Here is a 133,008-nt window from a genome sequence, read left to right as displayed (position 1 = left end):
CACTGAATAGAGGGTTATTCTCCCCCATCGCCAGCAGCCCAGGGGAGGCCACCCAGGAGGGGTTCTTCAGCCCACAGTGTCATCACTGTCCCCTGCTCCATCATCTGCAAATTGTGGCTTTTATTCCTGCTTGCCACCTCATGGCCATCAGATGGTGGCTCTACCTCACACCTCCCATCAGCATTCTTGGTCAGAAGCAGCAGAGAGGAAGCAGAAAGGGGTTGACAATCATGTCAGAAAAACCCATACTTTCTCAGAAATCCAACTTCTATTGGCTAGAAGCTGCCAGGCATGAGACTGAAGAGCACCGACTCTAAAAACTAACTGGGTGCAAATCCTGGCTTTACCATTTAATAGTCTTGTTCTTGAGCTATTTACTCAACTTCTCTGTATCTCTGTGTACTTGTAAGTAAAATAGGAATGACAGTACCTACCTCCCAGAAATGTTATGAGAACTAAATTGCAAAGTGCTTAGAATCATGCCTGACCCAAAGGAAGTACAACATAAGTGTTTGTTAGATAAACACCTGACCACTCCCCCTGCAGCAAGTCTGGGAAGGTGAGTACTTTAGCTGGGTATACACTGTTGTGAACAAAGGCAGGACCCTATTAACAAGTAGGAAAGGAAGATTGGGTACCAGGTAGGTGCTCAGCAATGTCTGCTACAGCCAACAAGGTAGGGAGGGGCCAGAATTCGAGACTGAAACATGAGGTGACCAAGAGAAGAAAGAGTCAGAGGCCAATATGACCAAAATCCTTAGTCAAGTTGGTGGTGGTGGGTGTCTGGGAAACAAAAACCAATCCACCAACTCAGAGGCTCAGTCAGAATGGGGCCTGGGAAACAGAGGCCTAGAAGCTACAGAAAGAGGAATATAATCTAATCAGTAAGAAGAGCTCCCAATTACTGAACACGTCTACTTGCCAAATACTTCACATATTATCTCATTTAATGCTCATCACAATGGTGACAGCGCAATTCCCTCCATTTTACAGATGGAGAAACTGAGGTTCTAAGTTGTTTAGTGAATTGTGCAAGGTCACCCAGCCTGTAAGTGTTAGCACCAGTCCTAAAGCATGTGTCTGCCAGCCACCCAAGGCCCCTCAGGGTCCAGTAGCATGCCTTCAGTGAAGGGCTGCTCCTCATCACTGAGTGAAGGTGTGCAGACACCTGAGACAAGCCTGTAGATGGCTGCATTTGTCCTTACTCAAGGCACTTGGTTGCTGCAGTATGCTGCAATTTTAGGTGCAGCCTGGATGGGGAGGTCACCCAGGAAATCAAAGTCCAGTGGTCTTGAGGCCTGATAAGGAAGGTGCTCTGAGGCAATGCCCACCAGGCCCAAGTCACACTTCAGGTATGTGACAACACAGAACAAGCGCATATACCTAGTAGGTGTATCTGGCAGTGACACTTGGAGAAGGGTAGTCCATTAAATTCAAAGCGCAATCCTAATCCCTAGAGAGGGGTACAGTTGGGAGGTGGGGAATGGGAGCAGAGCACAGGCCCCAGAAAGAAGAGGCAGGGAAGGGCTGGACATGGGTCAGGTCCTGGCCTCAGCACAGCTCCCACCTACTGGGAATTAGAGGGTGAAATCAAAGCTCTCAGGAGGGACACCTGGACACTCGCACGCGGGGAGAAATAGCATTGCACAGTTCAGAAGGTGGTTACCTGAGCAGATAACTTTGTGCTCTAGGAGTCTGAAGTCCCGTGCCGTGCCAGGAACGCTTACCCTTTAGTTGCTGGTAAAGCATTTCGGTATGTTAACAACTAGCATATCTGTACCAGTGCCTTCTGGTTGAATGTCAGTGCTGCATTTAGCAGCTGAATTCCAGGCACTGTCCCCAGCACTGTGGGTGCACACTGCCCAAGGGCCCCCATCCTACTCCGAATGGCTCAGGCAAGAACAGGGCCTAACAGCAGGGACAGGGTTCTGGCGCCCACAGACTGAGAGGGAGGGTGACCCACTTCCCCTTTGGTTTTTCTTTAAATGCTCCAGTCTGTACGGGGGAGGATGGGAGTTGTCTGCCTTTTGTTTTCTGTTCTGAGATATTTGGGGGTAGTTGTCTGAGATGTCCCCTGGGAGGACAGGGACGGAGGGGCAGGCCCAGGTGAGCTCCTCGAGCGTGTAACAGGGAAGCCACACGCCGCTCCTCCTCGGCTACTTGCTCCACTTCTTTTGGCAGCTGGAATTGTCATAAAAACCTACTTCTGCTTTTGTCTGGTCACCCTCATCTCCACCCCAACAAGCTGCTTTCTGCCAACAACAACTTCAAAATTGATCTTTCAATTGACTCCCCACTTCAATCAGCTCCTGAGTTTTAAAGGGTAAGAAAATGTCTCTTACTCGTTTAGCCTAAAACGATGTCCCCATTAACTGTGTTAGAGATACACAAAGCCTACCACCTAGAAATTACCCATTAGCCTCATTGAGGGCTCCCCCACCTGCCAGCCCTCCTCCGGTGCTGCCTCGTAGTTCTAGATCTCAGGCTTCCTGTGGGCGTCCCCTGCCTCCAGAGACTCAACAGCTCTCCCTTGCCTTACGGGTAAAATCTAAAATCCTCAGCCTGTGTTCTAATTTAAATCTTTCTGTATCTTTCACCATGTCACCCCCTCACTTTCAGCTGGGGAACTCCAGGCTGCAGCTGTACCAGACATCACAGCTTTATCCCACTTGTTCTGTGCCTTCCACCTGGTGAGGCTTCATTCCACCTCCCAGGACAAATCCTAGCTGCCCTTCAAGGGAGGGACTTAACTCCAGCCTTCTCTATGCTGTCTTTCCAAATCCTCCTGGCTTGGAGGGTTAACCGTCCTGTACTCTCTCCCATTGTACCTTGTTCCCATCTAATCCTTTCCTCTCCACCTGTGCCCACTCTTCTTTATTCCTGGAAGGCAACGTGTGTGCGTGCGTGCGTGCGTGTGTGTGTGTGTGTGTGTGTGTGTGTGTGTGTGTGTGTGTGTGTGTCTTTGTGCCTCTGTATGTTTATTCCTGTACTATCTCCTCTCTTCTCCCCTTTAATACATCCAGCGAACTCAACCTCATCCTCCTAAAGCAGCGGTTCCCAACCTTGGCTGCAAGCTGCCCACAAATGGATATCATTCCAAAAGCTTGCTGCCCAGGCTTCTCCCCACAGGTTTCCCCAAATGGGAACCTCTGGGAGTGGGATCCAGGCATTAGTGCTTTTAAAGTTCCCCAGGTGACTCCAACATATGGCCAAGTTTGAGAACACCTGCTCTGGAATTACCTTAAGCTTTCACCTGCTTCATTCAGGTTAGTTACTATTTGTATCCTCGGAGTTTAACATTATGCTTGTAACCAAGTAAGTGTTTGTTGAATGGGTGGATGAAAGGAAGAAAGAAAAAATGCAAGACTGGCCGGATGCTGTGTTACTCAGTAGTACTCACAGGCTGCCTTTTGCTTCTGACTTACCCTGGAACCTCTAAATGCGACTCCTTGGTTTGTAATCTGGCCACACATGGAGGACAACGAGAGACCCAAGAAAGAGGCAGGCCACCCCAGACTGATAGGTGGCAGTTGAATAAACAGAGGAACTTACCCACAAGGCTTGTCTTGGGAAGGTGAGTACGTCTCCTCGCTCACCCGCATCATCAAAGTCTACACAGAGGCCTTAACTAGGGTCAGTCACATACAGTACCCGGTCTCAATGCCACCTTACTCTCTCAAGGCTACATCCTTGAAAACCACCCCCACTGTGGGAACGGCAGGCAGAGCCTATATCCACAGACGGGAAAGTGGGTGAGGAGCTCAGATTGCCCAGGTCCAGCTCGAGGGTGACCCAGAGGTCACGTCCTCTCAATGACCCCCAAGGCTTCCTTAGGGACCACAGGTGCTGAGTAATGATTTATAGACTTAAACTGAGCAGTGGCTTCTCTCAGTTGTCAGGAAATGCATGGAGAGCAATTCTCCAGCTCAGCCCACAAACCCCCTGGTTTTGACCTAGACCAAAACGGACCCCTACTAAAAATGAGGTCATAACAGTAGATCACCTCCTAATTTGCAGACAGACTCGGACTTCCCTATACTTTAAATTTTTCCTTTCAAAAACTTGTCTTAAAACTTTGCCTCCCTAGTACTGACTTTTTTGCTAGCAACTTTCGATAAATCAATATAATGACTAAACATAAGAGCAAATGAATAAAGGAACATCTCTAAAATGTGAGCAGAAAATAATGTTTGGAGAATGTTTCTTCTGGTTAAATTGATTACCTTCCCTCAGAAATCCATCTCCCTCTTTCCTGCTCTTTCTTCTGTCCTTTCTTCTTCTTTCTGCAAATATTTATTTTGGATGTGCTAAGTGATAGGCAATGTACTAGGAGTCACGGCACAATATGGATGGTCTTTTCCCACAAGAAATTTACACTGAATATCTGAATACTTTCTGATTCTCACAAGGTATGCCATGACCTCCAAAAACTCCACCTCCTTGACAAGGTTCTTAACCACTGATGCATTAATATTTCACAACTAGGGTACAACTGGTGACAATAGTGGTACTCAGCTATACGTTTAGGGAGAGAGCAGAGCCCAAGAAGGCAGGACAGCTTGTCTGGACTGGGCCATTCCCTCTCAGGACCCCACTTTATCTTTGGGAACAGCAATGGTGCCCTCTCAGGACCTACCAGCCTCCAGTCAGGCCCACCCTCACCTTTTGCTATCAGGCTATCAGATTCACGGATCTTCCTGGGTTTGATGCTGTTGGGCTTCCCATCACCACACCCCAGGACCCCTGAGAGTTTTCACTTCCCCATCTATACCCATCATGCTGTGGGAAGACACACTAACTTTAAAGATTACGAAGATACAGGGACAAAAAGAACACAGAAAATAAGGTCACAGAAACTTTGCATCAGTCAAGTGACCTGAATAGAACTGTGAGCAAAGAAAATCTTTCCTAAGCCCGCGTTTCTCGATCATCCCAACATCAGGTGGGAGGCGAGGGGGGCTCCCTGGAATGTGGTGTGAGCGGGTCTCTCCCAAACTCGCATTCCATCCTTATTTGGGCCCCAGGCTTGTGCTTCTCGGTCTCAGAAGTCAGAGCGTTTCTGTGCAGCTTCTTCCTGTCCACAGTGTCTTTGTCCCCATAGCCCACCGATATTTGCCTCCGAAGAGCCCGGCCCTGGGCTTCCAGTCCCCCTGGCATGCCTTTGCCAGGCCTCCATCACTCCTGCTGAGATTTGTGTGGCATGGTTTCCAGTCCTCAGAACAGTCTTTTCCTCTCTGTGGAACATTCAGTATATGTATTTGGTTTGTCTGAACTATTTGCTGATCTGCTGCCAAAGTCTAGCCTTGAACAGAGCTAGACTTTTTAACCTATTGGTTTTCCTGAGCATGGATCCCCTCCCTCCACTGAGAGTACATCCACGTGAGAGCCGTTTCACCCTGGGGCTCCTCCCGGTGCCTCAGGCCTCTTGGAGAGTCACTCCTGATTTCCAAGCCTTGACTTCATCGAGGCCACCTAGCAAATGTCTGTGTTGCCTGCAAGAGACACTTCTGACTCCCAACTGCGGTACAAAGCAGGAAAAAAAAAAAGGCCTATCCTCTGTTCACACTATGATCCAGTCATTCTTGGAAGATTCATCATTCAAGAGGAGGAAGGAATGGAATTTTCCAGAGGCCTCTTAATTGCACTTTTATAGACTATGGTATTTTAAACATTAATACTCTGTAATTAAAGAAACAAGGAGAAATTCGGATTAATCAAAAGCGGCAGCTGGAAGAGAGGACACATTATGGAGATTGATGACTTGGATTAGATAATCACAGAGAGCTATGCATTTGTTCAAGGAAGTGATGCTAAAACTCTGGTCTTAAAATACTAGAGTCCTATGGGGATGCTGCAGGTCTGCAAGGATTCCATAAAAGTTTGATTCAGAAATCCTATATATTTGTTTCTCAAGAGGTCTAATAAAAACTTGCATATTATTCAAAGGTTATTATTTCCAAAATTTTACGATTGCTGTAGACTACTGGTGCTTTAATGTGCATGCTAACTTGCCAGTTTCAGAGTAAGCATCACAAATGCGCACATACAAAAAAAGGTGTGTGTGGAACACACCCATACACTGTAGGATATCAAGAATGTGTGGAAAAGGTTTTCTCATTTCCCTGACAGCTGGGCCCCAGGTTCCTCCTAGGTAGGAAACTGTCCTCAGTTGCTTGTTTGTTTGATGTTTCATTGCAAGCCCCTCATGTTTATGTCCATTTGTTTGCTTTACTAACTAACTCCCTTTCTCCTCAGAGCCCAGGAGTCATGAAGTTGCCATCTGTGCCCCCAGGTCCACTGCCGCATCACACTTGATCGTTCTCCTTTCTGGCCAAGAGGCAGACCTGAGCAGATGACATCAGTGGCTCCCTGCTCCTTGTCTCTCTGAGTAGGCCAATGGAGGGCCCTAGCTGGAGAACACGGGAGGCAGGAGGGAGGTCAGGGTAATGCATGCCTGGCTATCTCCCTTTGGATTGCTGAGGGCCATCACTGCTTTCCCGGTGACCCTCTCTTCACAAAAATGGTTCAAGTCCCAATAACCAGACCCTCATCTAGTCCCTTCAGGCTGGTTTGAAGTTAGGAGCTCAATATCTACTAACTCTGGCTTCTGTACTACCTCTTATGGTTTCCCTATAGCCTCCCACACCTTTGTAAACAAACCTATCTTGAATGATACTAATTTGGGTGCACCATCTGTTTCCTGCTGGAACCTTGACTATGCAACCCACTCCTGGTCTACTGCCCACCATGGAAGCCATCCATATGCACTTAATTTGCTTCTGTTTGTGTATGTTCTTGCAAAACAGTGTTGTTTGATATGCATGTATTTGATCTTTCTCATAAATGTTATTGAGCTATTGATTTCATTCTGCTTCTTACCTTTCTCACTAATTACAATTTCTTTAAAGTTCATCCATGTTGCTATGGCTACAGCTGATCTGTGTTGCTACAGTGCCGCTCCCTCCCCTGCTGTATGCACCCTCCACATTCACTTATCCAATCTACAGTTGATGGGTGGGCATCCAGGTGGTCTCCAGCTTCAGGCTACACTAACCAAAGTGGCAATGAAGAGCCTTGCATGGGCCCTTGGGGAGCTGTGCAAGATTTCCTTGGACTCCATACAGAATTGCTAGAATTGCTCAGTCATTCAGTGTGCATCTACTTAATGGGACTCAATTAAAGAAATATACCAGCTGTGCTCTGTGGCACATTCAAACTATCTGTCCTACTGGCAGCCATGCCCAAGAATTTCCATCCCCAAGTCCCTACCAACACTTGGCATTATTCAGCTTTCTACTTTCTGCAGTCTACTATATATGAAATATTTTATAATTTGCCTTTATTAATAATTTTAAGCATCTCCTCAGATGCATTTGGTTTCCTCTTCCACAAGTTCTATGTTACTATTGGCATTGTTATTTTTCTTATTTCTATGCAAGGAGTTCCTTGTATATTATTTTTTTAATACTCTGTTGGTTTCGGTTAGCTAATATTTTGTGTAAGATTTTTTTACATCTGCATGAATTAATGAAATGGGGCTATTTATTTCTTTTTTCCTGTTGTCCTTACCTGGACTGAGGTTAATAATACAAGAACGAATTGTTCCTTACAAGATTCTGATGGCTTCTCACCAATTATACCCTGGTACAAGTTACCACAGTCCTTCACCTGGTCTGCCAATGAGACCTAACTAAACAGGGGGAGCAGAGGACACTGGGTTTTGGAATGAAGCAGGCCCCTCGCATGAGCCCCCTCAGTGGCGTGATTATAAATTGCTGGTGCCCCATCCCATATGTGCATAAAACAAATGTTTAATTCTTCGGTGCACTGGACCCCTGCTCTTCTGCCTATGAACCCTATGATTTGGGAAGGGTAAGATAACCTCGGTTTTCTCATCTCTAATATCAGGATGATAATGATAAAACCACATCCCATATTTGTGATAAGGGCTGAATAGAACAATGCATGTGGAGTGCCTTGTTACTACCTGACACATGGCAGTACGCGTGTGTGGATGGAGCTCGGCTCCGGAAGAACATGCAGCCTATTTAAAAACAGGGCTCAACTGGCCAGAAGCAGGGCTGATGTTTCAAGCTGGAGGAAATCCATATGGACTAGTGCGTCTGCCTATACACGAGCACAGACCCGCTGGGAGTGCCCTCCCTGACTTCCAGGGGTCCCGGTGCTGATCAGCATGTGAACAAGGGGAAGGGGCGAAGGAGTCTCTCCTCTGGTCCCCACGCATGCTCCCCACACCTCTCACACCCATTTGTCTCCGCTGATTAGTGCATGAATGGGGCATTGATTACCAGGCTAAGCTATTGTGCAGCCCTTCAATGGAGTGGCTCCATGTGGGGATCTGTTAGTAATTAAGCTTTGAATAAATATTTTGCAAACGGAGAATCTCCCAATGAATAGGAAGGGCTTTAGGAGCTGAGAAACCTTCAATGCTGGTCCCAGCCTGCAATAGGTGCTTTCACCTCCACATCCCTGTTTCTGTCACTTCAAGGCTTCCACGGCTCCAGTTGGCAGATAACAGCCAGCTACAAATGCAGGTCTGCCCTCTGGGCTGTGTCCTTTCCCGGAAGCAGTGGGTATGTTTTCTGGATTGTTTATCTTGGCTGTAACCAAGGCAGTGGTGCCCTCACGCTGGCATACCTCCAGAGAAATACCACAGACAAGGCCTGCAGGGAGTTCAGCCTGGTGGCAGAGCTCCATTTCTCCAGGTACCATGTAGTTACATTCAAGCTTTGCACAGGGTTTGCTCTAGCCAGCAGGTCCCAGAGTGATTGCTCTGAGCTTCCAGCTGAGTTCTTGACCTTGACGCTATTGACTTTTGGGGCCACATAATTCATTTTGGGGGGGTAGGGGCTGCCCTTGGTTTGTAGGATGTTTACCTGCACCCATCATCTACCCCTGCTAAATGCCAATAGTCTGTGAAACAAGAAAGATGGCAGAAGACATTGCCAAAATTGCCTGCAGTTGAGCTCTGCTGCCCCTGCTGACAAGGGCTTCCAAATGATTTCCACAAAAACACTGGACTTGCTTGGGGGGGAGGGGGAGAAATGTCTGTGGATCAACAAATTCTAAGGAGGTGAAGGGAAAGTTTGTTGACAAAAATCCATTTATTCAGGCCTTTGTCCATTTAGCCAGCCCCCCAGCATTCCTCCACCGTACCTGGTACTATTCTGGGTGCAGAGGCAGCAGGCCACAAGACACACAAGGTCCCTGTCCTCGTGCAGGTTGCCTTCCCTATGGGAGGGGCAGACTGACATTAACCAAGGTAACAAATACATGGAACCTTCACGTGTGGTTGGTAGGATCGAGAGTAGCCTCAGTGGGGGTGGAATGGGTCACTAATTTAGACAGGAGGATGAGATGCAACCAGCCACAGGACTATTTGGGGGAGCAGCTTTCTAGGCAAAAAGAAAAGGGGAGGCACTGAGCAGCTTCAAGGAAGAGAAGAAGCTGGTGTGGCTTTGCTAAGGACGAAGGTGCAGTGGGAGGGGAGGAGGTGGAGTTTGGCGAGGAAGCCGAGAGGCACATCTCAGTCTGGACTGTATACTACGTGCACTTACCAACCACCCCACCATTACTCTTCCTAGCGCTCGAATTCCAACTATTCTTTAGTCCCACAAGGTCTACCCAGAAGGTACAATAAAGGTGCTGCTCCCCTGGGTCACGGCTGTCTCCGCCTCAGAGGACTGTCAGCCCCACAGGTTCAATATTGTCTGGTCCATGGGGTTTATTGGCTGCAAGCCCTGGCACAGAGATAAGCGCTGCGAGCTGAGCCTGCTCCTCGGACGTGCGGGTGTATGCGGGGCTGATCTCCACTCCCGTCCCCGTCGTGGCTGCAGGGCCCAGAGCTGGCCGAGGAGACAGGTGATACCAGTGTGTGTCTACAAAGTCGAGGCCTAATATAAGACTTGCGCTGACAGCACACGTTCTCTCATTTGTATCGAGACCCTGTTAACAAAACGACATTTCTAGTGTTGAGTTTCCAAAATGAAGAGGGAAGCGATCAAATCCTGAATGCCTGCCTCACCAGGGGAGGATGCAAGCCACGTGAGTTATGAATGACTACTTAATGGGCTTCTGACTGATGGCTGAACACAGCTCCACGGGACAGGACCTGAAGAAGTCAAGGAAATCCCTGGAGAGGCATTATTTTTTGACTCTAGAGGCCTTAGCTGCACGTTGGCAGGGGGAGTAATGGTCTCTCACATCCATCCAACTCCTGCCTGTCTTATTGAGCTGGGACACCAGTCTTTTCCTTGGGCCCAAACTGAAAAATTACCTCTTCTTGGTTCTTGAGCCTGCTGGCTTTTGAGCCAGAATTTACACCACCTTTCTTGGTTCTCAGGCCTTCAGACTCAGACTGAAATTATACACTGGCTCCCAGCTTGGAAGTGCAGATCTTGGGGCTTCCCAGCCTCCATAACTGTGTGAATCAATTTCTTATAATAAATACATGCATATTTAGGTGGATATGTGTAAATATATGTATCTGTTTCTCTGAAGAACCCTAACACATTTATCAAAAGGTATCAAGGGCTTCCCAAGACAGATTTATATTGGCTCTTGCAGCATTCATGTAGGTAATTACCATGGCCCATCCATGGGCAAGTAAATAATATTAAGACCTATTTATTGAGTAATGAGTATATGCCAGGCCATGGGCTAACCTATTTGCATACAGTATTTCATTGAATCAGCAAAATAACCTCAAAGTCATTTTATGACTCCTATTTTACAAATGAGAAGAGTGCCTAAAAACATTAATTAACCAGGCCCGGGTCACAAAGCTGGAGAGCTGTAGGTCTAAGGTTTGCACCCAGGTATCTCCAACACGAAAGTCTATGTTCTTAGCCTGTATAGGAAAACTCAGTTATGGAGACTTAAAAGAACATTTTGAAAGGACTTAGGGTGGACAGTTTAGAAAGGCCCGGTCTGGTCATTACATCACCTTCTCTTCTCACTCCGGCTCTCTCTGCATCCGTCTTACAAGGACCATGGTGATTACATCAGGCCTATCCAGGTAATCCGGCACACTCTCGCCATCTCAAGATCTTTAACTTGATCACAACTACAAAGTCCCTTTTGCTATGCAAGGTAGCAGCCACAGGCTCCAGGGATTAGGAGTCGGACATGTGTGAGAGACCATTACTCCCCCTGTCAACGGCATCTGTGCAGAAGGCCTCTAGAGTCAAAAAATAATGCCTCTCCAGGGATTTCCTTGACTCCTTCAGGTCCTGTCCCACGGAGCCCTGTCGCAGCCATCGGTCAGAAGCCCATTAAGTAGTCATTCATAACTCACGTGGCTTGCATCCTCCCCTGGTGAGGCAGGCATTCAGGATTTGATAGCTTCCCTCTTCATTTTGGAAACTCAACACTAGAAATGTCATTTTGTTAACAGAGTCTCAATACAAACAAGAGAACATGTGTCGTCAGCGCAAGTCTTATATTAGGCCTCGGCTTTGTAGACACACACTGGTATCACCTGTCTCCTCAGCCAGCTCTGGGCCCTGCAGCCACGACGGGGACGGGAGTGAAGATCAGCCCCGCATACACCCGCACGTCCGAGGAGCAGGCTCAGCTCGCAGCGCTTATCTCTGTCCCAGGGCTTGCAGCCAATAAACCCCATGGACCAGACAATATTGAACCCGTGGGGCTGACAGTTCTCTGAGGCTGAGACAGCCGTGACCCAGGGGAGCCGTAGCTATTACTGTATCTGCCAGCTAGGCTACTGTATAGGGAAGAAATGAACGCTAGGGAAAGTGTCAGTGAGGTCACACCTACTAGATCCAGGGACAGTCAATTTCATCATTCAATCAATCACTTAATCACTCATTCTTTATTAATTACAAGTCTGGTGGTTCCCACCATTGTGTTGGTGCTGAAGAGAAGAGGCAATATTGTAGAGATGGATTTAGGGTGTCATGCAACTTACTACCCTTCATTTAAAACTTGCTATGGGTCAGTCACATAGAGGAATTACTTGGAATGCAGAACTTGTATTTATAGTCCCCCGACCCAGTATCCCAGAGAATTTACACCCATCTTCTGATTCAGGAGGACCTGTGGCTGGAGTGAGTAGGAAGGGGATTCAAGTCAAGAACAAGTCAAGTGACACATGGGCCTGTGCACCTTGGATTCTGTTGGCCCCTGGAACACATTTGGGAGCTTTGAGATATGTGGATTATATCCCACCTGTCAGGGTTAGGCATGTGCTGATTCAAATCACTTACTGAAAGGATTAAAATAACAAGATTGAGTCCATCTGTAGAGCAGCATCATATTCAATGTGTTTTGTACAATTGTTTCCACACAGCCCTGGACCCAGCTGTCCAGGGAGAGGGCCGTCGTCTGAGGATAGCCACTGTCACAGGTCAAACTTCATGTCTCAGAAAATGTGGTGCTATCTCTCGGAGGCAGGAGGGAATGCATATTTTGTTCTCATCACAGGGACAGGAAAATCCCCTGTCGGAGAAGGCACTGCCAGGAGCTGGTGTGCAAGGAGCTGACCCTTGTCGATTGTGGAGACAGGAGGGAAGACAGGGCCAGCTATTTTGAGCAGCAAAGTATAGTTATTTCCTTGGATAATTGTAAATTAGACAAAAATAAAAACTCTTCATGATGTCTGACTGAATCACACTTCTGATGTGATCAGATTCTCACGTCAGCATGTAAGAAGTCCAGAAGACTGGCTGCAGTGCATGCCTCACACCCATACACTCAGCAATTTCGGGGACACCTGCTCTTTAGCCACTGTCACTGGCTCCCACTTTGAACTATGTGCCCAGCCTGACTGACACCACCCTTTCTGAAGGAGGGAACCAGGCCAGGCCTACCCGCAGCCCTGACCTTAGAATGGGATCTCAGGGGCCTGATTTGGGACAACTAAAAAATTTACCTGAAATAGCTAAAAGCAAAAAAGGAGGTATATGATGTGCAACATACCTACAATAAGAACTCTGAGAGATGGGACAAGAGGAAGCCTTTCTCATTCATTCATCTGCCCTCATTTCATAAGCACATATTGAGCCCTTACTTTGGGCCAGGCTCTGCAACTGGTGATTTCAGTTCAGTGGTGAATGGAACACAAATCCTGCCTGCAGGCTCCCCTTGCAGGGCAAATGGGCAACGTGGTTTATCAGGAGAAGCATGGACACAGCAGCCAGCAGGGCCTGGGCCGCTCTAGGGATAGTGGGTGGCGCCCCTTCGGCGTCTGTTACACCTCATCCCATCCAAGCCATAGGCCACCTAATTCGGGGGCGGGGTTTGGGTGGGTGAGCTGCTACCTTTCTCAGCTGGGCACCACATATGGGACTGCAACCAGGCAACAGGGCCCCTATCTTGCGACCTGCCCCTCAGTGTACCCACTTCCACCCTGCTCCAAGCATGCATTTACTATGAGATGAGAGTCTGAGGGACTGAGGGGGCAGCCCAGCACGAAGCCTGCATCTCCCCGTGTAGACCACGCCCTTGGTATCAGGCTCTACTTCCTGGGCCTGCACTGACCTCTTCCCTAGTTCCCTCATCCTAAAGGCAACTGTGCTGCCAGTGGGCACATACACAGACCAATGTGGAGCCTGGACATGAGAGCAGGGTGTCCACATGCATACGTACAGTGCATACATGTCTGGGGACCATACTTCGAGAACCACTTTTGGATGAAGTTAGGACGTCATCCTCCAAGCAACATGGACCCCTTTACAGCTTTTGAGCTGGGAAGAAAAACAATGAATTAACTGATCTGTGAAGGCTTATCTGCCAGAAGTCTGTAGGATGGGCTGGAGAGGGTGGAGGCAGAGATAGAGACAGAGGTTGTGGCAGTAATAGGGAAGAATGAAGCCGGCATTTGGGGTGTGTTTGGCAAAGCTTAACTATATTATTTACAGCAAAGACATGAAGATGCTAACCTCCAAACCCCAACTTTATCAACTGGGACCAAACTAATCAAGCTAGCTGCCTTACACCAAGGAGAACTCCGGTATTGAAGGTGTGTGGATTGATGACTGATTTTTTTAAAAAGCAAAAAGCAAAGATGATATGTGCTTCTGTCTTTCTACTCTAATTGCAGCCCAAAGAAGTTTATATTGAAAAATGAGAAGCAGTTATGGAACCCACAAATAAATTATCAGGTCATGATTAGAAGAAATAGGATGGCAGAGAGAAACCAGGTCAATGGATCCCCATTCCTTCCAGCACTGACTGTCCCCCACTTATTCTTATTTTTCCCTAACCAAAGTTTGGACCTCTTTTGGGCTTGTAGGTAAGACTGAAATAGACAGGGAGGCAGGGCAGGGTAGCCAGTTGAGGATTTGGACCAACCTAAGTTTAACCCTGGTTTCCATTGTGAAGCCGAGTGGTGGCCAGTGTCTGGGAGACCTTTGTAAATTAGAAAAGGTACCTCTGGGCTCAGCATAACAACCAAAATGTGGCTGGATTTCAGTCCCCACTTGTCCCCTTGGCCATGAGCCCTTGTATAGGACACAGCCTGTAGGACTCAAAGAGGTGGTCCTGCTGTGAGAAGTGACTGACCCTCAAGGTCCCTGAGATTTTCTTCTGTTAGGTGGGATGGTAGGCAGAAGCCTAAGAGTTTTGGAGTACATTAAGTGAAGTGAACCATATAAAGTGCCCGGCACATCACCAATGCCCAATGAGCATCAGTTTCCTTCCAGATTTGCCTTTGAATTAGTGAGGACAGACGGATGGGTTAAGCCTCTTGGGCTGCCAAGGAATCATCTGTTCCTCTAAATCTTGGCACAGTTGCCCCTGCCTGGCATTTGCAGCGGTGTGCCTGCTGCCTCTCTGCCAGCATCTCATTGTCTGGCACGAGGAAAAAATGCCAGCTCCCCCTGCAATGCAGAGCACAACAGACAAGACCAGCTGAGCCCTCCCGGCCAGCACATTAGCTCTCCTAATACTGCCAAGCTCGGGGGGGAGGGGGGGGTCGCAGAGCGCCTGACTGGAGCCTAAAATCCCAGGGACGCCCCTCCCTTTTCATTAACTTCCTAAGCTCCGTCGCCGCCGAGCTAATGCCCTGCCAGGTGCAGCTCCTTCTCTAAACCACTTTGCCAGCCAATCCAGCCCAGAGCAGGGCCCCTGGGTGGCTTGCTCAGGTGCTGGCGAGGCCGGAAGGGGCAGGCGGGTCATTTCAGCAGCCCTGTAGGTGTGACCCAATGTGAAGAGCTTTCACTGCTGATGACTCTCTTTCTCAAGGGGACAGCCAAGAGTGGCTGAAGGGCCAAATCCCAATTAAATCACAAAAGTGGGAGCAGCCAGAGGACGGCAAGTGGGGAGGAAGGGGTGAAACTGCTGTGCCGATTCCCCAAGGGCCACTTACCCCACTGGCCTGGGGCCAAGCGAGGCTCACTGGATGGGGACTTCTCTCTACGATATGCATCATCGCGTAACACATGCTGAGCACCGCTCACGAGCTGGGCCTAGGCAACCCACAGCTGAGTGAGACCTTGTGGGCAAGCTCGGTCAGGCAGTGAGACAGACCTGCAAACAGAATTCAGCCTCACAATATGACAGATGCTCTACCAGAAATCAGCGACGGGTATTGGGAGTGCACGTAGGAGGGAACGTCCAACTCTGCCTGGCAGCAGCCAGAAACCTCCAAAAGGGAGATGGACTGGAACTGGTACCCTAAGGCTTGGTGGGAATTTGCAAGGCAGAGAAGGTGGGTATGGCACCCAAGGAACAGGAACAATATGTGGCAGCACCGAGTCCTGAAACTCTGTGGGGGGCGCACGTAGAGGGACATATGGGACAGTGAGACCAGGAGGGGACTTGTATGCCCACAGCCTTGGTGGGTGGGGAAAAGCAGAGGAGGGAGAAGCCTTGCAGACCAATAAGCAAAAAGGAATATTGTTAAACTGCCCTGCCACTCACACTCACGCGCGCATGCACAAACACACACACACACACATACTTTCCCAATCCCCATTCTGTGGGGCTAGGGAAGGGGAGGCTGGCAGAATGAAGCTCTAGGCATTGGTTTTACTTGGTAAGATATCCAAGAGGCAAAGGGTAAATCCTAAGAACAGCGCACAGGCAAGATGCTGGGAACGGAAATGAAAAGATCTGGAGGAAGGCAATGGAATAAGAAGAAAGAAATAGAGCAAAAAGTGACAGCATCTGGGACTTTTGCCTCACCTAAGGTTCTTTAACTGCACTATTGCCTTAAGCTGACCCCCCTAATTACCTGTAATTGGATTCATCTGTTATCTCAGCCCACCTGACCCGTGCCCTACGTAGGAGTTAGTATCAGGAAAGGTAGCAAGCAGGGAGCTACCGGGGGCCAAAGGTCGGACTCCTACAGAGCAAAGTTGTTTGAGTTCCTGCTTATTGGGTTCTGTACGGTCTGGCCCCGCTCAAGAGCTTGGAAGGGTGAGCATGAGGACTAGATTTAGGGCTCAGAACAGAAGCAGGTCCCTTCTCCAGCCACTCAGAGAAAGCCAGCATCATGCCCATTGGACTTCTCCCCAGACCATGAGGTGGAGAGAGAGAATGCACAGGTGAGGCCTGCTGTGATGGTGCATAAAGAAACATGCGCCCAGGGCTTGTGCAGAGAGGGGCTGATTTTTCATTGTGTGCTCCTGATGTGAAATATAAATAATTTTTATATAAATTTTCTAATATAATAAATAATCCAAATGGTCCTGAGATCCTGAAGGGCAATGGGCCAGGGGGAAGGACCACAGCCATTCAACCTGACAGATAGTGCCCAGTGCCCACTCTGGGTGGGCACTGTGCCCAACACTGAGGAAGAGGAGGATAGTAGCAACTCAGGCCTAGCCCCTGAAGCTGACAGTCTAGTTGGGAGATGGAAAATTCAACCTCAGTTACAGCTGACCTGGGCCCTATCTATGATTGAGGAAGCCCAGGCAGCCATGGAGACCTGCCCCAGGGACCCACTGTGAGGCTGGGCCGGCATAAAGGATGCTCTGGGCAGAGGGAAGACATAGTGACTCTGAGATCACAGAGGCAGGTACAGATGAGCAGCCAGAGAAGAGCACCATGGCTGGAAGGAGGGTGTGCACTGGGCTGGGAGGTAGGCACAGACCAGAGAGAAGTCCCAGAGCTGGTGGCAGGAGAATGGGCTTTACGTGGAAATCAGGGGGAGGCTTTGGAGGATGCAAAGCAGGAGAAGAGCATGACAGTTTGGGGTAAATTGCTGGAAGGTAGCAGGAGAGCAGACAGGACATCAGCGAAGGGATTACTGTGCAGTTCAGACAAGAGATGATAGAACCTGGATTTGAGCATAGCAATGGAGAAAGAAATACAAAGTCTACTTAGGGAGTAGAATGGGCAGGATTTGGATCTTACCTGGGAGACCACTGACACCTAAAGCAATCATTTTCAAAGTGTGGTTCCTGGACCAGTGGGAGGGGAGGGGATGATGGAGACACAGCAGGCTGAGTCATGGTCCCCAACGGTATCGGTCCCTAATCTCTGGAACTGGAATGTGTAAACATTACATTATATGGCAAGGCCTTTGCTGACATGACTGGGTTAAGGATTTTAAGATGGGGAGATTAGCCAGTGAGTCATAAATGCCGTCACCAATGTCCTTACAAGCAAGAGGCAGAGGGAGATTTGACAGAGAAGGCCGTGTGACCGTGGAGGCAGAGAGTCATGTGGCCACAAGCCAAGGAATGCCGGGCCAAAACCTGGAAGAGTCAAGGAACAGATTCTCCCCCAGAACGTCCAGAGGGCAAGTGACCTGAACACATCTTGGTTTCAGCCCCGTGAAACCAGATTTTGGACTTCAGAACTCCAAACTGTGAGGGGAAATTTTTCTATTGTTTTAAGCCGTTAAGTTGTGGAAGTCGGTTACAGTAGCCCCAGGAAACTAACAGGGAGCTGAAGAGCACATTTAACCATTGGTTTTCTAGCTCGGGCAACTGGGAGGAGGCTGGTGCCCTCCATGGAAATGGAGGAGCTGGTAGGAAATGGTGGGCTCCAAAGTGGCCGTGCTGACTGGGAGTCACATCTACCTCATTGTTGTCAAATAGCTGCGGTGATGGAACCAAACATACATGTTACGAAGTCAGTGTCTACACTGTCCGCATCTGAGCCCGCAATTTTGGAGACAGCAGAGGTGGGAGGAGACAAATGCATCATTGCCTACTAAAGGAAGCGATTTCTCTGTTCTTTCTCAACTCCCGTATTTATTACCTTTCAAGGGATTTCCTCTCTCCCTTCTCCTTCCCAGGTTGGTGCCGAGGGCAGAGGGGAGCTGGCATTGCCTCCCAGTAGTGAGGAGCAGGCCTTCTGGTCACCAGCTGTCTTCCCGGTCCCTGTGCCCTCTGCCTGGCAGTCCCCCTCACTTCCCCACTGGGTTTCCTGGGCACTTTCACTGAGCACCCAGCTCCCTGTTTCTTGGGTATTTTGCTGGGGTCCAAGGTGAAGTCTGGAGTCCCTGACATGAGCCTTCACTTAGGGTCCTCACATGCTGGGACTACTTCCCAGCAACATTCTGGATGCTGGGATCCCTGAGCACTTCGTGTCCCCGCCTGGGATATGCGGGAAATTCTGGGGCCCCAGCTGCCATGGGTGGACACAGGGGATCCAGGCGCTGTCTTGGGGACAACCATCCCCAGCCACAGGCGGTGCCCCTTCTATGCTGCTGCCACGCTGGGAGCATTCCTTCCCTGAAAGGCCAGTCGTTTTCCTGGGCTACCCTCTAAGAAGCAAGTGCAAGCCCCCTCTCTCTGCGACTCACCCAAATTATCTGGCGGATTCTACAAACCCTCCTCAGTCTAACCGAGCAGGTAGATGTTGAAGAAAGGCAGGGCATTTGCCTGGCCCCTTGCCCTGCTTAGTCTCTCCCTTTCTCTGCCTCCCCAGCAAGGGAAGGGCTTTCTACTTCCTGCCCGAGACAAGGTTTTCCTCTGACAAACCTTCCTACCTTAGTATATTTATTCTGCCTTCCCTCAGGCAATGAGGAAAGAAATGTCAAAGGAAAGAAAAAACTCGATTACTGAGAAAAGAGAGACCTTTGAGGGGTATTTCAGAAATATTATTCCAATTACAGTCATAAGCAATATGAGCGTAAAGTGACATGCATATACTGTTTCATAAAACTGCATAAAAAGCCTGTGAGATGGTTCTTTTATCACCATTTCATAAATGGAGAAACTGAAGCTCAGCAAGCATAACATGGCCAATACCACACAGGAACAGGTGACGGAGGGAAGCCTCGACCCACGTCCCTCTGACCCAGAGGCTCAGATCACAACAACTACTCTACACTAGCCCACCCAGCTTTTGTCTGTCTCCAGATCCCAGAAGCCATGGATCTAGTTTTCATTTGCTGTTTCTGGCACCCCCCAGGTAGCATCTTCAGCATTTTCCCCTAACAGCAACTGAAGGATGTGAAGGAATAATTTACCATCTCTCCAGGGTCTTAACCACAGGGGTGGAAGACTGGGTTAATGTTCACCAGGTTGCTCCAGACCAGTCATGTCAGTTGTTAAAATACTGAAAGTTGAACAGTTAAAATATATTCATTCCAGCTGGTAAATAGCTGCTGTACCCACATCTGCCAGAGGCCATCCTCCAGTGCCTCATTCTATTTAGTTGGTACCCAACCCATATGCATTGATACGTATATTGAATATCACCCCTGGAAGAAGAAAATAAGTTTGGACGCATCTGTATAAATGCTACCTCAAGCTATTGATCGTTCCGTAAATAATAGTCATCTTCTACAACGTTAGTGAGACAGTGTGTGTGAAAACACAGAGAGCAATGCCTAACACATAGCAGGTGTTCACTAAACGTCAGCTGAATTATAATCTAGGTTGTGTTGCTCAAAGTCTCCCTTGAGGGAGAAACTGGAGCTCTGTCAGCCCCAGAGTTGATAAAACCAACAGGTATTCTTTCAGGAGGCAACAGTGGAGCAATTTTCATGTAAGTCCCTGAAGTGGAGACACGAATCAGATAAGGCTGGAGCCGGAGCATCAGGATAAGTTAGCGAAGGCGGTTGCCTGGCCATCAAAGTCACCTGACCTGAATGGGCACTGGCCCACAGGCAAAAGCAAAGTGAAAGAGGAAGGGGGTTTGTGCCAACAGCAGAAGCTGGTTGTATGCACTACCAAGTCCACTCCATGGGCAGATGTTGGGCACTGACATTCGCTAAGTGCTTTATCCTCTCTGAACCCTCAAAACCACTGCAGAAAGAGTGACAGCATTCCCATTTTTTGATATTTGGAAATGAGTTTGGAGAGGGTTGGTAACTTGTCTGAGGCCACAAAGGTATGAGGACTTGGAGTCAGGAATCCCATCTATTCTGTCTGGCTGTAAGGCAGGTATTCTGTCCCCTCCATGACGTGCCCCCTTACATGCTTCTGTGGCTTGTTTTTACAGACCCTTACATAGAAATCACAAAAGTCATGGTTTAATATTCATATATCCCAAATTAGACATGTTCTCAGTAGAACCCATCCACAACCCAGAGAGGCCAGCAAGGTCTGCGAGGACAGAAAGAGCAGTGAGACGCAGAGAACAAAACAAGAGAAAAAGGCTTCGGTTGCCAAGACCAGGGACAGTCAAAGGCCTCTTGCTGCCTCTGGTGCTTTAACTGTGGGTGGAGGACTCGGTGGTGCCACGGAGATGCTTTGTCAATCAATGGCATCTCTGGGGCTCGGTCTTGGTGTGGGAACAAGCCATGAGCTACGAGACAGATGAAAGTCCATGGTGAGCATGGTGGCCGGATCAGTGCAGCAGAGTCTATGTCCTTGGACTACGCTTGTTTACAACTGGCACCCACACAGGGTGGGGGAGTGTAACTGATGTACAGACACGGGGCAACCGCAGCCTGGAGTCCATACTCTCGCCCAGCACCTCTGATGTCCAGCCTTCATTAATCTGTGTATTTGTGTATATGTGCAGCTCTCCATGGTCTTCAACATGCTCTCTCAGACAAGGTGGCTTTTTAATTGGATGAGGATTTTGAAGACATTTTGGTAGTCTGCGTCACCAGAGACCATCTTTTCACTGGCAGATGGGTGTGTGAGGGTGCTTTTCCTTTCCTTTTCCCCTCACTAGAATTAGCTGATTTCTAACTGGTCTCCTTGTCTCCAGGCTTGATACCACTGTGTCCATCCTTGATCCATTGACCAAGATGCCTTCATGATCACAGAGCTAAGTGTGCAACATGCTGCTCAGAAGCCATCTGAGGGTCTCCATTGCCTGCTGCCATCTGTCTGTGGATGATATTCTGAGCATGGAAATGTGGCCAAATAAGTATGGGGAAATGCTGCAAACCAGATCCTCTCCGTGTTTCACAATGCACGGTAGCATATTAAAGGGAGGACATAAGCCTGTTTTTCTGTGTTTTGGGGGGTCTTCTCAATGAATTGGACTACAAAAATGTACTTCCTTTGCCCTCTGAATATCTGCTAACATCTAAAGACTGTATCTTGTAGCACAGGCCTTGGCAAAGACCTGCCTCAAAGATAATATCCAGACTTCTTAACCTGATGTTCAAACCTTTCCAGAATCTTGACCTGATAGTCTTCTTCAATAGCAGTAGGACATCAAGCTCAAGAAGCAGACAGGTCTTAGTTTAAACCCCAATGCTGACATTAAATCACATGCAACCCTGGCCTCAGTTACCCTCCCGTTCTGTACCACAGGCTCCATATCTATAAACTGCAATGACTGCAGCCACCTTGAAGGTTTGCTATAAAAGATTGCATGAGATGATAAATATGATGCTCGCAGTAGACTATATAGCCTACAGAAAATAACTCAATGAACGGAATTTCTATTATTATCATTATCTGTTAAGTCCCTTTGCCAAATGGCTGTGACTCATTCCAACCAACTTGTATGCCTTTTCCCAAATATAGCCCTATGTCCAAGTTTCTAAGCACATGGAAGGCCTCTCTCCCCATCTCCATGAATTCAAATGCCTTCCCATTACTTAAAGGTCAGGAAAATGGCGACACATACTCAGCTTTCCTGCCAAGAATCAGTGTGTGCCTCTGCATTCCTCCCACACCTAGTTTCTGTATCTACAGGGTGCCTGAGCCCAGCCAGTGTCTGTGTCCCCTGCTGGAGAGGCTTAAGGAAGCCTTGTGATGTGGTGAGATGGGCTCAGGTTTTGCAGCCAGACAGGTTTGAACCCCGTCTCTCCGTGAAAGGCTGGCTCTGATTGGATAAGTGTGTTTCCCCATCTACAAATCAGGATGCGGATTCTGGTAGAAATGCTACAAGGACTAAAGGAGGCAGCATGCAGAGTGTCCATTGTTAAGAGTTAACTTGTGTTTCCTTTTTTCAACTTCCCTCTGTGAAATTACACACAGACCCCACCCCATGTTAGGGACCCAAGGAATATTGAACTGACTAGTCAAGCAGCCTTGGTCAATCAAGGGTATCCTTCAAGTCAACTTTGATTTGAGCATACCTGTTTGCCTGGTCTCTACCTTGCTTTGCTCCAAAAAAGAATGAAAGCGTTTCTGGGCACATGGTCCCCGATTCTCTTTCTGAAACTTCTATGGAATCAAAGAATCAAAGACCCTCTGATGGTGACAAAAGCAGTGAAATAACTGACCAGGATGCCAAATATTAGCAATTTTCAGCACCAAAACAACAACAACAACCACAGCAACTTGGCTACATGATATAACTTACTATGTATGTCACTGGTTGTAAAAACTAGAAAACAGAAGGCATTTCCTGGCCCCGGCTCTGCCTATTACCTTGCTATGGGACTCTGGGTGAGAGTCTTGCCCTCTGCGGGACTCCATTTCCCCCTTAACATATGAGGACAGTGGCCAGAAAGATGACGAAGCTCCGTACCTACTCTAAGTCTGTGGGCAAAGCGTGGTGCCCTCCCTCTATTGCCTCAGGGCTGATGTGTTCATTAGCTCCCAGTGGGACATTTGCTGTGGCCTCTAAGAGCATCACACTGAACACATAAGTCCAGTTGTGTTGCCCGACTTCACAAAGGACTACACTGGACCATCCGCTCAGCCCAGACCTGCCTGTGTAATCGGGTCCCACAGCAGGAAGCTTTCTCTGCACATGAGGGCCAGTCAAAAGGAAAGAAAAAAGAAGGCTTTTCCTTCCCACTGATTTGGTATCTTTGTCTTGTCTTTATACATTAATCCACTGGGGTGGCAGGAATAATTAGGATTTTGGTTTTACGGTCCAAACCGTGGGGTAATCTCTGTAGAGAGATGATAGAGCACTAGTTTCAACTGGGTGAGAAATGACAGATTATCTGGTTTGTGGGTCTGTCCGGCTATGTTGAGCTCTGGCCAATTAAGAATTTCACACCCACAAGGAAGGAGCTCGTTTCTTTGAAATCTGAGCTAGCAAGTTTTTGTGTTTCTGTATTTACTTTGGACCTCTGCTGAAGCTGTAGAACTGAAGCGACAAAGTCTACACAATTGTCTGTGACTTCTCATTGTAACAATTAATACTGTTGCTTGGGGGCTATTAATAAATCAGATGATATTCCTTAAAGGACCACTCTTCTGGTTTGTTTATAACCATAGCTAAACACATACAGGAAAATAAAATATTGAATTTCTGATACTGTAATATTCTAGACATGAAGAAATCTACTTGTACAAATTGCTAGCTCAGAAATATTTTAAGGATCTAAATTCACATGAGTATGGTAAATTTTGGCAAATCACATTGCTTCAAGAGAAACTAGCTATATTTAGTTGATAAAACTCTGATTTATCAGTGTTAAGTATAATACAGTAGTGTATTTTCTTTTCGGGTTTGTTTCCTCAAGAAAAAAATCTGAGTCTCCTACATTTATACAGGTTTGCTAACCAAATAAGCTTACATTACTCCACTGATGTTTAAGACGATGAAAAAATGTAAATCTGTGTTCAATTAAATTAAGTCTTTACCTGACAAAGTTTTCATATCAATAGTATGTTATAGCAAACCAGCTCAGACATAATTTCTTCCTCTTTAGGTGAATTAAAACCTTGGACAACTCTCTAGTGAGCTAATTAATGGATAATTATTACATACGTAGATGTTTTCTACATTAAGATAGAATACTGAAACATTGATTCATTTAATTTTAAAGTTTACATACTTTTACTTATTTTTATATGCTATACAGCTATATCTTTGGGTCATGTTAATAGAAATGTTCATTCTAAAGTATAAAAGTGATGTCTGTGGCTAAATAAAATTGTAGTATATTTATCCCAAGCTTAGTTAGTCAACAAAATTCTCATATGAATTAACCCCCAATTTTCTCTGTGAAAATAGAAGTTAGTTTACGTTAGTTGGAATTCATAATTAATATGGACTGGTGAGACTATGTTAGGAGCCATCATAACAGAAATACAAGTGGCCTGTGCTTTCATTTTTCAAGCAAGTTTGGTGGGATTCATGTTCTTTGAATGGATTCACTATGGTAAGAGATGCTTTGGTAAGAGATGTCCCAGAATATGGACAAGGGTGGGAAGTGAGGGACAGAACTTGGAAACTGAACTCTATTGCCTTGGTTTATAATACCTGAGTCTTAAAAGAAGCCATGAAAATGTTAACATTTTGGCAAAGTTGTCTCGGTTTTGAAGGGCTAACTTCCTTGGGTTTGAACCCCGTCTCCCTGAAAGGCTGGCTCTGATTGGATAAGTGTGTTTCCCCATCTACGAATCAGGATGCGGCTGTGCCTTTATCCACAATATCAAAGAATATTCTTCACCTTCTGTATAATCTGCCAAGGTAGCAAAGATTATCTTTGCAGAATAATTTTTTAGGCTTCCCTCTGTGCTGTGTTTACCTTACAATGTCCTTGATTATTAAAAAACAAAGTTTTCATCATTTGTAAAAGAGCTAAGATGCTCTAAGTCTGTTATTTTAAAATATTTAATTGTCACTTTGATGAATAGGTAGTCAATTATTTTTCACAGAACCAATGGCCTTATCTTAACCAAGTGTCTAAGTCTCCCCTGGGAACTCTTCAGACTTCACCTTTCCTAGAAGTCTAGATCCTGGTTTAGAAAAAATACTATGTTCAGGATATTTTTTACACCTGTCTTTGAAAATTCCCAGTAGAACCCTGGAAAATTACAAAGATTTGTCATACCTTATAAAAAGAGAATGCTTGAACATAATTAGTTTTGCTTGGTGGGATTCATGTTCTTTGAACGGATTCCCTATGGTAAGAGATGCTTCAGAAGATCTGGCCCATCGGGAGCACTGCTCGGCCTTCCTGCCTGAGGTGAGTTCCTGCCCCGACAGCCAGGAGGCCCCAGCAGGGCCCTGCTCCCTGGTTGGGGCAGCAGTGAAAATGGCCTGGTTTCCCTCCTTCATATTAGAGCTTCTCTAGGGTGAGAGGACTTAGGACTCCAAAGGATGTAGGCTAGGTAAGAGTTCACTGATCGGAGGGAGCATAGAGAAGCCCCTTGAATGCCTTCTCTCCTCACCATGCTGACAGGCCCGTCACCTTCCAGCTGTTTCATTTTTTGTGTAACCAGGGTGACCTTTAGAAATCACCAAAAAGTAGAACCACATGGGGAGATGGGTGGATGAGTGGGTGAGTGGATGAGCGGGTGGATAGGAGGATGAGTGGGTGGATGGATGGGTAGTGGATGGATAGATGAATGGATAGGTGGATGGATGGGTGAGTGGGAGGATGGGTGGGTGGATTTCATGTCTTCTGCCAGCATCCAAGGAACAGTAACATATGAGCTTGTAAGTAGGGTAAAATACCAGATCATTGACGGTTTTTTCAGTGGTGCCTTCTCCATGTTTTCTCCCAAAGGGCACAAAGATCACATTCACCACCCTCAGTGTGACCCCCACTAAGACCCTGCTGAATGACATGACAAAAAGGAGACACTGGCGGTGATAATAAAAAACAAAGCCTTGGTAGGAATCCACTGTCTGCCTGCTACTGGATGGTCTTGCCTGGCACCCGTGCTGAGAAACCTAAAAGCATGAAATAGGAGAGGCCAGTTTGATGGTGTCCTGGCCCAGTATGGGTGCCTGGCTGATGTGGGCTGCATTCTTGCTGGTTTTAGGAAGAAGAAATCTACCCACACAAACCGGCTCCTTAGCCTGCTGCTAGCAAATGCTCGCCATTCCCAGACTCCTTGCAGCCTTTCCAGACTGGTTTTCAAACCTAATTAAGCTTAGCATTATCATTGTTTTTATCACATTAAGTTCCCACTTGGCCCCCAGCAGCAGAGACCACAAAGTCAGCACTGCATCTTTAAACAGAAACAACAGATTTTGGTTCAATTAAAAATTCATTAAAATGCAAATTAGTTGGTAATTTTTTTTCCTCCTTGTGATGATTCCTCAGCATGGCTTTTTAATCATAGCTGGCGCTTGAAGGAGAGGTGAACCTGTGGCTAGAAAGGAAGAGAGGGGCAGAGACAGAATCTGCAACTCCTCTCACCTCTGCAGGACCAACAATTCTCTGAGAGCCGTGCCCCATTCCTCACCCTCCGTGGCTCCATTTCTCCCCAGAGGGAACTGGTTTCGTTCTCACTGTCCCCAGTGCTTGACTGATAAACTCAATCATTTTTCTGATCTCAGTCTCACTGAGCAATGCTATATTAAGGGAAACACCAGGATAACATGAATAATTAACCTAACCCTCCCTACATTATCTTGGCTATCCTGTAATATTCCGATAACGTTTTCAAGGAGCTTTCTCCACTAACAGGACATTGAAATGTGACTAGGGCCTCCTGCAATGACTTAAAATAACAATCCCCCAAGTGCTCAGCCAGTCACCCCTCTGCACAAAGCTCTCAAAATCACAGATCCTACTGAGCAACGCATATATGCTAATAACAATGTCTGCTGTACACAGGACCCGTATGGCTTTTTCCCTCACTCCCTCATCTCTCTACCCAGTGTGGATAAAATGAGAGTTCCTGTGGCCAGGATTCTCACCTGCCTGTGGTTGACTAGCTCACTGCACACCTGTGGGCAATACATGGCTGTTGACTCTATAAAAAGAGCTCCGCCCAGTGCTCTGGGCACAACACGGTGGCAGGGCTGCAAGGCTGCAGGAGAGCAGAGCAGAGGCTGGAGTGGTGGCAGCACCAAGGACAGAGGCCCAGAGGACAGCTGTGCAGGATGACTGTGCAGAGAGGCCCAGAGGACGGCTGTGTGGACAGAGGGGTCCAGAGGCAGACTGGCTTGCTGCCTGGAGACTCGCTCTGAGTGAATGGGATTCTAGTGACTGACCTGCCACCTGGAAATAAAGTTAGGTATAACCCTTTCACCCCAAGAACATTTTGCTGTCGTTTTCTTTGGTCACACTGAATCCATAGCGAACTTGCCAGGGGCTGAAACCCATTGGCAAGACACCAGCAACCTTACCGAGCTCTCTTTGTTATGCCTAGGGTAGGAATGGGGAAACTGAGGCTCAGAGATTTAACGGATACTTGCCCAAAGTCACATTATTAGGAAGCATGCAGCAAGAGCTGAACCTATGTCCTTTGGATCCCAAAGCTGGTGCTCTTTGCATTACACTAATTCCAGGATACTGTGTTTCCATGTCCACAGAACTAGTCCCGCTTATTGTGTTGTTGGTTGACCAGCTGTTCCATTCAAATGATCCTAAGGCGGGTTGGACGCATACACTGACACTAGTTCTCAAGAAGACAATGCCACGCTGCCTCAGACACGGGGGCAATGTTCTCACCGTCCCGCTTGTGCTGGGACGCAAGCAGCGACTGAAAGTTCATTAAGTGCCCCTAATTGCCGAGAACACATTCAGGAAGGATGGCAAATGCAACTTAATTGAGAACTCATTAACTCGTTATAGTTACCTCGTTACATGCCAATTAAATGTCTAAATATTCTCTTCTTCTCAGATGAAGGAATAAAAAAAGGAAAATCAGTAGGGAAACTGGATCATCCTGTGAGAATTCAGGTAGTCGGGCCCAGGCAGGCATCAAACCTAGAGAATCAGCAATGGGCCCTCGTCGTCCGGAGGACAGACGTGGTCACGCTCATTAACACCATTTCAAGGGATGATGTTCCGATCAGAGACCGGCCCTGGCGATGGCTGTGGCTACCACCCAGCTTCTCTCCAGCTAGTTCAGGTGTGGGCTTTTTATCCCTTTGTTCACTTCTAATCTGCCCTTTACCGTGAAAATCCACAGAGACCTTCCTGTAACTGCCGTTATCAGGAGCATAGCGCCAGGGCCAGGCCCGGTTTTAGCTCAGCTCCCCAGGAATCACTGGCTCTTAATCTGCTGTCAGTGGCAGTGCCGCTGGGCCCTCCGCTCTGCAGAGCTGCCAGAAGCTCTTCCGCGGGGAGTGACCAGCGGTGGACATGCTGAGGGGTGGGACCCGCCTGCAGGACCCGCGGAGGAGCCGAAGCTGAGAGGGAAACTCCACTCAGAGCGCTTCGCCCGCAGCCCTGGTGATTCTCCCTCAATTATGTCCATTTACATCACCGAGCAAAGCAAAGTCTGTCTAGTCCTGTCTGAAACTCAATGACCAGTCCTGGCAGATGAGGGCGTCGGATCCCATTCTCACGGGCTCACGGCCGTCGGAACCGAGGGACTGGTGAGCTTGGGCTGCCGCAGTGAGATCGCTTGGCCCTACGTGAGGAAAGGACATACCCAACTTTTTCATCCTAATAAAAAGCAGGCGTGGCTGCTTTGCAACAGTCCACTCGACCCCCTCAACCTCTCCAGTTTGACTAGTGCCCTTTCCAGATCTTTCTGGGTCCATGTCTTCACTGAAGACTTCCCAACCACGTTGTTTCCAGGGCTTTCCCGATCTGCCCTTTTCACAAGCAGTGTTTATTCTCTATTCAGGGGCTGATGGTGCTCACATAACTGCAGCATTCTTAGACAGAAATTAGAATGCAAAGGGTCTGCCCCAGGCTGGACATTCCAACCTCTCAGACCAGGTGTGTTTCTGTAAAGGACCCTGATGGGATTCCGTAGTTCTGGCTTTCATGGGGATAACAAAAGAATTAATTAAAACTGATGAGTCCACCCTGCGGAATGAAAAATGATAGACCTCTTATTACGCAGTCAGTTTACGCTGGAGTGCATACAGCAAACTATAAATAACACACAGTGAGATTCTGATATGAATTTCCAATCTCTTTTCACTATAAAACTAGCGTAGCCCCTCCTTAGCATCCTGAGAAGCTCGCCTGCCTTCTGATTTATCTGGGGTTTTGGAAGTTATATGACCGCCTAGGTTCAGCTATGTTACTAGCACTGAGTCTCCAACCCGATTCTTGGTCCACTTCAGTCTGTACTGGGACATGGCTTCTTTGTGTGAAGCCCTTGCTTGCTGCTATTTGCAGAAAACATTCGATCTCTGCTTATGCATTTGTTCAAAGTTCACTTTAAGTAGAGTATTTATCAACTGTATTGCTCTGCAAAGTGCCTGCCGCCGGTTACTCATTACAAGGAACGGCTTCTCTCCCTGTTTTGCATGGCCCCGCAGCTCTGTCTGTGTCTCTCTCATCTGAGCACCCTGTTTCCTCTGGCCAGCTGCCTCTGTTCTCAGTGTAACCTCATGATCAGTGGCGTATGTCAAACTCTACTCCTTTGCAGTGGGGGAGGTAACTATCAGTTTGGGACTGGCGTTAAAGGAGCTCTACTATTGCATGGAAACATGGTTGCCCTGTGAAAATCCTCCTGGTGAAAGCAGCATCTTGGTGACAGAGGTTTAACCAAAGCTTTGGGGATGGAGGTAAAGGCGGGGGCCACAGGGATGTGTGGTTTCTACCAGGGCAGAGTTCCCTCAGCCCTGGTGGCCCGTTGGAATCCCCTGGGGGCATTTGAGAATTCTGATGTCTCTGTTCCACCCCAGAGTTTCTGATTGAATTACTAAGGAGAAGGGAACCTGAGTCAAGGTCATTTCAAATTCCCCAGGTGAGACTGGGATCCACAGGGCTAGAGGTTCGAACCACACCAGAGTCAGCTAGAAAGAGCTGAGCTTCACCTTTACAGGAGAGCAAGTCTCAGTCTCAAATCCAGTGGACCAGCAACTGGATTTGAGTACAAGACTGTAAAGCCAAGAGTTCAAAGTGGGGCAGAAATGGAGCACAATGTAAAATAAAGGCCCATGGCAAGGCCCAGAGCATGGTGGTGTCCACAGCTCAGCCTTGAAGCTTAAGGTGTCTTGAGCCACAGTCAACTTGGTTTAATTTCTGGGCCCATAGGGGTCTGTGACTCCCTGTTTAAGGCTCTCAGGTACCATTCTGCTTTCCAAATGGGTTGAGCTATTTCATACCACTGCTACATAGATTATAATGGTGTAAAATTATACAGAGTTAGAGCTGGAAGAAATAAGGTGCACACCTCCTCCAATACATCAAAATCAGATCAGGGCCTATTCGTCCTCCCACAGACATCCACTCTGAAGCTTTAAAAGATGAAGATCAGATGTTCATAGAGGCAAGCAGGAAAGGTTTGAAATCTTAGTAAGTTTCAGTTACCATCATTCTATTACTGCAGGATGGTGGGAAATAGGAGAGAACCCCTAAATCAGCCTTTCGCAAACTTCAGTGTGCTTGGAAAGGGCAGGAGGGGAACGTGTTAAAAAGGCAAACTCCTGGGTGCACTGCAGTCTGATTCAGTAGGTCTGGGTAGGGCCCAGGAATCTGCATTCTTAACATGCACATTGCTCTAGAACCCCAGGAATTCTGGTGTAGGTCCTTCCAAAGCCAGGTTTTAAGAGATACCAGGTCAAGTGGTGATATCACCGTCTGACTCCTGGGTGGAAAAGCAATATTCCAAATGGGTGGTTATCAACCCTGGCTGCACCTTAAAATCACCTGGGCAACATTTTGAAAAATACGAATGCCTGGGCCTCAGTTTGAACCTGTTGAATCAAAATCGCTTAGGGCTAAGGCTTTGTATTAGTTAGACATTACTATAAGGATGCTGAGTGACAAGCATCTCAAAATTCATTGGCTTAAAACAAACATTTATTTCTGACTCCCAGGTCTGGGGGTTAACTGGAGCTTGGCTGATCTGAGCTGGGCTCAGCTGGGCAGATGCCCCAGACAGCCAGTTGTAGGCAGGTCAGCTTCACGTATGTTTCATTCTTCTCAGACCAGCACCTACTAGGATATGTTCTTCTCATGACAGATCACTGGAGTGTCCGAGGTAAGCCCAACTAAGCACATTCAAGGCTGCTGCTCATGTCATACCCAATAGCATCCCATTGGCGAGAGCAAGTCCCAAACCAAGCCTGGAATCACTAGGATGGGAAAAAATACTCTGCTCTATGGTTCCAACTGCCACAGGGCTCCAGCTCACAGAGACGCCACTAACACATGTGCAGTGCTACATATTTGAAATATAAAATGAGGAATGCACCAGGATGATAGGATTATTAATTAATGATACAAAAGATAATAAAAATCAAGCTAAGCACACTACTTGTTCATGTCAGCCTTTTGTATATGTCTTGCCAATGGGTTCCAGCCCTGCACAAGCCCGGACAAGTTCACTATGGATTCATTGAGACTGAAAAAAATGACAGCGGAACGTTCTTGGAGTGAAAGGGTTTATACCCAATTTCATTCCCACAGTAGCAGCTCGATCACTAGAATCCTGTCCACTCAGAGCGAGTCTGCATGCAGCAAGCTGGTCTCTGCCTCTGGGCCTCTCTGTGCCCACAGCCGTCTCAGTCTCTATCTTCAGTGCTGCCACCACTCCAGCCTCTGCTCTCCTGCAGCCGTGCAGCCCTGCAGGCATGCAGCAGCCCAGAGCACTGGATGGAGTTCTTTATATAGAGTCAATAACAATGTATTGCCCACACCTGTGTGGTGAGCAAGCCGACCAGGGCGAGGTGAGAATCCTGGCCACAGGAACCTCCACTTTCTCCCCAGTACATTTGGACTCAGTGTTCTGCCCCACTACCCCCAGCTCCTCCTCTGAGGTTCACACTGTCCGTTCCACCAGCCACTGTCCACATGCATTGCCCTTTGCCGCCAGGTCTCACTCCAAATGCACTCTATACATTTCATGTGCACCCCTTTCAATCTGGGGTCACCCAGAATATCCATCAATACTCCTGCAGTGGTTCTGACTTAAGAGCAATAAACTCAGACAGCCTCTTTCTTCCCTTGCCTTGGACCAAATTCCTGTGAACTTAGCCCAAAGAAGACCACCATGGAGGGGCAGCGCCTGCCCACCCAGCACAGCAACCCCAGCTCAATGGCAAGACCGGCTTCTCAGCCAGTTGCCCCCACTTTGGGTCTATTCCCAGCTCTGCCTCTGACTCCCTGAGTTTCCTTGGACAAGTCATATCCTCCTCTCTCTGGGTCCCAGTTTCCTCATTTGTAGAAAGGGGAATCTGGAGATGGCCACACCCTTCCCACTCTGACCTGGATGCCTATGGGATTATGCAGGCAAAGGGCGGCCTTCAGAGAAGACGAGGTCATTCATCCAGCGGCCTTTACCCTAACCTACAAGGCCCCGTGAGGCCCGGCTCTGCCCCCCTTCACTCTGTGCTTGTCTCCTTCTCTCTCCCCTGCGTTACCAAGTGCCCATCACATTGGCCTCCCGACATCCCAAGCACACCAAGTTCTTTCCCTCTTACCAGCACGTGCTCCTGCTGTTTCCTCTGCCTGGGACACTCTTACTAAGGTGCCCAGCCTTTCTGGTTTGCTGAAGTCTGTCCTGGGTTTAGCACTGAAGCCCCACCTCTCAGGAACACCCTCAGTCTTGGGCAAACAGAGGGGTCGGCCACCCTGCTGTCCTAAACCTTCACAGGGCTGGGTCCTTCATCCCCTTCAGAACCCACTCCAATGCCACATCTGCAGGGAGGCCTCCCTAGACCACCTTTATAAAGTGCCCCCCCCAACACTTCCCCTTTCATCACCCACCACATACTGAACTTGATTGAAATGTCTTTATTTTTATTGTCTGTTTTCCCTCTATGTAATGATCAGGAGCCTCATCTTATTCCACATTTAGGGGAAAGTCTGGCCCATAGAAGGCATTCTGTAAGCAGTTTCTGTTGGACTGGCTTTAGGTAAGCTGAGCTCCTGTCTAAGGTTCTCCAATCACAGATGGGAGTGAAGGGGCATTGGTTTCTACACTACGCTCTCCCGGAACATTTTAGGAAGCCAACTGCCTTTGAGTCCCAAGAGCCTGGACCTTTGTTCACATCATTCCTTTAACAATGACACAAGCTACCCAGAGATGCGATGGCCGGGGCAGCAAACAGAATCCCATCAGCTCGTTGAGCCTGCAGCAAAGTTTTGTGCAGAAACATGGGACCTGCTAAACGCAAATGGAAGGGGGAAAGGTGTGGTGTGTGTGCCCAAGAACCAGAGAACAGCTCAGGACCATGCATCCACTCAGTCATGATGTGAATGCCAGCCAAGTATAGAATGCCAGCCTTGGAAGCCCTTCTCCTCCTTTGCTTCTCATACCTCTATAAAAGGTAGACGGTATTACTTCACTTGAGAAATGAGAACAGCAAGGCACAGAGAGAGCAAGGGAATCCTGTACCTGGTAAGTGCGGCAGGCATTTGAAGATAAGTCTGCCTGACTCTAAAGGCTACAGTCTTCTCTCGATACCAAATTGCTTCCTTATTCACTATCTGTGCAATAATTTTAAAATATAATAGAACATTTCTAAAAAAACTGCAAAAGGACTATGATGGAATGTGTCATACAAAATTGGGATATAAATATGATGCGTATTTTCTTTTTTTAAAATTTATTTACATGGAATAAAGTATTAAACCAAGCAATACAGTGGTTGCACTGATTTTTTTTTTAAGATAATTATTTTTTATTGAAGGGTAGTTGACGCACAGTATTACATTACATTAGTTTCAAGTGTACAACACAGTGGTAGAACATTTATATACATAATTCTAGGTTCCAGCTATCACCCTACCAAGCTGTTACAATATCTTGACTATATTCCTTATGCTATACATTACCTCCCGGTTACTTATTTATTTTACCATTGGAAGTCTGTCCTTTTTTTTTTTTTCTTTTTTTTGAGGGCATCTCTCATATTTATTGATCAAATGGTTGTTAACAACAATAAAATTCTGTATAGGGGAGTCAATGCTCAATGCACAATCATTAATCCACCCCAAGCCTAATTTTCGTCAGTCTCCAATCTTCTGAGGCATAACAAACAAGTTCTTACATGGAGAACAAATTCTTACATAATGAATAAGTTACATAGTGAACAGTACAAGGGCAGTCACCACAGAAACTTTCGGTTTTGCTCATGCATTATGAACTATAAACAGTCAGTTCAAATATGAATATTCATTTGATTTTTATACTTGATTTATATGTGGATACCACATTTCTCTCTTTATTATTATTATTTTTAATAAAATGCTGAAGTGGTAGGTAGATACAAGATAAAGGTAGAAAACAGTTTAGTGTTGTAAGAGAGCAAATGTAGATGATCAGGTGTGTGCCTGTAGACTATGTGTTAATCCAAGCTAGACCAGGGCAATAAAACATCCACGTATGCAGAAGATTTCTCTCAGAACAGGGGGGATGAGGTTCTAAGCCTCACCTCTGTTGATCCCCAATTTCTCACCTGATGGCTCCCCTGTGACTGTGCCTGTCTTAGGTTGTTCCTCCCTTGAGGAATCTTACCCGTCTCTGGCTAACCAGTCATCTTCCGGGGCCATACAGGGAAATGTAAAGTTGGTAAGTGAGAGAGAAGCCTTATTGTTTGAAATGGTTAGCTTTTTATTTCTTTGCATATTTATGCCCTGTAGCTTCTATGCCCAGCATTTGTCTTGAGGTATCTTTACCACTTGGAAGAATTATGATACTCGGTAAATTTGATATGAGGCACGAATTCTATTTAAGGGTTGTAATTAGGAAGGAAGAAGAAAAGCTATAGAAGTAGCAGGCGGAAGAAAACATGGGAAGATTGATTATTTCTTTGGCATATCTTCTTGTAGAGTAACTTCAGCATATATAGGTTTTAAGCTACTACTTAAATTGCGCACACACATTAACATAATAGGAGTATAGTTACATAACCAAAGCATATCTGTAATTACCAGCCATCTCCAGTGAAACCAAGAAAACCAGTTAGGCACCTTAGGCATTTGTGAAAACTTATCTATGATATGGTGGATATTGTCCAACTGAACTTGAACAGTGAGAGAAATCAGACAAATTAAAACAACCCATTCCTGGGGAATGTTCACATCCCTTATGTTCTTTTAACAGTAAATAGTCTGTAGTTGTAAGATTTTGGAGCGCTACAATTTGCACTTCTCCTAATTCTTGGTTGAGTTCCAACAGTATAGACCCAGTCAAATTTGTTGTTTTACTGTATGCACAGGCCAGCTTAGATATCTCCTTCATTCCCATGGAGAGTCCAGGAGCTGGTGGGATGAGTGCATCTACAGCTGTAGCAGTGCGTGGATCTTTGTTGGGGTTTTTTGATGATCATCTTCTGGCATGAGTCTTCCAGAGAGTGCAGATGTTGGAAGTTCTCTTTCATATCGTACCTTAGTTCATTTTTGGGGTAGCCCAATTAGGCTTTGATCCTCTGTATAAACACAAACAGACCCTTTGCCTACACTTTTATATGCCCTTTATACCTTTGTGTAGGACTCATTGGAGGTCACCACACAGGAACTGCCCTTTTTTTTTTTTGTTTTGTCTTGTTTTGTTTTGTTTTTGGTATCACTAATCTACACTTACATGACGAATATTATGTTTAATAGGCTCTCCCCTATACCAGGTCTCCCCTATAAACCCCTTTACAGTCACTGTCCATCAGCATAGCAAAATGTTGTAGAATCACTACTTGCCTTCTCTGTGTTGTACAGCCCTCCCTTTTCTCCTACCCCTCCATGCATGTTAATCTTAACACCCCCCACTTCTCCCCCCCTTATCCCTCCCTACCCACCCATCCTCCCCAGTCCCTTTCCCTTTGGTACCTGTTAGTCCATTCTTGAGTTCTGTGATTCTGCTGCTGTTTTGTTCCTTCAGTTTTTCCTTTGTTCTTATACTCCACAGATAAGTGAAATCATTTGGTATTTCTCTTTCTCCGCTTGGCTTGTTTCACTGAGCATAATACCCTCCAGCTCCATCCATGTTGCTGCAAATGATTGGATTTGCCCTTTTCTTATGGCTGAGTAGTATTCCATTGTGTATATGTACCACATCTTCTTTATCCATTCATCTATTGATGGACATTTAGGTTGCTTCCAATTCTTGGCTATTGTAAATAGTGCTGCGATAAACATAGGGGTGCACTGATCTTTCTCATACTTGATTGCTGCATTCTTAGGGTAAATTCCTAGGAGTGCAATTCCTGGGTCAAATGGTAGGTCTATTTTGAGCATTCTGATGTACCTCCATACTGCTTTCCACAATGGTTGAACTAACTTACATTCCCACCAGCAGTGTAGGAGGGTTCCCCTTTCTCCACAGCCTCGCCAACATTTGTTGTTGTTTGTCTTTTGGATGGCAGCCATCCTTACTGGTGTGAGGTGATACCTCATTGTAGTTTTAATTTGCATTTCTCTGATAATTAGCGATGTGGAGCATCTTTTCATGTGTCTGTTGGCCATCTGTATTTCTTTTTTGGAGAACTGTCTGTTCAGTTCCTCTGCCCATTTTTTAATTGGGTTATTTGTTTTTTGTTTGTTGAGGCGTGTGAGCTCTTTATATATTCTGGACGTCAAGCCTTTATCGGATGTGTCATTTTCAAATATATTCTCCCATACCGTAGGGATCCTTTTTGTTCTATTGATGGTGTCTTTTGCTGTACAGAAGCTTTTCAGCTTAATATAGTCCCACTTACTCATTTTTGCTGTTGTTTTCCTTGCCCGGGGAGATATGTTCAAGAAGAGGTCACTCATGTTTATGTCTAAGAGGTTTTTGCCTATGTTTTCTTCCAAGAGTTTAATGGTTTCATGACTTACATTCAGGTCTTTGATCCATTTTGAGTTTACTTTTGTATATGGGGTTAGACAATGGTCCAGTTTCATTCTCCTACATGTAGCTGTCCAGTTTTGCCAGCACCATCTGTTGAAGAGACTATCATTTCCCCATTGTATGTCCATGGCTCCTTTATCAAATATTAATTGACCATATATGTCTGGGTTAATGTCTGGATTCTCTAGTCTGTTCCATTGGTCTGTGGCTCTGCTCTTGTGCCAGTACCAAATTGTCTTGATTACTATGGCTTTATAGTAGAGCTTGAAGTTGGGGAGTGAGATCCCCCCTACTTTATTCTTCTTTCTCAGGATTGCTTTGGCTATTCGGGGTCTTTGGTGTTTCCATATGAATTTTTGCATTATTTGTTCCAGTTCATTGAAGAATGTTGCTGGTAGTTTCATAGGGATTGCATCAAATCTGTATATTGCTTTGGGCAGGATGGCCATTTTGACGATATTAATTCTTCCTAGCCACAAGCATGGGATGAGTTTCCATCTGTTAGTGTCCCCTTTAATTTCTCTTAAGAGTGACTTGTAGTTTTCAGAGTATAAGTCTTTCACTTCTTTGGTTAGGTTTATTCCTAGGTATTTTATTTTTTTTGATGCAATTGTGAATGGAGTTGTTTTCCTGATTTCTCTTTCTGTTGGTTCGTTGTTAGTATATAGGAAAGCCACAGATTTCTGTGTGTTGATTTTGTATCCTGCAACTTTGCTGTATTCCGATATCAGTTCTAGTAGTTTTGGGCTGGAGTCTTTAGGGTTTTTTATGTACAGTATCATGTCATCTGCAAATAGTGACAGTTTAACTTCTTCTTTACCAATCTGGATTCCTTGTATTTCTTTGTTTTGTCTGATTGCCGTGGCTAGGACCTCCAGTACTATGTTAAATAACAGTGGAGAGAGTGGGCATCCCTGTCTAGTTCCCGATCTCAGAGGAAATGCCTTCAGCTTCTCGCTGTTCAATATAATGTTGGCTGTGGGTTTATCATAGATGGCCTTTATTATGTTGAGGTACTTGCCCTCTATTCCCATTTTGCTGAGAGTTTTTATCATGAATGGATGTTGAACTTTGTCAAATGCTCTTTCAGCATCTATGGAGATGATCATGTGGTTTTTGTCTTTCTTTTTGTTGATGTGGTGGATGATGTTGATGGACTTTCGAATGTTGTACCATCCTTGCATCCCTGGGATGAATCCCACTTGGTCATGGTGTATGATCCTTTTGATGTATTTTTGAATTCGGTTTGCTAATATTTTGTTGAGTATTTTTGCATCTATGTTCATCAGGGATATTGGTCTGTAGTTTTCTTTTTTGGTGGGGTCTTTGCCTGGTTTTGGTATTAGGGTGATGTTAGCTTCATAGAATGAGTTTGGGAGTATCCCCTCCTCCTCTATTTTTTGGAAAACTTTAAGGAGAATGGGTATTATGTCTTCCCTGTATGTCTGATAAAATTCCGAGGTAAATCCATCTGGCCCGGGGGTTTTGTTCTTTGGTAGTTTTTTGATTACCACGTCAATTTCGTTGCTGGTAATTGGTCTGTTTAGATTTTCTGTTTCTTTCTGGGTCAATCTTGGAAGGTTGTATTTTTCGAGGAAGTTGTCCATTTCTCCTAGGTTTCCCAGCTTGTTAGCATATAAGTTTTCATAGTATTCTCTAATAATTCTTTGTATTTCTGTGGGGTCCGTCGTGATTTTTCCTTTCTCGTTTCTGATACTGTTGATTTGTGTTGACTCTCTTTTCCTCTTAATAAGTCTGGCTAGAGGTTTATCTATTTTGTTTATTTTCTCGAAGAACCAGCTCTTGGTTTCATTGATTTTTGCTATTGTTTTATTCTTCTCAATTTTATTTATTTCTTCTCTGATCTTTATTATGTCCCTCCTTCTGCTGACCTTAGGCCTCATCTGTTCTTCTTTTTCCAATTTTGATAATTGTGACATTAGACCATTCATTTGGGATTGCTCTTCCTTTTTTAAATATGCTTGGATTGCTATATACTTTCCTCTTAAGACTGCTTTTGCTGTGTCCCACGGAAGTTGGGGCTTAGTGTTGTTGTTGTCATTTGTTTCCATATATTGCTGGATCTCCATTTTGATTTGGTCATTGATCGATTGATTATTTAGGAGCGTGTTGTTAAGCCTCCATGTGTTTGTGAGCCTCTTTGCTTTCTTTGTACAGTTTATTTCTAGTTTTATGCCTTTGTGGTCTGAAAAGTTGGTTGGTAGGATTTCAATCTTTTGGAATTTTCTGAGGCTCTTTTTGTGGCCTAGTATGTGGTCTATTCTGGAGAATGTTCCATGTGCACTTGAGAAGAATGTATATCCTGTTGCTTTTGGATGTAGAGTCCTATAGATGTCTATTAGGTCCATCTGCTCTACTGTGTTGTTCAGTGCTTCCGTGTCCTTACTTATTTTCTGCCCGGTGGATCTATCCTTTGGGGTGAGTGGTGTGTTGAAGTCTCCTAGAATGAATGCATTGCAGTCTATATCCTCCTTTAGTTCTGTTAGTATTTGTTTCACATATGCTGGGGCTCCTGTGTTGGGTGCATATATATTTAGAATGGTTATATCCTCTTGTTTGACTGAGCCCTTTATCATTATGTAGTGTCCTTCTTTATCTCTTGTTACTTTCTTTGTTTTGAAGTCTATTTTGTCTGATATTAGTACTGCAACCCCTGCTTTCTTCTCACTGTTGTTTGCTTGAAATATGTTTTTCCATCCCTTGACTTTTAGTCTGTACATGTCTTTAGGTTTGAGGTGAGTTTCTTGTAAGCAGCGTATAGATGGGTATTGCTTTTTTATCCATGCTGTTACTCTGTGTCTTTTGATTGGTGCATTCAACCCATTAACATTTAGGGTGACTATTGAAAGATATGTACTTATTGCCATTGCAGGCTTTAAATTCGTGGTTACCAAAGGTTCAAGGTTAGCCTCTTTAGTATCTTACTGCCTAACTTAGCTTGCTTATTGAGCTCTTATATACACTGTATGGAGATTCTTTTCTTCTCTCCCTTCTTGTTCCTCCTCCTCGATTCTTCATATGTTGGGTGTTTTGTGCTGTGCTCTTTCTAGGAGTGCTCCCATCTAGAGCAGTCCCTGTAAGATGTTCTGTAGAGGTGGTTTGTGGGAAGCAAATTCCCTCAGCTTTTGTTTGTCTGGGAATTGTTTAATCCCACCGTCATATTTGAATGATAGTCATGCTGGATACAGTATCCTTGGTTCAAGGCCCTTCTGTTTCATTGTATTAAATATATCATGCCATTCTCTTCTGGCCTGTAGGGTTTCTGTTGAGAAATCTGACGTTAGCCTGGTGGGTTTCCCTTTATAGGTGACCTTTTTCTCTCTAGCTGCCTTTAACACTCTTTCCTTGTCCTTGATCTTTGCCATTTTAATTATTATGTGCCTTGGTGTTGTCCTTCTTGGATCCTTTCTGTTGGGGGTTCTGTGTATTTCCGTGGTCTGTTTGATTACTTCCTCCCCCAGTGTGGGGAAGTTTTCAGCAATTATTTCTTCTAAGATACTTTCCATCTCTTTGCCTCTCTCTTCTTCTTCTGGGACCCCTATAATACGGATATTGTTCCTTTTGGATTGGTCACACAGTTCTCTTAATATTGTTTCATTCCTGGAGATCCTTTTGTCTCTCTCTATGTCAGCTTCTATGCGTTCCTGTTCTCTGATTTCAATTCCATCAATGGCCTCTTGCATCCTATCCATTCTGCTTATAAACCCTTCCAGAGTTTGTTTCATTTCTGCGATCTCCTTTCTGGCATCTGTGATCTCCCTCCGGACTTCATCCCATTTTTCTTGCGTGTTTCTCTGCATCTCTGTCAGCATGTTTATGATTCTTATTTTGAATTCTTTTTCAGGGAGACTGGTTAGGTCTGTCTCCTTCTCTGGTGTTGTCTCTGTGATCTTTGTCTGCCTGTAGCTTTGCCTTTTCATGGTGATAGGAATAGTCTGCAGAACTGGGACGAGTGACGGCTGGAAGGACTTCCTTTCTTGTTGGTTTGTGGCCCTCCTCTCCTGGGAGAACAGCGGCCTCTAGTGGCTTGTGCTGCGCAGCTGCGCGCAGACAGGGTTCCTGCTTCCTGCCCGGCTGCTATGGAGTTAATCTCCGCTGTTGCTGTGGGCGTGGCCTGGCTCGGGCAGCTGCTCCAAAATGGTGGAGTCGCGTTGGAGCAGGAGCTGCTGGGAGGCTATTTATCTCCGTAAGGGGCCTCCCTGCTCCCTGCAGCCCAGGGGTTAGGGTGCCCAGAGATCCCCGGATTCCCCACCTCTGGATTAAGTGTCCCGCCCTGCCCCTTTAAGACTTCCAAAAAGCACCCGCCAAAACAAAACAACGACCACAAAAAAAAACAAGAAAAAAAATTTTTTTAATTTAAAAAAAAAAAAAAATTAAAAAAAAAAAAAAAAGGTGGTCGTTCGTTTTTCTTTATTCTCCGGTGCCAGCCTCAGGCCTCTGCTCACCGGTCTTTCTGCCCTGTTTCCCTAGTATTGGGGTCCCTGTCCCTTTAAGACTTCCAAAAAGCGCTCGCCAAAACAAAACAGCAAAAAAGCAAAAAAAAAAGAAAATGGTCGCGCGCTTTTCTTATGTCCTCTGTCGCCCAGCCTCCAGTGCCCGCTCACTGTTCTTGCTGCCCTGTTTTCCTAGTATCCAGGGCCCTGCACTCTGGCCCGGATGGCGGGGGCTGGGTGTTCGGCAGTCCTGGGCTCCGTCTCCCTCCCGCTCTGCCTGCTCTTCTCGCGCCGGGAGCTGGGGGGAGGGGCGCTCGGCTCCCGCGGGGCCGGGGCTTGTATCTTACCCCCTTCGCGAGGCGCTGGGTTCTCTCAGGTGCGGATGTGGTCTGGATATTGTCCTGTGTCCTCTGGTCTTTATTCTAGGAAGGGTTGTCTTTGTTATATTTTCATAGATATATGTTGTTTTGGGAGGAGATTTCCGCTGCTCTACTCACGCCGCCATCTTCCGCCCCTCGCACTGATAGATTTTTAAGTAATTTTTTAAATAATTTGCAAATATGTGGTATTTCTGTACTTTAAAAAAAATGTGTTCCTTCAAAGGGGAGGTTACCAATATGTCATCTCCCTGTGAGGAGGAGAGAGAAGCGCCCCAGAGATGTCCTAGCTATAACTTCACTTGGTTCTTCAATGGCTGCAGGCCCAGAGTGGGGATGGAGAATGGAAGAGTCTTCCAAGAAAGTAGTTGGAGATGGAGCAGAAAAGGTTGCTGGGATTGGACAATGTCTTGACTGGCATCAAAGGTAAGACAGGGGCTGAAGACCCCTGTGGTCAGATTACCCTTGGCACCCACAGTAACAGCCACCTGTAGGCAAGGGCCCCAAACCAAGATCGTTCCAGATGGAAGGTGGACAATGAACTTGCTGCTCAGCCCCCTTTCACTTACAGGGGTAAAAACCAGGAGCAATTTTCTTCTTCCCTAGGTGTTTTGGATCTGCTGCATCTCAGTATGGATCTGATAAATCTCTCAATATGACTCAGCCTTTAGATGTTCTGAAAAAGGTATTATCAACCCTGAACAAGCCTCATATATACTTGTAGCCAAATCCATTTTTTCAAAGGCAAAAATTGGGGCATAGTGAAAGAAGGGCTTTTCTGTTGCTTAGGATTTTTTTATATCCTGATGATTAAAAATTTCTTAATCTAGTTCTATGCAATAGGATTTTCCAGAACCCTGGACCATGGGTGATAAGGCGGACTTCTGTGGATGATAGAACTATTGATTACAGACTCCTTTCTTTCAAAGGAAGGGAATTAACTGTCTCCCTTTGAACAGCAAGCATCCTTACGCCATGTTTAAACACCATAACCTATCCCCCAAACGTTACAGCTTTCTCAGGGCAATTTGCGTGTCTTTGCCGTGAGTTATTCTGCCATTATCATATTGATATTTGAACCAAACAGCCTCCTGGAACCCTAGATCATCCGGAAGAGGTGGCAGGAGACTGGAATGAAGGTGGGTATTGCTGTCACAGATGTGGTTAAAACCCAGTGTCTTAGCTCGGGCTACCACAAAAAAATACCAGGGTCTGGGTGGCTTAAACAACAGAAATGCATTTTCTCACCTTTCTGAAGGTTGGAAGTCCGAGGTCAGGGAGCCAAGCAGGGTCAGTTCCTGGTGGAGCCCTTTTCCCGGCTTGCAGACAGCTGCCTTCTTGCTGTGTCCTCCTGTGGAGGTGGAGCTGGGTGGATGGAGAGACAGAGGGCGGGCTCTCTTCTAACTAAGCCCATCACGTCCCCACCCTCACGACTTCATCTAAACCTAATCACCTCCAAAGGCCTCATCTTCAAATTACACTGGGGTTCGGGGCTGCAACATATGAACTGGGGAGGGGACACAAACATTCCGTCCACGACACCCAGTGTCACCATTCACTGACTGGGGGGCCTTGGGCAGGCCACACAACCTTTCTCTGTCTCAATTTTGTCACCGGCGAAATGGAGAGACTTGGGCAGCTACCAAATTTAAATCTGCTGAAGTGCACGCAAACCTCAGCGTAGTTCATGGCACATGTGAGAGTCTTCAGGAGTATCTCAAATATGTTATCAGCAGCGGAACCCTTGTCTGCACGGACAGAAGCACAATCTAAGTGGGTAACAAGGGCAGAACTGCTTCTGCTAAGGCCGCCCTTCCTTTTGAGTTCCACTTCCCTCCCGAATCACACACAAGGACCCAGGACTTCACAGAACACTGTGGAAAAGCCATTCGTGTGGCACATTCCAAGGCACCTGCTGGGTGGTAAGCCCACCCTCACCTCCAGGGGTCCTAAATACAAACCGCACATTCATGTGAAGACACCGTCATGGCTCAGACAAGCCGGGACTCCTGGGCCACACAAACGTCAGGACAGGTCTCTACCTCGGCACCATCATCTCATCCCAGTGCCTGGTTCCCTCTCGAAAGCAATGTAATTCCCTCTGTCCAAGCGTGAACTCAGAGCAATTCTATTCCCAGTTCAACAGAACCTGTGCTCAGCCCTCCCTCTGCCAAACAACAAAGGGAAAGGTAATCTGAAAGATTGATGTCTTTCATACTCCAGGTTTAAAATTTGGAACAGCAAGTGTGTGTATGCAGCACGAGTCTCAGTTTAGACAAACTTACTAGATTTAGGAGTCCTATTTTCTCTTAAGGAGTTGTGCAGCAGGTTAAAAAGGGTATGATTCATATGTTTTGCATACATTGGTATCATTTCTGTGCTGCCAAATGCATAATTCTGACTCACAGTTCCCACTGAACCTATAAGCAAGAGAATTTATTCTATCATTTTATTTATTCATGCCTTGTCCTTCCCCTTCAGTGTTGCCCTAGGCCTGTCATGGGCAGTTTTACCAGTGATTAGATGTGGGTTTACAGTAGTAGGAGTTGGGAATCTGGGTACCAGTCTCTGGCCGGTTGGTACCTACACCTGGGTGGGACGGGGATATTTTTCAGGAGGGTTGTGACCCCCACCAGAATGTTTCTAGCCAGGACAGAGAAAGCCTAGCCTTACTTTCAAGAAAAAGTCACACCTCTGATGCCAGTGTTTAAACCTTAGCCCCAGTGTCTTAGGACCTCCTCCTTAATATTTTGTATTTTTGCACAGTACAAAAATACAAACAATGTATTTCCCCTTGAATCTGACTATCCTAAAATTCATAAGTAGTTCCCATTATAAATAGGCAGTTCACAAAAGAAGCATAAGAAAAGATGTTGCCTCTCACATATAATGAAATCATTTGCATTTAAAATAACAAAATGCCTAATTATTTCCACCCAGCAGATGGCAAAGATCAGCAAGTTAGATACCACGCTATATTAGCAGGTGCGCAGGCACGTCTTGATGGGAGAGTACACTTGCATAGCTCTTTGACAATGGCCATCAAAATGTGAAGTGTATAAAATCCCTCCTTAAGCAATTCCACTCCTGGGACTCCATCCCAGAGCTACAGCGGGACAGGTGGACTTTGCTGGAGAAAATCTCACGCCCGTACAGAATGGACTCCCTCAGCTCTCAAACAGGCATCGCAGTCCTGCTCAGCAACTCTACCACTCTGCCCTAGTCAAATGGCTTCCTGCTTTTCTAGATGGCCGTGTAATGTGGACCCCTCATTTCTTAAACCGCCATCTGCTCTCAGCTGAAGCCCCTGCCTCAGCCTGCATGGAGAAAGAGATGCAGACATGAACTTGTTTTCCCAATCATGGGGAGGGAAGATGGCCTAAGATTTAGCACCTGTCCACCTCCAAGGCAAATGGGTTTAAGTGCCATAATATGAGACATTGGTAGAGTCATATAAACTCTCCAAAAGTCAGTTTCTTCATCTAAATCACCAAGATCCCAGCCAAGGACATGAAGAAAAGAGAAGAATCAAGAATGACTCCTAGGTTTTGGCCTAAGCAACTGTATAGACGGTGGTACCGTTAACTGAGATGGTGAAGGTTTAGATCAATTGTTCTCAAGGTGTGGCCTCTGGCTCAACAGCAGGAGCATCCCTCATCCCCTCCCCAGACCTACTGAGTCAGAAACCCTGTGGTAGACCCACCAACTACTTGAGCAAGCCTTCCAGGTATTTCTGATGCATGTTAACGTGTGAGGACCAGTGATTTAAATTTCAGAAGTGACCCTACCTGAGGTATTTTAAGCAGGAAATGGTTTAAGATGGTAAAACTTACAAAACCCTTGAAAGGGAGAAGGAACACAGGTCAGGGAAGGGTACCACTGCCAGCATGGTTTATCTCCAGCTCGCAGAGAGCAAAGAACTTGCAGGAGTTCAGGGAACTTCTTGTAATAAATTCAGCTTCAGAGGTAGATGATTCATGGGAAAATGCTAGAAGCCACTGCAAAATCTTCCATTTGTTGAAGTCTGGGAGGAGACATTATTTGGTTTCTGCTTCTCTTCTTCTCTCCAAATCTCATACAAATGTTTCTTGGTGGAATCTGAACTGGGAAACCACAGTCAGGGATGCAGGAAAATGTAATTGCCAGATTCCCAGCCCCTGTGACAGGGGCAGAGTAAAAGGGAGAGAAAGAAGTTGGCATACTGGGGAAAAACAAGAGTCCATTTGAGGCATCATTGAGCCATCCAGGTGGAGATGGGAAGTAAGCAGTTGTATATCTAGACTGAAATTCAAGGGTGATCAAGGACTGGAGATGTAAGTGTGAGAGTCCTTAGCATGTAGATGGGATTCAGAGTCTTGGATTCCCAAGATGGCTTCAGAGCAAGTGTGTTGCTACAGAAAATATCACGACTCAGAACCGGGTCCTGCTTGACCAGGGGAGGAGGTAACAATGAAAGACAAGAGAAGAAAGGGCCACTCAAGAGAGCGCTCAGATGGAAGCCTAGAGGGAGAAGTCTTTGAAGACGAAGGAGGGGCTGACTTTCACACTTAGATCTCCAGTCAAATGCTACTGGGACCCCTTGGTTGGCAAGACAGAAGCCAGCAGTGAGGTGGTGAAGAGCCACTTCAGAGGAATGTGGGGTGAAATGCTGGCTGGAATTAGTACAGGAGAGAAAGAGCAGAAAGGACATAGAGACAGAATTGACAGCCCATTCCAGGACATTTTGCCATGAAAGAGAGAGAAATGGGCCACTGCCAAGATCTTGTTTATTTATAGAAAGAAACTGAATTTCAGAGAGTTTATAGGACTCGACCAAAGCCTCATGCGAATAGGTGGCATTTAAACCTCTTTGTCCCTGAGGTTGACTGTCCCCAAATCCTATCACCTACTTCCCTCCCCGAGACAGACCAGCCACGATTTTTCAGGCTGTTTTTTCCTCTGGGTTTGTTTTTCCACAGTTATTGGAAATAAACTAAATTCCCTGTTACTCCTCAAAGCCTCTTGTCAGGAAGTAACTTTTCTTATTGGAAAAGATATCTTATCAGATGCAAGTGCAGGTGAAACCCCAGGCAGGTCTTTGTATCGTCAAAAGCAGAACCTTCTACTATTTCTCTCCCATTAGCGCTTCCACAGAGGGAGAACATTCAAAGGGAAAAAAGGGAAAAGAAAGATTGGTATTCCTCCATCCCCCTTTGAAATAAACCTGTATTTCTGAAAATGGATTGACTCTTGTGGCCACAAGAATCTGAGCCAGCCAAATAAAGACAACTCCAAACATCAGCACAACATGGACAAGTCAGGATCCGCTTGTCACCCACTAAGGACATCAGATGGCATTACCTCCCAGACTGGCTGTTAAATATGACTTTGTCCTGGGTAAAAGCAAAATGCACTTGATTTAGTCAACCCAAGACAGGCCCAAAAGCCCACAGTGCGTCCCACAAAGGTTTTAAAATTATCTACTGATCAGCTGGTTTGACTGAATTTAACCCTTTCTACCTAGATGTTTGGCATCTTTTTCATCCATGTTACCTTACCCCCTAGAAATTATAACCAGATTAGTTGGAACAAGTAATCAAACTAGGAAAAGGTGATCTGATTTGAATTCCATCCTGAAATAAAAAATAAACATTGTCATATCTTCTTGCTTTATTAATTTACTTAGAAAAGTGATACATGAACTTGGCAGGGAAAAAAAAAATGAGGAATTGCATTTCAGCAGTGTGGTGGCCTGGGGAGGCTCCACCTAGATTCCCATTCAGGTAAAGACTTGTTGCCCCAGCTGCTAGGGGTGCAGAATCGGTCAGTTCCTTCTGTGTTTGCCCCAGCTTCTGAGGGCTGCTTTGCCCCCAAACATACCCTTCCCAGGGGAGTCCATGTCTACTGCCTCTTTATGATGTCCAGCCATTTCAGGTGACAGGACAAAGAGAACAGGGGGCCAGACCCGGGACTTCATGTAAGAGAGACTAAGCTCCAAAGAAGTTAAACCCCAACCAAGGGAGTCCTGTTACGTCAAGGTCAAGGCCCTGGAGGGGAAAACTAAGACCCTGACTTTAGGGATATTTAGACAAATGCCTCTGGAATTTTGAACTCACAGATTCCCCTGAACCCTCTGAGTCTTCAGAAAGGTCCTAACTCCCCCTCTTAACATCCAGCCCTCCCTGATGAGGAAGCCACTTCCCCACAAGGCAACATCTACCCCTCCAGGATCTGTCCCCCTCTCTCCTTCTGGCCATGAGACCCATAAGCTGGATTAAGTTACAACATAATCCAGCTTGGACCTGCTGAGTCTGATTAAAGAGGAAAGGAACTATACCCCCAAAGAAGCAGTGAGCCCCTCCAGCATGTACCAGCAGGAGCCTGGGGGAGATTAATGGGAGCTTGACTCAGCCAGAACACAACACTGGGTCAGGCAGAATTTGTTGATCTGGGAACTCTCTCCCAAGTTGCAAGCTGGCAAGGACCCCAGGAAATGGTGCAAACTTGCCACTAGGATGCCACCTAGAAGTGTGGAACAAGTGGTGGCTCATGCTAAGCTAAGTTGAAATGCCAGGACTGCCCTGTGCAGGTGAAAAAAGGATTAAATGGCTCAGAGAAGTGGCCATGCTGGAGGGGACATACATAGCAGATGATCTAGGGAGTCACAAAGATTGCATTTTTCTAAGGCTAGAGGTTAGAGGGAATTAGTTTCACTAAAAAGCTCATGGAATAACTCTTCTGAAAGTCAGGGCTGGTGGTAAGAAAGGCCGTCGCAGAGCTAAGCACTCTGAGAGCAGGGGGGTGAGGGGACGCTAGAACAATAAAAGCCAGGTGGACACTATCATCACAGGGAGTACTGGGAAAGGAGTAATACTAAGGAGGCTGCTACCCACAGAAAATTCAGAATGATATGGAGCCAGGTAATAGAGCATAGTGTCAGTAGAGGTAAACCAGATGGGCATTTGACCACGGGTACTACTAAGCTCAAATAATCAGAAGAGATCAAGAATGGATGAGCAGGAGGCCAAGGACAATCATTCCCCGGAGGAATCATACCCCTTAACCCATACTCTTGGTTTAAGCTATTTCAGACTCACAGCTATTGGCTGAAGAGGTGGCTGAGTCCCAGGAGAAAGGACCTCCTAACACCACGGCAAGTGTACATAGCAATGACTCCCAGTCCTTCCCCAAAGGGACAGATTCATTTCCTCGGGTAGCTGTGCCCTGGGGGAAGGGAATACCCAGATGCTGGGAGGACCAGTGGACACATGTCTGGGTGAACACTGATACTCATAAGCCTAAAGGATCCCTGTCCTCCCCTGCTCTCAGGGTGGGAGCAAATGGGGGCCAGGGAACAGCTGGAGTTCTGGCCAAGTTCTGGGTTACAATGGATCCACTCGGTCCAGGGACCCACCTACTGGTCACTTCTGGGGACCCCAAATGCAGATTTGGTAGTTGGTACAGCCCTTGTGTTGGGTTCTTGTCTGTGGGGTGAGAACCATCATGGACGGGGAGACCAAGCAAATATATCCTTGTTTGGGGGTAATTCTCCTGATTTTGGCTTTTCTGCTCATCTTCTGAGCCAAGGTCCCAGCCCAGAATGTTTCTATAACAAACATCCTTTAGAAGCTAGACATAGTGCCTAAAGATAGAAACCCTCAGAAATACTCAGAATAATAAAATTCCTGTCCTCTCAGGAGAAGATTTTTTTACCTTGCTAGGTCGTAAGCCTACTGTTTCTCTGGAGAGGAGCATGGGTATGTTTCTAACAGCCCCTTATAAGATTTAGCGTTTCCTAAGCTCAGTGGTTCTTGGCTTTGACACAGACGTGTGTGAGCATTATCCACTAGGCCCGTGGAACTCGGGGGGCAATGAGAACCTGTGCAAACATATTGTGCCGTGACTCAGAGATCATTTAAATTCACTTTACGTCATTGTTCATGGAAATTTACAGACAAGTAGAAAGCAAACCTCCGGAAATGCCTGGCTCCTTGACCTGACACACCACCCCTACTCTCCAAAACAAGATAGTACATCAAAAACAGCATCGCTTCCTGGGGAGGATGGCAGGAATTAGTGACCCTCTTAAAGACCTGAAGCAGGGGTCAGCATCTTACAGCCCATGGGCCAAACCTGTCCCACCCTCTGTTTCTCTAAATAAAGTTTTATTGGACCACAAGTATAGTTATTTGTTTATATATTGTCCATGGCTGTTTTTGCATGACAGCAGTAGTGATAAGCAGTCATAACAGAGACTGTGGGAACACAAGCCCTAAAATATTTATTATCTAGCATTTTAAAGGTTGGCTAACTTCTGATCTAAAGATTGCAAGCTCCATCATGCCTCAGATGAATTCATTGGTCTGGCTCCTGACAGAAACCAGATGGATCCTGAAAGATAACAATAAATGACCACAGCTCAACCAAGTAGGGCCCCCTGTTGCAGCTGTCGTGCCAGACTATTGACTTTGTTACCTCAAATTAACACGACCTTAGGTACATGGCACGTGGCCGTTGGTAAAGGAAGTCTTTTATATTCCATCAGTCGAGGATCTGAAACAGTTCGCTTTCACATGGAATGGGCAACAATATACATAGTTTTGCCCTAGGGATATATGAACTCTCCTGATAAAAGGCAAATGGATGATTTGGACATCCCATAGAATATCACCTCTATCCTCTACATTGATTACATTGTGATAGTTGGGCCAGATAAGAAATAATTGGCTAGTACAATGGATGCTTTGATATGGCACATGCTTCTGAAGGTGGAAGATAAACTATGTACATGCATGGCCTGTCACATGGATATAATTTAAAGGCATACAGTGGTCAGGGGCATGCCAGGACATCTCCTACCAAGTAAAGATAAACTGTTGAATCTTCTATCTCCCACCATGAAGAAGGAAAGAAACACAGTGTCTGATAGGCTTCGTCAAGTTCTGGAGGTGTGGTATTCCACACCTTGCAGTACTGTTCCAGCCCACAGACTGGATGAATTGAAACACTGCATGCTTTGGGCAGAGCCCAGAGACAGAAAGGACTTTCCAGCTGGCCAAGGTGTAGTGCAAGCCGCCTTCCTACATGAGCTCTAATGACCAGGAAGAACCTGGGATATTCAGTTACTGGTTGTGGGGAAAGATGCTGTTTGAAGCAAATGGGAAGTTCAAGTGAAAGAACCACAGTGCAGCCCCTAGGGTTCTGGGGGGGCCATAGCATCTGCAGTGGAGATTACAGACCTTTAGAAAATGGCTCTTGGTAGAGACAGAGCTCCTGACCATAGAATACCAGGTGACTATGGGTCCAGAACTCTCCAGTTTGATCTAAGTTTGTCAGACACACCATGTCCTGAGGTTGGGCTGGCCCAGCAGCAGCTGTTTATAAAATGGAACAGGATGAGAAACTGTGCAATAGGCCCCAACAGCACAAACAAGCCACATGAGCAGAGAACCCAGATCCCTGTGACTTCTCCCTCAGCTCAGGCCGATAGCTATTACCTCCTAGGAGTCTGTGACGGTTCAAAGGGGAAAAGCTCAAGCCTGGTTTATAGGCGGGTCAGTGTTAAGGGCTGAATATTCATGTCTCCACCCCCAAATCCATATGTTGAGGCCTTAACCCCTAGGAGGGGGGCCTTTCGGAGGAAATGAGGGTTAGATGAGCTCATGAGAGTGGGGCCTTCATGACTGGCTTAGTGCCCTATGGGAAGAAGAAGAAACACCAAAGCTTCCTTGTCTGCCCTGTGAGGACACAGAGAGATGGCAGCCACCTGCAAGCCCAGAACAGAGTCCTCACCCAGAAATGAATCTGCTGGTGCCTTGATCTTAGATCTCCCTAGGTCCAGAAATAATGTCGGTTGTTTAAGCCACACAGTCTCTGGTATTTTGTTATAGTAACCTGAGCTGACTCATACAGTCAACTGGGTAGGTGGGTGCAGGCCAAACACAGAGGACACTGCACGAGAGCCTCACCCAGGGGTGGCCTTGAAAGACAGTGGCCTTGAACGTCCTTCCAATGGGCAGCAACTCAGGCAATGCACCTCGTCACTCACTTGGTACGGAAGAAGTGGCCCGTGGCACGAATACATACAGCTCATGGGTAGTGTGCATAGTGAGGCAGGGTGGTCAGGAGTCTGGACAGAGAGAGATTTGGAGATTGAGACAAAGAGATCTTGGGTAGTGACATATGGGTAGAATACGGCAGTGGGCACAAGGTGTGAAGATCTTTATATCAAAGATCTGGTAGTTAACATCTACCATAAATCATCCACCATGGAAGAGGCAGTAAACAAGTAACAGGACAAAATGACTCAACCACCATACATGGCTACTGCTGCTACTGAATGTCCATCTGCCAGACAACCCTGAGTTCTTGACATGGCAACATACCTCAAGGAATAGGTCTGACCATTTCAATCTTTGCGTTCTGGAAGGACTGGAGATTCCTTGTAAGAGGAATAGACATATATTCCTCTTATATAGGAAAAGCATGGGTTTGCCTTTCCTGCCCACATGGCCTTGGCCAGCACCGTCATCTAAGGGCTTACAATGGCTGATCCACCAACGTGACATCTGACATAACACTGCATCCTAGGGGACCCACGTTGCAGCAAAGGAGGTAAGGAAGTTGGTCCATATGGAATCCACTGGTCATATCACGTCCTGAACCTCCCAGAAGTAGCCAGCCTTGGAGAGCAATGGAATGGCTCGCTGAAGTGTCCGTTGAAGCACGAAATCAGGTGCAATACCTCCTGAGGACGAGGTGCCGTTCTCCAGGATGCCGTATGCACATTGGATTAAAGACCTTTATTTGGCCTTGTGTGCCCAGGGGGAAGAACGGACGGGTCTAGAAATCAAGAGCTGGGGGCAGGAATGGCCTTACTTAACGTTCCTCCCAATGATCCACTGGCGAACTTTGTGCTTCCCACCCAGTCAAACTCAGTTTCTCAGGCTTAGAGGTCCTATTTCCCAGTGGAGGCACACACTTTTCAGAGGCAGAGCAACAGTTTCATTGAATTATAAGCTATCATAGCTACATGAGCACTTCAGATTCCTTAGGTCCAGGGATGAACGGGCACAGCAAGGAGTCACCACCTTGACAGGGATAACCGTGCATGAGCAGGAGGAGAAGACGCCGCTCTGGATGGTCTGGGGGGTGCCTTTTGGTCCTGCCTTGCCAACTGTGAGGGTAACTGACTAAGTGTGGCAAACCAGGCCTGATAAAGGCATGGTGATGAGCAACTCAGACCTCTGGGTAATTTTAGCAGGTAAGCTGCTGAGACCCCCAGAGGTGCGAGCTGACAGCCAGGAGAACCTGGACTGCGTAGTGGAGGAGAGAACAGCGAGTCCCAGGTGGGGCCTCAAGACCAGATGCTGGAGTTCCTTCCAATCTTCCTCTTCTGCGTTTCCCATGGGAAGGGAGGAGCTCACTGGGTTCTTGTGAAGATGCTCAAGAACATATATGAAGAAGTAGGCCTGAGTGGTGCAAGTAGTGGCCTGTGGACACAGAGCTGCCCACCAAGATCCCTCTAGAAGAAAGGACTTTTGCCCCAGCTGCAAGGAGTGCCGTCAGTAGACAACTTCCAGCTGTCAACGCTCCAAGGATTCCCTTAGCTACAGAGAGTGGCCACACCCAAGGACATACTGTCTTATGGTGACACATCTAATGACCCATTGTGGGGGTATAAAAATCTGGCCTTTTCCCCCCAGTGGGGAAAAAACTCTGATAGGCCAAATATGGTCAAGAGCTCCCTGTGTGGTTGACCGAGCTTTGGTGAGGTCCACACAGCAGTTCAACTCCCCTCTTAGCCTAGTCTTGCTTCCTTTCTTGACAAAGAAATGAGTTGCCCAGAATCCCATTCAAGGGAAGACAAGCTGTCCAGTCTGACCGGTGCATCAGCTTTCAGTGTCAGCCCCTTCTGGGTCTGTCTCAGGGGCTGAGAGCTACCTAGTCAGTCACAGGTCACTCCCCTCCTGGAGACAGCCTGCATCCAGTCGCTGACAAGCAGTGCTATAGTGGCCCAGCTATTTTGGACCCATCCAAGCCACAGCTGATGGACAATAGTTACTCCAGAGCTGCCCCCTGGGTTAGATGAGGCTTTATCAGGCTGTGCTGCACTTCACCTCTTACACTGAATCCCGCTCCCTCCTTCTCCTTTCACAGGTGTCCATCCTGATAAGCATCTTGCAACCCAAGCTCTGTTTCAGTGCTTGCTTCCAGAGAACCCAACCTGCAACAAAGAGAAGGAAAAAAAAAAAGTGAATTAAAGTCACCCCAAATCACAGGCCCCACCACAAATAGAGACTGTGTCTCAGAGACATGATAGCTCTGTCATTAAGTATATGAAATAAGCAAAATAAATTATGAACTGTTAAGTCACCCTTCTGTTTATTCAAGAACAGCATCAAACCTCAAATTATTCATCACAATAAAATATAGATGCCTGCCAGGACCACATCTAAGTGATCTGTAGCCCCAAAACATTTTAAGAATGCTACATTTATGCCCTCTAAGCATAGCGATGCCCAATACTTTGCAGACTTCTTACCCCAGATATCAGTTATCTCTTGCTACACTGCAAATTAACATGAATTTAGCAGCTTAAAACAACACATATTTATTATTTCATAGTTTCTGTAGGTCAGGAATCTGGGCACAGCTCTGTTGGGTTGGCTGTTGTCCCCTACAGACTGCAATCAAGATGTTGGCCAGGGCTGCAGTCTTATCTGAGTGCTTAACTGGGGAAGCTCACTTAATGGTTTTTGCCAAGATTCAGTTCCCTATGGACTATTGGACAGAGGGCCTCAGCTCCCCACTGGCTGTTGGCTGGAGGCAGCCCTCAGGGCCTTGCCATCTGGTCCTTTCTGACATGGTAGTTGCCTTCATCAAAGCAAGCAAGCCAAGGAGGCAACAGAGAGAGTCTGAAAGCAAGACAAAAGTCACAGTCTTTTGTAACCTAATCACAAAATGGACATCCCTTCTGTGTTGCTGTCTTCTGTTAGTTAGAAACAAGTTACTCACAGAAAGTAGATGACACAAGGTCACAAATACTGGCAGGAAGACCTCCCTGGAAGATGCCCACTGTACCATGCAAATATGTACATGTCCAGGTTTGCAAAAGTGGGATCGCATTGTTCTAGAAGCTTCAACTTCCTAAGATGCAAACCAGCTTCTATCTATTCAATGTCACCTTTTCATGATTGCTAATGACTGCATGGTATTCCATTGGATAACTTTCACAGAATTTATTCATTCATAAAGCCCTATTACCAGAGATGAGGTTGTTCTCAATTTTTCATTTCTATAAAAGGGATGTTGTTACGAATAGCCTTGTATCTAAACATTTCCACATCATTTATATTTCCTTAGGAGAAAATTTATAGAGATGGATGGATTTGCTGTATTGAGGGCATGATCTTTTTAAAGACTTGTTATGTTACAAGATGTTTTCACTGATCTCTATTTAATGGACTTCTGGTTAACAAGAGGCCTCCATTCCTCTCTCTAAATCATACTACTGCTCCCTGGACGTGCTGGCTGTGCAGGAGGAGGAGGCCTCTTCTGGTGGGTATGCACACTTCTGTTCTCCCTGACCATCAATTCACCTTACAAAGCAGGTGCCCCAGATAACAAGGCTTCTATCATATCGCTGCATTGCCCTCCAAAGAAGCTGTTTCAATTTACTCTTCTGTGAACAGTTGACAGGATTATCCCACATTTCTTTAAAATCTGTTGCTGACACACTCTCAATGAGGTACACATATTCTGGATTCTTTTTCCTAATATCAGTATGGGTTTCATGTTGATCCAGGTCTTAGATGCCCCTGGAGTCAGGCAGAGATCACAACTGTGTGAATCAGACCAGATGTAAAACAACAGGCAATGGTAAACAGGGTTGAGAGCTGGAAAGTTGGTGACCCACTAAAGGCCTTCAGACACAGAAGCATTGCTGACCCAAGAAAATATTTTGGGGGTTTGGATCAAATGTGGGCTATGTGTTTATGACCCACTATTTATACTTGAGAGATAGTTGGTGAAAAACAGTTTTGCCTAAGCAAAAAAAGCATTCCCTCAGCAAAGACAACTAACTGCCCCACAGAGGTGACCCAAAAGCCATAATCCGTACTACGAAAATAGTCAAGTGAAATGGGCCAGCAGCAACTCCAAGATGGGCAATGTGCACAAAAATTAATACATTTTTTCTCTTCCTGGGAAACAAAACTAGGTGTCATAAAAAGTATAAATGAACGAATAAGGGCTGACAGCTTCTGGGTACAGTGTTCACTTCCTACTTGCCTACTACAGGAGCAGAGCGCTCCTGCTTTTAGAACCTTGGAGTAATGGGAGATGCATTTATAAATACACTCACGCTTGCCGTGAAGTGCAGGAGCTTCAACTCCACCTCCCTGGAGGACTGACTATAGGAATCTATTAAGTTAATGAAGGGTTGGGTGCAGCTCTATCTGTGCAACATGTGACAAGCATTGCCCCATAATTGAATCAGGGCTCTTTTGCAGACTCCGGGGGAAAGCTGTGGCTTCTACTCTGGGGAAGAGCGCTGGCCATGCTGCTGGGCACATAAAAGGAAGATGTTTAATAGTATCTCATGGCCAATGCATGCACAGTAAGGACTGAAGTGCTGTAATACCTCTTCCTCTTTCCCCGAGAAAGTGGATTTGTTGTTTTACGTACCTTCCATGGGGAAGAAGGGGTGTGGAGAGAAGGACTCTGCCTCTTGGTCTTGTATATGTTAGGATAACATATGGGGACATGTCATATTTTTTAACATTTCAACTGAAACAGCTACAAATGCACATCTAGCCTGGCTGTACCTAAATCAGGGACATTGCAAGGTGTCAATCTGTTATTGATCTCCATTACTGATTATCTGAAGATCTGCTCGAATTTAATTTCTTCACCAAGGCTAGGAGAACGCGTTAAGAAAAGGACCTCTCTGCAGAGATAGCTTGGGTTTTCCAACCTGCCTTTAGTGATCCGTGTCCATGTCCCCTTGATCTGTTTGCTTTGAATATTGATTTCTGGAAATACTATGTCTACTTTTCATTACGGTTTGTTCCATGGTGATTGAAACTGGCTTCCGTGAGTCTGATACAGTCAGTAAGCAAAATATAAGCGTCTTGCCCTCCGGGGTGTGTCCTCTCCCTATTCCCACTCTCCCAATTTCTCTCTGTCCTCCTTGACCCAGGAAATACCTGGCCCTGGCTCAGTCAGGCAATTCAACCTCATCTCAGGGACCCTCATCGAGCACAGTGCCACCTGGTGGCTCCCATCAGCTATTACAGCAAGATAACAAAAGCCTGGAAAAGCCTGCCAAATGAGTGAAAATGAAAACATCCAAGGTTGACCTCGTAAAAGAAATCAAATGACTGATGCAAGAGAAGAAAAACATCCTCCTTCTGCGGAACAGCTTATAAATTCACAAGTTGTTAAAAGCAAAGTAAGGATTGATTGTGAGAGACTATTTCACAAACATCAAAACTATTATTCCTCTCTATGTCTTCTCTCAAAATACCTTTTATATTGTATTTTGTCAGCAGACAAGAATGACTCTTGAGTGGTTAACCACTCCCTATGGAAGCTCTCTCTCTACTTCCGAAAGCAAAACTGTAAAACAGTTTTCTGTTTTCTAGCAAATTATGATGAATCGTCAATATTATTGATACTTAAGAGCTTATCTTTCCAAATGGCTGCAAGCCACCTCAGAAAGATAATTCCTGCTTCATACAAAGCAACTCACACTCACAATGGCTGGCTGCTCACTGTAGCCCGGGTCCTGGCTCGTATTTTGTGCTGTGAAAGAAAAAAGAACTAAGCAGCTGTTCTCTTTTTTAGCTACGCTTTGGAAATAACAACAAAAATGTTTGTTGGATGTGAGTTTTACATTTCTCTGTCTTAAGATGAGTGTTTTCCACCCTCTGCTTGGTGATTTCCACCCCATCGTCTTTGGTGGTCCATTCCATTCTAAGGAAAGGAGAAGAAGAAGTTCTTTTCCTTGCCAGCTTTATCCCCTTTGATTTTCTGGCCCAGCGCATGCCCGTGATGGAGCCTGAAATGAAAGCCACTTGGCTTTTTTTTCTTCCTTGTTGTCCACCTCTGCCAGAGGCCAGCCTTAGTCTAGGCCAGCGTGAGCCCCTCCCAGAGGCTGCAGGCAGGAGGGTGAGGAAGGCAAGGGGAAGACCTGCTTCCCACACCTGTGCAAAGCCTCAAGAGAACATTATCCTTTGAAATGAGCGGTACTACAAAAAATGAAAGCTTTGCAAAATACAGGAGGGCCACGAACTTAGAGACCCAGGTGGAGAGAGGAAGGACAATGCTGGAAATGGAGGTGGGGAGAGGGGTCCTCATAAAAGGCCAGATGAAGGCCCTTATTAACTTAAAAACTAGAAAACAAGTATTACAAGGCTCATCCCAAATGCACACAGAGAAGAGGCAAATGGAAGGATGTTGTCAGAAAATCTGAGTCTGGCTGCCACTCCTTCCTGGCTGATCTGCCCCATGCCAAGAACCACAATCCCTGCAAACAGCTGAGTCAGTGGACATGAGCCAGTGGGACCCTCTGGTAAAACTTATAAAGTTTGGCTGAGGAGCTTGCAGGCACTTAGAGAGGTGAAACAACCCACTAGGGAGCCCCTGGCTTTTGCCCCTTGGAAGAAGGCTGAAAGCTCAGCCTGACTTTCCTGGTCTCCCTGGAACCCAGGTGCTGCTGTATCAGGAAAATCACTCTGTGTGAGTGACTTTAGTGCTCGCAGAAGGTGCTGAAAAGGGCCCAGCCAACCTCCCAGTGACGTCAGGTGGCTGGAGGCTACGGTGGCTCCCAAGGCCATCAGGAAAATTTACTAAACTGCTTTCAGACCAAAAGAGTGACCCAGCCCCTCTTCCTAATCTCAGTGACTTTCCAGAAGCCTGCACAATGGACTGTATTTTCTCTGTAGCATCAAAACTCTAACCATGCTTCTGTTACTGACCGTGGTCTTGGAAGTAAACAAATCATAGCTATTACCAATAATATGTTGATTTAAAGGCAGGGACACAGCTGCAAATCTCAATGATCATTCGGGATTGTCAAAATTATCTCCCTATTGGTAAATATTTAATCTAAGCTTCAGTTATATGTGGTATTTTGAAGGCACTATAGAGAATATTTGTGATACAAAAACAAGCACTACTAGTAGGTCATAAAGATAGTCTTTCCAAAAATTGTTAACTATAATACACGTTTAATAATGATAATGTCCTCTTAGAACTGGGAAGACTTTGAGACCGTTTGGGTTTTTCACAAATCTCAAAAAGAAAAACGCTGTCCAGGCAGCTTAAATTGCTGTCTTCTTTTTCATCTCAATTCATTTGTGCAGAGCAAAAAGGATATTCCAGAATATGCGGTGGAGGCATAGTTTCACTCAAGGCGAGCTTATTCTCCTCAAAGATCGCTGTGCACAGTGGGATGACCTGAAGGGCTGGCCAAGGATATTATTTGTCAAGATTTGAAGAGGAAAGATGTCTTGATTATGATCCTCATGTTTGTCTTGGCCTCTCTGACCCTCATTTTAATATATCCTCAGTATTGTTGTGGGCGCAGAGCCATCAGCAGAAGAATCTGAGCAACGGTGAGGCAGACAGGTGAGCAGACCTAAGTCTCCTGGAAGCCAGCGGGATTTGGGGCACCCAAAATGCCCTCTCCCTGCACACGATTCTCTAAATCTCCCCTTTGCACCAGAAGCTAGAAGCCAGGATGTGGCTGTGGCACAGAGCAATCAACAAAGAAGTCCAGGTTAGGTAATGATCAGGACATCAGGTAAGAAGGAATGAGAGGGACGCATCTCCAGCCCTTGCAGCACCAAATGGGCAAAGTTTTGCAGTGTGGGTTTTCCTTCATCAGAAATTGGAATACGAATCAGGTGGATGCTCACAAAACATCAAAGGTTGGAAATTGCAAAACCAATTTGCTTTCCTAAACATGTGTGTTTATATTGGGTTATTAAGAAAGAATATTAAACTCTGGCAGAAAACAAATCAGTGCAGAGAAAATAGGTACAACAAATTTTAATGACTTTTTTTTCCTGATTACAGAGTAATTTATGATCACTGTAGAAAATTTATAAAATGGAGAAAAATGCAGAGAAAAATAAAGATCAACCCAGGTTTCACAATGCTAAGATTCACATTCCGGTGAATGCTCCCACGGCCGTGGAAAGCATCCCATCTGGAGTTTTCTCTAGAAATGGCATTTCACCAAGTTGATCATGACAGTGGTGACTTCCTGTTGCCGGGGATTTCTGGTCTTACGCTGGAGATGGCTCATGCTGATCGCCAAACTGAGCCATTATTAAAAATTACAGCATGTCAACTTACAATGAAGTAAGTTGTATTTTTAAGAAGGCAATACATACTCAGAACTCAGCACTTCTTAATTTATTTTCTACCTTTTGCTGCTTTCTAGGCTCTTGAAATTATTACACCCATTGTCTGTGTCTGGCGGAAGTGTGCCAGTGCACACCCCTTCCCAACACCACCTTTAGGGATATGGGGGTGGTGGCTTGAAATTGGTTGTATTGATTGGATTTGGCACCAGAAGAGGAATAAAGTTCCCTACCCCTTGGAAGTTTACAATCCCACTGAACTGACATGAAAAACAAAATGAAATAGCGTATGTGGAGGAGACCTAGGGGTGAACTCTACTAGGAGACAGGAGAGCTAGAATTCAGCTCTCAGCTTTGAAAGGAGCAGTGCACTTGGGCAAGTCTCCTAGGCTTGCGTCCCAGGGTTTCAGTCTGAAATCACACGGGACTCCAAGCTCCTCAAAGGCAGAAACTGTGCCTATAGTTTGTTCACTGCATCTCAGCCCAGTAGCATAATTGCACATGCATGGCAGGTGACGCAGCCATACCTGTTAAGTGAGTGAAGGGACATGTGGGTACTGTTTCTACCCACTCGTCCAGCTGTGAGTAGGTGGAAGTTCATGTCCCAAACAGCCACTAAGAGAAGGGGCACAAGTCTGAGAGGCAGGGATGGCCAGCAGGGGCCAGCTGCCCCAGGTGCTTCACGGGGAGGGGCTCGTGCTGGACTCTGAGCAAAGTTGGGTGAGCTGAGTCAGAGATCACAGTGACGATTTCACTGACGCCCTGGTGACAATCGCGAGGGGACATTCCTTTTTGTTCACCTCTGCCATCTGGCACCTGACTTCACACTTTGGTTCAAAACCCTCTCCCATCACCACTGAGGTGGAAAAATCCCAGCAAAAAATTAAACCGTTCCCCAGCACACACACTCCCCACGACCACCTCTAACTCCTTGTGGAGCTCATTGTAATGTCCCTCCCAAGATGTCTTGCTGATAATACCAGAAACACTTAACCTCAATTGCCTGGGTATATTTCTTCTCTTTCTTTGGCTAATATACAATTTTGCTATTTACAAAAGCTACAAATGGAATGCAAATATACCCATTTACTTCTCCATATTGTTCTCTCTCAGATTCTGATTTTAAAGAGGGAAGTGTTGCATTTGTGAGAACATTCAAATTTAGTGTAAATTTCAAAAGAGAAGGTAGGATCTTTCAGTTACTGGAGGTGCAGAAACACAATAACCTATTTGTCTGTTCCAATTATGATATTCCATGTCTTTACACCCCCCTACCGTCCCCCTCCCCAAATAAAACTGTTGTCAGCTCTTCCTTTCAGAGATGATAGAAAATGCAAAGCCATTACTACTCTGTAGTTTTTGGTTTTGTTTAACATTCTAAACTGCTTTCTGAGCAAGTTCAAGGGTGTTAGGTTTTAGATCAGAATTTTGGATAAGAACATTATAATTTATTTTTTTATGTTTATTTTTATTCAGTTTTTTTTTTAAGGTTGGATTCAAAGGACTAGTCTGTTCCATGTGGAAAGATGAGATTTATGATTACGGACTCACCAGCAATGAAGGGTGTGCTATGAGTGAACATAAATTTGTTCCCCGAATCTGACATGCCGGAACTAAGTGGATAAATGAAGAATCAAAGATGGTGCCTATTTACAAATCCATTTAGAACTGCGTAAAGCTGGAGGGGACCTTGGCAATCCCAGGATCCCAGAAGTTGCTGATGCCCAGCAGAGGCTGATGGAATGAAAATTTCCTCTCTGCCAACTGAGCCACCTTGGGCAATTTGCCTCTTTTAAGACTTAGTTTCCTTAAATGTAAAGTGGAGATTATGGTGTATGTGAAAAGATGACCAGAAGTGTTCTTTATTAATCCCAGGAGGTAACTGAGGTGAAAAGTCTACATATCTGGGGGTGAGAAGTGGAGGAGTTGAGTTAGATGTGTAAATTGTAGATACAGGTTTGGGGTTTCCATGAATTGGTGGGGTCCCAAGTTCCACGGTTGGCAGCTGGAAGAAACATGCCTTAGCCAGGGTCAGAGATCAGAAAGGGCTACCCAGATGCTGGGTGTGACTCCACTGGGCCCCTTCAGGGCTCTGCTGAGCCTCCTGTTCCTCTACGCCTCATTCATACATACTTCTAGGGTCTTACTAGTTCACTGAATAGACAATATATTCTATTCGTTTGAGTTAAAATGCTAACAGGTGGTAATGACTTTCGATTTGCAGCCACTGGCATAAACTCCTCTATTTCAACCCAAACAGTGAATGACTTAACTCTAAAGAAGTGATCACTGGGAGACCTTCCAGTTTCTTGTATAAACCAAGGCAAGAAAAGGGACTTGCTTAAACAGAGGGGTCAGAAGGATGGCTGTGCCAAACGTGCGCCCATGTGCCAGACTACCCAGAATCGGCAGACATGACACTTGCTGCTAATCTGATCATTTGTCCTCTTTTCAGATCCTGGAAACAAACCCAGTTTTCAGGGACGGCTGCAAGGGGCAGTGAACGTACAGAGATCACTGTGAATGTAGCTGGCCCATGTGGATTCAGACCTAAGGGCTAACAGACAACAGTCCGTGGTCAACTACCACAAGGGTTCCCTACTGCTCTCTGAGTAAAATCCCATCTCAGTGACTCTCAAGGCAGGGACAGCCTTGACATTACAAAGCTGCCTCTCTTTCCCAGCAAGTGTGCTCGAGGGGCATTGCTCTGTGGGGCTGGCTACAGGGATTTGTCTATCAGTTAGAACTGTTCTGCAAGTTTCCACTTTTTCTGTCTACTCACAATGACCCTTTCGAATGAGTCCGAAGAAGGCAGGCTCTGAGCCTGGGATGATAACATGAATCACCTAACAGGAAACGGAAATAGCTCTGTTATAGTGTTGGCAGCAATGAACTTTACCTGACCTGGGATGAATTTAGGATCATGGCAATCTCTCCATGACGTTCGGCATAATAAGGGGGTGGGTGGCAGAGAAGCAGAGAACAGAGCAAAGAGAAACCAGCCAGTTTCTTCCTGCTCTCTTGGATGACTTTATGAATCAATTACAAGCTACACAGCAGAACACAGTTGTATTGTTGCTCACATCCCATAGCATAAGTGCCTCTGTCTTCCTCCTAAACGGTGAGCTGAATGAGGGCAGGAAATGTGAGTCTCCTTCCTTGTGGCATCTCTAGCCCCAGGCTTGGAAGCTGGCACACAGCAGGTGCTCAATAATATTGCTGACGATGGATGAATGAATGAGAGACTGAAATACAGTACAGCATGCCAGAAACACCTGTTCTTACCTCTCCCTGTTCAGAATATCCCAATCATTCATCTCAGAAAAATGAGAACAAAGTGATAAATACAACTCCACACTCCTTCACCACCCATCAAGCAAAACAGAGGGAACGATCAGAAAACTCGGCATCAGGATGGTGAGACCACAGGACCAGCCACCCTGATAGGAAACCCTCTTTGATGTCTGTTGCCATCGCTACCACACAGGAAGGGGGCCAAGAAGCATTGTGCTCACCATCAGAAGGGCACACCCCGGAAAAGTAGGCAGTATTCTGTAAAAGGAGTGGAGGTGCATGGGTTTTGCAAAGGGCTGGGAAAGAAATAAAGTGTTGTCATGGGAATTAGTACACCCCTCCTCTGGAGAAAAGACATCTGCCCCCCCCACGCTCAGAGCTTTCCTGTCTCTCTGTTCTGCTTCCTTCTCCAGCTCTCCAGTGAAGGGCACTCCTCCTGCAGGGGACAGCTTACCCTGGCTCCCGGGGTCAACAGCAGCTGTCCAGCAGGCCCCCAGCTGGAAGCTTCCCTCAGTCCTTCCTCCCTGTAAGGGGCCTGGCTCTACATGGGTAGCCCTGGGGGTTCAGCCCATCTGCCCTGCCCAGTGCTTCCCAGCAGTTAGGATATTCCATGTAGCTGCTACAAAAGGACTCTTCCGAAATTGGGGATCAACAGAGGTGAGGCTTAGAACCTCACCCCCCCTGTTTTGAGAGAAATCTTCTGCATCCGTGGATGTTTTGTTGCCCTTGTCTAGCTCGGATTAACACATAGTCTACAGGCACACACCTGATCATCTACATTTGCTTTCTTACAGCACTAAACTATGTTTTCTGCCTTTATCTTGCATCTACCTACCACTTCGGCATTTTATTTAAAAATAATAATAATAATAATAAGGGAGAAATGTGGGATTCACATATAAATCAAGTATAAAAATCAAACGAATAATCATAATTGACCTGATTGTTTATAGTTCATGAGGCGTGATCAAAAACGAAAGTTTCTGTGATGACTGCCCTTGCACTGTTCACCATGTAAGAACTTATTCACTATGTAAGAATTTGTTCACCATGTGAGAACTTGTTTGTTATGCTTCAGAAGATCGGAGTCTGATGAAAATTAGGCTTGGGGTGGATTAATGATTGTGCATTGAGTCCCCTATACAGAATTTCATTGTTGTTAACAACCATTTGATCAATAAATATGAGAGATGCTCTCTAAAAAAAAAAAAAAAAAGGACTCTTTTCCCCAAACTCAAACCCCAAACACCCTTTCATAAATCAACTGATCATTTCTGAGAGGTCAAATTTTCTGATTTGAGGATTGTTAGAATTAGCACAAGGAAAAAAAATTATGTAATTATCTAATTCCAGTAAAACTTAATGGGGCTCATCCCACCCCAGGATAATGGTTGATGCAAAATTTAATTTGAGTTAAATCGTCAAAGGCTGGGGAAGCATAAAATATTCAGCATGGGGGGCATTACCCCTTGTGGGAGCCGTATTTTCTAGCAGGCCTGTAGATCCAGACAGGACGCTATTGATTTTGCAAGGAGAGGTCAAGAGCTGGGGAAAGGAAGCCCAGCCTAGGAGTTAGCACCGCGAGGGCCCGGCACGGGGGGTGGACAGTTCTGGCCATGACTGTAGGACTTCAGGCAACTCCGGGAGACCCCCTCTCGCGTCTATCAGTGGGGACCAAGATGACTGCCTGGAGGGGATGGTTTGCCACGGGCGGGCACCTTGCCCACAAATTGCAGTACTGCATCTCTGGCCAAGTTGGCCAGTCTTGGATATTTCTTCTCTCCCCTTATCCCTCCATCCCTCCTAATTCGTCAACGGCTGGGAACATCTGCCTGGCTGAAACCGCCTCCTCGCCGCGCCGCCGGGGGGCTGTCCCCAGGTGCTGGTCTTTGTGTCGGCAAAACTTTGCAAGGAAGCGAAGGCGCTGGACAAAGAGCGAGCGAGGGAAGGCGTTTGCCAGCCGGCGGGGCACGCGGGGCGGTGCGCGCTGTTCCTGGGCTCAGCCAGGTACCCGGACGCCGCGGTGCCCCGAGCCCAGCCTCCTTAGGCAGGAGTGACGGGCTCCGGCCACATCCCAGCGCCCTCGCGAACTGAAAGAAGCCAGGCAGGAGAAGCAAAGGCGGGCGGCTGGCCGTTGGAGTTGACTAGGGTTGGAGAAGGCGAGCAGGGCGCGGAGCAAAGCTGTCAAACTGCGCGCGGAGCCCCGCGCTGGGCGGAGGGAGGAAGGGGAGGGGCGGGGCGGGGCGGGGAGGAGCGGGCGGGAGCCGGGAGGGAGCAAGCGGGCTGGCCGCGCCTGAGCAACCCCCGGCTGCCGCTGTCGCCACCGCCGCCGCCGGCCCGCGCCCGCCCGGAGCGCAGGGTGTCCGCCCCGCCGCGCGCCGCGCGCGGAGGCTCCAGCGTCTGCCCCGCTCCTCGCCCCGGCCGCGCGGGTCCCGGAGGGCGCGAGCCCACCATGCAGCTGCAGTTCCGGAGCTGGATGCTGGCCGCGCTCACGCTGCTCGTGGTCTTCCTCATCTTCGCAGACATCTCGGAGATCGAAGAAGAGATCGGGTAAATAGCTGCGCCCGGGCCCGCGCCGAGCCCCGGCGGGATCCCTCCCCTCCCGGGGCTCCTCACGCCCCACCGCACACACCCGCTTTGTGTGCGCCGCGCCTCCCTACCGCTCAGCTGGAGAGGCGGGGAAGGCTTGGCCCGGGGTGGCAGTGTCAGGGCACTGGGACCGTTTGGGGAGCGGAGGGTGGGGGCGCGGCTGCCGTGAGGTGTCCCCGGGCGGGGAGCCCCGGCAGCCTCCAGCGGGCCGGTGTCTGGGAGCAGACTCGCCCACCCTTCCCTCCTTTCCCCGCGTGTCCGCGCGCGATGTCGCCAGGGTCGAAGGAGGGCGCCGGGGAGTGTCTGGGGCGGGCGGAGGGGCCGAGAGTGGAGGAGGCAGGAGTTTCTTTGTCTCCGGCTCGGCCGCTTTTTCGCCTTGGCAAAGTGGGCAGGGGGCGCACGGGGAATCTCCGCGCTGGGGGAGGGGAACCCCGAGCTAGAGAGGAAGGTGGGGGCTTTGCACGCGCTCCCGGAAAGGGGAGTGTCCCCGGTACATACTGACAAGCACACGCGCCTCCCGCGGGCCCGGGAGCCCCGGCGTGGGGACGCGGACCGGCCCCGCGAGAGGCGGGGCGCGCAGGGCTGGGCCGAGATCCCCGCCCTCGCCTGGCTTTGGACGCTCAGCCAACCCCGCGGCGCCCCCTGCGCCCCCGGGTTCCGGTGAGCTCTTAGCGCGGAGACCTTTCGGGGAAGTCTACCCCGCCCGATGGTGTTCTGCGCCCCCAGGCGCACGGTCTTGCCCTAGGCTGTCTCCGGATCTCTCCAGAGGCCGGGCAGGACCGCAAGACCCTGCCCTGCAGCGGGACTTGCAGGAGTGCGCACTTGGGGCGCGGGACGCACCCGCCGCGGGTCCGGGAGGCTGAGACTTGCGCCCAGGCGGGCCGACCCGGGCCCTTCCCCGCTCCGGCGCCACCAAGAGCCTCCGAACGGCGGTGGACAGGTGGGGAGGCAGCCGGGGTTCCGAGGGTCCCCGAGGAGAGCTTCCTGGCCCCAGGCAGGGAGAAGGCGAGGTCGCTGAGAGGGCGGGGACCCCTTCCTGTGCGGGGCCAGCTCTGAGCCAGACGCCTCGCGCGAGTCCCGCGCCGCGTGCGCCCCTCCTTTGTCCCGTTTGTTATTTCGTTTGTCGTAAGCGCGAGCTGAGGGCCCGCCACGCTGACTGACAGGTCTCCCAAAAGGGAAATGCCAGTCCCGGGCCCAGGTGCCAAGGCCCTAAGGACGCAAAGGTGGGGCAGGTGCCTCTTCCCGCTCTCTTCTCCCTGCCCATCTCGACAGCCCCCAGATTCCTTCTGTTCGCGCCACCGCACTTCAGGAACCCCTCTTTCTGCCTCCTCTTCCTCTTCGGTTACCCCATGAGCTCTGAAAACTTTCATAAATGCTGCTCAGTTAATACACGATTTGTTCCCACGCGGAGATGGAGAAACACGTAACTTTCTGTGGTTCTTCGCCTCAGAAATGTGGGTCTGAAAGAAAATCGGGGTGATGGAAGACGCGGTGGGGAGGGCCTTCCTTTCGGGTGCCCACTTCTTCTCCCAGATGTGGGCTCTGCCTGGCCCTGACCGCTTGCTGACCTTGACAGGTGAGAGGGAAGGACTGACAGCTGCCCACTGCTCGCAGTGAAAACGTTCGAGGTGTTGCACTTATCCCTGTCCAGTCACTGAACTTTTACAGAACACCTAACTTTTAATTTTTAAAATGTGATCAGGAAGTCATTTTATACATAATACTGCACTTTCCTGCCAAATGCATTTAAAGCACTCGTCTTCCCACTCCCACATCAGGTTGTTTCTACACGGTATCCAGGAATAAGCTCCATGACTGGGGCAAAGAACAGCATTTCCATATATATTTACAACCCAGGGCTCTTATGCTATGGGTGTGTCCTCTAGGACCTGCTTCACTGGGGATGCCTGCTTGGGCTGACCCTGGCAAAAACTGTCAAACAGTTCAAAAGTGTTATCTTCCTGTGACATTATCGTTCCCTCCCTGTGGCCCTGACCTCAGGCTGAACCCTGGCTTGACCTGTCCTGTTCCAGGCCTGACATACCATCCCCCTCTTAGCCCCTCACCAGTCTGCCCCACACCCTTAACTCAGAGGAGTGGAGGCATATCTGGGGTTTTCCATGGCTAGGGGAAGGATATGGGATGGAGGACAGGAATCCCAGCAGCTCTTATATCGGCTTACAAACCAGGTTTCGACTCAGTCACTTATTGAATCCTCCGAACCACCCTCACTTTGAGTAGCCAGTCAGTGCCCAGTACAGTGAGGGCAGTGTCCTGCCCAGTGGCCAGTGAGGGGCACGGGAATAGTGCTCTGTCTTCCTCACCATATGCCTTCCCAGGAAACCTGGAATCACGTTCCAGATCATGGTGCCATTGTACCAGTCCTGCCCGCCCTTCCCCAACCTCATCTTGACCTTTGCTAAGGAAGATTGCAAATACCTGCCTGTGTCCATCCCTGGGACAAAACAACGGTCCTGTAAAATGAAGGCTCTTTCTGCAAGGCGATGAACAGTGGGACCCTGTGATCGGTTATGAGGGAATGAAGGAGTCTCTTTTTGGAGTGAATTTTCCAAGGATTAAGGAATGAGATGTGAGAGTGTAAAGAGAATTACATGTGTATTCTCTGGAGGAACAAAACTGAGACACACTTTTCTTAAGCCCTTGATTCCGTTTCTTATAAAAAGAGGTTGTGGATGTGGTCTCAGAGGTCGTGCCCTGCCCAAGGAGCCAGTGTAACAGATTGTGAGGGGCAGGACTTTATTCCAGAGACGTTTTCTGAGAGACACGTCTCTTTTCCTAAGTGATGATTTTCAAAGTTCCATTTCTTGCTTGCTGGTGGAAATGCCTCCCCGGAGCTGATGAGAAAAGGAAATGTAGCAAGATGAGCTCTCTGCAGTGCACTCAGTGAATTCAGATTCTCCATCGGACGTGGCTGGAACCCCCATCAACTCCTGTAGTCCCTCAGATTTTAGAGTCGATTAGACCAAGCTGCAAGCTAAAATCTTTTTCTCATTGTCCCCTGAGCTTTAGTCTGGAATGTAACCTCCAAGAGATGGGTGAGACATGGCTGTCTTGCCCACCACAGTGCCCCCAGACCTGGGCACACAGAAGGCATTCAATAAATGTCTATTGGGTGAATGTCCTTCCTGGGTCTGGGACACATGGCATCCCTGGGCAAGGCTGACACCCACAGAGCCTTGGGATGGGAAGGGGGATGGAGCTCCCCCTAAGAAACCTCCTCTCTTTTTACAATTAGGGTATTTGACCCTGAGAAGCAGCATCCCTGACCCAAGATGACACCCTGGCTGGTTAAGAATGGCAGGGCTGCTCCACACCCAGTGCCCTTGTCCACTAGGGAGCTCATCTACTCACAAAAGAGTTAAAGGCCTCTGGCTGAAGAGTAGGTAACTAGTAATAATAAGAGTAATCATTATAATGATGAAGATGAAAATGATGATGGTCTTTAGCACTTATTGATTAATTGAGTGCTTGCCAGGAGCCAAAAGCTGTTCCAAGTGCTTTATAGACATTAACACCTGCCATCCTCATGGCAGCCCAGTGGTCACCTACCACTGGCATCAAGAGCTATTATTTGTTGAGCTCTGTGTGTCAGACACTGTGCCGGCTGCTTTAAAGCACTAGGTCACTCAATCCTTCCTGCACCTCTCTACGCTAACTACTGTGGCGACCTCCAGCTATCACTGAGGAAGCTAAGGCTCAGAGAGGTTATATTCCAAGTCCTAAAGCAAGTGACCCTAGTTCTATGAGAAGGCAAAGCCCGCGCTCTTGAAGCCATCTCCCCGACCCCCACCACCGGGCTAGACTGCCCTGTCCTCTGGGTTCTTTCCCCCTGAGGTGATATGATGGAACACATCTCACAATCGGCCTTCCCAACTCATTGCCCAGGACTCTTCCAAAGGCCCAGAGTTTTCCTAAGAACCTGGTCTGGCCTTAGTAGTTTTCCCCTCAACAGTTTAGAAAGAGGGAAGGTGAATGGTGAGTCCTGAAGAAAGACTCAGGGCTTGTCTCCTGAAATGTCCGTCTGGTCCGGTCACATTCAGTGTGATGCCCTGGAATGAACCGTGACGGAATGGCACTATCCCCTGGCTCGCCAGACAAGCTCAACTGCGAGGGGCATGAACCTTCCAGATGCACAGGTAGGGCCTTGGGCTTCTAAAGGAGGGAAAACCCCCCGTCCATTGCAAAGCTGATTCTGATGTCCGTTGGGCGGGCCTGCCCACTTCTACATGCCATAGGATTGGGTATCCAGGGTCTGGAGAAGGGTGAGTGGAAATATATTCAACAGCTGGTCCCTCTTGGGCACTGACCTGTGAGCACGGACACATGAGTGATCAGAACCAATGCCATGCAGTGCACCGCGACCAGGGGTCCTAGTGGACCCCAGCCAAAGATCAGGCCCTGTCCGGGAAAGTAACTGACCTGGGGAACTAGCTCTGGTCATCAGCTGTGACTAGATCTGTCAGCAGACAGCAGCAACTGCCCTCAGCTCGGTGGGGTGAGGCACACCTTCTAGTGGATGAGTCGGGGTGGATGTGAACGAGCAGTTTCCGGCCAGACCTTCTGGAAGGGGCATATGTACTTGCTCAAGGTGATGCACTTTTTTATTTTTAAAGCCCATTCTTCTCCCCAATCCTGGTGTGCTTCACTTAAGTAGAAGCATGATTGGAGGATAAAATGGGCAAGAAAGCAGCTCTGTTTTTTAACTCACTTGCTCCAAGTCCTTGTTGCCAACTGTCCCTAGCATCAAATTTAAATTGTAAATAGATATCCATCTTAGAAACCGGTGCACCACTCAGGGCCTCTTTCCCCTTGTAAAGTAGGGTTGCTAGGTTTTAAAATTGTTTAGGTTTTACAAATTGAGGATGTCGTAAATTGCAGATTATAAATACTGATTGGAGAGAGCGGAAGTCTATAAAGCCCCCCAGTGCCTTTAGCACAGTGTACAAGGTAATGCGTGATCTGGCCTCTGCCCTCTGCTCCAGTCTCCCTGGGCTCCAGCCATTCTGCATTGCTCACAGTCCCCTGGAATGAACCGCGACTTCATGCCCTCTGTCCTTGCGTGCATTCTTTCCCCTTTCTGGGAAAACCTCCTTGCACACACTATCCTTCCTGACTTCCACCCCACACTTGTCCCTCCCCTGACTCCTCCCTCAAGGCTAAGGTCGGGTATTCGCATCTTTGCAAAGCATGTTTGCACCTCAGACCCTCACCAGAGTTAGCTGCTCCTCTTGTGTGTACACTCAGCATGTTCTTGCGCCAATATTCTATGGAGAGGGACGCATCAATTACGTTTCCCATAACCCCGACCCCTGGTAATAAGTGTGTGGTTTAGTATGTAAAGCCCTTAAAATATTTTTTTGGATGAATGAACTCAGGCCTATAGGACATGGCAAAAATAAGCAATCAGCCTTTCTGCCCCCAAAGGTGCACACTGTTCTGATAACAGTTAAACACCCTCTGCTTGCTCAGAGAGCTCACTGCTTTTCCCAGCATATGCATCCACATGGAGAGCAGAGCCAGGTTAAAGGCATCGTTCATCATCCTGGAATGTTGGGGGTGCACCCTGAAAGTGAAAGGCCCTCTCTAGTTTGTAGAAGAGGAGGACGCAGTGGGATGTTTCCTACTGCCAGTTCAGACAAAAGCCAGAGATGTAGACCCCCTCCTCCAAGTGGCTTTTCAGCTCTTTATTCTCCAGAGAGCCCTTTCTAGCCCTGCCGCTGCCAGTACTGCCCCCGGCCACCATCCTTCTGCCTGGAGAGGACATGCCAGCCCTGCCCATCTTTATCACCTGAACGGCTTCCATACTGGCCTTAAGAGCAGCCGCACTTGGAGCCAGCTGTATCCCTCCAAAGGGCTGATCCCCAGAAAGGGTGCTGGAAGTTGTATGTTTGAAACATTAAGGGAATAAGAAATGTGTGGTCAGATCGATGTGGGTTATTGCCAGGACTTTTTGATGAAGCGGCGTAAGTGGTGTTTTGATTCTCAAACACTGGCCAAACCAGGAAGTCGTGATGGGTCAGTCGAGACTTATGGCAGATGTGTGGACCCCCGGTAAGCTCCGGAGCTTCCTGTCTCTCGGCTCTCTCAAGCCAAACCGGGTCGGAGAGACAGATGGAAAGGTACAGTGAAAAGCCCGAGGTTGGGGAGAGGACCGAGAACCCCACCAGAGGGGTGCCAGGTGGCTGTCTCCTGCCAGGGAGTGGGGTCCATCTCCCCAAGAGAAGCCCAGGGTGGGACACTTAGTCTGTGTGCAGGGAAACTGTCCCCTGTCTCTGAATGACTGCCGGTCTGGGGCTTGTCCTTAAGTGTTGAGATTAGTCACTCTCCAGGGTGGCAGCTGGGCTGGTTTTAAATTCTCTCCAGTCGCCTGCAATTCGTCACTCAGCTAGGAAGCCGCCAGTGTCCTGATGGGACCTGTTTGTCCCGGCGCTTTCTCAGTTTCAGCTGTCACGGACTTCGCAGTGGCAAAGGAATGGCCCCAACTGCAGGGAGAGCAGCGGCCCTGACACGCGGTGTGTCTGTGTTACACGTCGGCGGGGAGCGGCTCCTCCCGACGCTTGTACACTTGGAACCCTGATTCGCTGCTCTTGGAAATCCAGCGCCCGCCTTGCATGGGGAGGAGGGGTGTCAGAGTCCCACGGTCCCTCTGCGAGAAGGAAGCTGCAGCTGACAGAGAGTTTCCCAAGCACTTTTTTCTTGTTATCATTGGAGGAACACAGGGGCCCTTGGCTCTGCTTTCCGGTCCCCTTTTTAAGGCTCAGGGCTTCAATTTCTACCCACCCCCCACCCAACCCCCGTAGCCTCTTAGTCCACAGCTGGGAGTCGAAATGACCCTCGGGTTGGTGGTTCCCACATGCTGATCCACAGGTGGGTGGTGACCCAAAAGGAGAAAGAAAAGAAAAATTAACAATGAAAAGCACAGTGTAGCGATTATGTTAATTTCAAGTTGTCAGCCGTCATTCCAGAGACCTCTTCTGTGTTCTGAGACGATCTTTTTCTCTTCTGGGAATTCTGATGTCCTCTCTCCCCTGAAAGGGTGAGGGGCGAGAGTAGTTGTGATGGTCCTCCTCCGCTGAAGGGGTTGGCAGACCTCTGACTCACCAGCCCTGACTGTGGGGCAATGTTCCTGATCCCTGAAATCCAATAGTCTGGAGTCTGAGTTTACCTTGAGGAGTAAATGGAGGGGATTGCTTCTGGAAACAGCCTCTTTCCTCACACATCTTTTCCCTGTGGAGGCTGATGCCTGCAGAAAATTACAACCGCCGTTTTTTGCAGGTCTGCTGTGTACCTAAGAGCTTCAGCTATATTTGCACTGGTAATCTTCCCGACAACCCTGTGACGTCTGTGTCATTGTGTCCATTTAACAGATGAGGACACTGAGGCATAGTGCAGTTAAATAACTTGGCCAGAGTCACACAGCTAATAAGTTACAGAGCTGGAATTTGAACCCAGGCTCCAGGCAAGAAGGCGAACTCTCTGGAAATGATGTAGCAAATGATATCCAGTTGGGAAAATATGCATGCTCCTATTTCCAAAGGATAAAGCTCAGAAACACAAAGTTCTATGGGGAGAGAAGCCTGGCAAGCAGCAACTCTGGAAGGGACCTTGGAGACGGCGTGCTAGAGCTGGGACTGTGGCGGGCTGTGGTGGCCCGAGGGGCAATACAGTTTAGGTTGCCGGCTCTAAGTCAGCCTGCTGTGGGGTGGTGCCCCCACTCCCTCTCTGCCCTTGCTCTGCCCTCTCCCACAGCCACCTCCTTTACCCACTGAGCCTCACCAGAATGGCTCAGGAGCATGGCATTTGTTTGACCACCTCATTACCAAGGAGAGAGATACACACACTAAAGGAAGAGGAAAGCAACACCAATGGTTACGGCCTGGAGGAGTTCTTGTCTGGGGAAAGACAGAAGAGCTCGTGCCATCCACTTCCTCAGGCCGGGTGGAGCTGGTGAGGAAGGAAGGATGCTGGCAGGGAGGTGACAGGTGATGGGGAGATCATATGTGCCCAAAGAGCCCCATTTCCTGGGGGCTGATACTGCACCCACCATTCTGCTGAGAGGTCTGTAGACCACTCACTTAATCCTCACAACCTCCCTGGTTGCCCATTTGCAGATGAGGAAACAGAGGCCCAGAGAGGTTCCAGGACTTACCAAGGTCACACAGCTAGGAAACAGGGGCTGGGATGCCAACCAGGTTTGCCTGGTTCCACAGCCCACACTTCACTTAGCTACTTTTATATACTGGGATTACTGGCTGCCTGTGACTCCTCCCGCCACCCTGGGCCTCTGACACTCTCAGTCCCATCTTCTGTACCACACAGTTTGTAAAGGGAAGCTGCCACCACGTGAGACCATCAAAAAGACTCACGGAAGGTGAGATGGACCTCCAAAGCACAATGGCAGCCATTCACTTGAGCACAGCATTGCAGTGGTTGTTAGCAGGGGATGCCCCCACTTGGGCTCTGCTCGGTGGGGGGTGGGCCTTGTTGTCAGTTTCCCCATCTCCAGTTTCTAGAACAAGAACAGCAGCTGCACTCTGAGGAGTGATACCCAGGATTATCTCACCCCATTTTTCTTGGTAAATGCCAGCATGGCTTAAATAATGAAGGGGGGAGGCATGCGATATCCAGAGAAAATGAGTTGGTAAACTGATAAGCAAGTGACTTTTGTCAGCTATTCTTCTATAAGCAGCCAAGCCCCTCCTACTGCAACTCTGAAGCTCCCGAAACTTGGAATTAACGCTAAGTGGACTCTGTGGGATGTCTGGACTGTACCCTAATCAATAGGTTTGGTTCCCAGGAGAAGCAAAGAGAAGGGCAACAGGGAGAGCCCCAGTGGAGCGTCCATCCGGGCCTGGGCAGGGAGCCCCTTCGGCTACTGTCACGCGGACGGCAGCACACTGACAAGCAGCCTCCCAGGGGCTCATGATGTTCCAGCCTTGGGGTGGAGCCTGGAGCCAGCTGAGGCTCTTCAGCCCCTTCCCCAGCCTGCCTGGTGCCGCCCACCAGAACCCTGACCTGGCAGTGTCAGAATGACTGCCTTAGTTCATCATAAATCTCTCCCAGCTGCCAACCTGAGCCACAGTGGGAAGACTGAGGCGCTGATCTCTGGTGAAATACTTACTACCTGCGTGACCTCAGACAGGTGGCCTCACCTCTCTGAGCCTCAGTTTCCTAATCTAAAGAAATGGGCTTAATAATATCCACCTCACAATGTTCAGAGGATTAAATAAAACACAAATTAGGAGAATGCACAATGATGCAGCTGTCATGAAAAACGGAATAGCAGTTCCTCGAAAAATTAAACATAGAATTACCATATGATCTGGCAGTTACACTTCTACATATGTACCCAAAAGAATTGAAACCAGGGACTCGCACAGATATTTGTACCTTCATGTTCATACTAGTATTATTTGCAATAGCTACAAGATATGCATTAATGGAAGAGCAAATAAGCAAAATGTGCTGTATACATACAGCAGGGTGTATATATAACTCAGTCTTCAAAAGAAAGAAATTCTGACACATGCTTCAGGAGACGAACTTGAGGACATTACGCCAAGTGAAATAAAGCACTCACAGAAGGACTGTATGATTCCAGGTACATGAGGAACCTAGAATAGTCAAATTTGTGGAGAAAGGAAGGTGGGGGAATGAATGGGGAATTACTATTAGTGGGTACAGTTTCAGTTTTGCAAGATGCAAAGAATTCTGGAGATGGGTTGCACAAGAATAAGAATGTACTTAATGCTACTGAACTGTATGGTTAAAAATGGTTAAGATGGCAGATTTTATGTTATGTGTACTTTGCCACTATTAAAAACACATGCACACAAATGCGAACAGCCAAATGAATGCCTGGCAGGTGTTCAAGACGTGGTTTAAGAGAGTAGTGCTATTAACAAAGCAACATCAATGTATTATTTAATTCAAAAAGCAATAGAGTAGCAAAAACTGTGGTGGTGAGGGAGTAGAGGAAGAAGGGGAAGGGACACAGATCTAGAATTAGAGAAATACAAACCACTTTTTGTTAGGAGTGTTATCTGGGCACGCTTCCTGGGAGGGGCCCAAATACCCAACACCTGGAATTTACGATTGGGGAATGTGAAAACACATTTTTGTGTGCGTATTCTGTGAATACAGTTGGCCTGCCTGCCTGTCCAAATTCAGGCAGGAGGGGCCCGTAAGGTCTCTGGTAAAAGCCTAAACTGCACGGAAGGCACAGAATGGGAGAGTGGGCGGCCAGCAAGTGTGCACACAGCCCAAACCACCCTCCCTCCCAGATCCAAGTTTCGTTATCTCTCCTTTTTTTCACAGCCCCTTTCCTTACCACCTGCATGGGGTAGCCTCATTTAGTGTTTTAGGCTCAAGAGTGAATATGAAAGGAAAATAGAGTCCCCAAATGCTGATCCCCAGAGATCTGGCTCCTGCTGGGCTGGGACGAGCTGCAGTGCAGCTGTCTCTTCCCTTTTAGGCTCATGTCACACAATTCCCGTAAGACAAGAGAACAAGCCTGTGGATTCCAGGGGCAGGAAGTGCCAAAGGCATGGTTCTGCATCACCTGAGCATCAAGGGAAATGGGGCCGACCGGACTCCAGAGATTCTAATTCAGCAGGTCTGGGGCGAGGCTAAAGAATTCGCATCTCAAACAAGTCACAGGGGATGCTGATAACTTAGGTCGTAGGCCACAGCCCTGTCATGTCACTTGAAGAATGGTCCTCAGAGCAGCCCCATGGGCATCTTACAGAGTTTGGGTAGCAATGCAAAGACCCAGTGAAATCAGATTTGCATTGTACGTAACCGGAACCCAGGTAATTTGTATGTGCATTCCTTTCACTGCTGGAAATAACTGGTTTCCCAGCCTTCACCAGAGCCCCAGCCCAGGGTAGTACCCTGGGCCCATCAACTAGGGGAAACTTGTCCAAGGATCCATGTTGCCCATCACGGAGTTGGCCTAGAGTGACCCCCAAATAGATCTCAGGAAAAATTAATAATTATTATCATTATTATTATTATTATTACAGCCACTTGTGGATGCCTGTGTATATATCAGAAGTGTTTCATGCATTATTTCACGTATTTATCAAAAATCCCTGCACAACCCATTTTATGGAGAAGTAAACTGATACTCAGGTACCGTAAGTATTAAATAAACAAAGAAAAAAAGCACTGAATTATATCGCAGTCTAGCTGGCCACCTCCAGGGTGCGAGGGACTTAGCCCCAGTGGTTAGCCTGCTTCTCTCCCTCTGTCCCTCCCCCAGATGAGGTCCAAGACATGAGGTAAGGCAAGGAGAAATCCTAACCAAGGGTTGAATTGATTTATTAAATGAGCATAAAGAGGCTGCACTGTATCTGTGCCAGAAACAGCCTTGACTCTGGACTGGAGCACATGGTTGAAATTACCAGAGAAGCTAGATAACAAAGCAGTACTCAGCAAGGTCATTAAGCCCCCTCAAGAGTTTGGCTAGGATGTGATCATTCACACAGCAAACAACCGCACTTTACAGTTGGCATGTGCAAATAATAGTCCCCTAGGGTTCTTGGGGCTCCTGAGTGGTTTTGGTGGCCTGCCCAGCCAGCAATCAAACTCCCAACTGTGCTCTCAGATATAAAAAGCAAAGGAATTAAACAGGGGGAGTCCTCTAGGGGCAATCGAAGGCAAGTATAGGGGACCCTTTTAGAACTAATCTGCTCCTTCAGATAAAGACAGCCGCCAGGCAGGCTGGAAGTCAAGAATTTAATTGTATTTATTTATGCCATTACTTTCTATTTAGGGCAAGAGATATTGGTATTCTATTTATGGAAGTGATGTAAAGATTCCTTTTATGATAAATTCCTTTAAGTTTTTAAGTGCATGGATTTAAAGAAAAGCATCAAGTCAATAAAGTGGAGTTAGCAAACCACGTTAAGGCAGACGTGGGAAATGATTGACACATACACTGGCCTTCCCCACCCCGTGGCCATCACCTGCCCGCTTGGGAGCAAAGCCATGACTGCTTCTTGCAGAAGTTCTATATAGAGTGAGTGAGTTAATATTCTCAAAAAGTACCTAGTTACAGATAAAAACAATTTCTCCCCATCTCTGGGAAATTGCCCGGTGCACACAATAAGAGTCCTCCAGTGAAACCATCATGTGGGTGACTCAGAAGGCAAGGATAATTTAGGCCCAAGAGGCCCCCGGCTCCCCAGCAACACCACAAGGTCAGACCCCCATCTGACAGTCTTCTGGCACACGCCCCTTCTCGTTTCTTCACCCCTCACACTTGTATTTCTCGCGATGTGCCTGTCTTGCCTGCTAGACTGTAGCCCCGGGAGGGCCAGGACCTTTCAGATCTGGGCCGCGTGGTGCTTCCAGCTCCTTGCACGGTGCCTGGCAGAGAGCAAGTGCCAGTTTGGAAAACAAAGGAAGAAAAGGCAGGGGGTGCAGGAAGGAGGGAATTCATTTCTTGAGGCTCAGAAAGATCTGCATTCTGAGATCATTTATATATTTCCTTCCATGGCCAAAGGAGAGAAAAATGTAGATGGTTATCTGAGCTCCCCACGTAATTGTCTGATTTGAAATTCATGGAGTTCCATTTCATTCATAGATGAATCCCACTTTCCTTTGTCCCAGTTCCATGAAGAAAGACCAGCCCACTGTTAAAGTCAGTATTCCTAGCAGGGTGGTTCACAGTTCTATGCAAGCTGCAGGGCCTGGTACAGAGGCCAGAGGACTGGAGGGATGTGGCCAGAATTAGGAATCAGGCAAGCTGGCTCCTGGCAGGCCGAGATCAAGCTGATAACAAGGAGATTAATAAGAGTCTGCAACCTCCTCCACCCCGTAGCATCAGGGAGGGTTTTTAAATCAATGCTGGTCTGGCTAACTTAATGGCACCTAATCTTACCTTTTGAAGCTGGACCGTTTGGGAGTGGAGATCAATTGAGATGAGATAAAGTAAAATGTGTTGACTTTTGGATTTTAGTCTTCATCAGAGCCCCATTGTGTAGTGTTGTTTTTATTTTCTGTCTTGGAAGTAGGTGGAGATTAACCACTGGAGAGGGTTGTTCTACCTGAACTAGGTGGTGGTGTATTCACTTTAGTTATTTTGTGATTATTTCTCATCTTTCACAAGATGATTCTCCACAAGGGCAGATCCATTTCTGCCCCGTTCATCTTTGTATGCCCAGGACATGGCACCAGGTAAATGATCAGTTACTATTTCTAAAATGCAGCATTTTAGCATCACCAGCACACACTGCCATGGGCCAGTCTGCTGGGAAAGCCCATCTGTCCCCGATTAGGTGCAGAAACAGCAGCCTTACAAGACCCTCGCAACACCCCTGGAGAAAAGCTTCAGGATGGCTTCCTGGTACCTGGTTTCTGGGATAGTTACTGTGAGCGTTGTGCAATCATCAGCAAGCTGTGTGAGAAAAATGCATCTGATTCACTAATCACAGGCACTCCCAAGCCCCTTGCGAGGTGCCCGTGACCTGCAGAGATGAACCCAGCACACAGAAAGTACTCAAGGAGTTTGGGGGCTGCTGTGGGAAAGCATCTTAATGGGAGATGTATCTGGAATGAATGAACATTCAAGTCTGGGCTTTGATTGTGGCCCTGCCACCAGTAGGCCAGGACCTTACGGGCAGCCCCAAACTCTCCAGACCCCAATTTCCCCATCTGTCAAATAAGAGTTAGACTAACCCACAGGTTTTCCCTAACTCTAAATGTCACAACTGGGTGCCTCCCTTAATGAGTTTCCTTGTTAAACAGAGCCCAGACTCACTAGAAATAGATCCTTTTGCTATGCTTCAAATTGTTGCCCTGAAATTTTAGAGCAAGGCAATAAATAGGTGCTGATCTATTTTCACCCACCACCTGCTCTACATTAAAAAGAAAAAAAGTCCACGGTAAGAGGAGAGGAAGGCAAACTAACATACTGAGCTTCTGCTATGTGCCAGGCATCGCAAAGGACAATTTCGCATCTCAGCAGGACGTCTGGATATAAACTTGTACAATAGGTTTGATAGCATCATTATTCCCCCACCTCTCAGTACCACTTGGAGATTCATTATATTACAGCAGGATTGGTGTTCACAATAAATCATGCTTAATATACTGTGCTTCAGAAAAGTACGTGCACGTGTGTAATAAAATAGAGAGGAGCTTTTATCAAACAGAGCTAAGTTGGGGAACTTTGGAAACCTTCTTCCTTTGATTATCAGGAAGATCCATTACCTCCAATAAGCATCTTGTCTGTGCCCTACGTCAGCCTAGCGGCGGTTCCTGTCCTCAGGGTGAGCCCTGCCATGGAATAAATGCAAAAATGACGATATTGCTAATGGTACTGATGGTTCCTACAGTAGGAGCTCCAACGAGGGGGGTCCCCACAAAGGGCTGGGGACAAGAGAGACATGTTCTGGAGGAGGAGGGTTTGGGATAGGACTCGTAGGAAGCATCCGAGGACAAAGAATGAAGTTGGTGATCCACACGGGAGCACAACCCACACAGTAACTCTCCCAGAAACCAGGTACCAGGAAGCCATCCTGAAGCTTTTCTCCAGGGCTGTTACGAGGGTCTTGTAAGGCTGCTGTTTCTGCACCTAATCAGGGACAGATGGGCTTTCCCAGCAGACTGGCCCATGGCAGACAGTGTGTGCTGGTGATGCTAAAATGCTGCATTTTAGAAATAGTAACTGATCATTTACCTGGTGCCGTGCCCTGGGCATACAAAGATGAATGGGGCAGAAATGGATCTGCCCTTGTGGAGAATCATCTTGTGAAAGATGAGAAACAATCACAAGGAAGGTACGAGTGCTCAAGGAACTATTCCTACCTTTGTCGCTTGGCCAGAGTGGGGGCTTCGGGAGTCCCTGGAGGTGGAGGAAAATCAGGTAGGACAGAGAGCAGAGCTGTTCAGGGGCTGAGGAGACCACACTTGATTCCTTAGGGGTTGCTTTGGTTTAACCTGGGGTCCAGAGACCTCTGAAGAGTCTGTGATGGGTTTTCAGGAAATCCACGAACCTCTTGAAATTTTAGACATTTTTCTGGGCAAAGCATCCATACTTTTTAAGGGATTCTGAAAAGGATCCACAAGGCTCAGAAGGAGCTGGTATGGACCTTTGGGACCCTTGAAGGGGTTTGGACAGGAATTGGGCAGACAATGTATAAGTTGCTCAGAGAGGGGAGACAGCCCAGGTCATTTACAGCTGCGGCAGTGGGGGTACAGGCTGGGGGTGTACAGATGGAAAGGAAGCGAGAGTTAGGGAGTCGTGGCTACAGAAGAGAGATGGCAGCACTCTGGGGGCAGCCAGTGGCAATGGCTGAGCCCAGGGTGGGTGTTGGACGCCAAAGGGGAACCTATCTTATGGTCCAATGGTGAGTCTGGCTTTAAACATGATTTTAAGAGGATGGAGTTCATCTATGTGGGAATGAAGACATTTAAGAGTCATTGCCTCACCACTATTCCAGCGGGGGACCTGCAAGGCCAGCCTGCCCACTCCCCTTTATTTTCCAGGTGCGGCGACCAAGGCCCTGAAAGAGGGAGAGACTGATTCACTGTCACCTAGATGGTGGGCAACCAGGGAGCAAACCATAGGAGAATAATACTTAGGAGGCCTGGGGATGCAAATCGGAAGCCATCTGTGGGGAGATGGTAGTTGAAGCCATGAGTGTAGATGAAATCCCTGGAGGAAGCCCTGGTCTTTGCCTCATTTAGAGAGTCAGGAGGGGAAACTAAGGTAGCAAAGACCTCGGAGGATGGAGAGGTGAGAGGGGAACCAGGAGACCAAAGCAGTGGGCAGGAGAGGCGGGTACTCCCGGCGGGAGGACAGTAAGGGTGAGGGTGCTCACGGCCACTGGGCTCGGTCATCAGCGCGTCCCTGATGACGCTGGAGAGACCTCTGTCCTTAGAACAGTGAGGGGTCCCTGATTAAAGGGCGCCATGATTACAGTCTAGCCCAGGGAGAGGTTTGAGAAGGAGGAGAAACAGGTCAGGGAGGGGACATCTCAGGCAGGAGAATATTCGAGAAAGGAAAGGGTGTATTTGTAAAAATAAAGAAACAAAGAGGGGAGAGAAGGAAAGAAGAGGAGGATCTCTAAACAAAGCCACACTCTTGCCGTGAAAATGGGACCAATAAACAGAAATGGGGAGGGAAGAGCAGGCATGAAGTTCAGAGGCCATCCTCGGGGCAGAGCAGGGCCCGGCGACATCTTGAATTTTAAAGGAGGGAAGATTTGGGAGGCCCCAGCCCGTCAGCTCTTGTCTTCAGCTCCTGGCCCAAGCGGACCCCTCTGCCTGATGCTCTTCCCGCAGCCCTTTGCAAGGCTGGCTCCCCTTCCCCCATATGTTTAGGGATCCGACCAAATGCCATCTTCTAAAACAGCTCTTCCCTGACCACTCCGGAGTGTTCCCTGCTTACAGAGGCTTAACCCTCCGTCCCTGCTTCTCCTGTGTTCTTAGTCCACCTAATGCACACAGATGTTTGTGACTCTGTTCCTTTACCAAGGCATTTCCTGTAGGCGTCTTTTCCTGTGTGGGGTCTTTCTTGGCTGTGTATGTGTGTCTCCTGTCTCCAGATGGAGGTTTTAAGCACCTTCAACCTGGGGACTATCTGACCACATCCCCACTACGACCCCAGGGCCTAGCTCAGGACCTGTCACATAGTAGACGCTCAACAAATGCACATTAGTTGGAACAGAATGATGGGAAGAAAGCAGAAGAATTCAGTCACGACCTACTCTCTCTTCTCAAAAAAGTTTTAATGAGAACAACACTACAAATAAAATAAAAATAGCATCTGCCGAGCTGTTTCTGTGTGTCCATTATCTGTTACTCTCTACTGTTTACTCATTTCAAGGAGTGAAGAACCTCAGTTTTCAATAATCTACTAGTGAAGGCAGAGAGCTGGGCACCACCCCAAACCCTGTGTTCTTTTTTGCTGCCCTTTGCTTTGGCAATATTGGATCAAAGAGGCATTTTTGTAAAGAAAGCAGGGAGGCTGGACCCCTTTCTGCCATCCCTCTGCCAGGTGGTGGGTGGGTTCCATGCACCCTCTTCCCATGCCTGCCCCACAGCATCTCCCATGCTGAACGTGCCTGCAAAGCCCTTCGTCTGCCAGGATATTTTGCAAGAGCAGATGATCTGTCTAGGAAGAAAGGGGTTAAATCTCCCAACCACTTGTCAGTCCACTGTGGTCACATGGAGAAGTTGGCAGGGAAAGAATTCTCTTTGCCTCTGGATTATTCTAAACCTCAGGGAGGGGCAGGCTATCCCCTTTCTCCCTAGTCTTCTCTCCTGGCATTTTTTATGGGGATCTGATGACAGGAGAAGTGGGGAGCAGGTGAGTCTCTGAGGCAGCTGCTGATATGATACCACACCCTCAATGACACCTTGAGCATTGTCCCCAGAACACCATCAGAGCCACCAGCCCAGACCCTGAAGGCAGACTGGCCTACGACTGATGTCCCAGCAGGCCCTGGCCCACCTGGGAGTCGGGACTGGTGCTCAGGGTAAGAGGAAGAGCAGGGGGGTGGGGGCAGCGGCCCCACAGTTAACACCTGAAGACGTGGGGGCTGAGTTCAGAGCCAGAGCTGGCTTCCTCTACCTGGCCTATCAGTTAGTGATTCAATCAACAAGCCCCAGAAAGCAGCCTTGCACCATATCAAAGAACAGAGCTCGCAAATTTCCTTTTCCAGCACTTTTGTCTCCTAAACATTGCAGGGGGAATAATGCCCCTGGGTGTTCCTCTTCCACTTATGGTTGACTTTATTAATAAGCATCTTGACAGTTGTCACTGACAAAGAGCTAGAAACTAGTACCCCGTCACTGCCTGCACACCCCCAGGTCCTGCAGCCTTGCTGTACCTGGCAGGGGGTGGGGGTGAGGGTGGGGGTGCTTCTGAGTCAAGGAAGTTCATGCAGAAGGTGACATGAGCTGGGTTTTACTAGCTCAGTAAGAGTAGATCATGGGATCTCAAACTCAGATGCCTTCAGGTGCCAGGCAGGTCCCATAACTGAGTGAAATAGCTCAGTGCAAAACAATAGGGAGTGGTGTGGACTATGGAAATATGTAGCAATTATCACCCCCTACCCCAACCCGAACCACAGCTGCTTCTCAGCTACACCAATTACTGTGGTACAGTACTGCTGGATCTGATTGTTCAAAAGAAGCCAGTAGTTAAGACATTTTATAATGATTAGTCCCTTGAGTTTGAAGTATCGGCCTCTGATTTTTAAAAAGTTTAACATATGCAAGTTCCCCGCCCCCCCAGTACGTATGTAGGCTAGATGGACGCGGGGCTCTCCGTTCATAAACTCTGGCTTAAGTAAATGAAAACTAGAATAAGGGGTATTCCTAATGCTCACAGGCACAATCCTGGATCCGATGCACACATTCCAGAAACTACCCTCTGCTTGGTGGAGCTAGCAGGTGGATGTGTGGAAAAGTGGACATGAGGACAGAGAATGCCAGCTCAGAAAACATCCTCTGGGCTAATAAATCTGCACTTTATTTTGAAAGCCATGAGGACCTGAAGGAACCCTGCAGGGTGCCAAGGAGGGAGTGCCACGTCGCACTTCGCGTTTCAGAAAGCTGGGTCCTACGCGGGAGGGGTTGGCAGGGCAGGGCATGGCTCTGGGCCAGATGAGAGGATGGGCAGATAAGGCAAAGCACATAGCAGTGATCCGGGGTGAAGGCCTGGGGCCACGGCCCCCTGCTCTCCGTGGGTGGTAAAAATCTTAAAGGCTGGGTGGGCTTGGAAGGGGAAACCTGGTGAAGGGGACTGGAAACAAGAGATGCCTCCCTGATTCTGAATGAACTAAGTGGGGTGCCTCCCTGAGAGGAGACTGGGGAAGAGCAGGGCTCGGGGCATGTTCCCATTAGGTTTGAGGTCTGCATGGAGGCAGCCAGGGTGTCCTGTGACTCTGGAACCAGGAGTGAGGGGCGCCTGAAGTTACATCAGGGAGTAATGGCATATAGATAAGCAATGAAGTTAGGGTTTGGGCAAATGACCTGTGCTTGGAAGCTCTGAGCAACCCCAGTATCTTGGGGTTGGGCAGATGAGGAGGGATTGGGAAGGGTTGGGAGAGATTCAGAGTTGGCCACCTGATGGAGGAGGAAGGTGTCTGTGGCTAAGGGATATCTTGGGGTCTCGCTCAGTTCATCAGCAGAGCACAGAGAACCCATGGGTGGTCAGTTTCATTCAGAGACCAGACCACCACACAAGGGTCCCACTGGGGCTCAGTCCAGCACAGCCCCAAAGCTGATGGACAGACCACATCCAGCTCTCAGCAACATGACGTTCTGCTGTTTAGCTGAGTGTCTTTGCTGAAGAAAGAAAATGTACTAATTTAATCTGTGGCAGACCTCCTCTCCGGACAGGCCCCCCACTCCCCATACTGACACTGCCGGTGAGATCAGGGGCAGTGGGAACCATGGTTCTGCCGCCGTCGGCAGGCTCCATGCTCTTCCATCCACTGCCCCTTATTTCCCCCTCGGTGGGCTGCACCTTTGAAAGGCAGCTTTCTGGGGACAGCTGCTCTCAGGGGCTTGGCCGAGCCCGTGCTTAGCAGTGGCTTGCTCTGATCCGTAGGGCAGCAGCCACACCCGACATCCACGTCTGTCAGGAGCTTCTCACTGTAACCCTGCTACAGGCCCCTGCTTTACAGAGGATGTCAAGACTTAGAGAGCTGTAGAGCTGCCAAGCCAGAACCCATCGGAGCCAGAACGCCCATCCCCTTACCTGATGGTCCCAGCCGTCCTCCCTCCAGACGACAGTGACGCTCCCTGAGTGGTAACCGCCGGGCAAGGGGGGTGTGAGCATTTATCCAGGACCAGGCAGGGTGGGGAATGGACACACCAAACACCTAGCAGCAAAGCAACTGCAAAGTCCTCCCCACCCAGTGCCCCCCAGGGGCTTTCTCAGGCAGAGGCTGCAGGTGACATTAGTGGGGCTGCTGTGTCTGAATATGGTCTGTCAAGAAGGGACAAAAGAGAGGGAATAAAGGCCGACTTAAGGTAGAGGCCTTTCAAGTCCCAGCGAGGTGGGTTCAAGGGCAAAGCGCAGCATGTTGGGTGGGCGTTCCGTTTCTCTTGAAAGAGCACGGGTTTACCCACACCATGCCCCATGAATGAAATGGGAAGTTTTCAGCTGCCAGCCTCGGCTAAGGCTTGCAGCACTATATTTCCAATACCACAGAAAAGGAGAAAAGACAGCCAAGGTTAACGCTGTGTCTGCAGCGGGAGGCCAGTGACGGACAATAATGGACACTAAGTAACTGGCCAATGGAGGGGCTGTGGTTTGAATGCTTATGTCCCCCCAGATTCATATGTTGGAATCCCAACTCTAAAGTGGGATCTTTGGGAGGTGATGAAGTCATGAGGGTGGGGCCCTCACATAAGGGGGTTAGTGCCCTTATGAAAGAGACCCCACAGAGCTCTCTCACCCCTTCCACCGTGGGAGGACACAGAGAGAAGTCGGCCATCTGTCACCTAGAAGAGGGCCTTTGCCAGACCCCAAGAGGCTGGAAACTCGACCTTGGACTTCTGGCCTCCAGAACTGGGGGCAATTTCTATTACCTAATCTATGGTATTAATGTTTCAGCAGCCCAAACACACTAAAGCAGAAGGATGGAATGAATTTTCATGTAAAATAATTCCTAAGCATAGCTTTTAACAGTTGGATTGCATTTTATCCTTACTGGTGTGGTGCAAGTGGAGAATCTAACTTGAATATTTTCCCAATTAGCTCACTATCTCATAACTGTTTGTGGGGTAACCTTTACTTCCTCTTAATCCTCTGGTGCCTCCTAGACAGTATATTAAACCCTTACATGTAGGTTGGGGGTAGGAGGTGCAGGGGTCAGCTTTCTGCAGGCCCAGGAGATTTGGCTACATGCACATGGCAGTTCCCAGTCCCTGCTCTGCCACTTTACTGGGTGACTCTGAGCAAATCACTTAACCTTTCTGGGCCAGTGTGTTCTACTTCTGAAACAGAAAGATAAAAAATTAATATGCCACTGATACAACGCCTGGCACATATGCAGCTCAAGCAAATAAAGTTATTAATATTTTTCACTGGCCTCTTGGAATATGCATCCTCTTCTTAGGGACGTGTTTTGTTAACATGTCCAGGGACAGGGATTGTCACCTGGGATGGTGATGGCATCACTCTTAGAGAGTAAATTTTGGTGGGGGGGGAGAGAGGTTGTTTTGTTTGAAAAAAACACATTCAACATGATCTTGTATTTGAATAGTTTACAAAACAAGTATTTTGTAAGAAAAAAATAAGAAAGTAATTTCGGACAAATTCCTGGTGGATGTGAAGATAGAGAAAAACTGAGATTTTAAATTGGGGGCACCCTCTATCAGGGGCACAGTCAGACTCAAGAAGAGATTTTATGCCATTGTAATTGAAGCCTTAAAGTGTTGAGAGATGATTTACAATAATGGATTTTCTAGCCAGAAGGAATCTTAAAGATGCCCTGAGGACCCCAGCTCATCTCTTCACTTGGAATCGTTCATCAGGTCTGTTCGCAGTAGCAGGTTTCCTCCAGAAGGAGCAGGTCTGTCCAGGGCCACCCCAAGGACAGCCTGGGAAGCCCTGACTTGGGCTTATCCAGGAGGGAGGAAGCCCCCGTCCTCAATGGATGGGGTTGGGATAAGATGGGAACCAAGCAATGTCCACTGCAAGGTGGTCATACAAGAGCTCTTTGAAAAGAGGGGTGGGGACGTGAACTAGATTGGAGTGGTACCAGGAGAGGGCGGCAGGGGGGAGCAGAGACAGAAGAACAAAGATGATACTCTAAAGAAGTATACAAAGGCCGGGAAGAGATAGAGAAGTAGCTGCACAGAACACGGCATGAAAGCTGGGTTGTTCATTCAAGATGAGAAAAGCCAATGTATGTATAAGCGCTGGAGGGTTTGAGCCAGTGGCGATGGCAGAGTGACTCGAAGCTGGCTCCCCAGCCAGTGTGCGCGTTTCAAATCCTGGTGTCCCTACTTCCCTCTGGGGGCCCGGACAAGGTCCTCACCTGCTCTGCCCTTCCATTCCTCTTCATGTAGACATGGACAATCATTTCTGCCTCACAGGGCTATTGCGGGGCGTAAGTGAACTGATACAGAATTTGTAGAATGGAGCCCAACATATACTAAGTCCAAGGAAAATATCAGAGTTATTACGCAGCTGAAAGGAAGCTACCGAGTTTATGGAAGAGAGAAGAAAGAGCTGACAGGACAAAGTCTCAAAAGGCAGGAAGGGATGCAGTTGAGAGCAAAGGTGGAGGTACTGGGTCTGGATAAGAGGCCCGCCGGCTCCTCTGGGCTAACAGAGGATGGGAGGAGGCAGAGTCCTGCTATTCACAACATTCACTGGCCCCTCGTGCCGTCCAGGCACCGTGCTCAACACCGCCGGCAGCAGTCAAGTCAAGTCAACAAGACCGACGCGCTTCCATCGTGCGGCTGAGCTTCCAGCGGCAGAGCCAGTGCCCTTGCTGTGTGCATACAGTGCTGATGAGAGGAGATGGGGGTGCGGCGGGCCACCGTCGGGGAGCAGGAGCGCCTGTGCTGCCTGAAATGGCCTGCTCAGGGAAGGCCTCTCAGAGAAAAGACACCCGAGCCCAGATTTGAAGGAGTGGAGGGTGAGCCATAGATGTATCTGTAGGGAGATACCTTCCAGGGAGAGGGAACAGCCAATGCAAAGGCCCTGGGCCTGGAGCACTCCTGGTGGGTAAGGACAGGTGGGCAGCGGTGGTGGGCGTGTGGCTGGCTTTCCCTTCTTCCTCCCCAAGCCTTGCTTCCAGGAGACTGAATCCTCTTCTCTACAGTGGAGGGATGTCTTCAGCCTTTTTGGCTCAGCTATTCATTCAGCAATACTCTCTAGAGCACATTGGATGTGCAGAACATCTACCCCCGGGGCAGCACAGTGCTGAGCAGGACCCGGTCTGTGCTTGGCCCCAGTCTGGGGGCTGGGGTGCAGCCGCAAGCTGGGTGAAGCTGCAGTGGTGGCTGGGCTTAGGGAGCGAGCACCTTGCTGCAGGTACAACCAGCACACCAAGGCAGGACAAGGGGCGCTGGCTCACCATAAAGCAGGGCCTTCAGAATCGGGGTGGCAGGGACTCAGAATAAGTCTTGTGGTGTGAACAACTTACAGAAGAAGCCTTTTCTGTGACAGCTGCACCAATCCGTCTCCAGCTCACCCGACAGCAGAGATATGTATCGCCTCTGAGGGTTAATTACTTCGGTTTCTGGCTTTTTGAGTGGATTTGGGAACACAGCTTTCTCTTAGAAGTAAGTCTTTGTATATAAAGACTTTTCATTGAAGTCTCCTTTATAAGATGAGTGCAGATTGAAGGATGGTGTGTCCCACGTTATTTGGTAATCCCAGTTTATATATCATCTCCAGTCAGTGCATCTGCTTACTGTGAAAGTGTTCCGGTTTGGGTGATAAATTCAGTGTTCCCCACCCCGGTTACAGGTGACAGCTTCATGAAGAGGAAGGATCAGGAATAAGCATCCTGCAAAGTGCCTGGCATCCAAGTGACTTGTGTACTTGCATTTTGATGTGCAGGGGCCTATGGGTACTTTTATAGAAAGACTAGAGAAATTGGCTGGCACATAATCAAAGCCCTAAGCTTTCATAGATGTTATCTGAAGTTGAACAAAGGGAAAAACCAAAAGTGAGCTGGTTCCTTTTTGTACATGGATGGAAGCTGATGAAGAAGCAAAAGTTTGCTGAAATTGAAGCAAAGTAATATTTAAAGAAAAGGGAGAGAGGACAGTAGAGAAAGAGCCGAGCAGCCGATGAGGAGAGCTCAGTGGCACAAGAAGAGAGAGATCCGTGAGCTTGTGGACTTGACCCTCCCCGTTGGCACCTACAGGGCTGGAGATCTCAGTTGTCATGGAAACACCCCATCAAGGATGAAACCTACACTGGCCTCTCCAGAGCTCTGTACCCAGCTGTGTTTCAGTATCTGTAAGGCTCAAGAGCTTCTGTCCAATGACAAGACTTGCTCTAAAGGAGAAGTGTTTCAGAGACTTTGAGCACATCGGGAAGTCTGTGAGGTGGTTGGGTAGAACTGGGGGAGAGTGACAAACTTTCCTGATGACTGGCAGGGGTGACACTGGGAATAAATCTAAATTTGGTGCAGATACCATACTAGAAGTATTGCTGCCTATAAAGCCGAAGCTGTTACAACCTTTGTGGTCACACTGAGTCCTGGGCTGGCAATCCAGAAGCGACTGACGAGTCCCAGCTTTCGGTGAAATCCCCTGTCATTCTCACTCTGGTCATGAGCTGGCAGTGCAGGAGTTCGTTGTCCTCCCTGTTGGAGCTGTGACTTCAAGAAAGCCCTGCTCACGGGAGCAGAAGCCCACCTCAACCAGAGGATGTCACCAAGGAGAAATATGCAAAGATGCCTCCTATGGATGACAAGGGGCGATTCGCTCTTAACACCCTAAAGCACACATCAGCCAAATCTAACTCACAGGTCAGATCCAGCCCACTGCCTGTTACCATGTGGCCTTCAAGCCAAGAATATTTCTGCATTTTTAATTGGAGAAAAATCAGAAGAAGTATAACATCAGCATGGAGTGTGTTACAGTATGTCATGCACTGTTCTGAAGCTTTGTGTTCATTAGCTCATGAAATTGTTGTAACAACCCTGTGACATATATACTGTTACTCACCTCATAGGTGAGGGAACGAACGCAAGTTCCTAGGTAAGTTAAGTAAATGTCAAAGATCACAGAAGTAATGATTAGTTCAACTGGAATTCAGACCCAGGGGGTCTCAGCACAGAGCTGTGCTCTTAGCCTGCTTCCCCATAGGAAATGCCCTCCAACACCATACCAAGGGGAAAGAGAGATTCAGGCCACACACTCCCGAGTTCACCAGGGAGCAGGTAACCGTACTGCAGAGACCTTGCAAGGGAAGACTTTGTGGAAGAATGAGGCCACCTTTCTACCCCCATGGTAAGGACACTAACTTAGCACCTCAGTTGAGCAAAATCTCATCCCCCTCCAAAAAAGAATTACATTATTCTCGTTAATAGCCCAATTACCAAAATAGAGATACTCATTTATTATTATTTTATATTTTTAATTTCATCAAGAAGAAATTTGTGGAAATTTGTTGTCCCTCTTGTTGCTTAAGTACCTGCATCTGTGTGAGATCACCAGTTTTTCCTTTTGGCCCACAAAGCCTTAAATATTTGTTGTCTGGCCCCTCAAAGGGAAAGTTTGCTGATTCATATCCTAGAGAATGTACAGAACCTTGGAGTTGCTGTGGAACGTAATCGGGAAGGCTGGCTACATTGATAAGGTTGTGGACAGCAAGGATGCAGTAACCCCTAGATCTTAGACTTTAGAAAATATGACCTTGAACTTCAGGTCTCCTGATGACCCCAGCTCTTAACGTTACTCCTGACCAGCTGGTGAATGGGTTCAAGTCCTTCATCAAGGACTACCTGGTGGGGTCTACTGCAGATGTCTTAGACCAGGATGACTGGGAAGCTTGGAGAAGTTTTCCACTAGTGCAGGTAGTATCCAGGTGGCACAGGATGGTCTCGTGGTGACCAGCCCAAACGATTTACCAGGCTTATGGGCAAGAACTCATGCGATTGCCTCATGGTCAGAATGAATCTGACTCTGTGACAGTCTTTTCAGGAGTGCAAACAAGCCCAGTCTGAGGAACGGGCTGCTATGTTTCCCTCTGTGCTAGGGCAACGGAAGATATTTGCATTGCTAGCCTCGTGGTGAGGATCTGCCCTGGATCAACCAAGCCTGGGTCTCTTGCCATCTGAGCCCTTGGCCAAGTACACCCAGCTCCATGGAGGAGAAGATGGATAGCAAAGCTCAACTTGCCAGGAACAAATTCAGGAAGCTCTTGGCCAAGTAAGCCCTGGGCAGGCTGAGACCCTGAGCCACTCAAGCACTGGTCAGTTGGTGGGACCTGTGTGCCCTTTCTAATCACAGGTGCTCAAGGATCCGGATACAGACACTTTGGAGGCCCTTCCTTCTCTTGTCTCTGTGATGTCTCTGCCTCCATAGAACTGCCACATCAAAAGCCAAGCTTCCGACATACGCTGCTACATGGATGAACCTGGAAAATATCTGCAAGGGTGTAGTCTTTTCCTACATATATATAACAATAACAATGTCATGCACAGCAGTAATAGTAGTATAACTCTGTTCAGGTTCCCAGACCCAATTCCACATGTGTAAGTATGTGGGAGGGGGGTCTTCCCACACATACTAACGCCAGGCAATTCTCGAATACCGGCAGGGTGTCCAAGAACTCAGCTCGATTCTGATGCTATCTGCCCGGAAACAGCACCAGATTCCCCAGGTTAGGGGCTCCGTCCTACAAGACGGCCCTCCACCCCACTCCAGACGGCTGTCGCAAACCCCAGGCTGCTACCTGTGCTTCTGACCTACCGGCTACGGATTGGAGGTTCCCACGACCTCCCCCTTTAGGTTCGATTAATTTGCTAGAGCGGCTCACAGAACTCAGGAAAGCACTTAGGTTTGCCAGTTTCCTAAAGGATACAAGTTAACAGCCAGATGAAGAGAGACACAGGGCAAGGTCCCAAATAAGAGAGCTTGTCCTTACGGAGTTTGGGGCCTGGCTTGGGGGCATGTGGGGGCGTTCTGGTTCCCCACGCTTAGAAGCCCTCTCCCCCCGACAGAGAAACAGGATCCAACTGAGCCAAGCGAGAGCAACAAGCTCTTCTCAGGGATTTTGGGGAGGGCTTCATCGCATGTTCATGATCGACTCAATTATTTGCCATTGGCTGATTCAACCTCCAGCCCCTGCCCTTGGGTAGGCGTCCAAAAGTCTCTTATTAACATGGAAAAACACCCATTTCACTTTAAAGACTCTGCAGTGTTTTCAGGAACTGTGGATGAAGACCAAATATACCTGGGAAATATATATTTGATCATGTGAATGACCAAATATGTATTTCTTATGACTCATTATATCTCAGTGTTATACTAGAAAGAAGCCAGACATAAAGGACAAGTATTGTATGATTCCACTTTATATAAAATACCTTGAATAGGCAAATTCACAGAGACAGAAAATAGAATAGAGGTTACCAAGGACAGGGGTAAGAGGATTTGGGGAGTTATTATTTAATGAGTTAGTAAGAGTTTCTGTATGAGGTGATAAAAATCTGGAGATAAAGAATGTTGATGGCTACACAACACTGTGAACAGACCTATGCCACTTCAAAAGGGTTCACATGGAAATTTTGTCGTGTGTATTTTACTACAATTAAAAAGAAATCTACCCTTGAACTCTATCGGGAGCCCCAGCACTGTTCATGTGACTGACCCCAAATAAACCATCCCTTTCCTTGCCTTTTGCTCCCAGCAAGTGTATATGAAGCCACATGCTTATAGTGTGTCCCTTGAGTGTCCACAGGCAGGAAACCCAGTAGATTTGTACAGAAATTTTTTAAAAAAGCATTTGGTACCCTCCCAAAATTATAGAAGAACTATCTGCAAATTCATGAATTGTGCTTTAATCTTCTATTCTTAAGACTAGTCAAATATTTAAGTTGGGTCCAACTCTTAAATAAAGCTTTCAGCTCCTGAAAATTAATTTACTAAGCCTGACTCCCCATTGGAAAACCAAGAACATGGGAGATTCTAACACAGCTATGAGACCCCAACATGCTAGACATTACCTTACCTGTAAACAACTGGGCTTGGATGAAGAGGCCAATCAGAAATACAATTTTCAGGTTTGCTAACTGCTTAACATTAAAAAGAGATCCAACTTGGCATGGTGTTTTTTTTTTTAACATACCGCTTTTATTTATTGTCTTAGTTTACTGTGTTTTACTCTACTTAGAGGGAGTATCGTGTCAGTAGTGAAAAGGAAATTGACACCCTAAAATGTACAGCTTCAAAGCAGTCCACCTCTATCGCCACAATGGCTGAGCATACTTAGCAGGGTCAAATGGAGAGTGGTTATTACTAGTATTATGCCTTGTTTTATAGAGTTCTTTATCCTGTGCAAAATGCTTTCCCATATATGTTCTCATTTGGATGCTCTAAGCACCTTTGTTTCTATGATTTCAGCACATTGTAAACTATCTTTAGCAAACTTTTCTCACCTGATTATCTTCTGTCGCTCAACCAAGCAGGTATCAGCATGCCCCCATCACAAGGAATGTAAGCTGGAGGCAAAACCTAATTAGGAAAAAAAAAATCTGTCAATTCATGGGGTTCATTTGGAGCCAAACATCATCCACAGTCCAAGTTTCCATGAGGGATGGTCTGTCCCATGCCATGAGTATCTGACAGGTAAAACTGTCTCGTGCAGGTATAAATAATATGCAGGAACATAGGCATGCAAACTGCAAGGAGGACTTTGGAAGAACAGTCCCACGTACCATTGAAATTAAAGCCGCTTCACTGAGCCCCTGTTGGGCAAGGCACGGTGGAGGGCTGAGAAGGTGAATAAGGCGGGGTCCTCCCCTCCCCATTTTAATTAATACAGGTCTATTTAGGTATGGTCAGACTAACAGGTAAGGGAACGACTGCCATTGAGAAGACAGTTTGTTATGCTCCTGGATCCCAAGAGGAGGGGAAACTCCACACCATGCAGGGCCACGTAGAGAAGCACCAGACCACTCAGGAGGCACAGAGAGAGGCAGAAACTGTGGACAAGAGCCTTTATTGTGGTTTCCTTGGGAAGGAAGGGTCAGGCAGGCCAGTTAGACTGAAGATAGCTGGTTTGAGTAATTCCAGCCCACTCTGGGACATAGGACTGTCCCTGGTTGTCTAGTACCGCTGGCTCTGGGCTGCTGAGGGCAGAGGATAGCGGCCAAGAATATGAGAGCCAGTAAAGGTGGTGAGGGTAATGAGGCTTTCGATTGGTTGGTTTGCATTTGAAGGGGGCACTCCGGAGTGAGGTGCTTACTACCTCTAGGAATTGGCTAACTCTGGGAGGGGCAGGCCCCCCAGAGCCAGCAGGGCCTCTCATGTCAAAACATCAGGATACAAAAATAAAGGACATGGTTAAGACATACCTTCCATGGGGCTTATGGGCTACTTCTGGGGCTTATGGGCTACTGTGGTGAGCGGCCACGGCAGCTGAAACCAGTACCAACTCTCTGGGCCACGGGTCCCTCAACTATAAGAGGAGTTTAGACTATGTACATAAGATTCCTTTAAAGCTCCCATCCATGATTCCATGAAATAATTAAATACAAAAAGAACGTGAACGTGCTGTGATGATACTGAACACTTTGGGAAGAGGAGGAAAAGGTAGCCAAGAACTGAAAGCGGAGATGGTCTTGAAGAGAGGCACAGATGTTGGACTTGGGGCTTAGCTCGGAAAGGTGAGGCGGATGGGCTGGCTGGTGGGGGATTCATCTTCCCAGACCAGAGTTGGAACACAGGTTCTGAAATGGAGACAATTTTGCTACACTTCCCCAAGGGACATGTGGTGATGACTCAAGACATTTTTGGTTGTCACAACTTGTCGGGGGAGGGAAGGGCTGTTGCTGGTATAAAGTGGGGTAAAGGCTAGGGATGCTGCGGAACCTCCCACAGTGCACAGACAGTCCCACATCTCCACCCCACCAACAAAGAAATATCTCCAAATGTGAATAGTGGGGGAGTTGCAAAACCCTGAGTTCAAGGAAGGATTGGTATGAAAAAGTGCATGGATTTGTGGTACCCAAGTCAGCAAGATCTGATGCTCCCCTGCACCTGGCTAGGGGGCAAGAAAAGAGAAAGACAATGGGAGGGAGTTGCTGCCAGGCTATTGGTCCTCTCCGTCCCCTGGTTCCATTAAACCAGATAGACGCACAGATGCAGAACTCTCCACACCTGGAGCCCTCTTAGATTTCATGAAAGACACTCAGCAGAATTTGTTGAGATTTGCCTTTTGTATAAGCAGAGTTTTAAAATGTTTATGAAGTCAAATCTGTCTATATTTTCTCTTACAATTTCTTCTTATACTTCTGAATTTAAAAAGTCCTTCACATACACTCCTTACAATTCATCAAAGATTTGATAAATATTCTCTTTCATTTTCCTCTTAATTTCTTATGGATTATTTTCTTTAAACATTTAATTGTTGAAGTTAGTCTTTCCCAAAGGATGCTATATGTATTCTTGGTGATAATGTAAGATGATTTTAGGAATTCCATTCATATTTTTGTGTTCTTTTCAAATGAATATATAATTGCTATACAAACCTGTATTTCATAGATGGTGTTGCTTAGGATAAGAAGTTTTTAAAGATGAGTCGATTTTAAAATTTAAGTTGATAATAGTGTGTGTGATAATCAACACAGGGCAAACTGGTGCTAGTGACATGAGAATTAGTGAAGTTTGGGGAACACTAATTAAATGCACTTGAAGTTTATTTTGCCAACTAGAGTAGGGTAACACGGGACTCATTTCCCTCCAGCTCACCTCCAAATTGTTAACCAAGTACTCCAGATCATTTATTGAATTTCTCCTTGATAATGATTTTTAAAAATCATTCATCAGTTCTTTCATGCAGCATTTCTGGCCAATCTTTTCATTCCATTAACCTGTCTTTAGACTTGAGCTATTACCATACTTTCCATTACTGTACTTGACTTACTCTCTGGCCCAGCAGGTCTTTCCTTGCCCGAGGAAGTACTGAGTCTAAGGGCTGGGGTCAGGGTGGAGGGATGTGAAAGGTCAGGGACATGGGGACAGCAGCCTGCCCAGGCGAGCCCTTGGGGCCTGACTCCGGGGAGTATGGTTACAGGGCCAGAGCCTGCTGGAAATTCCCAGACCCCCTGAGTTAGAAGTGCAGGAGCTCAACCACTCCAGGAGGGGCAAAAAGAAGAAATACCCAACATTGATTTAACATGTGAAGGACCAGTAATACTCTCTGTATTGGCAGTGATGAAATCTGAGGCCTAAAGTGGGCCTGGGAGGGGGCACCGGGCCAGCCCTGGCACTCTTGCTGTGGTCTGCCTGCCTGGCTGTGACATGGGAGAACGTTACTAAATCACACTGAGGGAACATTTCAACCCATCCAGTAAAGACGTGTATTTGTGTTCACACACACACTGTTGTAGTCCCCTAAGGAAAGCGCAGAAAAGTCCAGAGTTAAAACCAGCGTGGAGAAAGGTATTAACCTCCCCCACAGAGTCCTCTTTAAGTTACAGGACTCCAGTGATTTTCCTTGTTTCTTTGGAGCACACCAACACTTTGACTAAAAGGCTAGATGTAACTTAAAAAAAATGAGAAAATACAAAGAAATATCTCCTCAAACCACACATCCTATAAATCAGTGGGGAAAAGAAGTATTTAGTCAAAATAATTAGCCTGACATATCACTTTTTAAAACCACACACAAAGCACAAAGTAGACTAGACATCAGAGGAGATGGATTGATTATCCCCCAGCCTCGAGTGGTAGTAAAGCAGGGTGGAATGTCACAGCCTGGTGGTCCCCGTCCAGAATGGAATTTTGTAGAACTGAGAGGATGGTGGGGCTGGAAAGGACTTAGAATGCTTTTACTCCAAAAACCTGTCTCCCAGAGGAAAAGCAAAGGACCCACTACTCACCCATCTCCTGCTCCCCACCAAAGTGTCACCATTTAATAGTATCCTTCCTGCCACCAAAAAGCAAATCATTAACACATTTGGTTGGAAGCACTATTGAGTCTATCTTGCTGCCTCTTTTGAGCTTCCAGTGCCTCAGGTTTGGAGAGATTGTGATGAACGTCTTACCCATAAGAGGGAAAGCAAGAGAAGAGCAGGGGTGGGAGCTGAGTCATGTTAGAGCAGATGCTGAATCATGCTGAGCCTTGCTGGTCCGTGGGATTAACCAGGGGAAATTAATCCCAAAGGAGTTTGTTTCCAGACTCAAATGAGAGTCTCAAGTGGACACCTTGGTATGAATTCAAACAATGTTCAAGTGGGAGGCAGGGGAGGATCTGAGAGGCCTACTTACCTGTCAGATGGTTGGGCGTGTGGGGGAGCCAGGAGGTTGCCAATTCTGGAGAGGCCAGAGTGAGATCTCATCCTCCCTCTGTAGTTCTCTGGATGGGCAGGCTGCAGGGTCTCCTGGTGATGGAAGAGGACCTGGCAAAGAAGAGCTGGGTTTATAAATAATGCATTTCCTTTGTCTTGCAGGAATTCTGGAGGCAGAGGTACAATCAGATCAGCTGTGAACGGCTTACATAGCAAATCTAATAGGTTTGTAAATTAGATTTTGTGTTCATTTGTTTTTGCTGTAAGGCAGCTATTAATCTGCTTCTCCTCCTAGCTGGCTGGTGCCCTTCTTACTTAGCAGACAGATCTGTTACGTTTCACTTTGGCTTTGCATTTTCTTAATCACTTTTGGGGAGGAGCTGTGGACAGATAAGCCCATGAAGTGGCCCATGGTCAAGAGGCTGCAGAGATGGAAAGCTCAGAAGGCTAAGAGTTGTTTTCTGGAGAAGAGCCCACACACTTTGAAGCACTTGCTCCACCAATGAGCTTATTCATAACTTGCCTTTTTTTTTGCTGAGCAGTAGAGACTGAAGAGAATCAGGACTCTCACCTAATTTTATGGTGGTCGATGGCTTATCCAGGAGGTCAAGATGGAAAATAAAGCATTCAGAATTGTAGACCTCTGAAAAATACTTGGGAGTCAGCTCAGTAACGTTAACCTTGATTACTGAATGTGCACTCTAAATTATGAAATGTTTTCCCACGTGATGGTCCTTGGCCAGGGGACAGCTCATTGGAGGGTGGTAAGCAAATGCTTTGCAAGCCAGCAGACCCAGGCTTGCCACTGGCTATGGCTGGACCATGCCTCTGAACCCCCACTCTCAATGACAACTGCCCCATAGCTCCGACCTACAGTCTTCTATGCCCAAGCTTGAGGAACAGTGGAAAGGAGAAGAGAATCGCAAGTTATTTGACCTAAAGAGAGGCTGCCACTCAAAATGAAGGCCTTGTTTTATTTTCTAAATTTACCATTTTGGTTAGTCTGGGACTGAGAGGTGGAAATTTTTCGGAGTAGGGTCTGTTATTTGCCCATCCATTTTTTTGGTCTCTTGACCAGAAGAGACCTTCAAGTTATGTCCACTCCTGATCCTGGATGACTGACTTAGGACACTGCCCTCTCTGACCCTGACATTGTTTCTAGATCGCTAATGAGCTCTTAGCTATCCTGGAACTAGAAACAGAGCTTACGCTAAACCTGGTGAAACACAATATAGCAGAAATAAAAGGAGAGGCCATGTGGCCCCAAGTTCCACTCTCTTCTACTGTGGAAAAATGCCCTCCTTTGGAGAAAGAAGATCCTGCCTCTCAAACAGGATTCCTGTGCCCTGTGGTACCTGGGGGGCCCGAGACCACAGCCTTATTGGGGTTGAGTATGCGAAGTAGGAAGAACAGCCTTGGGGGCCAGGCAGACCCAGGTTCGGTCCCCATGCCTGTTAGCTGGGGCCGGAGGCAAGCGGTTTCACCCCTCAGAGCCTTGGTGTCCTCCTTCAGCTAGAACAATAATGCAAAGCTTTTTTCAGGGGTGTTTCAAGCACTAGAACCTCTGAATATAAGGCTCTAGCCAAACCCGTGGTATGTTAAAGGCACTCAACTGATGCTCATTACCGTCACTGTGGAAGTAACCATGGCATCGGGAGATGGCCTTGAAGTAGGCAGAAAACCTTATGCCTGAATGAGACTCTAGGGTCATCGGGGTGCAGGGGCCTGGGGGACAGGAGGACACATTCACTGATGAGGACTCTCCCCAACAACACAGAGCACGTACACCCAGGAAACCGAGCTGGTCCCTCCGTTTATCTGATCCATCCCCTTGATTTTACACCTAAGAAAGCAGAGGCCAGAGACCCAAAATGACTTTCCCAAGTCCCCCAGGTTAATAGCGACAGAGCTAGGGTTAAAGTCCAGTAAGAGGGGCAAAGTGATTTACCCCCAGATTTACACTATAGACCACGGTGGCCATGCAAGATCATATCCGAGGTTGCACTAGGAAGTAGAGACAGAAATGGAATTTTGCTGTTATCTGGACCAGTGTTTGTCTCTTTCCCTTTCTACCTTAACCACCTGGCGTCCCACAGAAGCCTAGAAACCCCTTCTGGAAGTTCCCAAGCAGGGCCCCTCCGCCAGCATCTGTGATCAATACCTCTGCAGATACTTCTTTTCTGAGAGAGCACGGGGTCACCCATATGCTCCAGCACCATCTCAGATCGACTCCACCTGAAGCTGTAAGAGACCAGTCACCGGTTACTGAGAAGAACACCAGCCAGCCTTTTAGGAAGACAACTCCTCGTCACAAATATCAGAGCATTTCTGTCACCTATACCTTCTGATATAAGCTGCGGTGGAGTTTGGGGCCTGCGGGTATGGCGGCTAAATCTGTGGTCGTGAGGTCACTCACCTACCCGTGGCCTATACAGAAGTAGGGAGACTTCTGTGGACGCAGCCACAGCCAGCTCCTAAGGATAGGTGCCAGAGACACTGGTGGTCCTTCCAGAACCTTCTAGAACCTTGGAGCTGGCCATCTCCCTCTTGTACACCCTCTTTCTATAAATGGGGACACTGAAGCTCAGACAGGTAAAGTGATTTACCCACAGTCACACAGCTTGTGCTATCTTTTCACTACACCTTCTGTTTCCTTTCATGAAAACAGCAAAAATTCTAAAGGGTCAGGTCTTGTTTCCTCTCCTAGGTTCCCCTTAGGCCTGCATGCTGGAGGGGCCCTTCTGCCTTACTCAGAACCCTTCATGGTCTAGCATGTAGCTCTGCAAGAGCTACGTGTGTTTGAAGCAAAGCCAGAGGCATCAGGTATCATGAGGAACAGAGGCATGGGCTGTGGGAATGTGCAGACAACATGCACCCACGAGTGAATTTCTTCTCTACCTCCAAAAAGTAAAATAGAGTACTGGGCTCAGACCTTGTTAAAAGGATTTCATCTTTTTTTAACTTGGCCATTCCAAGATAAATGCAGAGGTCACAGATGTTTGGTTTGAATTCTTTAAAGCCAGAATTTGGGATCACAAATCCACTTATCATTGTAACTTAGAGAATGTGCCATCAGTGCAGACAAAAGGAACTCCTGATGTGACCCACATGCATCTGTGTGCATCCGGCAGAGGCAGGCCGGCTACTATGCTGCCTTTAGAGTTGTAATTGTGACCTAGTTTCTGGGAAACCTACTAGCGTAGATTTTGAGCCTCAGAATCCAAGCGGGTCCTGTAATGTATGATGTTTTTCCTGAGTCAGGTGGAAAGTTGGTGTGCGCCCCCAGAATCATAATTTGCCCCAGGCATAAAACAGCTCCTTAATCCATCTCGGCTCCCCCAGAGTCGAATTCAAACTCAACAAATACTTATGTATTGAGCACCTGCTGTGCTGGCCCCATGGGGAATACAGAAGTGAGGGAGGCGCTCCCCTGTTTAGAGTCTAGCAGGAGACAGAGGCAGATGTTCAAGTGGCATCTCGGAGCCTCAGAGGAGGGAGTAACAGGGTGGGGAGGAGGGAGAAACCGCAGGCTACATCACATTCCCATGCTATGAATTTTTGTTTTCTCTTTACTAAGTTTGTAAACCATCTTACAGTACTTGGCTGGTAATGCAGCTGCTTTGGGGGAGTTTCACGAAGGTAACTCGGAGAAGCATTACTATTCTGCCAGTGGCTGCTAGGTTTCCCCGGGAGGGAACAGTGCTGGGAGGTGGGGAGGATGAGATTTTCATCACCCCCGTCCTGTCTCCTAAATGTCTGGAGCTGATACCCGAGGGAGCGAGTTTGTGCATTCTAGGAGATAAATAGGCTTCCTTCCCTTCTCAGGTAATAACTGCGATTTTACTCTTCTGAAGTTTCCATTCAAGCCCGTGCAAAAAACAAAAACAAAAAAACTATTAGACCTGTCGTCCTCCTGCTAACAGATCATGGCTACCCTCTTCCTCTTTTTTTCTTTTCTTCTTTCCAGAGCTGAAGTTGTAATAAATGGCTCCTCATCACCAGCTGTTGTTGACAGAAGTAATGAAAGCATTAAACACAATATCCAGCCAGCCTCGACCAAATGGAGGCACAACCAGACGCTCTCTCTGAGGATCAGGTAGGGGTAATTACCTACAGGACAAGAGACAGACATGGCCTTCCTCAGCACAAGCTGGCAAATTGTTGCCCTCCATCATCTAAAGAAGTCAGGATAGAAATAAAAGGTTTACCTCCCACTGAGGCAAGTTTCATCTGTAAGCGATCAATTGGAAATAAAATCCGAGGCAAGCCCAGCCGCCCGGCGCATGTGTGCACCAAGCCAGGCTGGGGAGGTGGCGGGAGCACTGGGTGAGGTCCTGGTTTGGAAGAACTGAGGCTCTTAGGTGGGCAGCAGAGAGCCTGGGGGCGCAGGGGCCACAGATGGCCTCTCGCAGAGGACCCGAAGTCAGCTGTCCTTCCAGGCAGTGTGTTGGGAGCCAGAAGTGCTGACATGAATCAGACCTGCTGGCAGAAGCAGGCAGGGAAGTGCAGTGTGATATACACACTAGCAGTATTGCATCTTATAAATAGTTGCAAACAAACAGGTCATGCGGATGCAAGTACTTCATTTTGTAAGGGAACTAAGAGGGCTGACCGGGAAAGAATCAATGGGTTTTGAAGGATAACTAGGAGTTTGCCAGGCATGCCAATGGCATCCCACTTGCACACAGCCTGAGGTCTGGCATTTGTGCTCAAAGCAAGAGCAGGGAATGGGGACAATGAGATAGGGGCGGTAGCCACCACGATCAGCTGGGGAGAGCCTTGACTACATGCGTAGCTGCCTTCCCAGGTCATCAAGAGGGGAGGGAGCAGAGAACAGGGAGGAGGGGCACAGTGGTCAGCCTTACCCTTAGCTTCCAACAGTGTCACCACACAGAGCCCAGGAGGCACCCTCTCCAGGTAGGCTCACTGTCAGAATGGAAATGCCCCCGCCCCTGAGTTCTCAAGGCTTAGTAGTAGGACAGGAGCAGATGTGAGGGAATAAAGAAGCACAAAATCTGGGACCTGGCATCTGAGAAGCCCTCTGAAGAGGACTCAGTGCCTCTTCTGAGGCCCACAGGGCAGGCCTGCAGCCACATTGGGCTTCCTAACAGCCACGTTACTGCCCCTGGAGTCAGAGAGAACATGTGCATTCAGTTTTAGGGCTGCCATAACAAATTCCCAGCAACTGGGTGGCCTCAAACAGCAGAAATGTATTCCCTCCCAGCGCTGGGGGCCAGAATTTGGAGCCTTCCCTCTGGAGGCTGTGGGGGGGGGGGGGGGCGCATCCTTCTTTACATTCCTTGCCATGTGGCCCCATCGCTCCTGTATCTGTCCCTGATTTCATGGGGCCTCTCCACTGTGTCTCTGTGTTCCCCGCTTGTGTCCTTTATGAGGACACCTACCATTGGATTTAGGGCCCACCTGAGTAATCCAGGAGATCTCATCTCAAGATCCTCAATTAATTACATCTGCAAAGATCCTGTTTCCAAATAAAGCTACATCATAGGTTCCAAGAGTTAGGAAATGGATGTATATCACTATTTCCTCCACTGTACCACCTGTGAGTAAAAGCCTCCCACGAGCACACACCCATCTACGATCTCCATTTCCTGCCACTAGGCAGAGAAATGGACAACCCTCCTCCGCTGACCCCCGCAACTTTCAGAGAAGACCAGGCTGTGGCCTTTGCAGGAAGCGCACGCACACACAGGCACCTCATCAAAAGCAATGTGCCTTCACCCAGGAGGAAAAGAATTTCCTCCAGTTGCCTTCAATTAATCACCAAAATTATTCATAATAAAAGATTCTGCAAGTGATTTGGGATGATGTTTAATAATTGATAGTAATTTCTCGTAATTAGTTCAAAATTCATTCATTCACCAGGGTGTTTATTTATGGGCTTTCTGGGGGCTCTCTTTGATTTTAAATATTTTGGGCTAAGTAATTGCAAAGGTTTTTAGCAATTTCCAAACTATATTACTTGGTCAAGTTGTATAATCCTTGGTAAAGTGCAGTAAATAGAAACAACGCCTCTGTTTTCCATTAAGAAATACAAATTGATCAGCAAGGGGTTTTCCTTTTCCCCTGCATGATTGCAGTAGGTCCAGGTCATCAATAAGGAAAGAAGAGTGGAAGAACATGGCGCTCTGCCAAGCAGTCTAGCTGCCACTTGGCTACGCCAGCGGTTCCCAAACCTGGTCACACATGAATCACCTAAGGAGCTTTTGAAAGCAGCCTGAGATTGGGCTACTCTCAGATGCCGGATTTCTCAGGGGTCAGCCCAGAGCTTCTGAATTCTTTATAGTTCCCCAAGGGATTGAATGCATCCTTCCTGAGGTACACCACAGGTTGTGACCACCTCAAATGCTGCAGGCTCGCAGACATCAGTGTTACCATCCACACAAGGGGGCAGCCATCCTGCAAATCCTCACATTTACAAAGTGCCTGAAGATTCTGTCTCTCCAGGGCTCTGTGGAAAAGCAGACAGGCATCGTCATCTCTGTTCTAGATTGGGGCTCGCTGCAGGAAATGAAATTCATCTCCGCTGGTACCAAATTCTTTCTCTCGGTGACTTGAATAATTTCTAAAGATCATTTGGGCAATTAGAGAGTTCTTGAAGCAAAGCCTCCAGCTAGCATCCTCCGATTCCTGGGGGCAGGCCTGTGTGGTTTGAGGAAAACTTCCCATGGTGATTCTGAGAGGACACCCATTTTTCTGACCACACTCTGTCCATTCTTTGTACTTTGATAGATGATTCTAGAACGTTCCCCCAAATCAATGTCATCCTAGTGCTTAGAGAGGGAAGTGTGATGTGGGGTGACCACTGTCTGGGGTGGCCCAAGGCTAAGAGGCTCCCTGAGACATGGGACTTGCAGGGCTAAAACTAAGTGCCTTGTGCAAACCAGGACGGTCATCCTTCCAGAATCCTCAGCGATGAGCTCACATTGTCCAAATAGAGTCATTTTCCAAGGCAGTGATCACATCTCCTGGGAAGAGGGCATAGCCACAGGTTGGCCACTCCCATGGGCCTCTGGGGTGTTTCTGACAATCCCTGCTTGGAGCCCATTCTCAGAGGACGTTGGAACTTGCAGGTCCACCTGTGTGCTGGCCGGAAAGCCCTGCAGAGTACCTTGGGACAGGAAAAGCTGGAGCGGCAACGGGCAGCTGGCAACAAGGGCGCTTTTTTTCTCATGTGTGTTCGGTTTTTTATAGGAAGCAAATCTTAAAGTTCTTGGATGCTGAGAAGGACATTTCTGTCCTCAAGGGGACTCTGAAGCCCGGAGACATTATTCACTACATCTTTGACCGAGACAGCACGATGAACGTGTCCCAGAACCTCTACGAGCTCCTCCCTAGAACCTCTCCGCTGAAGAACAAGCACTTCCGGACCTGTGCCATCGTGGGCAACTCTGGGGTCCTGCTGAACAGTGGCTGTGGGCAGGAGATCGACACGCATAGCTTTGTCATAAGGTAACTGCGGGGCGGCTCTGGGCATTGCCCGTTGTCCCAAGAGGCTGAAACAAGACACACTGTTGGGTTCATCCCCAATCTCCACCTTAACACATTAGAATCACTTGGGGAGCCTTCAAAAGTCCCCATGTCCAGACTGTACCCCAAACCAATTAAATCAATCTGGGGGGAAGGGGGTATGTGGCCCAGGAAGCTTGAGGGCTTCTGGTATACAACCACGGTGAGAATGGCTGGTCCAGCACAGACGTAGCCTATTTTTACCAATAAAGTCGCATTGGAACACAGCCACTCCCATTCACAGTCACATCCTCATTCGCTGCTTTCTCATTACACCACAGAGTTAGATTAGCTGGGCAGAGTTGAAGATTGTAGCAGAGAGATCTTATGGCCAGCAAGCCTGAAATATTTATTATCTGGCCCTTTATAGAAAGTTTGCTACCCCCTAGAGAAAGCCTGGTACAAAAGATTAGTTAAAAAGCTCTCCTGGGCTGGCCAGTCGTTGGTCCCAGTGTGCAGAACTCTTGTTAGTTCTGGAAGGTGGTACTCTACTGGTAACTTTATTATCCTGTAGTCAAAATCTGGCAAGTGAGGGAGCAACAGAGAAACTTGGATTTTATACTTTGCCCACCACTCGCTGAAATGCCAGCTCTCATGTTGCAGTCTCCTGGGACACATTTGGACACAGTTACCCGTGGCCCTGACACCTGACCACCGACCCAGACTCAGAAACAAGGCCGTGCTGTCCCCTGGTCAGAAGTAGGACACAGCCTCCTTGCATTTCATCCTAAACAGTGTCCCAGCCCTGGCAGGGCTGCAGGTGGCATCTCATGTTTCTTTTGGGGCTGTCCTGACACACAGAGCCTTGTCCTGGGGCTTCGGGAAGCAGCCCTGTCATGGGACTGGGAGTGAAGGGTGTGTTTACTCCTGCACCCACCGTGATGGGGATCCATCTCAGCCTAGCTGCCAAACTTGTTTCAGTTTGTTATCTTTTGCCAGGTTCCGCCTGGACCTGGCATAGCCAATGGCTCAGCCTCATTTCTAAAGACTGGGGAGTGGGGATGAGTGTGGAGAGGGGAAGGAAGTGTGGCAGGTTTGTGTGACTGGAAGCCAGAGAAGGGTGAGAGTGGGGTGAGGAGGGGGTGAAAGGTGCCTCCACTGGGGTCAGATCGCCTCCCGGGGTGCCTGGCAATGTTGAGGGCAGCCTTTCTGATTTTCCAGAAGCACTGGCAGATGCCAGCCAACAGCCTCCTTTTTGTGCATTCACGGCAAGAAGAGCGGTGTGGTGTGCAGAGGCCAGCCTTGGCTCTGCTGCCTGCTTATCACGTGACTTGGAGTGCAGCTCCCCTTTCTGGGCCTCAGTTTCATGATCTGTAAGATGAGCAGGTGGGACCAGCCATCCTTGAGGTCCTTCTGTTGGGAACAGTGTCCACGCGCCAGCACAGTGCCCGCAAACTTCAACAAGCACACACATCACCTGAGCTTACTAACCTGGCGAGTCATCAGGCCTGGGGTCAGGCCTGAGCCTCTGCATTTCTAATGCCCTTGCTGCCCTTGCCACAGCACGCTTTGCCTCTCCTGGGAGTCACGTCCACACCTGTCCATGTGGCCCTTGAAAAGAGGGTCCTAAAAGCCAAGGAGGGAGCTCCTCAGACCAGGCTGCAGTCGTCCTTGGACCTTTAGGTCTACGCACGTGGCTCTCACAGATCTGCGTGTCTGTGGGTTAGACTTGAGTAGTCTTTAAGGACGATATTCTATGGCTCCACTGGGACCACTCCTCTCTGTTCATACCACCCTGGGGATCCTCGTGCCCTCCACCTGGGGGATCCTACACAAAGCCCCCCACAAAGAGTGAATGGAGTGTGACACTGGGCACTGCATGAGACAGTATGTGAGGTGCCCAGCACAGCGTCCCCCTTGGGAGTGTACATTACATGCCCACTCCCTCCCCTGTCTTGCCTTGGGCTGTATGGAGCTCACCCCAGGATTCCACACCACTGTCCTGTAGCATTTGACCCTGAATGGTAACTCTCTGTGGACCCTGTGTCTCCACCCCACCTGCAGGCCCTTCTGGGTAGTTGGGTCCCAAACCTGTGCCTAGCACACAGCAGCAGTTCTAGGGGGGCTTTGCTGAGATAATGGACATGGCAAAGGTCCTGGTGGGATGTTCTCAGTTGCTGTCACCCCATCTTCAATTAGTTCTCCTTGCCCTGGGTGCACTGGGCCCTTCCTCTGTGCATTGGGCCCTTACACATCTGTGGGAGATGTGTAAGACCTCAGCCCTCTCAGAAACCCTGCATGTGAACCATGGGAGGGCATACTGCGCGCAGAATGCAATGAGCTTACAAAACGTGCAGCCTTCAGGGCAGGCTTCCAGCAGAAGTGGCATTCGAGTTGGCTGGCTTTGGCAAGTGGAAATGGTAAGGAGGAAGCAGCATGAGGGAGGGCATGGAAGCAAGAAGGTGGATTCATGGACCATGGAGGCTGGTGCCTCATGGTGCCCAGGTTGCATATGCTGCCACTGAGAGCTGGGACGGACAGGAGTGCTGGTCCTCACAGGGTGCCCGTGAGCCTGCGATGCCAGCTTGAGGAGATTGCCTAACTCAGGTCTTAGGTGTGCCAAGTAAATTCCCAGATGCTTGGGGATCAAATCTTCATTGTTTGTTTTCACACACACACCCTTTCAAGAAGGAGAATCCTATGAACAGATAAATCATTATCATGATCATTGCTTAACATGTATTGGCATTACCAGGTTCAATTCTATGCATGTCATGTTTATTACCACTTGCTCATGACAACCCTGAAAGGAACATTCTGGTTTGTCCTCGCTGTTGCAATGAGGAAATTGAGGTGTAGAGAACCAAAGGTCACACAGCTGGTCCAGGCCAGGGACAGGCTGTGGGCCCAAGCAGTCAGCACAGGCAGACAATATCAGAGCTGAACTGTGAACCCAGGAGTCTGCCTTCAGAGCCCTCCCTCTGTCACCCAATGTGACCAGGTCACACCTGCCTATAGCATGGTCATCTTGTGGGCGGAGGGCTGGCTTTCTCGCTTCCTTCCTCTTCTACTAGATCCTGAACTCCAGAAGGCAGGCATTTTACATTCCGAGGGCCAACACATTTCATGCAGCGGGAGAAGAAGGTGCAGGGATGACAAGAGGTTCCCGTGAGTGCAGGAAGGTGCCCTGGGTCTTTGTTTTGGAATGAGGAGGAAGCCGGGAGAGGCAAAGGCAAAGGACGGATGCAGTTAAGCATAAGCAGCGGCGCCTCAGCTTCCCGAAAGGACCGCGTTGCTGTTTTCTTCGGCAGGTGCAACCTGGCCCCAGTGCAGGAGTACGCCCAGGATGTGGGGCTCAAGACAGACCTGGTGACCATGAACCCCTCCGTCATCCAGCGGGCCTTCGAGGACTTGGTCAACGCCACCTGGCGGGAGAAGCTGCTACAGCGGCTGCACAGCCTCAACGGCAGCATCCTGTGGATCCCCGCCTTCATGGCCCGGGGCGGCAAGGAGCGCGTTGAGTGGGTCAACGAGCTCATCCTGAAGCACCGCGTCCACGTGCGTACTGCATACCCCTCTCTGCGCCTGCTGCACGCCGTCCGCGGGTGAGCGCCTCTCCGTGGGGAAGGGTGCCGCCGCCGAGTGTGGGAGGTGCTCGCAGGCCCTGTTCCTTTCCCAGATGCGTTTCCAGGCTGGCCGTACCACTCACCAGTTGCACGGCCTCAGAAAGTCAGCTTTCCTGGGGAAGTGAGGGGGTCGGTGGATGGGGTTCCCCTGGCATGCCGGTTTTGCCCAGATGGTGGTACTTGCCAGGGTGGGGGTGCTGAGTTGAGAATGATCCCCTGACTGGGGGCAAGAACGGAGGGAGAGTATGTGGGGGAAGCTGGTGCAGCAGTCGAGTCGGGAATAACTGTGGTTTAGAGTAGGGGCGGCGTTCATGGACGTCTGGGCGGATTTGCTGGACAGTTTGGAGGAGAGACAGCAGGTTTCACTGATGGCTTTAATTGAAGGACCTCAGGCGGTGAGAGAAAGAAAACCGCAGGGTGTCTGCGACGTTTAGAGCTTGAGCAAATGGGTGGCAGTGGTGCCACTTTCTGTGACAGGAGAGCCTGGGAGAAGCCCATGCAGGTGCAGGGACAGCGTTTGGGAAGAGTTTTTCCCAAGCTGGAGGTGCCCGGTACAAGCAACCCTCACCACACTCCTGAACCCCCAGCCCGGGGCCAGGCCCTGCATCCAGGTGCCCATCTAACCATATGGCATTTCACAGTCCTGCTCTAGCGACACAAGGGGGCCATTGTGCAGACCTCCACTGACCGTGGCACTAAAATGCTCTCGTGGCTGATGGAGCACAGTGGTTCCCGTACAGACCCCGGACTCCCTGAGGCCACAGCCCTCGTCCTGGAGGTGGACTTGGTGGGCCTCCCTTCAGCAGCACTCCTGTAGCAGAGCAGCTCTGGCACAGAAACCCTCATCTCATGGATGTAGGCTCCAGGCCTTAAACTGTTGTTTCTTCTTGAATGGAGGAAAGTTCTTACATGGTTTGGGGGTCAGAAGAGCTAAGAGGAGAAGGACTGTCCTCTGGTAGAGAGAAAAAAGTCCCCTGGGTGGGGAACGGGCAACCACCTGGAACAAACGTAAGCAGCAGAGCTTTTCCAGCTGTAACTGACTTACTTTCACCTGTCAAAATAGCATTAAGCACCAGTAATGAGCCCTTTAAACAACCAGGCTGTTAATCCCGTGATCGCAGCACCTTTGCAGGAATTCCCAGGGGGAGATACGGCAGGAGACAGATAGGGCCGGCCTGTGCTTTCCACGAGGGCAGGGGGTGAGGGAAAGGGGGCTGCAGGGGCCATGGGATGGATTCCGGCCCGTGGCCGTGTCCCTCTGTGGAGCCTCCAGGCCCTGTACGGTGTGGGGTCCTGTAGGGCGTCACTGGAAAGGCGGGCAGGGTGTGTAGTGAGAGGATGGACTTGCCTCTGTCTTGGTGGGAACTGACCTGGTGGTGCCTGCAATGTGCTGCGGAGGGATGCCAAGAAAAGTCACTGGAGAAAAGCCACAGTTCAGACCGTAAACCTGGCCGAGAGGCAACCAACCTAGCATCAGAAACGTTGGCTTTGGAGGTAGGGATGCCCAGGTTCCAGTTCTGGCTCCGTGGCTCGCTTGGTTGTGTGACAAACTTGAACAGGCCACTTGTCACCCGGAGTCCCGCTTCTCTGTCTCCTGGTAGGGAACACCGCCTCCATCAGAACGTGCGTCCTATGCAGGGCAGCCATGCAGTCAGTCTGGGCTCCTGTGACCAGGGCAGCAGCCACCAACCACCCGCAAGGGGACAGACTTGTCCTGTAGAGCCAAAGGCTAGAATTAGGACCAGAGGGTGAACCCACAGGGAGGAAAGTACACTTAGGCTCAAGGATTCTGTAGTAGAGCCATGGCGGACGTCAGATTCACCTGTCGGGAGTGAGTTCTTCACCTCAAAGTTCCAATATGAACTGTAGTGTACAGAATACTGTTGTTCCCTTGTTTAAAAATCTATTGTCCAATAAACCACCTGTGTATGGCGTGAGGGGTAAATCATAATTTTAAAAACGTTTTCATTATGGTAATATATACACCATGTGAAATGTATCATTTTAACCCATTTTTAACTGTACAGTTCAGTAGTGTTAGGTATATTTGCCTTGTTGTGAAACAGATCTTCAAAACTTTTTCATCTTGCGAGCCTGAAACCCTATACCCATTAAGCGACAAGTCCCCATCGCTCCAGCCACTGGGAACCACCGTTCGGCTTCTGTTTCGGTGGATTTGGCTACTTTAGGTACTTCATATTAGTAGAGTCATTTTTGCCTTTTTGTGGCCGGCTTATTCCACATGTCACATCTTCAAGGTCCATCCATGTCATAGAATGTGTCAGAATTTCCTTCCTTTTAGAGGCTAAATAATATTCTGTCATGTGCGTATGCCACAGTTTGCTTGTCTGTTCACCATCAATGGACATTTGGGTTGTGTTCACCTGTTGGCTATCGTGAATTATGCTGTTATGAAAATAGGTGTGCAGAGAGCTCTGTAAGTGCTGACTATCAGTTCTTCTGGATATATACTGAGGAGTGGAATTGCTGGATCATATGGTAGTTCTATTTTTAACTTTTTAAAGAACATCCATCCATACTGTTGTCCAAATGGCTGCACCATTTTAAAAGCCACTACCAGAGCACCAGGGTTCCCATTTCTCCACATCCTTGCCAACACTTGTTATTTTGGTTTTTGACAGTAACCCATTTTAGCCATTTTTCAGGCACAGTTCACTTAGAAGAAACTCACTCTAAAAGGGAAACCTAGGGGAAAATCTTTACGACCTTGGATTTAGCAATGGTTTCTTAAATATGACACAAAAAGCACATGTAATGGAAGAAAAAAATAGATAAAGTGGTGTTCATTAAAATTAAAACTTTTTGTGCACTAAAGAAACAATCTATCAAGAGAGAGAAAAAGAACACCATAGAACGGGAGAAAATATTTTTGCAAATTATGTATCTGATAAGGGATTCTATATAAAAATAGATAATATAAAGAGGTCCTACAACTCACAATAAAAAAAATCAAATGATTCAGAAATGGGTAAAGGACTTAAATAGATTGTTTTCCAAAGAAGATATATGACTGGCCAATAAGCACATGAAAAGATGTTCAGTATCACTAATTATTAGGGAAACAGCTCAAAACCACAATTTGCCACTTCACACCCCTAGGATGGCTGTTATCCAAGAAGTGGAAAATAACAAGCATTGGTGAGGATGCAGAGAAATTGGAACCCATGTCCTTGCTTGTGGGAATGTCACATGGGAATCAACTTCGAGGCACCCTAGTGCCTTCACTTTGCAAAGGAGGACCCTGATGCCCACACATGGGTGATATGTGTGAGGTCACCCAGCCAGTAAGTGACATAAGCAAGAACTGACCACAACCTCTCACTTTAATGCAATGCGCCAGATGCAGCAGAAATTCCCATCCATCCAGTTTTGGATCTGGGGGCCCAGCGGGCTCAGCGGGCTGGGTGCTGCCGTACTGGAGAAGTGGTTTGAGGCCGCCACAGTGGGCAGCAGACCTGAGGACTCCATGTGCCCACCACAGTTACTCCCAAGCACAGGGCAGCTTTCCCACCAGGCAGAACAAGCTGCCAAGTCAGAGCACCTCAGGGTCCCACCAACCACCCACTGGCACCTGGGGCTTGGTGCAGTGCTGTAGGATCCCCAGTTGAGGGTCTCCCTGTCATCTTCCCCTTGACCTTGCCTTTGTCATCCCTGATGTGCTTGCTCACTCCTTCACACTCAGGTCATCTTTCAGAAGAAAAGCAGCCCACCTCCCGGTAGCCATCCCATGGTACGAATGCTGCTGGGATGGCTTGAAACTCCCCAGACATGCCCACATACGAGTCAGCAAGCTTCCGGGGCTGGTTTAGCGACCCAAGCCGTCCATTCACAAGGAGGAAAAGCAATGGGAGTTACTCTAGCAACGGCAGTTAGGGTTGCAGTGAAGACTTAATGAAATCATTTCTATAAATCACGCCCAGAGCCCAGTGCTGGTCACGCTGAGCCCACCCAGCCCTAAAGCCCGGCACGCAGCAGAGCCGGGCTTCATGTCAAGAGACCTGGGCAACCATGGTGTCGTCTGGTTAAACCATCCCTAGTGCACACTGTGATATTGACCGATTTGTATTATTTATCATCTAAGTTGTAAGTGCCATGGGGTAGCGATGATACCACTTCATCCCCCTCCCTTGCATAGTGCCTGATACGTAAACAGCATCTGATGACTGGTCAGGGGGCTCTCCAGTGAACTCAGATTGGAGAAGAATGTAGGAAAACAGATGAGGGCCACACATAAGCCCCCTAACACTACTGTGCCAGATACTATGCTAAGCTTTGTCTCATGTAATGAGAGAACTGCGGCAACTATTCCATTTTAAAGACAAGACACAGAGCCTCGGGGGGTGAGTAGCTTGTATAGGGTCCCGTGGTTGGCAAGGGACAGATCCTGGACTCTTCCCTTGCTCCTGAGTTGCTACCCATTTGTCCCGATTACAATAACCAAGATACAGTGACTGAGCCCCAGAGGAATCCTGTCAGGGAGACGAACGACAGAATGAGTTTGAGCTTATGAAAACATTAAGAAAAACAAAAAAGGCTTTTATGTTTCAATCAAAAAGAGAAAGGCATGTGGTGTAGGGGTTACAAAACACAGATGGAAACTGGACCCCCCGACTGCCATTCTACATCTGTCTCCTCAGCTCAGGAGATCTGTCTTACCTGGATAGGGCCATGAGGCCTTTGGTAGCTTTACTACAGTCCCGCTTCACAGCTCTAAACCAGCAGCTCTCAACATGGTCCCTGGGCCAGCAACATTAGCATCTCCTGGGTACTTGCTAGAAATGCAAATTTGCCAACTAACCCAGACCTACCGAAGGCGAGACTCCAGGGGTGGGGCCCAGAAACCTGTGTTTTAACAACCCCACCCGGTGGTTCTGATGCACAGTGTACGTATGACAACCTCTACTCCCAACAAAATCAAGACCAGTTAACATCCCAGGAGAAATCGTGCAAGATCGCTCAGCAGCTGGCCGTGATCTTCTCCAAACTGTACAAAATTGGAGAAGGCCCATCTGGAACAGGCCATCTTTGTCCCAATTTTCTAAACATGGGGAAAAGATGGACACTGTGAGTTTTAGTCCACCTCAACCCAGAATTTTAAAAAGATGTTCAAGGTAGTGGCTCTTGGACACCTAAAGATGGAGCAGTAAACATCAAGAGCAGACGCGCTTGCTGGAAAATACCACGTACATGGTCTTGCTTTGCTTTTCTGAGGAAGGTGGACAGGGAGACCTGGGGTCAGTGTAGTTATTTTGTGTCTTCATTTAAGTCAGGTACTTTGACAAAGTGTTTCTTGAGCAACATAGAGAACTGTGATCTGGCTGACAGTTCAAGGAGTGAAAGGGAACAAACATTAACTCTCTTCTCAGAACAGCCTCGTAAGAGAGATACCATTTTCATCCCCATTTTGCTCCTAAGGAAACAGGCTCAGAAATGTCAAGGGAATTGCCCACGATCACTCCGATCACTCCGATGAGGAGGAGGGAGATTAGAATCCCTGTGGATAGGCTTCAAAGGTCTCTACTCTCTTCCCACCCCCACCCCCCACTTTTCATGCACTTGACAGATAGACTGGCCACTGTCTGTTGACCACTGACCCACAAAAGACTTTAATCAGATTAACATTGACTTCATGGAGATTTCTAAGAACATGGCACCAGCCCCCCGTCCTGGCAGCTATCTCCATTTTTACCAATAACTTAAATGAGGACATCAGTCATCTGCTTAGCAAATTCACAGGTGATGTGACTTTTGGAGAAGTCCCAGTATTTGGAGTATCAGAGTTGAATCTGAATTTCTCTTGATGGGTTAAAGCAATAAGCCTATCTAAGGGGAAGTATGGACACAAATGCTAGATTCTCCACTTTGGTTCTAAATGATTGTACGGGTACAGAGGGATGAAGAGTGCCAACCCTCAGCAGGGCTGTGGTTGCTTAAAGGGATAAAGTGATCTTAGGTCACAGCAATGGATGTATAACATCTTTGAGAGTCAGGAAGGTCAGCAGTGGCCTTGGTCAAATCCCACTTGGAGAATCATATCCCACTTTGGGTGTCAATCTAGAGAGGGACCACAGTGCAGAGAAGTTTGGAAGTTGAGAAGTTAGGCAGAAGCATAGGAACATTCCTTAATTTAACAAACACTTATAGACAAATAAAGGCTCCAGGCCTGTGCTGGGGAAATACAAAAAAATCAATGGATCAAGGCTCCTGCCCTTGAGGGTCTCACAGATTTGGCCTGTGAGGCTCCCGGCTAGGTTTGGTAGAAGATCTACAGGGAGTCAGGTTCCAGCTGGACACTGGGAAGAACGTTCCAACTACTAAGGATCATCAGACATGAGCTTGGCGGCCTCTTAGGAGGTGGTGAACCCAGCATCCTGGGAGATGCTCAGGCAGCCCTGAATGCCCCTTGCTGGGCCACGGACAGGGACATCCGCATCACACAGAATTGGTGTGTTCGTTTGCTGGTGTATTCGTTTGCTGCTGAAATAAAGGACCACAGACGGGGTGGCCTAAACGACAGAAATGTAGTGTCTCACAGTTCTGGAGGCTGGAAGCCCTTCTGGGGACCAGAATCTGTGCCAGACCTCTCTCTCTTTGCCTTGTGGAGGGCCATCCTCTCCATTCTCCCTGTATGCCTGTCTGTCTCCAAACTTCTTCTTTTTAGAAGGACATCAGTCGTGTTAGATTAGGGCCAACTCTACTGACCTCATTTGAACCTAATTACCTCTGTAAAGATCCTATCTCCAAATAAGGTCACGTTCTGAGCTACTGAAGGTTATGACTTCAAGAAACGAATTTGGAGGGGACACAATTCAGTCCATGACATTTGAGCTAGGTAGCCGGCCCTGGCACTCAGAGACCCTTTGATCCGGGGCACCTGGTCTAAGAGTCTCTGGGCACTTGGCTCTAACTCTCGGGTGCCCGCCTGAGGCAGTAACTGGACCCGAGAATCACACGGACCCTGAGCAGAAGGGCTGCCCTTCGGCTCCAACGGCCCCTGCCCCAGCCTCAGCAGCCCTTCCAGGGGGCTTCTGGCTCTGCCAGCCTGCAGAGTGGCACAGTGCCCTGGCTGCCTGTTGGCAAGGGAGGTGAGCATCAAGGAGGAAGGTCACCCAGGCGATTGAATATGGCTGCAGGAATGGGAAGCTGGTCGGCAGCTGGTAGTGAACGGCTCTAATTCAATTACAGCAATGGGGACGGCTGTGACCCACAGAGAGGGCGGCCCAGGCAGGAAAGCAGCCCGCTGGCCAGCCCATCAGCCACCCAGCCCACTGGTCTGGCACAGGAGAGGCCTGTGAGTTCATGCTTAATTAGGCACCAGGAGTGCTGAGCCTAGGCCCTAGGGTGGCACTGATCCAGGGTGGGGGCACCCCAGCCAGGGCTGGAGCACAGATCCAGCCAAGCAGGCTGGCTGCCTGTCAGTGGGAAGCAGAAACCTCAGGGCTGCAGGGCAGGCAGAGGGAGGGAGTAAGTAGGGTGTAGAGAATAAGGGGGAGACTGGCACAGGTTGGAGACGTCCCCTCCCAGATACGACCATCGCAGTCCAAAGAGTGTGTCCCTAGGGCCAGTCACAAAAGGTGGGTCCCCATCTCCTCCAGCACACATGAAGCGCGTGCAGAAGGGTGTTCTGTGGTGGTGTTACATACAGAAAAGGAGGGAGGTCTGAGCTACTAAGGTGTAAGTAGCATTTGGTCATTTTTAATGGATCATCTTTTTTTTTTAATACCAATATTCATAGTAAAAAGAAAGATCTAAATGGTATAGTATAAAAGGATTTAAAGTAAAAAGCACGCCCTCCTCCACAGAGGCAGCCTGTTTTGAACTAGTTTTCTGTGTATACCCTTCTGGAAATATCTGCTTTCAGACATAAGGGATCAGACTCACTGTACCTTGCTAAATCCTGGAAATTATTCCGTATCGACATGCACCACCCCATTCTCCTTCACAGTTGCCTAGCACCCCACTGTGTCTAGGTGCTTTATGTAAGCAGAAGCCACTGGTGGGCGTCTGGGCTTTTCCCAAGGTTTTGCTGATAGAATCATTGCTACAGAGATTGTCTTGTACTGACACCTGCCCTTTAGACATGCCATTGCTAAAGAGAGACAGATATCTGCTTTGCTAGTTTTTAATCGAGATTACCAAATTGCCCTCCCTAGAGGTAGGTACCAATTTGCACTCCCACCTACGATTATTGAAAATGCCTGTTTGCCTATAACCTCACCAACACCATGTACTATCCACATTTGTTATCTTTGCCCAGAGCCAGTGGAAAATAACATCTGATTGTTGTGTGAAATTGGATTCCTTTAATTATGAAAGAGGGTAAATATAATTGTTTTTTTTTTCTGTTTGGAGTGGAATCCGTTTAGAGTCCAGAATCCAGCCAGAGAAATGGTCTTACATGGTCCCTGCTGAGCCCCAAGGGACAGAGGGAATGCTGTGTGTGGGCAGCAGTCTCTTGACTCCCTGAGGGGCCCCCCTGTAGCAGGAGGAACCCCTCAAGTACCCAGTATTATATTTTCCTCCTTTCTTTTGGCAACATACTGCCCAGGGTGCTGATAGCCTCCCCCAGCCTGAACTGCAGACCCAGTGGCTGCCTAGAAGGGTTTGGAGTAAGGCTGGCCTCCTTCACCTCCCCTGCCAGGGCCTCCAAAGGGCATCACTAGCCTGTGCTTGCTCGTTTTCACTCATTGCTTGCCCACAGAATTTTAAACTGTAGAGGAGGAGAAAGGCAAGTTAATGAGTAATTATAACCAAGCAGGGTTAAGTGCTGTGATGGGAAAAAAACAACACACATGACATAAAGCCATCCAGGGAGGTCCGGGAAGGCTTCCCGTAGGAAGTGACATCAAAGCTGAGACCATAAGAAGAGCTGCCAGCCAGGGGAAGTGTCCTGGAAGAAACCAAGAAGTTCCTTGTGGCGGCGAGGCTGTGCATGCCCAGGGGTGGGAGGGTTTCAGGCCCAGATCTCAAGCGCTTCCCAAGCCCGGCTGGAGCCACTGGATGTTATCCTGTGGGCTCCGAGAATCTTGGGGAGTGTTTGGTGGCATGGTCGCACTAGCGTTTAGCCCGGCTTACTTGAGTGAGAGCATTGGCTTGGCTAACAGAGGCCAGGGCAGCAGGAATCAGCCTCGAGCATCCCCAAGGCTTGACCTGCTCTGCACTCTAGCCGCCAGCTCTGAGACACAACCTCCGGCTCTCCATCGCCACAAAGCTGGGCAGCCTCACCTTGAGACGTGCCCCGGGATGCCAGAGCCCTAAACAGTGCTGCCGAGGAAAGGATGGCAGTGGGCTGCGGGGCCTTCTGATCAGGGCCCAGGCTGCTGACGTGAGTGACAGGAGCCTACGAGCCTGACAGTCCCGTTCCCAGATGTGCTGCTGATCCTTGCACAAAGCATCGCGAGGGTCCCTTGACCGCCGCCGGTGAATCAGTGCTGCTTCTTAAGGACCTGAGCTGCATCCCATAAAGTGCTTTTAGCTTCTCAGAGCCCCTCTGGCCCCATTCTCCAAGTGCAGCAGCCACCATGCCTGCCCGGGCCTGAGCACAGGAATCCAGGGAGAGGCACAAATGCACTTTGGAGATGATTCTACAATCCTCATTTATTGCTGTCCGTGCTCATAAAATATGGCGCTTAATCGCCCTGGCAATTGGGGTAACCAATCTGAAAAATAATTAGGGCCTTCTTTGAGATTACTTTGCCTTCTAATTAAAATCTCAAGACTGGGATATTAGAGGTGCATTGTCAATACGAAGTCTCAGATGCACCCAGCTAACCTCATTTGGGAAGGCAAAATTAATTAGTTTGTGTTTTAACACCCAGCTGTTATCCTAAGAAAAGAAATAGTCTGCAAGTTGGCCACACACACAGTCTCTAAATTGGCCAGAGTGACTGAGGAGATATAAAGGAAATTAAGAGTGATTTGTTCCTGCGAAACTCAGTCAGCTTCTATTACAAGCTGCTCATTAAACGGCACCCGCCGTGTCCCTGTCAGACATTGCTCAGGAGTTCTTGTTTACCCAGGGAGGCAGAATAGGAAATGAGTGGGCCCCTCTGTGCCAAGGAGCTCTTGATGCATTCTGGAGCTTCAGTTGCTATTAACGCCTTCCCCAGTGAGCGATTCTGGGTGAACAGCCTGGCACGAGATCTGAAAGGCTGGGCGTTCTATACCTGTCCAGCCGGCCGTGTTACAAAGCTGTGTGTACCGTTAGCATCCCCATTTCTGCTGTTTTGCTTCTTCCCATTTTTCAATTCCATTTGAGCCCAACATTTTCGGAGTGCATTAGAAGCCAGGGTAATCGTTCTAAGCTGTGATGCAATAACAAAGCCCGAAACCCTCGTGGTTTAGCACAACAGAAGTTTATTTCTCATCCTTGCAAAGTGTGACATGGGTTGGCACGGGCTGTCTTCCACCCAGTGATTCAAGGGCCTAAGAGTCTTCCACCTTAGGCTGATACCTCTTTACAGGAGGCTCTGATTTCTCCAAGGCAGGAGAAAAGAAAGCGGGGGACCTACCCTTGAGGAACAATGGCCCAGAAGGGACATTCTCCCTGTCACAGCCTATCAGCCAGAACAGGTCACATGACCCCAGCCCAATTACAAGGCATGCTGAGAGACATAGGGGAGTGCATTTGTATTTGTTGATCGCTACTCTCTGCACGGTGCCTGGGCTGCGCTATGCACTGAGCCAGGTGGCTTTGAAACCCCTACAAAGGCCAGGGATGGCCCCTGCCCTGGGGGAGACCACAGCACAGCTTTGCATGGAACACCCATAGTAATGAATTATCAGCCCAGGTTAACAAGCATAATAGCAGTAGTCACAAAGCTCATGATAATGGGGTGGAAGTGATTAACTCAGGTTGAGCTGGGTGGAACAAAGGGAACATTTCCAGGAAGACATGATTCATATGCTGAGTTTTGAGAAAAAAAAAAAGAGAGTTCACCAAGGGGACAGGTAGAGAGGTAAGGTGCATCTCCGGGGGTGGGGGGCATACCCACCTCTAAGCTACTTGGACATTGCACCGGATTAAACTCTTCCCTGACCCTCTCAGAGCAGAGCACTGATGGCCTGAAAAGAAATCCGTTTCTTGCCCTGCTAAGGCTTTACTATCAGAAAATAAACAAACCACAAATCCCTACTATAGCACGTAGCTGGCGTCAGGGCTTGAATCCGCTCAGGGAGTGAACAGTCAGTAAGATGCTGTCATGTGGGGACATTGCCAGTGGCTCGCGTGTCCCTCGCAGTGTCAACAGCAGCTGTGACCAGTTCATTCCCAGCCGCCACCCACCCAGGGGGCAAGAAAGACCCAAGAATCAGGGGTGGGCAAGCTGCATTTCATCTGAGCTCTACCTGTGTAACCAGGCAAATGAGAAGTTTGCCAATTCTCAGGCAAGTCACCCAGGACCCCCCACGTCTTCCTCTGCAAACTGAAGGACAAGTTCATCCGGAAAGCCTGTGGGTCACCCACAGACATGGTCTGTTGACTCACACAATGGGGCTTCACATGATGTTTTAAAATTTGTTTAATTAGTTGCCAACATTTAAAAATTTGGAGAATATGCATAAAAATCCAGATTTCTGATACTATTCAAAATTTTAAAAAACAGAAAATTTGGCACCACCACACTGGACAACAACAAAACGGGCCACAGTCCCCACCTCTCCCTATTGCATTGCCAGTACTGAGGCCTGGTGTTGGTTTTCCTTACATGCACCCCAACTCCTGGCTCACTCAGTTACATCCCCTGGGCTAGATGAGTCCTCCAGGCCAATCATCTTTAAAACTCCGACTATTCTTTATGCTCTTTTCCCTTCTTTTCTCTAAATATGTCTCCTTCTTAGGTTCTCTTGGCAAAACCACCTACCAATCAGAGCAGGGCTTCTTAGCCTTGGTCACATATTTGAATTACTGGGGGAGGCTTTAATAATCCCAGTGTCCAGGCTGCACCTGGAAGTGGGACCCAAGATCATTCCTCTCAAAGCTCCAGGTGATTGCAGCCTGGACTGGGCACCACTGAGTCCAAACTGGAAATGCAATGGGCCCACTCGGGAGTGGGTGAGGCCCTGTTACTGGACGTGGTGAAGCCGAGGTGGATAAGCCCTTTGCAAGGAAGTGTTGGGGGAGCCAAACAGCGCTCCTAGAGTTCTTCCTGCGTCTCCCTACCTTTACTTCCAGGGTCGTGCCAAGCTCGGCAGGCCAGCCCATGAGCTTTTCTGCCCTACAGCAGCAGAGGCCAGGAGCATGGCTGCAAAGCCAAGAACATTCCCAGCTGGCCCTTCACAGGAAAAGTTTGCCAGCCTCTGATCTAGACTCTGACAAGTCCAGGTCCAGCCCTGGCTACGTGGGTGACCCTGGGCAAGCCACTTTCCTCTCTGAGCCTCCTATCTGCACCTGTACCTACTAGCAGGCTCGTAGTGTGTCCGTAAATCACGTCTGCAAGAGTGCAGAGCGTAAGGAGGGTTCCATTGCTTGGTAAATGGTGGCTGTCAGTCCTCTGGGAAGAGAACCGGGAATCAGTCACCGGAAAGTTCCCTATGGTCCCTGGAGCAGCAGGCGGCAGGCTACTGGACAAGATAAAATATTCCTCTGCCTAGAAGGGATCATTCACAAACTCATGTTTCTTTTTTTGTTTATTCTCTCCCCCCGCCCCTTCCCCCACCGCTTTTTTTTTCAGATACTGGCTGACCAACAAAGTCCACATCAAAAGACCCACCACCGGTCTCTTGATGTACACCCTAGCCACACGTTTCTGCAACCAGATCTACCTCTACGGCTTCTGGCCCTTTCCACTAGATCAGAGCCAGAACCCTGTCAAGTACCACTATTACGACAGCCTCAAGTACGGCTACACCTCCCAGGCCAGCCCCCACACCATGCCCTTGGAGTTCAAAGCCCTTAAGAGCCTGCATGACCAGGGGGCTTTGAAACTGACTGTCGGCCAGTGTGATGGGGCCACGTAAGGAGGGCACCCCGTGGGACTCAGTGGCTCACATTTCCTGCCGGCAACACCACAGGCAGATGGGAGTCAGGGTGGCACAAACTATAGAACAAGCAGGCTAGTGGTTTTCTTTGTTAAAGTGTTAAACAGTGACCAGAATATATATATCTATACCTGCATATATATATTGACCTGAGTATTTATAACTGTGTGGTGTTCATCTAGCATTAGGCAGATAAGCCACAAGAAGAAGGTGTGGAGAAACCCACCCGAACCGGATTGGGACTCGGTCCATCTTTGGGGGTGGAAGGACTCGACGTGAAAAGAAGCCAGTCCCGTGACTTTGGATGACAAACTGCCTCCCGGGCTGGAGGGATCTTTGGGCTCATGGATGACTGGAGAGCCACCTGTTGGCAGCTGCCCCAAGCCTCTGAGATATGTGGAGCCTGGGGGAGCCCAGACTCTGCGAGGACAGCTTGACCCAAGTCTAACACAGTGCTGTTCACGCAGGAGGGAGGTCGGCCCGTTTGGCCCAGCAAAGGAACGCGAGGACGCCTCGCAGAGGCCACGTCAGAGCTGAGGGTCTCGTTCCACCAACTTAAGAGTTTAACTGCCCAACGGACGAAGCACAGTTGACCCGCCCGTCCCAGATGGGCCTCCGCAGCTGTGGAAAGAAGGCTAGAGGAGACACAACGGGCAGTTCATACTCCTGCTTTGCGAGAACCGCCAAGAACCTGGGATGCGGCAGACAGACGACACAAGACAGCTGCTCCAAATCACGTTTTTGAAAAATCTGAGACCAGCTGCTAAGGGGCGGAGCTCCATCCCAGAGTAAGGCAGAAGTGTGGGGTGGTTCTGGGGGTTCTTTACAGCAATTTTCCTCCAGCAATGAGGCAGGGTCCCCGGGATGTCACCCTCCAGGTCAGCCCCCATCCTGCCCTGTTAGAATGTCACATGAGGGACTGTACTGTCCCCTTCTGCCACCAGGGAAGCCACAGCTAAAGCATGAAAGGGCACTGTGAAGATAAATGTCATCCTTTTTAAAATATATATGATTGCCTTTCTGGGTGCCTCACAGAGCCCTAGAGTGTGAGACCTGGAAGAATGTTAAACATCTAGCACCATTTCTCTGCAGAAATCCACTCTTTGTTTGCTTTCCACATTGTGCACTCTGCAGGGCCTCTATACCAGACTGTGTCCATGTCACTTTCCTGTCACTTCCGCATCCTGGTGGTCACACCCGCCAGCACCAGGCTCCAACATTGTTTTCAACTCCACAGGGAAAGTTTCCACTATCCATCCCCACTACCATCCTCTCCATGGAGGCAATGATTTTAGAATTTTGCTAAATCCTTTTTTCCACCTATTAAGATTAGGAGTTAAGACTTCTTTTCTTTTTTTTTTTTGCCCAAAGCCAAATACTGGACATAATCTCCCCAGGGAAATCTGGGCTCGATGCCAATCACCTAGGGTCTGGAATCATGGGTCACATATAGATACGCAGTAGCCGGCTTGTATTCCCTCACCTGATAAATAACAGTATTTTTAAATATATTTGGAAGATAAGTAAAAAACCATTATCCTGAAGGTGAGCGGAGTTAAGTAACCAAGATCTGCTCCCAAGCATATGAGACGGGACATAATCAATCGGCGGCAATTCAGAACAGGACATTTGCTCTAAATTAAGGGCTGGTGGGAAGCGAGTGGAGGCGATCCTCAGAACCGTTGACCCCACACCTGGGCGCTGCAGCTCCAAGCCACCACTGGGACACTACATGGCTGTGTGGCTCTGCTGATGCCTGAAGTCCGAAATCTGGGATTTGCATTATAAAATGAATATTTTAAAAAGCAGCAGCTCTAACAGACTCTGTGGGAACTGAGTGGTTTGGACACCTCACAAGACGTGGAAGTGATCCGTATACTGTTTCATGCCTCTCCAGGGCCTTCCACCTTGCGGGCCTCAAAGGCCCTGGGAGATACTGAATTCCCGAAGCCCACAGTGCCCTCGGGCACAGGTGGAATCGGCAGCAGGGCCTCGGCACATTAGCCTCGGCCTTGGATTCCAGAATGGTCCTGGGGGGAGCCACTGGCACCCCTCCCCGCGGTGCTGCTTGGGACACGCTTTTCTTTCTGTCCCATATTGATCTTGGCGGCTCAGACTGATGCCGCGGGAGGCGAGGCCGAAGGAGCTCCAACAGCCCGCCTGCAGGTGCTCCGGGGAGAGGCTGGGGACCCGGGCCCGTCCACATGCCTCCGCTCCCGCCCAGGGCCTGGGCTGCCAAAACCCCCCCTTGTCTGTCTGGACACACCACAGCTCGCCCAGGGCCCCAAGGAGGCCCGGCCTGTCCCTGATGCATTGCCTCGCATGCAGCGGTCACAGGCCCTCCGGGAGCAGGCCGTCAGTCAGTCGGCCTCAGCCAGGCGACCCTTACCAGCACCTCCTGGGACCACCAGCCGGTCCCCACCGTCACGCACCCTGAAGACCCTCGGACCTCCATGCACCTCAAGCCCCCAGCTGACCCCCACCGTCCGCCTCCTCCTCTGCTGGGGAGACGGAGCCCTCAGACCTGAGATCTCCCCGCCAAACCTCCGCTCTCTTGCCTCCCTTTCACCTTCTTCCCGAGGAAGCACGTTGGTCCTCTTGCCGGGAACGTCGCCCTCACACCCTCAGCCACTCCTCTGCCGCGTCCTCTGGTTCCCCCACAGACGTTTCCCCCCAGCCCGGCTCCTGCAGCCCCCTTCCTCGCCTTCCCGCCACCGCCAGACCTGGGAACGGGCCTCAAGTGCCCCAGCTGCCTGCCCTGCTGACCCCCACCCTGCCTCCGCACCCCCCGGGGCGCCCGTCACCAACTCTCCCTCTGCATTGCTTGGCTCTACAGTGACCCCTCCAGACCCTCCTGTCCCTCTGCCCAGATGGTTCTTCTCCCTTCCCAATGCTGCTTCCTCATTTATGTATGTATGTATTTATTTATTTATGTATTTATGATTAATTTATTGACACCCTTACCTTGATCAGAAAGGTTGCCGAGGTAGGTCTGAGCATCACGTTCCCTCCCACCGCCGGCCCCTCTACATGGACGTTTCCGGCATGGCGTCGTCTCCCCTGTGCCCTTCTGTTTCATCCCACACTCTCCACCCACAGCCGCACGCCCCCCGGTGGGGCCACCCTCCATGCTCCCTGCAGCCCGGGCCCTCCTCCGAGGTCTGGGCTCAGACTGCACTCGCTCCCTGGACCCCCGCCTCACCTGCTCCACCACAGCCATAAACTCATCTCTGACGCCGAGTTTATCATCTCTGCTTCCCTTCCTCCATGATTAAAAGCCCCATATGGGATCCCCTCAGCCACCCAATTCTGAGACCCAAAAGTCGTCTTCAGCTCGTCTGCACACATTCCCTTGCTCTTCCTTCCCGCTAGCACGACCCTGGCCCGCCTGCCACTTGGGTGATTCCTTAGCGGGCTCCTCTCCCAGATTTCCTCCAGGCATGCTCGCACATTCTCCAGCCCATCCTGATCATGCGCAGCGAATTTTATCTCCAGCCATTCACACATTTTTACAAGTGGCCGTCACCCACAAAATAGGACATTACCAAAAAAATGGCATATAAACCACCCAGTAAGGCCTGTTCTCCCTTCACACCCTGAACTGGTCCGTGCAGAATGGCTGTCATTCCTGGGAGGGGTGCCCGGTTTCCCTGTCTCTGTGCCTTTGGTCCTGCTGTTCTCATCTGGCATATTCTCTAATGTTTCCTGCAAGGCCCACGCAGAAACCACACTTTCATGAAGCCCTCCCTGATCTACCAACCGCTGGGATCGCTCCCTCTGCTGAAACACCGTAGCACTTTATTTGTACCTTTCTCACGGCACTTACCATATTCTGCCTTGTATTATAGTTATTGCGCCCTTGTCCTATGACCGTTCTTAGATTGTAAGCTCGCCAAGGGCAGGGACTGTGTTTTATTCATCTGTGTCCATCACAGCACCAGGGTGGTGCGTAGCACACCACAGTTGCTCAATAAATGTTTGTTGGATTAAATCCTTAATGCCTGTCAAGAGCCGTATGATTAATAAAGTCCTTTTGCATCTGTAATGTCCCAAGAACCTCTGAAAAATCATGTGAATTGGGCAAATGCAGAAATCGTCATCCCCATTGTATATATCATACAACTGAGGCAAAAAACTGCATGAAGCCCCAAAGTTCATGGCAGAATTAACACCTGGGTCTTCCCATCCCCACTCCAGGGCTTTTTCTGTCAGTCCTCATGTTTGGGTCACTTTATCCCAAAAACTGACCTTAAGCACAGTCCAGGCATCACTTTCACAGAATCAGGTGGACCCCGGTATAGACGGCAGCCTTAATGCCCATCGACACGGGCAAAACACCCCTCCTTCCGGGGAGGACAAAAGCCATTCAGGTTTTCCCAGGCCCAGGGGGTGGAGCTGTGGGACCTCATAAATCATGCCCGCTGCTGCTGTCACGGGGTAGGAAACCATCTGTCCAGATGGCAAAGAGACCAGCAGCTCTGAGGGGCTGCTGTTTGATAAATCTCTTCATGCCTAATTAAGGCTCCCCTTCCAGAATGAGTGGAGCAGGGCCATTTGCGGAGGCCAGTCAGATGGGACTCCAGACGTGCATGCAGCCTCCGGAATGCCCCCAGTGGTGTCCCGGGACACCGCGGTCTGCCCCCGCCCACCTGCCTGTCCCCTGTGCTGCGGGACGTCATCATCTCTTCCCGTCTTCCTCCTCCCGGGGAGAACACCATTTTGTTTTGCTCCTCCAGGGCTCTGCCCCTTGGCGTCCACCAAGAGCAGGGTGAGCCTGGAGACCCCAGTTGCAGCCCTTAGGAGCTGACCTGGGGCGAGGAGGAGAGAAGGCAGGGAGGGAGGCGGGTGGCAAGCACTCCGAGCCATCCCTCGGGGATGCAAATACACAAGGGCTCTGTTCTGCTGTCAGGCCACCCGCAGCAATGGGAGGGGTCCACAGTTACTACCGAGAAGCAACAGTTTGATCACCCTTCATGATGAAGGTGACAGTCTCATTTCCGTCCTCAGCAGTCAGGTGGGGCCGGATCCCACATCCAATGGCTTTGCAAAGCCACCTAGCCCCAGGCCACCCAGATGGTCCAAAATCAGCCCGGCACTCTGCAGCCAGTGCCCACTAGAACGGCGCAGCAGGGACGCTAATGGTCCCTCATGGCCCTTCTCAGTTTCCTTACTCCCCCTAGAACTTGGGGTGGGAAATGGGATACCCACAGGATTCCAAACACTGTGTCAGGGGAGACCCCAAATGCTCCAGCCTCGACAACATGTTCAAATATTAAAGGGGCTTCTCTGAAACTGCCCCAGCACCCACCTGGAGCAGCCAGGCCTTGGGGAGTTAATAGGAAATGAGGAGCTAAGGGCCAAGAAGTGGGGAAACTGCCCTATGCCCCACGTGGACCCTGCAGGCCGGCCCGGCCGAGGAGGAGAGCAGAGTCCATGCCACACATTGAGGGGAGGCACGTCGGCATGGGCTCTGCAGGACACCCCCCACTTCAGTTTAGTTCAAAACGCCTTCATTTTCTAAAATGAGGTTGTCACAGTGGAGCTGCTAGACAGAGTCTATGAAGGCATGACTGGCTCATCAGAATAATTAGCACTTAGTGGAAGTTGCATGTTGCAAAGAGGACTCACCTTGGGGTGAGCTGTTTTGCTCAAGGGAAGCCGGCATTGTGCATTCCAGTTCCAGCTGCAACTGCTGGTGTCTTCTCACCTGTAACATGGAGAAGGCACCTTCAATGAAGAGAGAGAAGTTGTGTAGGGGGAGCTGGTGGGCGAACAGGTTCTATAGAGCAAATGAACTGCCGGCTGTGTGTTTTCAGGATTCTGCTTGTGTGATCGCCCTGCTTAAATATGTCAGGGGCTTTCCTTCACCCTTGGGAGAAAATTCCAAGCATCTTACCATGGCTTACAAGGTCTCGAAGTCTCCTCCACTCCGGTTCACTACAGTCCAGCCCCATAGGCCTTTTCGCTCCTCCTAGAACTTTCCAGACTCATTCCAGTCTCAGGGCCTTTGCACTTGCTGTGCTCTCAGCCTGGAAAGCTGCTTCATGAGCTCCTTGTGGGCTGCCTCCTCCTCAGCTTTCAAGTCTCAAATTGAAGGTCACCTCCTGGGGAGTCCAGGTCTGGTCTCCCTCAGCTAATTACTCTCGATCCCATATCACACTATCCCCGCAAGGCAGTCTTCAGAAACTATGTGAATTACCTTATCTATGTTGTAGTTCTCAACCCTAAGAAACTTCATCAAAGATACCCACACCCAGACCCCACTCTGGATAAGGTGAATCAGTATCTCTGGAAATTGATCGGGGATGTCCTATTGTTTACAAACTCCTCCTAGTGCACAGCCAGGATGGAGAAACGCTGACATGTTTTCTTCCTTGCTTAGTGCCTGCCTCCCCCTCCAAAATGCAAGTTCCCACATGTTCACTGAAGCATTCCCAGCTGCTGGAACTGTGCCTAGCACGAAGCAGACACTTAATAAAACAAGCACGGGCTATCTGGATGTGTGAGGAAGGTACACCCCCATTGACCCCCAGGGCGGGATAGAGTCCCACCTAATGCAAAGAACCAGGGCCTCCCCAAAGGAGAAGGGATTGCCTCTCTTCCTCAGCTTGGTCCTGCATCCATGCCCTGTGCAAGGTGCCTCCATAACAGCTATCTGGACACCAGCCCTGTGTGCTTGATTGCTCCCATTTTATAGATTAGATTACCAAGGTTCTCGGAGGTTATAAACATGTTCGTGATGTCAGAACCAATGCTTAGCATGAGCCCACCCTGCAAGCCCCTGAAGGCCACGTAATGCTCTCAACTTCTCCCATCTGGGCATCGGGAAGCCTGCATGCCAGAGGGAGAAAATAGGCTCGCTCTCCTTCCACCCAGAACCTCCACACGCACGCTACTGCTCTGCACTGGCTTTTCCCGCGGGCAGAGCTGACACAGACCCAGAACACACTTGCGCAGCAATGTCTATTCCTTGCCAGTTAGCTAAGAGCTACCACCTTGAGCCATCACCTCCCCCAGGTGCCCCCACGCTGCCGCTCTGCGGCCAGGGTCCATTCTGATTGGTCAGGGCCCAGCGGAGTTGTTAGCTCTTTCGCATATCACCTCCCACCTCCCCCACACACACATACTCCCAGGCCCTCCAGGCTAGAGGGCTGCTAGGGCACCTGGACCACAGAGCAGGACACCAAGGCCTCATCTCATTGGTGTTTTCCTGAAGCCAGGCCTGGCTGACTTGCCTCCCGCACGTTTTCCATGACATCCTTGACCCAGAGCAGATGTTCCATGTAGCTCATGTGAGTACAGATTGCAAATTCAATTGTGGAGGCATCAAGAGGTGCCGAAGAAGGACAGGATCTTAGGAGAGTGAGCCAGGACTGGGAATGGAAAACAATGGCCTTGAATAATGTCTGGGGCACAGAAGGGCTGGAGATTGATGGAAAATGGAAAGAGTGGCAGAGGGCCAGGAAAGAGCAGATCACATTTAGTTTTTTTTATTGGAATAGTTGATATACAATATTATATTGTTTTCATATGTACAACATAGTGACTCAATAATTATATACATTACTAAATGCTCACCACAGTAAATGTAGTTACCTGTTACTGTACCAAGATATTACAATATTATTGGTTATATTCTCTACATTGTACTTCCCCTCCTAAGAGTAATTTATTTTATGTTTCTTGAACATGAACTAAATGCTTCACATGGACTCATTTAATCCTCACAGCCATCCCTTGAAAGTGGATGCTATTATTATGCCCACTTCACAGACAAAATAGCTAATGCAAAGAGTTTATTAACGTGCCCAAGTTCAAAAAGTTAGAAGTGGTTGAGCCGGGATTTGAACCCAAGTCCTCTGGTTGCAAAGTGGTGCAGGAAGCCCCGAAGCTTCTCCTTGGCCAGCATCTCTCAGTGCCCTGGGGGTCACATTGGCCTTGTCCTGAGGGATCCAGCCGGTTCCCACGGGTGCTGTTCACACACCAGTCTCAGTCACCACTGCCTCTCCCCCACCAAGCTGTCATCTCCAGGCCCACAGAGTGGACGTGGTCTTTAGTACGGTGACAGTGACAGGCTCTGGCTGCACTCCCTTGAGCCCTGTGGATGCATCTGCTGCCTTTTGAACTTGGCAGGGAAGCTGGGACTAGACATCCTCCTCTGCACACACAGGACCACTGGCCCAGTGTCTAGAGATGACATGGGGGCGGCCAGACCACAGGCTGCCAGAACAGCGTGGAATCGCCCTCTGGCAGAGGCCAGCTTGGAAACCAGAAGCTAGACCAGCAAAGCAGAGGACAGAAGCAAATGAGTAAAAAGCAAGAACACAACAGATAACAGGGTGGGAAGGGTCATGGTGCTTTCCTGTGAACACTGCAAGATGTCACCAGCTGCCCTAGTCAGGACCCTTGCTCTAACAGCCTGCCGCAAAGTCAGGTATCACACCAGGCGGGGTTACAGCAGAGAAGGGGCCTCCAGCCCTCCTTTGCATCAGGAAATCTGGGGGCCCCAAAACACCCAGGCCCTAACCTTTCCTGCACAGTGTCCCATCCGAGCAGTGGTCCAGCCACCTCACCTCCTGTCTCTGTTTCTTCATCAGCAAATGGTGAATAAGAAAACCTGCCTGCAGGATGCTGTGGTGACTGAGCTTGATGAGGTCTCTTGAGTTGTTGCCCACAGCAGACAACCGTGCACAACAACTCACTGCCTTCTCGGGGGCCCTTTCCGGCCAAGCAGGTGAACACTATTGCATGGGAACTGATCAGTTCCGGTGTGGCTCAGCCACCTCCTTGGCTGCTGTTGAAGTGCGTGGGCAGGGCCTGGCATGCAGTAGGCACTCAATGATGAATGAATACCTGTTGAATGAATGAATGAATGAATGAATGATGCCCAGTTCCCCAAAAGTTCTGTCCAGCTGCTCAGCAGACAGGCTCCCCCAGGTCTGTTTCTGTACCTGAACAAAGTAGGTATGTTTCTCTGCCTCCCTCTACCTGAGAGCGCACCTGGGATCATTGCAACGTAGCAGATAGCTACAGGTTCTGAATGCCAGTCAGCACCCCTTTACTGTCAACCCCCCTAATTCCCCACTGCACACCAGAAGAGGCACTTTTCCCAAGTGGCTGGGTGTCCCTGCAACAACCGGAGTCAAGCAGCCTTTGTACCTCCCATCCACAGAGCGTCCGTCGTGAGCCCGCCACTGCATTGGGCCCTTTGCCTAGACTGTCTCCTCCCTCCATTATCTTCAAGCCCAGATTATTCATCCCCATTTTACAGGTGAGGGAGCCAAGGCCCCAGCTCATCAGAGGCCTCGGAAGTGGCAGAGCTGGGGTCCAACTCAGGTGGAGAATTCCTCCTAGAATCTCTTCCTCCCTAATCTACAGAAAATGGAGTGAATTCGCCATTTGCGTGCTCACTCACTCACTCATCTCTTCACCCAGTTAAGCAACATCAGGGAGTTCCCGCGAGACACTGTGGCACATGGACACCCTGTCCCTGCTGCTGAGGCCCACAGTCCGTGGTGGGAGTTGGGGACGCGCAGCACAGCGCTGTAGGTGCTGATAAAGGAGGAGCTAGCAGATTGCTGCTGGAGGAACCCTCTGCAGAAGGGCCCACGGAGAAGGGCTGGGCAGGGGCTTTGCGGAGAGGGCACATGAGTTCCTGCAGTGATGAGGGCTCTTCCTGGTGCTGGTTCCTCAGCCCACCCACACCAGCTCTTCCTCTTCCACCTGGCCTTTCTCTCTGTGACACAAGCCCTAGGGATGAGCCCATGTGCCTAGGAGGACAGCTTCTCTTTCCTCTACAGACACGAGAACCACAGGGGGAGTGAGGGCTGGGACGCTCGGCCCCTCTCTCCCCATTCCCCAAAGCTTGGTGACACCCCCGCTCTGGGGCTCTGGGGTGCAGGCCGCATGCACAGTACAAGGCCCCCAGCCGCGAGCTACCCAGCAGGAACAGGGCAAGCAGAGGGCTCCAGGCGTGTGCCTAAGCATGTCTGCTTTGGTCATCCTGTCGACATCACTGCCACACCGAGAGCAGCAGCGAACCAGCCCTGCTCCGGCCACTGCGGGACACAGTCCCTGCCCCAGGGAGCTCAAGGCTGATGGGAGGAAAAATTATGCGCAACCAATGGCAGAATGAAATAAAAGGGACATGCCAGTCCGAGTAGCTGGGGAGATTCAGAGCCGGCTTCATGGCAGAGATACCACATGAGCTGGGCCTTGAAGAATGAGTGGGATTCGATGATTGGATGTTGACTCAGCTACTGCCTGGGAAGGTTCCGTCCTCAGCGGCAGCAGGACACAAGGCCGGTGTCGAGCAGCTGACTGCCACACTGCTGCCAATGTCCACGAATTCACAAAAGCCCCCAAGGGTGTCAGCCCTGCCGCCAGCTGTCCAGCCTCACCCCAGGGGAACCTCCTGGCTTCACGGGACCCTGGGCATGTGGGTGATGGTCTCTGCCATACCAGGGGCAGGAAGGACGGTGCGCCCCCGCAGCCCGCAGGGTCCCTGTTTTCTCCCAGTCCAAGTCTGTCTGTCATGCCCACATCCTCTGCCAGCTGCACCTCTCCCAAGGGGCGGCCAGTAGACCTCAGTGCTGGTCCCCATCACAGTCCCCTTGGTTTACCTGCGGCTCCTGTCACTGTGATACCAGGCGTCAGTCCAGCCTCCGTGTAAATGCTACAGGGCTTCTCAAGAGCACTATTAACCTCGTAGTCTACTGAGCCACGCATGTGCTTTCTGTTGGTCTTTCTTGGGGAGGGGAGGGGTCTCTTGCTGCTCACCGATGGGAGCCGGAGGGGTAGAGTCTAATGGAGTCCATGCACAGAAAGGAGGAACCGAGGACGGAAGTAGGAGCAGTTCTATAGGCCCCTGAGCCAGGGGAGCAGGACTCCCTCTGTTCTCTTCCAGGAGACCCTCTAAACCCACAGGGGCTGCCGAGTGCGCTCCTAGCTGCTCCACGTGGTCAACGGCCAGGG

The 133,008-nt window shown here is 48.5% G+C and overlaps 1 protein-coding gene and 1 long non-coding RNA gene across 2 annotated transcripts; one reads left to right on the top strand and one right to left on the bottom strand.

The window, feature by feature from the left end:
* Window positions 1-65,672: 65,672 nt before the first annotated feature.
* Window positions 65,673-123,842, top strand: ST8SIA2 (ST8 alpha-N-acetyl-neuraminide alpha-2,8-sialyltransferase 2). Its single transcript, XM_036931971.2, has 6 exons — window positions 65,673-65,927; window positions 98,105-98,167; window positions 101,910-102,038; window positions 105,155-105,412; window positions 108,721-109,014; window positions 121,728-123,842. Exons 1-6 carry the CDS (start codon window positions 65,830-65,832, stop codon window positions 122,011-122,013), a joined length of 1,128 nt encoding a protein of 375 aa, XP_036787866.2. The 5' UTR covers window positions 65,673-65,829; the 3' UTR covers window positions 122,014-123,842.
* On the bottom strand, window positions 91,292-127,751 carry LOC118935557 (uncharacterized). The gene is made up of 3 exons (XR_005033889.2): window positions 127,663-127,751; window positions 97,923-98,053; window positions 91,292-94,163 (listed from the first exon to the last, which is right to left on the bottom strand). It is a non-coding gene; the product is annotated as an uncharacterized LOC118935557 (long non-coding RNA).
* Between the last annotated feature and the right edge of the window lie 5,257 nt (window positions 127,752-133,008).

The sequence above is a fragment of the Manis pentadactyla genome, chromosome 18, assembly GCF_030020395.1.
Source record: "Manis pentadactyla isolate mManPen7 chromosome 18, mManPen7.hap1, whole genome shotgun sequence".
Classification (NCBI taxonomy): domain Eukaryota; kingdom Metazoa; phylum Chordata; class Mammalia; order Pholidota; family Manidae; genus Manis; species Manis pentadactyla.
This window is presented reverse-complemented; position numbering and strand designations above follow the sequence as displayed.

Coding starts and splice junctions, on each gene's coding strand:
- ST8SIA2 (XM_036931971.2), top strand. CDS start 65,830: ATGCAGCTGCAGTTCCGGAGCTGGATGCTGGCCGCGCTCACGCTGCTC. Junction 98,168..101,909: donor TTACATAGCAAATCTAATAG/GTTTGTAAATTA, acceptor TCTTCTTTCCAG/AGCTGAAGTTGTAATAAATG. Junction 102,039..105,154: donor ACGCTCTCTCTGAGGATCAG/GTAGGGGTAATT, acceptor GGTTTTTTATAG/GAAGCAAATCTTAAAGTTCT.